The sequence below is a fragment of the Mastacembelus armatus genome, chromosome 1, assembly GCF_900324485.2.
Source record: "Mastacembelus armatus chromosome 1, fMasArm1.2, whole genome shotgun sequence".
Classification (NCBI taxonomy): domain Eukaryota; kingdom Metazoa; phylum Chordata; class Actinopteri; order Synbranchiformes; family Mastacembelidae; genus Mastacembelus; species Mastacembelus armatus.
In genome coordinates, this window is record NC_046633.1 from 25355408 (window position 1) to 25477303 (window position 121896).

Genomic DNA, 121896 nt, shown 5'->3' on the forward strand with positions numbered 1-121896 from the left:
CAGAAGCTTTCCGTGGGTTGACTCTGCATAGAGATTTCCTCACGTTAGCCGTGGTGAGACAGAGCTCCTCGTCCTCTGGAGAAGGGATGGTCTCCCTCGCTCCCTCCCTCGCTGTCACATTGTTACGTGCCTCAAACCGGGCGTAGAAGCTGTTCAGCACATCTGGAAGGGAGGCATCACTGTCACAGGCAGGTGGTGCTGGCCTGTAGTTGGTGATGGATTGGATGCCTTGCCACATGCGCCGAGTGTCGCCGCTGCACTGGAAGTGGCCGTGTGATTCTCTGGGAGTGTGCGCACTTTGCCTCTTTAATGGCTCGAGACAGTTTAGCCCTTGCTGTTCTTAGGGCATCCTTGTCTCCAGCTGTGAAGGCAGAGTCTCTGGATCTTAGCAGCGCGCACACCTTTGCGGTCATCCACGGCTTCTGGTTGGAGAGTATGGTGAAGGACTTGGAGACGGTCACGTCATCGATGCATTTCGCGATGTAGCCGGACACTGATGCCGTGTATTCCTCCAAGTCAATAGAGTCGCCGTTGGTTGCAGCCTCCCTAAACATGTCCCAGTCAGTGCATTCAAAACAGTCCTGAAGAGCAGAGATGGCTCCCGACAGGCAGCTGTTGTCTCTGCTATTGCTTTGTATTGAGCTGTTGCTATGGTGACCTAAGCCCAGAGTGGGAGGGGGAGTGACAGTGACACAGCACTTTACACACGCAGAATGCAGAAGCAGAAAATGTCACCTCACAAAATGGAGGGATACAGAAAAACTATAAGACCTATCAAAACAATTCTTTCACTAACAGTGCCAGGAGGCTTCAACGAAGATACTGATCCATTTTTTGTGAAGATACTCCCAAAAATGAAGGATTGCTGGTGAGTTAGAAACAGCCTTCATTTCTGTTTTTCACCAGAATTCCTAGAACTGTTTTATAATGGGTGTGAATGAGAGATTGAGCAGTCACTCTCTGTGGTTTTGGCCACCTGGTGGAAAAACCGGAGGTCCTATCAGAGTGAGAGCATTACCTGAAAGAAAACAAAAATCTCTACTACTTTAATATATAAATTGTTTATAAAGCTGAAAGTTAACACCAGAAGAGAAGAAAAAAAGTTGAAGAGCAAAAGCTAGAGTGGATAATGTCATCAGTGACATCACCCACTCTAAGCCTCTGCAATACACACCAATGGAGAAGTTGAAAAATGACCAAAAGCAGCTTAAAATCATGAAAAAAAACTGCCAGAAATCAAAAAGTATAGAAGATATCAAGAAGCTGACTTACAGAATAAAAGTTTAAAGGGTCTAGACCGGTTTAAAGTTTAAATGACGTTTCTAGCCCAAAGTATGACGATTTGGTAAGCTCAAATAAAGAGGAAAGTTTCATGGAAGATGAAAGTTTTCTCCATTGTAAAAAAAAGTTGAATACAAGAAAAAGTATAAAAGATCAAAAGAAAAAAGTAATAGCAGAAACGTCCTCTGAAAGATACACGTTTTAAAGTTTGAAGAAGATAGCAACCAAAGAAAAGGGCAAAATAATAATAAAAATAATAAAGAGCGAAGATAACATAAGTGATAAGAACCAGTTAAACTAAACGTTGAAACTCTGTCATTAATGTGATCATTATGCAGTAATTTATCACAATAATTAGTGGGAGAGCTAATTATCACTAATTATTGTGATAATTACATTACTGCATAATCATCACATTAATGACAGAGTTGCAACTCTTCAACGTTTAGTTTATCTGCTTCTCAATATTTCTTAAGTTTTGTAATATAAACAATAAAACATGGAAATAAAAATGTATGGTGCATTTGAACGTAGCTGTCTGGTTTCATGCTGCTCATACTAAAATCTGTCACGATTCGGGGGTTAATAGTTATTATATGCCCACACTGGTACTCAGAGATAAAAGAAAACTTTATTCAAAAATCAAGGAGGAATCAAAAAAACAGGGCAAGAACGAAGGCTATGGTTTAACTACACCTAAAACTAGGGGACAATGGCACATGAACAAGAAGGGTCGAGACATGAGGGTCTGATTCACATGCACAGTAGGGGACGCAACAGACTACAAGAAACAAGGACATGAATAAAAGGAACAAAACATGAAAGCTTGGGTCACACACGCACTCGGGGACACACCAGACTATAGGGAAACAAGGACAAGAGCAAAAGGAACTAACATAAAAGTCTGGGTCACACACATACTCGGGAACTCACCAGACCACAAGGTAACATGGACATGAGGACAAGGCATGAAGGTCTGGGTCACACACTCACTCGGGGACTCACCAGACCACAAGGTAACATGAACAAGAACTCTACAAGGACAAGACACATCCACTCAGACACAGGGAAACATGAACACAAGACAAGGGGAAGGGGTTCAGGAAAAACACACTCAAGGGAAAAAGACTTCTTAACTTAACATAATAGAAACGAGGAAGTCCATGAACAAAAAAATCCAAGAGGGAAATCCAGGCGTGGGAGAACAAAAGCAAAAACAAACTTGAAGCCTCTTGGCATCAAAATGGCAGTTCTTGGCAGTTCTAGTCAGTTGTGGACAGCTCAAGACAGTGTTGGGCAGACGACCTAGCAACTAGACTGTGAATGAACAAAGGTATATAAAGGGGAAAAAACAAAAACGAGGCATAAGTGAAAACAATTAACTAATTGGGTCAAAGTAAAAAGACACAGAACAGACTAAAAACAGATCCTGCATGATCCTTCAAAATAAATGTCCAGAACAGGAAACTCAAAAATACGGATCATGACAAAAATCTGCAACTGAACAGCAGTGAAGAGCATTTTACTCCCAGTAATTTCAAGCATGAGTGATCCTCTGTTGTTTTGTCTGACAGCTCATCTGAGAGCAGGATATGTTCATCGGAGTTGAAAAAGTTGGTTTAGTATCATATCATATCCTGGTTATCTTTCAAACAAGCCAAACGTTTTTACTGTTGGTTAACACAATATGAGCAATCGAGATATTTTCACCAGTGATCAAATTGGCATTTGATTTTTTTTTTTTTTTTATTTGATAGAACGCACATCTGTCTCTAGATTTATTGATTGGTTTATTGACAAAATAAACTGATTAGTTATTTAGAAAGACTGGCAAAAGAGAAGAACATTAAACTAACTAGCCAGAGATGATAACGACACTGCAGAAACTGAGAAGATAAAAGTGTGAAGGAACAGAAAAAAATTCACCAACACAGAAATAAAAGCAAAGTGTGACAGAAAAGATTTGACTGGAAGCTTTGCCAGGAGTTAAGGACTATACACATATACTGGAGTCCAGTGTCAGTACAAATAAAGGAAAAGGTTGTGAAGTAAACTAAGATGTTGATCTTCACTAACTTTATTACCCCTCAAACAGGTGCTCACATCTGCCCAACGCCACCCAATGGGAGACTGCCGAGGTTGCCATGGTGACTGAGTCTGCCTTTGGTAAGAGTGAAGTGGAGAGTCGACTGAACGTCAGCAAGGAGCACACACACTACCACACCCTGGAGTGTGTGGCGAGTATGGAGGGAGAGGAGGCGTACACACTGTTCTCCATCAGTGGTATGGTACTGTCCAACACACACACACACACACGTTTTTTTGGTTCCTCATGGAGAATTTTACTCAGATTCAGTTCCTCGCCCTAACCTTAACCATAAGTACTACCTGCCTAACCCTGACCATAACCATAAATTTCAGTGATTTACATGTGTGTAAATCACACACACACACACACACACACACACACACACACACACACACACACACACACACACACACACACGGAGCCTGTCCACACCACAAAACATTGTATTCCTAGAAACAGAGATACACAAACCAACTGAGCTTGTCACTACAAAGACCAGGTGTGGAGTAACTCGGTCCAGATTGAATAAGATTAGTTTATGCTGACTGTGCAGGCAGGGATTATATGTGGTCGACTTGCTAATGCTTGTCACACAAACACACAACTGCTGCAGTTGTCTATTACAGTGCTGGAAGAAGACAATGTGTGTGCAACAACCACTAAAATATCGTTTATACTTCAGTGTGAGATGTGACTGTGGGTTTGTTGGTGTATGTTTCCTCTCAGAGCGTGTAGTGCCCCATAAACTCTTCACTCCTCTTCTAACTGGCATGGTGGCTACTGGCATCTTACTCAGCCTTGTTCTAGTGGTGCTGCTTTATAAGTACATGCAGGTAAGAAAGGAAAAAAATCATAAACACCACATCTTTTTAATAATTTTAATATTAGTGACAGTTGGCTCATAAGTCGCACGCATCTACAGTGTGGCCATCAATCCCATTGAAATTCATGAAATAACTTCAGAATTTATAGGCATCAATGCTAAATGAAGTTCATCGAGCACCAATGATGTGTAGTTTCAAAATAAAGAGCTGGCAAAGGGCCCACGTTCATTTACTAATGACTCATGCCTCTTTCTTGTTTGGAGTATGTTAAAGTTAGAAGCATGATGTTGATATCAAGACTAGTTTCCATGCTGCATTTGGTAACGATATAGCAGTGAAAGTATGCCCTTTTAATCAATATGAATGTGTCCTAATGAATCTGAATTGAATCAATCAGCCATTCACAGGTAGTTAAAGGCTTTTTTCACACTCCAATCACGCTTTGAGCCATTAATTTACCCCCACAGCATGCTAATCGTATTGCACTCAGATGAGTCAGACTCCTTGAGAACTAGTTTATGAATCCACAGTGAGATCATCAAGGAATATTCTAGACAGAGACTGACAACTAAAGTGCACTGAGTAATCGAAACATGAATAGCAGAGTGATGAGAAAAAAAAAACAAAAGATATGAGCTGCAGTATACAATCTTCTAGACACACAAAGTATCACAGAATTGCAAGAAACCGATCTAGATTTACTTTTTCTTCAACAGAAACCCAAGTTCCAAATCCAGTGGAAAGTCATTGAGAGTATCCATGACAACAGCTACATCTATATTGACCCCACCCAGCTGCCGTATGACTCCAAATGGGAATTTTCTCGACAGAAGCTACGCTTCGGTATGTGAGTTCTCATGTTTGCATAGCTATGTATGTTTAAAGCAGATCTACAGGCATAGTAGTGTGTTTTTGCGTTGCATTATTGCGTTCTGTATTTGAACAGTGATAAAGGAGTGATGTGTGTGTCTCACAGGTAAAACTCTGGGCTCTGGGGCTTTTGGAAAGGTAGTAAGGGCCACAGCATATGGACTCTGCTCTGCAGATACTGTTACAACCGTCGCTGTTAAGATGCTCAAATGTAAGTTTGTTTATCTGCCTTTTTTATCTGTCTGTCTCTGTGTAGAGTAACACAGCATGTTCTCTGCAGTCTTAGAGGCCTGGTTCTAAATGGTATAGTGTTTTGTGGATTTTCCTGTGTAGAGCACTTTGTACCTCGACTTATTCTTAAAACTATAACACTGCTGGATGACAAACTTGTTCCATTCAAATGAATGAGAGTTACTGCTGGTTGGAACAAAGCATATACCACTAGACTGAACCACTTAACTATGCATATAACAAAAGAAAACCAAACAGTAAAATGCTACATAGATGCATCAGTATTAATAGTAATACATCAACCACAGGTACTTTACTACTGATACATTAAGTCCAGCTTGTTGAAAACATGTTTTATATTTAAGTAGCGCTGATAAGGTGTATAAAAAACTGCAAGTCAGTCAGTCAGTGTGGGTCCAACAGCCACAAGGCAGATTGTATTTACAATGTTAGACTAAAAGTATCTGCAGGGGTGAGGCTTCAGCCTACAGCTGGGGTGGAGGAGGCAAAATATTAGTGAAAAAGAAACTCAGGATTAAAGCAGAAAAACAGCCATCTGCACAACAGAAAACACCTAATACAAAGACAACACAGCCAATAATCACAGACAACGTCACCTCCACCACACCAGGTATTTCTATACAAGGCCTACACCAGCTGCAGAATATTTATACAGAAACATATAAAAACAAGTTCAAATCTATATGAAACTAACAGCAACCTGCCTGTCAGGAAACAGTGTTGTTAGTAAATATACTTAAATATTTACAACTGTTTGCATTTAAAATTAAAATGCCACCACAACTTGATAATCTGGACTGATAGGACCATTTGGAACAAAACAAAACATTAGGCTCAATACGACTGACTTTTAAAAGGTTAAAATTGTTTGACTCACTAGAAACAACCATGTGCATAGGCCTGCTCACAGGAAGAGGAAGAAAGTCTGTGCACCTCTGACCTTTAAAGACTGGGTCACATGACATGATCACATGACCATTTCTATCCCTGCCACATTTTGTAAATGAACCTCGACCAAAGCAAAGGGTGTAAGTGTGTAAAGTTATGATGATGTCATCCCAGCCAATGCCCATTCCTCGGAGAAGGAGGCGCTGATGTCGGAGCTGAAGGTGCTCAGTTACCTTGGAAACCACGTCAACATCGTCAACCTGCTCGGAGCCTGCACCGTCGGAGGTGAGAGGAGCAGCTTGGACACCAAGTCCAGGTGGCTCAGTAGATGTAAGAGATTTATCGTGGAATTTGGATTTGGTTGTAAAAATAATGAGTTTGCATTATAGCATTATTATTCCAATTGTTTTACTTATTTTTTATAATGGTTTGTGTTGTTCTAATGGAAATGAGCAGTGTTTGATTCTGTTGTGTGGAAATGGTTTAGACACTAAAAGTGAGGACTCATGGATTCATGAATAGTTTTTATTTATGAATTCACTTCATACAATTTGTAGTCAGTAGAAAAACACTAAATCAAATCAGTATTTGGTGTGACCACACTTCACTTTTAAACCGGTGCTAGTTTTTCTTATTACAATTATCCATAGCCTTTCAGGTTACTCAGGTTGTTCCAAATATTTTGGAACATTTTACTATAGTTTGTGCCACAGTTTCTTCAGTCTCTTGACTCCATGATGTTGAAATCAGGGTTTTGTGGGGGTCACACCACCTGTTGCAGAACACCTTGTTATTATTCTTGTCTCTGAATATAGTTCTTTATGGATGGATAAGAACCTCAACATCTAAAATGCTTAAAACATTTGCACAGTGTTGTTTATCTTCATGTGATGACGTATTGCTTTGCCCGGACAATATTGGCTTTTTATTAAAAACCAGATATTGATCAGTGAAGAATTGATCAGCTCTAACATGAAGACGTGATTCAGTTTGACTGGGACAAATTTACTGTGTAGTTGATCAATATTATCTATCTGTTTACCCCTTAACATTGATTAAATGCAGCATTGTGCAAGTACAGTATGCATGAATATGTTCTTATGCATGAAAAATCCTAATTTGAAATTTGGTTCAATATTATTTCTTTGAACAGTATACTGATATCGGCCTATAACATGCGTTACTTCAATATATCACTGTCCTGCCTTGTTTCTCTATTAGAGCTGTTGGCATTTTTCATTGTTTTATTCATTTGGTCTACAAACCAGTGAGTGAGGTTTCTTTTTATATTTGCATCCTGCCAGGCCCAATTTTGGTGATCACAGAGTACTGTTGCTATGGCGACCTCCTCAACTTCCTGCGAAGGAAAAGAGAGTCCTTCTTAAACTCCCAAGTCGGTGATGGTTACTATCGCAACGTCTTGAACCAAACTGAGCCTACAAGGTGTGTGTGTGTGTGTGTGTGCATTAAAATAACATGCAATATGATAAAAACTACAATTAAAAAATGGCTTCCTATACAGAATATAGGACATTTATACTGTGTAATTGTACATTAGAGAGGTGACTGGGACAGGATATATGCCCATGCGCCCCCCTGAGAAAGAAAGGCCTCCCCATTCAGGTAGAAAACTTCTTACTCTACATTTACCATCATGCATTTCATCAGTATAGTAATGTGTCTTTAAAGTATTGTTGCATTTACTAAAGCTAGCAGTGTAATCCTTATCCCGATGACATAGATGAGCTATCGCTGGATGCTGAAGATCTCCTCAGCTTCTCCTACCAGGTGGCCAAAGGAATGGAGTACATTACTTCCAAGAATGTAAGAATGTTTACAGACACAGTTAATTTTTATTGATCAGTTATAGCACGGTTATATAAAAAAAAAATCTTGTTTTTTTTGTGTTTTTAACTGACTTCCTCTAACTACATTTGCTCCTTTTATTAAATTATACACTATTTATTCTTTTAGATAGACTGTAATTATGGATAAGCTTTTATTCCTTGGCCCAGCATTCTTCAATGTAGTTTTCTTTTGTTCAGTGACAGGCAAAGAGTGGCCTTTGTCTTTACTTCAATATTTAACATCAAAGCTTCAAATATCAATATATAATATAAACGACAATGCAAATCACATGTAACTACCAATATTCCCTAATTAAATCTAATACTGATGTTGGCGTGAAGAGAAACATGCTGTTGTGCCCTGTTCTCTGCCATTTGAACAGCACAAGCTGGATTAAAGCCTAATAAATTTACAAGATGACTAATACAAATAATAATATAATCCAATTACATTTGTGTGGAACAAAAATCACAGATTTATTTCACTGACCTTTTTAAAACAACAGCATTATATAAATAACAGCTATTATGTTCAGCTATAAAGAAAGCAGGTCAGTGCATGCATCAATTATACCTCTAGTCTCAAAGTGTAAATATGTATAAATCCATTTCATTCTTAAATGAATTCAATAAATTACAAACAAAACAAACTCAACACATTCAGGCCTGCTCCTGTAAAATATTAGTTCTGATTTATTTAAGTTCATGTTCTTGGTCTTAAATGTTGTTTATGTATTTTCTCTTTTGTACTGCATAGTTTTTTGTTTCTAACAAGTTTAATGCTACACATCTTCATTTTTACATATGTGATTCATCTCTGTGCTCATTCACTGCAGAAACCAGTAACAATGTCAATATTAATTTCCTTATTTATGTTTGCCTGTGTGTGGTTGTATGTGTGTGAAGTGTATCCACAGGGATCTCGCAGCCAGAAATGTTCTGCTGACTCACGGCAGGGTGGCGAAGATCTGTGACTTTGGGTTGGCACGAGACATCACCAGAGACGCCAGCTATGTGCTCCGAGGCAACGTGAGTCTGCCTGTCGCTCTTTTCTCTTCATCCTTCCTTCCATCCCGTTTTCTTTTCCTGCCCTGTGATTATGACTCTGCCTCCTGCAGGCCCGTCTGCCCGTCAAGTGGATGTCTCCAGAGAGTATTTTTGATTGCGTCTACACCTTTGAGAGTGACGTGTGGTCCTACGGCATCCTGCTCTGGGAAATCTTCTCTCTGGGTAACATTTCCAGTTAGAGTTGCACTTTTCATCTGTTTCATAACATCTGAGTCATTATTATCATCCATTTGCACTGAATGGGGCCAAGTAACGACATCACTTAGTGGAGTGTATGGTGCAAAATCATATTGATTGTGTTTCATAATGCAGCTCTAGAAACCAGCATTATCATATGAACCCATGATCATTTTCCTCCAAAACTGAGAAAAAGCTTATTATTATTGTGTGAATATTTTATATCTGTGTTACAGGTCACAGCCCATACCCTGGGATCCAGGTGGGATCAGCATTTTATAGGATGATTCAAGACGGCCACAGGATGAGCAGGCCCGAGTTTGCACCGATTGAGATGTAAGTGTGTGTGTGTGTGTGAGAGAGACTGGGGGGTGTATTGAAATATTACAAATAGGGCTGCAAGTTATAATGATTTTCATTATCTTTTAAGCTTTGTGTTGTATTTAGTAGAAGCCATCACATTCTCAAATGCTGAAAATAATCCCAGTTTCGTCCTTGCAGGTATGATATGATGCTGTCTTGCTGGAACCATGACCCTTTGAAAAGGCCTTCATTTAGAAAACTGGTGGAAAGGACTGAACTACTGCTGTCAGAAAATACCAAGAATGTAGGTAGATGAAACAATGAAAGGGCTCACTTGTAACAACATGTACTGAATAGCATCTGCAGATAGTTGTATAGTGTGGTTTGTGTGGTTCTATAGGAGCTTCATTGAGTTTAAAAAAAGACTTGAAGCTTTTGAAAAGAAAGCCTGTGTTACAAACCAGGAGCACAGAGGTGGCTTAAATTACAGTAAGAGAAATACTATCTCCATATGTGAACCATTATTTAATCAAATTAAGAAAACTGTGATAATCATTGAGTCAGGAGACGTATGCCAGGAAAGCTGCAAGATTGCTAAAACATGAAAAATCTCAAAAACAGACAAGTAAATATAGATGAAAAATGATTATGAAAAGATGTAAGATCATGTTGAAAAACCGACAAAATGGCTAAAAAAAAAGACACAACCACAGGAAAACACAGATGAAAAGTCACATGGTTGCTCCTACAAATGTAGGCGATATAAGGGCCTTTGATATGTCTGTGCCCAATTTCTCATGATCCCCTCATGAGGTTAAAGCCACAAGCTCACATTTCTAGGCAGAATGTCTTTTTTAATTTATGCATAACTGCACATATGACATTGGGATTTTATTTGTCACAGTTCACCATTAGAGTCAGAACTATGACTTTTATTTTTTAATCTAAAAGCAGCTTTTTCGAAACTTTTGTGTGTTACTCCTCAGGTGTACCTGACACTAAGCAATGCTGCAGGTCCTCCAGAACAACAGAGGGCGCCATCACGAAGGCTAAGCTCTGTCTGCAGCACAACAGCCCCCACCCAGCCTTTACTGCAGAGTACACCGGATGTCTTCCTGGACTATGTCTGACACACATACACACTAACGCAAACACACACATGCACATACACAATGCACCAGAATATACAACCCCTATCTCCCTGATCGTTCTCTGCACAAACTAGAGCCATATATATTCTGTAAACTACTAACAACACATTGTTTTAAACTAACACTCAAATGCTGGCCTTCCTGCATCACACACGGAGACACACACACACACACAAACACACACTGTATATATATATATATTTATATATATACAAGCCTGCATTGAGCTCTCGTTATTGGCCTCTATCTAATCTTTCCATTGGCATATTGATTGATCTCAAGAGTAGGTATTTCAGGTGCACGTCTATATAAAGCAGACTCCAACACTAGCTGCCCATCAGACACATCAGCAGCAGGACTCCTGGCTCACATTCAGTCTTAGATTACATCTTAAAATGCTTTGGGAAAACACACTACATCTATGAGCGAGTGCCCGACCTTGGGAGATGATATAGGACTAAGTAAACAGAGTTGGTGCTGTGACGAGAAGACCACAACATGTCCTTGTGTCAGATTTGTCTACATTTTTAAAGAAACAATGCAACATTTAGGGAAAAACACTTTTGGGCTTTGTTGCTGGGAATTATGAGAGACCAGTCTAATGTCTTTGTTAAATATGGACCTAGAGCCAGATTAGTAACACCAATTAATTAATTAATTAATTAATTAATTAATTAAGTGCACCTATCAATACCTCTAAGTAACATGTTAGATGTATTTTTAATTTTACATTACTGCTTCAACATGTTAATTAGTGAGCTTGTGTGGACAGGTGGACTTTGTTACCTGTGGAGAGAGCCAGGCTGTAACAGTTAACTGTTTGCTGGCCACAGCTTCATATTTAAGGGACAGATGCACGCGTAAAATCTTTTTGATTTTATCTCTCAGCAAAATACAAATAAAAGTGTATCCCAAACTATTCCTTTAAAAATCTATCACTGACTGCGAGAGTCACTAGATTAGCAGATAAGATGTTGTCAGCAAGCCTGCCTTAAAACTAACAAAAGATACCTTCTGATAAGACGCCTGAAGTCTCTTTAACAAATATAACAAATGAGCCATAGCAAGGTGGCATGCAAGCGGTAACACCTAAAGAAAAAACAAAGCCATAAGTTACAGAAAAACTCATTCCCACCTGTGTCTTGGAGTTTTCAATACTGTGACTTATAAAAGACTAACTGGTGTATTGTAGTTATGTGTTTTAGGGAATAGCTTTAGTCTCTAGCAAAGCCACTGTGGCTGAATGTGTCCTCTTTTCACTTCGTTTACTGTATGTCCACCATGTATGCAATGTAAATACAATAGAGATGTGCCTTTAGTTTTTTTTTTTTTTTTTTTTGATACTGTTTGGTTGTGACGCCGTTGCTGTATGAGGAGAGGGAGGCCAGGGGAGAGCTTCTGTATGCTAGTTTTGAGGTTCTTGCAGTTTTGATACAGTTTGGTTGACTTGTAATAAAGTACCTGTGATGGTAGAAACAACTGTTGTGTCCTTTTCAATTGACCCTATTCTTGTATTTGTAATACAATACCAAGCTCCTTGAGGCTAAATGTGAACATCAGACTACAAACACAATCACAATGACAATGGTAACGTACTGAAGGTGAGCAGGTATAACATTTGCCATGACTTTCATCATGGTTTTAACAAGTTAGCATGGAAATCTTTGCACTAAACACATAGTGCAGCTAAATCCTGATGGGAATGTTATTAGTTTTTCAGGTTCCTGAGCAAAGTGGCATTTTCATATGAACCAAAACTAATACCTTACATTTTATGCAAAGCTGTGCATAAACTAGCTGAGCTATTACACCAGATAAACTGAAGCTCTGACCTACAACATGAAAAGTAATAGGATCATTGAAGATTAACCCTTTGAGGGCCTGAGATATCTATAGACCGGTCACCTGTAATCCACACAACAGCTATTGAATTATTTCAGTTTATGCTTGATGGTCATTTCCTGTGTTCGTGGTCAATCGATATTGACCCATTTTGCAGAACGTATGCTCTGTTGTGACTCTGTTGCTTTGCCTATTAAATTTGCCATCCTTTAACCTGAGATTTGCCTCCAAGTGTTTTTTGCCATGACAGATTTGGTGTCAGGAGTGGGATGGACACACGGTCTGGACTCTGAAGGACGGAAAGTAACAGTGCACACTAAATAGTGATTCCTCCCTGCGGGTCGAGAAGCTTTCATCCTAAGGAGCCCGGCCACCGATCCACCCCAAGAAACAAAAGTACAGACCAATGGCGGAGTAGCAGAGACACAGACAGAACGTTACGGTAAGGAAAAGCGCTGACTCACTACGTGGTTGAGTAGTTAACGAGACGTCGTCTTGGTTGAGACCGTTGTGTTATTAATTACAGTTTTATGCAGCACAGTAAAGGGACTGGGTCCCACGAGGAAAGATAACAAGAGAGAACAGCTACTAGAGAATAGTACTGGGTACTAAAAGGGAAACAAATGCCTGGCCAGGGTCCGGTCTACCAACTTATTTGTTACTGTTATCCATCCATCTATCCATCCATCCATCTTCTTCCACTTATCCGGGGCCGGGTTGCGGGGGCAGTAGCCGAATCAGGGATACCCAGACTTCCTTCTCCCTGGACACTTCCTCCAGCTCTTCCGGGGGGACACCGAGGCGTTCCCAGGCCAACCGGGAGACATAGTCCCTCCAGCGTGTCCTGGGTCTTCCCCAGGGCCTCCTCCCGGGTGGACATGCCCGGAACAGGCCCAGAAGGCATCCGAAACAGATGCCCGAGCTGTCTCAGCTGACCCCTCTCGATGTGGAGGAGTTGCTCTTCCCGGGTGACCGAGCTCCTCACCCTATCTCTAAGGGAGCGCCCGGCCACCCTGCGGAAGAAGCTCATTTCAGCCGCTTGTATCCGCGATCTTGTTCTTTCGGTCATGACCCAAAGCTCATGACCATAGGTGAGAGTAGGAACGTAGATTGACCGGTAAATCGAGAGCTTCGCCTTCTGGCTCAGCTCCTTCTTCACCAAAATGGACCGGTACACCAACCGCATTACTGCTGCCAATGCCCCGATCCGTCTGTCAATCTCACGTTCCGTCCTTCCCTCACTCATGAACAAGACCCCGAGATACTTAAATTCCTCCACCTGAGGCAGGATCTCTCCCCTGGCCTGGAGATGGCAAGCCACCTTTTTCTGGTTGAGTACCATGGCCTCGGACTTGGAGGTGCTGATTCTCATTCCAGCCGCTTCACACTCGGTTGCAAAATGCCCCAGCGCACGCTGGAGATCCTGGCTTGACGGAGCCATCAGGACCACATCATCTGCAAAAAGCAGAGATGAGATGGTCCCTGTGGTCCCCAAACTGGACTCCCTTGGACACTCGGGTGAAGCGAGGGGCAAAGCTGTCAACTGATCACCACCTGGTGGTGAGTTGGATCCGCTGGCAGAGGAGGAAGTGGGACAGACTTGGCAGGCCCAAACGTACTGTGAGGGTCTATTGTGAATGTAGGTAGTCTTCCTCCATGGCCTCACCGAACTCCTCCCATACCCGAGTACTGCCTGGGCTGCAGCACGCTTACCTGTCAGCTGCTTCGGGGGTCCTACAAGCCAACCAAGCTCGGTAGGACTCCTTCTTCAGCTTGACGGCATTCCTTACCTCCGGTGTCCACCACCAGGTACGGGGATTGCCGCCACGACAGGCACCGGAAACCTTAAGGCCACAGTTCCTAGCCGCTGCGTCGACAATGGAGGTAGAAAACATGGTCCATTCGGACTCAATGTCCCTAGCCTCCTCCGGAATCTGGTAGAAGCTCACTCGGAGGTGTGAGTTAAAGACCCCTCTGACAGCGGGTTCGGCCAAACATTCCCAAAAGACCCTCACAGTACGTTTGGGTCTGCCAAGTCTGTCCCGCTTCCTCCTCCGCCAGCGGATCCAACTCACCACCAGGTGGTGATCAGTTGACAGCTCTGCCCCTCGCTTCACCCTAGTGTCCAAGACATAGGGCCGAAGGTCAGATGACACGACTACAAAGTCGATCATTGACCTCTGGCCTAGGGTGTCCTGGTGCCATGTGCACTGATGGACACCCTTATGCTTGAACATGGTGTTCGTTATGGACAAACTGTGACTAGCACAGAATTCCAGCAACAGAACACCACTCGGGTTCGTATCGGGGAGGCCGTTCCTCCCAGTCACACTCCTCCAGGTTTCACTGTCGCTGCCCACATGAGCGTTGAAGTCCCCCAACAGAATTATGTAGTCCCCGGTAGGAGAGAGACTCCAAAAAGGCCCATAGGTCAAAACAACAATGAGAGACCTATCCCCGAAGGCGCAGGGAAACGACTCTTTCACACTGGGGGGAAAACTCCAACACGTGGCGGCTGAACTGGGGAGCTATGAGCAAGCCCACACCAGCTCGCCACCTCTCACCGCGAGCAACTGCAGAGTAGAAGAGAGTCCAGCCCCTCTCAAGGAGCTGGGTTCCAGAGCCCAGGCTGTGCGTGGAGGTTAGTCCGACTATCTCTAGTCGGTACCGCTCGACCTCCCGCAAAAGCTCAGGCTCCTTCCCCCCCAGTGAGGTGACATTCAATGTCCCTAGAGCCAGTTTCAGCATCCAGGGATCGGGTTGCCGAGGTCCCTGTCCTCAACCACTGCCCGATCCACTAGGCACCGGCCCCTTATGGATCCTCCTGTGGGTGGTGGGTCCACAGAAGGGCGGCCGCCACTTCGCTCTTTCGGGCTTTGCCAGGCTGGGCCCCATGGGGGGAGACCCAGCCACCAGGCGCTCGCAAACAGGCCCCAACCCCAGGCCTGGCTCCAGGGTGGGGCCCCGGCTTCGCCATGCTGGGTGATGTCACGGTCCTCGGTTTTCGCTCCATAAGAGGTCACTGAACCGCTCTTAGTCTGGTTCGTCACCTAGGACCTGTTTGCCTTAGGAGACCCTGCCAGGGGCATATAGCCCCGGACTACATAGCTCCTAGGATCATACGGGCACTCAAACCCCTCCACCATGATAAGGTGGCGGTTCAAGGAGGGGTTGTTACTGTTAAATGAAGAAATTAGAAAGAAGTACAACGCAAGTTGTAAGCAACTGGAGGGACCTGGGGTTTCCTGTGGAGGTCAGTCTGAGTAGTCGACAGTTTGCTTTGTTAAAAGATAAACTTAAAAGAAGGAAAAAGAGAGAGTGCAGAGCAACACAGGTCTTTGTCCAAAACAAATGAAAGAAACACAAGGTGTTCCTAGCTGACTGGAAAGTCATATGAAGGACAGAGTAAGTTGAAATGTGAAGGACAGCAGTATGTTGAATATGAAAGACTGTGGAAGGTAGAAAATAAGGAAGTGGAAGTGATAGATTTGACACATCTATTGGACAAAGACTACTGCTGTTGCCATTGTTCTACCCTACCCTCCCCTACCCATTAAGAACTTTTTACAGGAAACACTCCTCACATCCCACTGCCAAAACCTGTTGACTGGAGTTGGAAAGACTTGCGCCGCTGGTTGCAGAGCTTGCTGGTCCTCAAGGAGTTTCAACCAACAGCATCAGATCCTAGAACAGAGTATAGTAAGAAGGGTGATGTACATCGTACATTATTTACATCAGTTGTACAAGTTTGTAGAACAGTTGATTTCATTAATAGCCAGAGCACCGCTAATGCTGCAGCCTTTACATCACAGAAACTAGTTTACTACCAGAGCTCTAGCAAATTCCAAAATCTCTCTGGGCAGCCCATAAATATGATGTAGGCCTTGTAAAAAATGCAAAGCCTCTGATAGTACATCCAAAATCAGAGTTCAGGCCAAGGCGATACCCTTTAAAACAGGAAGCCATCGATGGTATAAAGCCTGTGTTCAATTCTTTGTTAAAAGCTGGCATAATAATTCCATGTGAGAATTCAGTGCACCCTCCCATTTTTCCAGTTAAAAAGATAAGAGACCAAGGTCAACCAACTGAATGGCACTTTGTGCAAGATTTACAGGCAGTGAATGCAGCCATCCACCCCTGAGCGCCAGAAGTAAGTAATCCTCAAACCATCTTGTCTTTGGTACCACCAAATTCGACTAATTTTTCAGTAGTAGATTTGGCTAATTCAATTCAATTCAATTCAATTCAATTCAATTCAATTCAATTCAATTCAATTCAATGTAATTCAATTTTATTTGTATAGCGGCAAATCACAATACAAATCATCTCAAGGCACTTTACAAAAACTAAAACTAAAAACCCAACAATTCCCTTATGAGCAACCACTTGGCGACAGTGGAGAGGAAAAACTCCCTTTAACGGAAGAAAAAACCTCCAGCAGAACTGGGCTCAGTTTGGGCGGCCATCTGCCTCGACCAGTTGGGGTGAGTGGATAGAGCAGAGAGAAAAGAACAGAAACAATAAATAACATATAGACACTGCAGGTTGGTGGGACCAGTAACTGCACATCAGCGATATACAGCTCCAGGACCAGGGACACCTGCAGAAGGTACAGAGAGAACAGAGAGAGAGGGAGAGAGCACAAACTAGGGGAGAGAGAGAGCACAAGGTTAGTGACATTCAATGGTGGAATATACATGAGGTGGGAGGAGAGGAAGAGAGGGGAGGAGAAGGGAAGGGGGGGGGTTAGGGTAGGGGAGCTTGGTGCACCGATGGTCCTCGGGCATTCTGGGGCTATAGCAGCATAACTAAGGGATGGTTCGGTTTTGCCTGAATCCAGCCCTAACTGTATGCTTTGTCAAAGAGGAAGGTTTTAAGTCTAGCCTTAAAAGTACAGAGAGTGTCTGCCTCCTGAACCCAGGCTGGGAGCTGGTTCCACAGGAGAGGAGCTTGATAGCTAAAGGCTCTGCCTTCCATTCTGCTTTTGGAAACTCTGGGAACCACAAGTAGACCTGCACTCTGAGAAAAGTGGTCTATTGGGATAATATGGTACTATGAGGTCTTTAAGGTATGAAGGAGCTTGATTATGAAGGGATTTTGTATGTGAGAAGAAGGATTTTAAATTCTATTCTGTATTTTACAGGGAGCCAAGGAAGAAAAGCTAATATAGGAGAAATATGATCTCTCTTGCTAGTTCCTGTCAGGACTCTGGCTGCGGCATTCTGGATTAACTGGAGGCTTTTTATGGAGATATTGGGACATCCAGATAGTAATGAGTTACAGTAATCTAGCCTTGAGGTAACAAATGCATGGGCTAGTTTTTCTGCATCATTTTGAGACAGGATGTTCCTAATTTTGGAAATGTTGCACAGGTGAAAGAATGCAGTTCTAGAGATTTGTTTTATGTGTGAGTTAAAGGACATGTCCTGGTCAAAAATAACTAAGGTTTTTTACAGTAGTGCTGGAGGCCAGGGCTATGCCTGGTAATGCTTTCTTTTCTGTCCCTGTACACAGGGACAGCAAGTACTGGTTTGCCTTTTCATTTGAAAGAAAGATTTACACCTGGACCAGGTGTCCTCAAGGTTACTCTGAAAGTCCAAGTTACTTTCATCAGACTCTCAGTAGAAGCCTTCAAGGCCTTTATTTACCTGCCAGCTCAGCATTACTACAGTATGTAGATGATTTGCTGATTTGTAATCCATCTGAAGAAGCATGTACCTCTCTGTACCTTCTGCAGGTGTCCCTGGTCCTGGAGTGCCCTGCAGTGTCTATTTGTTGTTTATTGTTGCTGTTCTTTTCTCTCTCCTCTATCCACTCACCCCAACCGGTCGAGGCAGATGGCCGCCCAAACTGAGCCCGGTTCTGCTGGAGGTTTTTTTTCTTCCGTTAAAGGGAGTTTTCCTCTCCACTGTCCCCAAGTGCTTGCTCATAAGGGATTTGTTGGGTTTTTGTTTGGTTCTTGTAAAGTGCCTTGAGATGATTGCATTATTATTTGACATGATACAAATATTACTCAATGACAATGCCTCCCCTGTATCTCTTTACATCTCTGATTGGGAAGTTCCTTTTCATGAACAAGACTGAGCATTATTCCTGGAAAAATAATGACAAAATGTTCCTGAGAAAACATCCTGAATTTTGCTTTGCCTTAAGAAATCCTGACCATTTTTTTTACTTTTGTTTAGCTTCGGTTATCATAGGATTATAAAAGGAGGGATGTGTGAGGGAAATTTACACCTTGACAGACAATATGTCAGCTACTGTGTCCTGTGTTAATTCAACAAAGACTTTTGACACAGCTTGTATTCACAGGGAAGCAGACGGGAAGTCATAAAGACTATTTATATTATGTATGCCATCCTGATGGCATGATTAAATCTATAATTACATGTGAGTGACTCGTGTAAATTAATGCTGTTCAACTGATATAAAAGCTGATCATTTCCTGTGTTCGTGGTCAATCGGTATTGACCCGGTTTGCAGACCATATTCTCTGTTGTGACTCTGTTGCTTTGCCTATTAAATTTGCCATCCTTTAACCTAAGATTTGCCTCCAAGTGCTTTTTGCCATGACAATGCTGACGTTGCCATCCTGGGGGCCACACTACAAGAGAAGCTAATAAACAGACCGAAGCACAATCAAATCACAGCAGACACGACATAAAATTTGCAACTGTTTTTATTTTCAAATTGACCAAGAGGGGAGAGGTGGGTTATAATAATAGCAGACAGTTTGCTTCAAAATATTGATTATTATTGACTTTGGGGTAGATAAAGGAGCACAGTTCAAGAGCAGAATAAGGGATATACATACATACAGTACAGGTAAGCATAGCACCGTTTTACACTGAATACTGGTGTCTTTAGCTTTGTGTATGTGTACAGTATTGTACTAGCACTAGGACTCTTTAGAACCTAAATGTGTAGTGGAATGGTGGTCTATGTATCTATGTGGAGGGTGGGCCTCACTGTCTTCACAATGCCATCTCCTTTCAAATATCCTATTACCTCAACTTTCAACTGCTTCCTTTTTCAACCAGATAGTCAGAAAAAGATTGTTGCAAAAACAGAAACACAGTCTATAATGGTGAGACATTCAGAGACTCTTTCAATTTAAAGGATGTAAACAGTATTTCAGATTTTATATATATATATATATATATATGGATATGTATGGATCCTTGCAGTGACAAACATGATTTTCTTCCACTCACCTCTTTTTCCTTCATCACAAAACCTCTATAATCCAAAAATCAACAAACAGCATCCATAAATGTTTTATAAACACCTTTACATTCTTTGGGCTGGGTATCAGGGACAGACTAAACATTTCAACACTGAACTCACTGGGTATGTGACACGTGGAAGACCTGGTTCAGTTCAAAACACTGTAAAATCTCTTTTTGTAGACAAGCTGGAGATTACATTTTGCCGTTGCTAATTTCCACACATTATTTAAACAAAATAAAAAAACATATCTTTCAAGGGTTACTACTTGAACATGGTCTGATTTATTATAATGTTTGCTGAGTCTCTTATTGAAAACATTAATAGTGCCTATTTTTATACCCTGACAGGCGACTGCATTCCCTACCATCCATCCTTTCTGCTCACACGTTTCCATAAGAAAATAGAATGGGTTACAGTGGCAGTTAACATGCATACAAACTCTCTCTCACACAAACATCAATTCAAGTTGAGCTGTCCCACACAAGAGCTTGCAGAAAACGGAGCCCAACCAGAGAGGAAGTATGTTGAATATTACACTTTATACTGCAACGCAAGAACTGATTGGCTATCGCCAGGGGAAACCAATACCGACCCCAAGTGAAACGAGAAGTAGGATCAAGAAGAGGAGATGCTATATTCACACACGCACCCCAACAGGGTCTTTACTACACTCTGAGACAAAACAACACATTCTGAATGCTCCCTTGCCAAATATTCTACTTTCTCAAGTCCAAGGCTTTTGTTTGATATGGCTTACAACTGTAGTACAGAATCTGAGTCCAAATCCTTATGAATTTCAAAAGGACCTGGGCCCAGCTGTGGCTTTAACTGCTGCTTGATAACTGAGACAAGTGAATTGAACTGCATGAAGGTTTCTGAGGTCTAGGAAGAGACAGAAAGATGAAAGATGAAACACTGATGATACAGACCAGCAGACCGCTTCAGCGTAATGAAGTCAGTCAATGTCATGGGTGAAAGCTGAACAGGGATTCCTCTATATTTCTGTACTACTTTAGCCAACAACATCCCCTAAAAAAACTCAATTTATTGTTCCTCACTTTGGAGACTTCCCCCTCTATTTATATTTTGATAAGAAAAGAAGAAAGGCAGTAAAAAAACTGGGTCAAATTTGATTCAGTCACTGCACCCTTTGACATTCCTTCCTCTGGTCTTTGCAGCATCACTGTCTGATCCTTCCTGGTCTACTTCCAGACTGAGGCAGAAGCTAAACTTTCCACATTCCTGAGAATACAAGTACCATCCAGCAACTTCAAACCTTTACTAAGTCAATTATTCTAAGACACAAGGGGCAACAAACACACGCGCGCACACACAATCGACCACAGACACCATCATGCCCACTCATACACGCAAAGATTGTACTCCCAAAAACACACACTAGCGAGTCACATGACAGATTACAAACAGGTCTCAACAGTGATTTACTGTACACAATCACATTAAGTGAGGGTATACTGTTTGTCACGTATAGGGCTTTCTGTTAAAAAATAATCCCTACTATATACACACACGCAGACTTTATTTAGGGGTAACATCTTGTTGGAAAATATATATGCCATTGAATAGTCTGCATGAAATAAAAAAACAAAACAAAAAAACAAAAACATAATTTACTATGTTATTGGCACTTGGAATCACTTAAACCCGTTATTCATACAGTGATCATTCTGCAAATAATTCAGTTAAACTGCAATCTAGATTCTGGCCGAACATAACTCGAAATTACAAAAGTTAAAAAGAGCCGTTTTTGTCTTAGAGAGTGTTTAAAACACATCTTCCACAAAAACCCCAGCCAAACCCTTTTTTTTTTTTTTTTTTTTTTTTTAAAAACAAACTGACAGTACTTTAAAGCCTCAATCTGGACTTTTTTTTTTGAAAACAGGGAGGAAAGAAGCGTCTGAGGGAGCATGTCTTCATTCCAGGAAACACTGAACAAAGTAAAAATTGGTTTTTCAAAAGTGACTAATAAAAGCTTACACAGGTATTCTTTATATGCAGTCATATAAAATACTACAGTTCCGTTTCTTATTAGGCTTTGTTGGATATTTACACCTGTTTTTTTTTTGTGTTTTTAAGTCATACAGCAAATCTGTACAAGGTCAGTCCACTTTGACACACCTTCAAAAATAGTGTGTTCACTACCATGGTGATGAGATGTTATCTGGATTTTTTGGGGGGGGGGGTTCCATAGAAACTGGAAGTTCCCAGCGACAACGACTCTGGCGAGAGTAGACGAGGTTTTCATCCATCCCGTTGCCATGGTGACAATCCTCGGCGAGTTCCTCATGGACTCTCGGGCTTTCCTCTTTCCTATGATTAATTCCTTTCAGATGGTGGAAGGCAGGGCAGCTTTGGGGAACAGAAGTTTGTCACAGCCACATGACCGAGTCAAACGCATTCAGCAATCCCTTAGGGGGTGCACTGCCCCCGGTTTTCCTACTTAATACGTTTCCTCCAGACTTTACTGTGGTTGGCTGCTGACGCTGTCAGTCCTGTGCGATGATGGAGCTTTCTGCTGTTTCTGGGGCTGTGGTTTCAGCTGCTGCTGGTGCCTCTGGTGGTGAGATTGCTGCTGCTGCTGCTGCTGCTGCTGCTGCTGCTGCTGCTGCTGCTGCTGCTGCTGCTGCTGCTGCTGCTGCTGCTGCTGCTGCTGCTGCTGCTGCTGCTGCTGCTGCGTTTGCTGTTGGTGGGTTGCCTGGGTGAATGTGCCCTGTTGCTGGAGTGGGAAAGCCCCCTGCAGAATGAGCTGGGTGGACTGGTTACTGTGGAGAAGACGAGTGCCCTGACAGAAAAACAGTGCAAGAATATAAAAAAATGTAGTTATCACTCTTTATTCTCATAGTTTAAATTCAGCCCTCTTTCTCTTTTCACTCACACACTAAGCTCTCAGAAAGTGAGTTGCATGAAAAACATCTGCTGTGTTGTTGCAGACACTTAAAATCATCATAATTAATCACTGTAGGCCTTTTCAGCAAAATTAAAAAGACATGCATAACATCTAGTCTAAATGACATTTGCTGCCCTCTGCTGATACCTGTAAGAACTGTTGCTGTTGCTGCTGCCCCTGCTGCCTGCTTTGAGCCAATACAACTGTCTGATTTTGACCGTCCGGCTGACCTTGGGGCGGCTGGGCTGGTTGAAGAGTCAGAGTCTGGGTCTGCCCTCCCTGCTGAAGTAACATGGGGTTAAAAGACGGATAGAGTCAGAAAACTTAAGTAAAAATAAAACAAAGATTTGATTTTGTAGGTCAGTTAGTGTTTTAAAGACACATTCCCACACATTACGTTTAATTAGCATCACTGGCAAAACATATTATCTATAACAAACCACATAGAGATTGTGTCTGCCCCTCGAACATATACAGTGGGGCAAAAAAGTATTTAGTCAGCCACCAATTGTGCAAGTTCTCCCACTTAAAAAGATGAGAGAGGCCTGTAATTTTCATCATAGGTATACCTCAACTATGAGAGACAACATGAGAAAAAAAAAATCCAGAAAATCACATTGTCTGATTTTTAAAGAATTTATTTGCAAATTATGGTGGAAAATAAGTATTTGGTCAATAACAAAAGTTCATCTCAATACTTTGTTATATACCCTTTGTTGGCAATGACAGAGATCAAACGTTTTCTGTAAGGTTTTCACACACTGTTGCTGGTATTTTGGCCCATTCCTCCATGCAGATCTCCTCTAGAGCAGTGATGTTTTGGGGCTGTCGCTGGGCAACACGGACTTTTAACTCCCTCCAAAAATTTTCTATGGGGTTGAGATCTGGAGACTGGCTAGGCCACTCCGGGACCTACGAAGCCACTCCTTCGTTACCCGGGCGGTGTGTTTGGGATCATTGTCATGCTGAAAGACCCAGCCACATTTCATCTTCAATGCCCTTGCTGATGGAAGGAGGTTTTCACTCAAAATCTGACGATACATGGCCCCATTCATTCTTTCCTTTATAAGGATCAGTCGTCCTGGTCCCTTTGCAGAAAAACAGCCCCAAAGCATGATGTTTCCACCCCCATGCTTCACAGTAGGTATGGTGTTCTTTGGATGCAACTCAGCATTCTCCATCCATCCATCCATCTTCTACCGCTTATCCAGGGCTGGGTCGCGGGGGCAGTAGCCGAATCAATGATACCCAGACTTCCTTCTCCCTGGACACTTCCTCCAGCTCTTCCGGGGGGGGCACCGAGGCGTTCCCAGGCCAGCCGGGAGACATAGTCCCTCCAGCGTGTCCTGGGTCTTCCCCGGGGCCTCCTCCCGGTGGGACATGCCTGGAACACCTCCCCAGGAAGGCGCCCAGGAGGCATCCGAAACAGATGCCCGAGCCACCTCAACTGACTCCTCTCGATGTGGAGGAGCAGCGGCTCTACTCCAAGCTGCTCCCGGGTGACCGAGCTCCTCACCCTATCTCTAAGGGAGCGCCCAGCCACCCTGCGGAGGAAGCTCATTTCAGCCGCGATCTCGTTCTTTCAGTCATGACCCAAAGCTCATGACCATAGGTGAGAGTAGGAACTCAGCATTCTTTCTCCTTCAAACACGACGAGTAGAGTTTTTACCAAAAAGTTCTATTTTGGTTTCATCTGACCATATGACATTCTCCCAGTCCTCTTCTGGATCATCCAAATGCTCTCTAGCAAACTTCAGACGGGCCTGGACATGTACTGGCTTAAACAGGGGGACACGTCTGGCACTGCAGGATTTGAGTCCCTGACGGCGTAGTGTGTTACTGATGGTAGCCTTTGTTACTTTGGTCCCAGCTCTCTGCAGGTCATTCACTAGGTCCCCCCGTGTGGTTCTGGAATTTTTGCTCACCGTTCTTGTGATCATTTTGACGCCACTTGGTGAGATCTTACTTGGAGCCCCAGATCGAGGGAGATTATCAGTGGTCTTGTATGTCTTCCATTTTCTAATAATTGCTCCCACAGTTGATTTCTTCACACCAAGCTGCTTACCTATTGCAGATTCAGTCTTCCCAGCCTGGTGCAGGTCTACAATTTTGTTTCTGGTGTCCTTTGACAGCTCTCTGGTTTTGGCCATAGTGGAGTTTGGAGTGTGACTGTTTGAGGTTGTGGACAGGTGTCTTTTATACTGATAACGAGTTCAAATAGGTGCCATTAATACAGTTAACGAGTGGATGACAGAGGAGCCTCTTACAGAAGAAGTTACAGGTCTGTGAGAGCCAGAAATCTTGCTTGTTTGTAGGTGACCAAATACATATTTTCCACCATAATGCATAATTGCAAATAAATTCTTTAAAAATCAGACTGATTTTCTGGATTTTTTTTCTCATTTGGTCTCTCATAGTTGAGGTATACCTATGATGAAAATTACGGGCCTCTCTCATCTTTTTAAGTGGGAGAACTTGCACAATTAGTGGCAAACGGCGAAACACTTCACATCTCCACGGTAACCACAGCAGCAGTTGAAAACACAGCTTCACATTTCCAGATGTACCGAGACACAAAAACACACAGATACACATATTAAGACATTAACAAACATATTCAGCCACACAAACCGTTGCACACACCCGTGGACACACATTTATCATTGTAAATGTTAATTTGACTGGACGCAGAATTCAGACCACATACCGCCACACATAAATGCAGGAGCAACAGCAGCAGACATTTATTCAGCCATTGCACCTTTAAGTTTAAAACTCCCTTTGGAAAACAATGGTGGATGTCAGTCATTGCCACAGAAAGAGCGTGGAAAATAGACCCTTACTGCCACCTGATGGCAGAACCGAGGATGTGCTCCCAAACAATACTGAAGTCAAGTGAAGTCAGGTCTCTTGATCAGCAGAGTAAAACCCAGCTCAAGCTTTCTTCCTTCATTATTATAGATGATTTTCAAGGCTGTTGTCTTGGCGATGACCAAATCTCACCATTCATTTCCAATGGGACTTTTACAAAATGTCCAGTTTTTGCACACCTCGGCTTTTGACCGAATGAGCTGATTCTTGGTCAGCATCATCTAGACATGTGGTGCAGCTAAAGTTATCCAAATTTTTTTGATAACTTTTATGGTTTTCCCTGCCGGACCCCGGATGTTGACCTATGTATTTGCCAACTTCAACTTGTGATAACTCTCAAACGCATGCTCAGATTTCAATCGGTCCAATTGATGAATTGTAGAGCCCACTGGCCTGAACCCATGTGACTTACTTTGTCAGAACTGTACCAAATTTGGCACAAGCAACCTTCAGGGCATCCTCATCAAAAAGCCAATTGGACCACACCCTATAGATGCAATAGCGCCCCCTATGTACTTACACTTACTTTGTCAGAACTGTACCAAATTTGGCACAAGCATCCTTCAGGGCATTCTCATCAAAAAGCCAATTGGACCACACCCTACACATGCAATAGCACCCCCTATGTACTTGCACTTACTTTGTCAGAACTGTACCAAATTTGGCACAAGCATTCTTCAGGGCATGTGACTTAAGAAAATCACTATAGATGCAATAGCGCCCCCTATGTGTTTCCACTTACTTTGTCAGAACTGTCCCAAATTTGGCACAAGCATCCTTCAGGGCATCCTCATCAAAAAGCCAATTGAACCACACCCTATAGATGCAATAGCACCCCCAATGTATTTACACTTACTTTGTCAGAACTGTATATACTGTCCTATTTATCGGACAGATTCCAGTTCGTTCATGTCCATGATGAACCTTCCACATGCACAAAAGTTAGTCAAAAGTTAGTTATGGAGTTCCACAAGGCTCTGTGCTAGGACCGATTCTGCTCACCCTGTAGAATTCAATTCAATTTTATTTGTATAGCGCCAAATGACAATACAAATCATCTCAAGGCACTTTACAAAAACTAAAACTAAAAACCCAACAAATTCCTTATGAGCAAGCACTTGGGGACAGTGGAGAGGAAAAAAAACTCCCATTAACGGAAGAGACAGCTCCAGGACAAGGGACACCTGCAGAAGATACAGAGAGAGGGAGAGAGCAAAAACTAGGGGAGAGAGAGAGCACAAGGTTAGTGACATTCAGTGGTGGAATATACATGTGAGGTGGGAGGAGAGGAAGAGAGGGGAGGAGAAGGGAAGGGGGGGGTTAGGGTAGGGGAGCTCAGTGCACCGATGGTCCTCGAGCAGTGTAGGCCTATAGCAGCATAACTAAGGGATGGTTCAGGGTTGCCTGAAGCCAGACCTAACTATATGCTTTGTCAAAGAGGAAGATTTTAAGTGTCTGCCTCCGGAACCCAGGCTGGGAGCTGTTTCCACAGGAATGGAAACTATTATGGAATGGACTATTTGAAGATTTTCAATCAGGATTTAGGACACATCATAGTACAGAAACAGCACTGTTAAAAGTTACTTCTCTTAGATCTTCTCTTAGCCTCAGATAATGGACTTGTTTCTATACTTGTCCTCCTAGACCTTGGTGCTGCATTCAACACTACTGACCACAACATCTTATTACAGAGACTGGAGCATGTGACTGGTATCAGAGGAACAGCGTTAAAATGGTTCCAATCTTATTTATCGAACAGATTCCAGTTTGTTCATGTCCATGATGAACCTTCCACACGAACAAAAGTTAGTTATGGAGTTCCACAAGGCTCTGTGCTAGGACCGATTCTGTTCACCCTGTACATGCTTCCTTTAGGCTGTCATTAGGAAGCACTCTATTAATTACCACAGCTATGCAGATGACACTCAGCTGTATCTATCTATGAAAGCTGTTAACACAAACCAGTTAACCAGACTTCAAGCATGTCTAACTGACATAAAGGCCTGGATGACCAGTAACTTTCTACTTTTAAATTCAGAGAAAACAGAAGTTATTGTATTTGGGCCTAAAAACCTCAGAAATAACTTTTCTAAAATTATAGCTACTCTAGATGGCATAGCCCTGGCCTCTAGCACTACTGTGAAAAACCTTGGAGTTATTTTTGACCAGGACATGTCCTTTAACTCACACATTAAACACATTTCTAGAACTGCCTTCTTTCACCTGCACAACATTGCTAAAATCATGAATATCCTGTCTCAAAATGATGCAGAAAAACTAGCCCAAGCATTTGTTACCTCAAGGCTAGATTACTGTAATTCATTACTATCTGGATGTCCCAGTATCTCCATAAAAGGCCTCCAGTTAATCCAGATTGCTGCAGCCAGAGTCCTGACAGGAACTAGCAAGAGAGATCATGTTTCTCCTATATTAGCTTTTCTTCCTTGGCTCCCTGTAAAATACAGAATAGAATTTAAAATCCTTCTTCTCACATACAAATCCCTTCATGATCAAGCTCCTTCATACCTTAAAGACCTCATAGTACCATATTATCCCAATAGAGTACTTCCCTCTCAGAGTGCAGGTCTACTTGTGGTTCCCAGAGTTTTCAAAAGCAGAATGGGAGGCAGAGCCTTTAGCTATCAAGTTCCTCTCCTGTGGAACCAGCTCCCAGTCTGGGTTCAGGAGGCAGACACTCTCTGTACTTTTAAGGCTAGACTTAAAACTTTCCTCTTTAACAAAGCATATAGTTAGGGCTGGCTTCAGGTAAATCTGAACCATCCCTTAGTTATGCTGCTATAGGCGTAGACTGCCCGAGGACCATCGGTGTACCGAGCTCCCCTACCCCTCCCCTCTCTTCCTCTCCTCCCCCCTCACATCTATATTCCACCACTGAATGTCACTAACCTTGTGCTCTCTATCCCCCAGTATGTGCTGTCTCCCTCTCTCTCGCTTCACCTTCTGCAGGTGTCCCTGGTCCTGGAGCTGTATATCGCTGATGTGCAGTTACTGGTCCCACCAACCTGCAGTGTTTATTTGTTGTTTATTGTTGTGGTTCTTTTCTCTCTCCTCTATCCACTCACCCCAACCAGTCGAGGCAGATGGCCGCCCAAACTGAGCCTGGTTCTGCTGGAGGTTTTTTCTTCTGTTAAAGGGAGCTTTCCTCTCCACTGTTGCCAAGTGCTTGCCCATAAGGGATTGGTTGGGCTTTTTTGTTTTTGTAAAGTGCCTTGAGATGATTTGTATTGTGATTTGGTGCTATACAAATAAAACTGAATTGAATTGAATTGAATAAACATCTCCAGATATATTAGAACTGGAAAAGGCATGGAGTCCAGTGTATAAACAAATCCAATGTAGACAATCTACTAGTCTTTTAAATAATCCTTTAAGTAATCTTTAGGTTTCAAAGACTTCACAAAGGTGAAGCAACTTCAAACAAAAGCTTTATCTTTATTATTTTAATTAATCTCAGACTCCTGATTCTTTTCAATAATACAGGAAGCTCATTTTTAGTGCCATCTAGGGGTGGGCGATATGGCCTAAAAAAAAAAAAAAAGATTTTTTCACAAAAAAAAAAAAAAAAAAACCTGATTAACGATTTAAACTGATTTTTTCTCCCCCAGCGGGTGAGCTTGTGCTTTCATAGGGCCCAACATCTCTCCCACTCGGCAGCATGTTTGAGGTGCTGCAGTAAATTGATTGTACTACCTTTATTACTAACAGACTTCAAACACACTTTGCAGCACGGTGTTTGCTCTGCGTCTGACGCTGCATAACAGATCCAATTCCAAATTACAGATGACACTGTGCCTTTCTTGGGAACGAGTTCTTCCCTGCTCGTTGACATGTTGTTTGTGTACCTCTAATATGGCAAACGTGCAGGGGGGAAGGGCTGAGCCCAGAGGGGAACGTTGGTGAATGTTAAAGAGAAAAGCAATTTTCATTCAAACAAGTCAATGTAAACTACACATTCAAGTTAATCGATAAAATCCGTTTATTGCCCAGCCCTAGTGCCAACTAAAAAAAAACAAAAACAAAAAACTGGTTGTAGCTAAGGTTCCAAAGTGTTTCCCTCGAAAATGTTGTGGCTACTAAAGGTATTATTCTCTTTATGACAAAAATACGTTAGGCAGCATAACTTATGTGTCTAACATATTAATTCTTCTTCTGAATACTGAACTTTGATATTCTGTTATATTCATTCAGACTTTTTGTTATTTGTGATGACTGTAATCACAAGGGTTGAAGAACAATAACTTTATTGTTTTGGGTACACTACTTTCAGGCTTAAGCACAAAAATGGGAATATCTTTTAAAGGGTAACACGCCCACCGATGGCCTGACACTTCAATCATAGGCACTGGTCTGATGGTAATGTGCCTCATGCATGATCAAAACTGAGCACAAAGTAGTGATCGTTGCGGATACTAAACAGATACACTTTCATTCATTCAAAGCTCATCTTCATATGACTGCCCTTACCTGTTGTCCACCAAAGGGGTTGTATGCAGTGACCACCTGTCCCATAAACATGGAAGTGGGCACCATAACTGCACCACAGGCCATTGGTGCTGTCACAAGCTTGGTCACCAGTTGTTGCCCTGCTGGAAACCTTTATAGAGTAAAATAGAGAAAAGGGGAATGTAAGAAAATGGAAAAAGTATTATAGTGTTCAAGAATCTTATTTTTCAACTTTTCCTGAGCAGTCTGCTTTCAGATGGAATTTCTGGTAGCTAATTCTGGCTTGTTTCTGTTTTGTTACCGGATCTGTCGATCCTGTGTGAAGGTGGCCATGGTTGTGCCTTGCGGTGTGTTGTTCTGTGGCAGGCTGGTGCTGATCTGCAGCACATTGGGCTGCCCTGGCTGGGAAATCATCATGGTGTTGTACAGTGGTGCAGATACAGAACTCTGGGTCTGGGGCTGAGCCTGGGGAGGTTGCTGGGGCTGACGCTGAGGCTGGAAAGTGGAAAAGAGCAGACTTGAATTTCTTAAAACCAGAGCAGACACAGAACAGAAAATAAGCAAAGCAAGGCTGGTTGCATGAACAAACTCATTTGAAAAATACATTTTAAAATGTATTTTTTTTATTGATATTGATTACGTGTCTATCGCGATATATATCGCTATCGTTTTATTGCCCAGCATATTTTTGATTCACATTCAAACATGAAGTGAGATGTGTAGCAAAAGCTCCATTGCTACTGTGATTGAACATTAATATTAACAAATATTGATTTTTTAAATAAAATTTCCTTTAAAATTCACGGACACGGCCAATTGATCTGAGAGTGTTATAAATGGTGTTTTCACAGAATCCATCTTTTACATTTTGAAATCACAGTCACACATGCAAAAGGCATCCAGGATGTTTTATTCTGATCTGAAATTTCACAAAAGATAGGAGCATCTCTATAAGTTTCACACGTGCGTGCACATATGTGTCTCACCTGTGCGAGGGCATTGGTCTGCTGTTGCAGGCTCTGCTGGGGGGGGGGGGCCTGCTGGATGGTGAGCTGCTGAGTTCCTGAATGGACAGGGTTAATCGCTGTTTGCTGGACCTGACTGGTCACCTGAGGGAGCTGTACGTTCATTGTTCCACCCTGCTGCTGCAGCAACATCTGCTGGGAAGGAAAACCCAGAAGTCAGACCACTGTGATCGAGAATTACACTATATGCAGTTGTTCCTGTACAGTCATTTGCCCAATCTAAATATGGGTTTCTTATACTAATTTAATGAGATAAAATGTCTTCAGATGTTGCACATGCATGTAGTGAAGCACCAATGTTTTATCTCCATTTCCTTTGAACAGAAGAAAAATAATTCATAATGCATGATTCTAATCTTGATCTAGGTCAGACAGAGCCAGGTACAATAGACAAAGCATAAGCAAGAGAGGGTGTATGCTAGTTTTGTTTAAATTACACATTTTCTAAACTTGGAACACATTGTGGGGAGAAACCTGAATGCTATTGCCAGACTGTTGCTTGTCTTCAAACAAAAATGAACATTAAAAGGTGCATGTGATTATGTTGTTTGTAAAATTAGCTCTAAAAGTAGTTCTATAGTTTCTTGTTTTTATATTTCTTTTGCTGCAAAAGTTTGTCGCAGTTATATAGAGCAGACTTCTTTACCAAATCTGGCCTTTAAATGTTGGATCAATTCACTGTTTCTTATGCCCATCTGTAAGTAAAACTACAGAAGACAGACATTTTCAAATGGTGCATGACATAATTCAATAAAAGTCACATTTGAGAAAATAAAACTATAGAACAAATTAAATACACAACAAACAAATCCAAGTTACATTAAATGTTAATGCCTTGCATACCCACCTCCACCTGGACTAGAGGACCAGAGACCCTCGGGCACACCTGATGACGTCACGTGGTGGCAAACTTTGATTGCACTACCTGTTGGTGTTGCTCTCCGGGTAAGCGAATCACTTTGTCTTGCAAGCGTATCGTGTTGTGTGTGTTGTATAGCTCGTCTACAGACTAGCAACAGACTACCTATAGTTTAACACACCTAAAAACTAACTAAACTCTAAACAATTCATTAACTGCTACATTCCGGTACTAGTCAAGTACCTTTCTATTTTGACCGGTATTTAGTGCCATTTCCTGACTTAGCGTTCGTTAGCCTACCGGTTAGCTTAGCTAGCTAGTTAGCTTAGCTAACATGGCCTCTCCCTCTCTCTCTCTTTCTTGCTCGGTGTGCCACATGTTTAGTTATTCCTCTGCCTCCTTTAGCGATAATGATACCTGTAATAAGTGTAAGGTTCTGTTAGCCTTGGAGGCGAGGATCACTGATTTGGAAGCGCGGCTCCGCACCTTCGAACAAAAGCCAGCTAGCCTAGCCCCGTTAGCTGGTGTGGAGCCACCGAGCTCAGGGTCTGTTAGCGGTCCAAGGGCAGCTCCGGAGCAACCCGGAGAATTAGCCTGGGCGACGGTCCGACGGAAACGTACTCCTAAGCAGAAGCCCACGGCTCATCACCTGCCTGTTCACGTTTCTAATAGATTTTCCCCGCTCAGCGACACACCCGCTGAGAAACCGACTCTGATAATTGGCGATTCCATAGTCAGGAACGTGAAGCTAGAGACACCAGCGACCATAGTCAAATGTATTCCTGGGGCCAGAGCGGGTGACATCGAGTCAAATCTGAAGCTGCTGGCTAAGGCTAATCGTAAATATGGGAAAATTGTTATTCACGTCGGCAGCAATGACACCCGATTACGCCAATCGGAGGTCACTAAAATTAATGTTGAGTCGGTGTGTAACTTTGCTAAATTAATGTCGGACTCCGTAGTTTTCTCTGGACCCCTCCCCAATCTGACCAGCGATGACATGTTTAGCCGCATGTCGTCGTTCCGTCGCTGGCTGTCTAGGTGGTGTCCAGCAAACGATGTGGGCTTCATAGACAATTGGGCCACTTTCTGGGGAAAACCCGGTCTGGTAGCGAGAGACGGCATCCATCCCACTTTGAATGGTGCAGCTCTCATCTCTAGAAATTTGGCCGAGTTTATTAGCCGACCTAAAGCCTGACAATCCAGGGTGGGGACCGGGATGCAGAGACTCAGTCTAAAACGCCTCTCTGCAGTTTCCTTAGAGCCGCCGCCCCCCTCAAACCACATAGAGACTGTGTCTGCCCCTCGAACATATAAATCAAATAAATCAGAAGTTAACAGAAGAGGAGTTATTCATAAAAACTTAATAAAAATTAAGACCACTCCTCTTATTGAGCAGAAAAACAGAACTGTCAAATGTGGACGATTAAATATTAGGTCCCTTTCATCTAAATCTTTGTTAGTAAATGATTTGATAACTGATCACCAAATTGACCTACTTTATCTTACTGAAACCTGGTTACAGCAGGATGAATATGTCAGTCTGAATGAATCAACCCCCCTCAGTCATAAAAATTATCATGTTCCTCGAAGCACAGGTCGAGGTGGAGGAGTAGCTGCAATCTTCCACTCAAACCTATTATTAAACTTTCATCCTCAGAACAGTTATAACTCATTTGAGAGCCTCACTCTCAGTCTCTCACATCCAAACTGGAAAACACAAAAACCAGTTCTACTTGTCATTGTGTACCGTCCACCTGTCCCTTACTCAGAGTTTTTAACTGAATTCCCTGACTTCCTGTCTGATCTAGTGCTTAGATCAGATAAAGTTATTATAGTGGGAGATTTTAACATTCATGTAGATGTTGAAAATAACGGCCTCAGCATTGCATTTAATTCTATATTAGATTCAATTGGTTTCATTCAAAATGTTAATAAACCCACCCACTGTTTCAATCACACCCTTGATCTTGTTCTGACCTATGGCATCGAAATTGAACATCTAATAGCTTTTCCCCCAAATCCTGTTTTGTCAGATCATTCTTTAATAACTTTTGAATTTAAAATGATGGATCATGCAGCGTTTGGAAGAAAATTCCACTACAGCAGATGTTTATCCGACAACGCTGTTAATAAATTTAAGAAAATGATTCCATCTTTATTTACATCTATGCCAAGTATAAACGTAGTGGAGGGCAGTTGCTTCAATCCCACTCCCTACCAAATTGATCATGTTGTTGACAGCGCTGTAACCTCACTGCGTGAAATGCTTGATTCTGTAGCCCCTCTGAAAAAGAAGTTAGTGAATCAGAGAAGACTAGCCCCATGGTATAATTTACATATTCGTACCTTAAAGCAGGCATCACGAAGGCTGGAAAGGAAGTGGCGTTCCACAAACTTAGAGGAAATTTTTCTAGCCTGGAAAAACAGTCTACTAACATATAAAAAAGCTCTCCGTAAAGCCAGAACTGCATACTATTCATCACTAATCGAGGAAAATAAGAACAATCCCAGGTTTCTTTTCAGCACTGTAGCCAGGCTGACAAAAAGTCACAGCTCTGTTGAGCCCAGTGTTCCCTTAGCTCTCAGCAGTGATGAATTTATGAGTTTCTTTACAAATAAAATCACAACTATTAGAGATAAAATTCAGCAGATGCTTCCTATACCTGCAATAAATGAATCTTCTACTACAGTAGCTCTTGAATCATCTGTAGGACCTCAGTTATGTTTAGACTGCGTCTCTCCCATAGATCTCTCTGAATTTACATCAGTAGTTGCTTCATCGAAATCATCAACGTGTCTCTTAGACCCCATCCCGACTAGACTGCTTAAAGACACCCTGCCATTAATGAACTCATCTTTATTGGACTTGGTAAATTTATCTCTAGTATCAGGCTACGTACCACAGGCCTTTAAGACTGCAGTAATCAAACCTTTACTCAAAAAGCCTAGTCTTGATCCAGGAGTCTTGGCTAATTATAGACCAATATCCAACCTGCCATTTATTTCTAAAATCCTAGAAAAAGCTGTTGCTAAGCAGCTATCAGACCACTTACACAGGAATGAACTATTTGAAGATTTTCAATCAGGATTTAGAGCACATCATAGTACAGAAACAGCACTGTTGAAAGTTACCAACGATCTTCTCTTAGCCTCAGATAATGGACTTGTTTCAATACTTGTCCTCCTAGACCTTAGTGCAGCATTCGACACCATTGACCACAACATCTTATTACAGAGACTGGAGCATGTGATTGGTATCAGAGGAACAGCGTTAAAGTGGTTCCAATCCTATTTATCGGACAGATTCCAGTTTGTTCATGTCCATGATGAACCTTCCACACGAACAAAAGTTAGTTATGGAGTTCCACAAGGCTCCGTGCTAGGACCGATTCTGGTCACCCTGTACATGCTTCCTTTAGGATATGTCATTAGGAAGCACTCTATTAATTACCACTGCTATGCAGATGACACTCAGTTATATCTATGTATTAAACCTGTTAACACAAACCAGTTAACCAGACTTCAAGCCTGTCTAACTGACATAAAGGCCTGGATGACCAGTAACTTTTTACTTTTAAACTCGGAGAAAACAGAAGTCATTATATTTGGGCCAAAAAATCTCAGAAATAACTTTTCTCAAATAATAGCTACTCTAGATGGCATAACCCTGGCCTCTAGCACTACTGTAAAAAACCTTGGAGTTATTTTTTACCAGGACATGTCCTTTAACTCACACATAAAACAAATCTCTAGAACTGCATTCTTTCACCTGCGCAACATTTCCAAAATTGGGAACATCCTGTCTCAAAATGATGCAGAAAAACTAGTCCATGCATTTGTTACCTCAAGGCTAGATTACTGTAACTCATTACTATCTGGATGTTCTAGTATCTCCATAAAAAGCCTCCAATTAATCCAGAATGCCGCAGCCAGAGTCCTGACAGGAACTAGCAGGAGAGATCATATTTCTCCTATATTGGCTTCTCTTCATTGGCTCCCTGTAAAATATAGAATAGAATTTAAAATCCTTCTTCTCACATACAAATCCCTTCATAATCAAGCTACTTCATACCTTAAAGACCTCATAGTACCATATTATCCCAATCGACCACTTCGCTCTCAGAGTGCAGGTCTACTTGTGGTTCCCAGAGTTTCCAAAAGCAGAATGGGAGGCAGAGCCTTTAGTTATCAAGCTCCTCTCCTATGGAACCAGCTCCCAGCCTGGGTTCAGGAGGCAGACACTCTCTATACTTTTAAGGCTAGACTTAAAACCTTCCTCTTTGACAAAGCGTATAGTTAGGGCTGGCTTCAGGCAACCCTGAACCATCCATTAGTTATGCTGCTATAGGCCTAGACTGCCCGAGGACCATCGGTGCACTGAGCTCCACTACCCTAACCCCCCCCTTTCCCTTCCCCTCCCCTCTCTTCTCTCCTCCCACCTCATGTATATTCCACCATTGAATCTTACTAAGCTTGTGCTCTCTCCCTCTCTCTCTATTCTCTCTGTACCTTCTGCAGGTGTCCCTGGTCCTGGAGCTGTATATCGCTGATGTGCAGTTACTGGTCCCACCAACCTGCAGTGTCTATTTGTTGTTTATTGTTGCTGTTCATTTCTCTCTGCTCTATCCACTCACCCCAACCGATCGAGGCAGATGGCCGCCCAAACTGAGCCCGGTTCTGCTGGAGGTTTTTTCTTCTGTTAAAGGGAGTTTTTTCCTCTCCACTGTCGCCAAGTGCTTGCTCATAAGGGAATTGTTGGGTTTTTAGTTTTAGTTTTTGTAAAGTGCCTTGAGATGATTTGTATTGTGATTTGCCGCTATACAAATAAAATTGAAATGAAAATGAAATGAAATACCTGTATGCCCTGTCCCTGGACTCTCTGCAGCTGCTCTTGGATGTGTCTCAGCTCCTCCTGCTGCCGCTGGATGTTGGCCTGGATCATTCTGGTTCTCTGCTCCAGCTGCTCCTTTAAGTGCTGCATGGCATTCACCTGCGCCGAAAACTCCATCATGGGCTGTGGATGGAAACAAAAAGAACAACTCACTTATTCAGCTGTAGTAACTTTGTGTGCATGCAGTTTGCATGATCTGACCTTCTGATGTTCATTACGAGACATTGGCAAATACACAGCAGGGCTGCAGACAGTGATGAGCTTTACTATTCATATAATATAATATAATATAATAAGTATATTAATTATATTATATTAAGTATATTAATTTCATTTATCATTTGGCCTATAAATATATGAAAATAGTGAAAATGCCTATAACAATCCCAGAGGGCAATGGGATATCTTTTTTTGTCCTACATCCAAGATGTAACATGGAAATGAATGTCTTCACTTTAACATGTGATCCCTTAGATTTTGCTTGGCCAGTGAATAAAGCAAACATAACCAGCAGCCCCACCATTCTCACCTGTACAGTGGTCTGCTGCTGCTGCTGCTGCTGCTGCTGCTGCTGCTGCTGCTGCTGCTGCTGCTGCTGCTGCTGCTGCTGCTGCTGCTGCTGCTGCTGCTGCTGCTGCTGCTGCTGCTGCTGCTGCTGCTGCTGCTGCTGCTGCTGCTGCTGCGTGATCATACCTGGAGTCACACTCTGGCCTGTGGTTTGAGAGCTCATAGACTGCAAATGTACAGAAAACCAAGAAAAACCAAAACCAAAGAAAATTGTGAGAATTGAAGTGTGTGAATTTCCTAATATAAAACTCCACTAAGTGGCATGATTACAATCTCTGTTTCTGTTACTTGAGGTGACAAAAAGCTGTTACTGTTTTTGGCAAATAAAATTTTCACCTGGCTGCTGATGGATGGGCGACGTTCTGATGTCATGACCATGGTGGAGGCCAGCGACTGTTGAGGAGGGGTAGCTGTGTCCATGTGTAGCTTGGAGGCTGTCGCTGGAGAGAGAATAAAAGATGCGTGAGTCGTACGACAATATCATCGTACTGCAGGGCTTCATCGTCCTGTTAAAGTGAATAACTTATGCGTCATTATACACACAACTGTGTGTGTGTCCTTACAAGTGCAAGTGTTGTCAGAGACATGTGATGAGGACTTTCGGGAACTCCGTGAGGAGGTGGAGGGTGTTCGGCTGTGGTCAAATCGCTCCAGAGCCTCCTTGAGGCTGGATGTATTCAGCTGTGACTCTGACCCAGAATCCTGGCTCTAGAAGCAGAGGAGCAGAGCAAAAATACACTTAATAGCCAGACTTTTAACAATTACAGATGCGCTGTATAATATACGTGAAAATGTCAGGGTTGGTGAGTAAGTAAGGAAAGATATGCACCTCATGTCATGTACAATTAACACACAGTAATAATCACTATTAGATGGATATCCCAAAAGGATCACTTATAAACAAATATAATAAAATACAATAAGTGTGTCAATGTTAGATTCACAACCACTCTTACTGTTGTATGTTAACTGATGTTTTAACCTGCACCTTTAAAGTGACCTAAGATACCTTTAAACTCGGCAGCTTGACCAAGTCTCATATCTACTTAAGCTGAGCAGCCCCAATTTCTTGATAGTGAATTTCATTTGAATGCCATGACCCACAAATATCTATGTGGACCTGTGATGGACTGCTGACCTGTTCAGGGTGTACCCCTGCCTTTCATCCAAAGAGAGCTGGGATAGGCTCCAGCAGATTCCTGTGACCCTGGTTAGGAATAAGGGGGTATAGATGATGGATGGATGGATGTCATGACCCACTAATTTTTAACAGTTACAGAAAAGTTCCTGAGCCCTGTTCTCATCCAAGTAAAGACTAGATACTACCTGGCCTTCTCTCTGCAATGTACAGTGGGTACGGAAAGTATTCAGACCCCTTTAAATTTTTCACTCTTTGTGTCATTGCAGCCATTTGCCAAAATCAAAAAAGTTCATTTTATTTCTCATTAATGTACACTCAGCACCCCATCTTGACAGAAAAAAAAACAGAAATGTAGAAATTTTTGCAAATTTATTAAAAAAGAAAAACTGAAATATCACATGGTCATAAGTATTCAGACCCTGTGCTCAGTATTGAGTAGAAGCACCCTTTTGAGCTAGTACAGCCATGAGTCTTCTTGGGAATGATGCAACAAGTTTTTCACACCTGGATTTGGGGATCCTCTACCATTCTTCCTTGCAGATCCTCTCCAGTTCTGTCAGGTTGGATGGTGAACATTGGTGGACAGCCATTTTCAGGTCTCTCCAGAGATGCTCAATTGGGTTTAGGTCAGGGCTCTGGCTGGGCCAGTCAAGAACGGTCACAGAGTTGTTCCGAAGCCACTCCTTCGTTATTTTAGCTGTGTGCTTAGGGTCATTGTCCTGTTGAAAGGTGAACCTTCAGGTGAACAACATGATGCTCCCACCACCATGTTTCACTGTAGGGATTATATTGGGCAGGTGATGAGCAGTGCCTGGTTTTCTCCACACATACCGCTCAGAATTAATGCCAAAAAGTTCAATCTTGGTCTCATCAGACCAGAGAATTTTATTTCTCATAGTCTGGGAGTCCTTCATGTGTTTTTTGGCAAACTCTATGCCGGCTTTCATGTGTCTTGCACTGAGGAGAGGCTTCCGTCGGGCCACTCTGCCATAAAGCCCCGACTGGTGGAGGGCTGCAGTGATAGTTGACTTTGTGGAACTTTCTCCCATCTCCCTACTGCATCTCTGGAGCTCAGCCACAGTGATCTTTGGGTTCTTCTTTACCTCTCTCACCAAGGCTCTTCTCCCAGGATTGCTCAGTTTGGCTGGACGGCCAGGTCTAGGAAGAGTTCTGGTCGTCCCAAACTTTTTCCATTTGAGGATTATGGAGGCCACTGAGCTCTTAGGAACCTTGAGTGCTGCAGAAATTCTTTTGTAACCTTGGCCAGATCTGTGCCTTGCCACAAGTCTGTCTCTGAGCTCCTTGGGCAGTTCCTTCGACCTCATGATTCTCATTTGCTCTGACATGCACTGTGAGCTGTAAGGTCTTATATAGACAGGTGTGTGCCTTTCCTAATCAAGTCCAATCAGTTTAATTAAACACAGCTGGACTCCAATGAAGGAAAAGAACCATCTCAAGGAGGATCAGAAGAAATGGACAGCATGTGAGTTAAATATGAGTGTCACTGCAAAGGGTCTGAATACTTATGACCATGTGATATTTCAGTTTTTCTTTTTTAATAAATTTGCAAAAATTTCTACATTTCTGTTTTTTTCTGTCAAGATGGGGTGCTGAGTGTACATTAATGAGAAATAAAATGAACTTTTTTGATTTTGGCAAATGGCTGCAATGACACAAAGAGTGAAAAATTTAAAGGGGTCTGAATACTTTCCGTACCCACTGTATGCATGTCTTTGACTGAGGCAAAAAGCTGAGTACCTAGAGAAAATCCATGCAGACGTGAGGAGAACATGCAAACTACACGCAGAAAGGCCCCGAGTCAAACAGGATTTAAACCTGGGACCTTCTTGCTGTGAGGTCACAGTGCTAACCACCTCCCCACTGTTGCATTCCTTGTCAAACCATTACACTAACTCCATTAATCTCAATAAAGCCACTTAAAAAAAAGCCTCGAAATGAATTATGGTCCTTGACCTGTTTTACCAACTAAAGCAACAGGGTGTCAAAATGAATTTGTGTGTAGAGTCATTAACTGGTGTTTTGGGTTTGACTTGAGCTCATGATACAGAGGGATCAACCATTTGTTCCAGTACACCACCTTCTTTAACTGCATCCACACATTAAACACAACCTTCCATAACAGCGAGCTCTATGTCAAGGTGCAAGGCATGTGTTACCATCAGCAGCATGTTACTCAGGCCACCAAGCAACAGAAAAATACTCTCTGCCACCTCATCTTCACCAGTGAAGTACCCTATTTAGCATGCTAAGCTAGCTAGCATGAGTCATAATACAGGACAGATTAATTGTTCTCATCTTGAGACACTGACCTAATAAAAAGTCACGTTCACTGAGGCAATATTAGAGAACAACAGTCAATTCGTCAGAGAGCTGTAGATAGTGTGACAAGTGGGAAATATTAATAGGCAAAGGTTAATAGGTAACAAATTTGGAAGAAAGCCTTTGACTTCCTGATGGGTGACACACTTCACATAATATGTGTTTGTGTCTTTACATTAATACATTAGTTACATGACAGGTTCTTATGTGGCCGAATATATTGTAATGCTTGCGGTATAGAATGTCAATCAATAAACCAAATCCAATTTGACTGCTGATAATTTAGTTTTATCTCTTAGTCAGGCTTAGACAGCAAACCTACATATTCACCAAACAACAGCATATTTTTAAACGATTACTCTTGCATACAAAACATAGTGTATGCAAGAGTATATGTAGTGTATGTTTTTACTTTAAAATAAGGATTATGTATTTATAGCCAGTGATGAGTATAGATTAGAGAGTATAGAGACTGATTTCTCACCTTATCCACAGCAACCTCTGGTTTTGATTCCTCAATACCAAGCTCTCTGCGCTGTTCTGCCCTCACTTCTGCATAGCTGCAGTTTAGACAAAAAAATAGGTGGGGGTGTACACATGAGAAATGTGAAGGAAATTTAGAAATGCCGTTTTAAAAGTTAAAGATATCGGAGGTACTTATGTGGAGCCCTTTATTATTACAGACCCTTAATGTTCTGGAAACAACAAAAATTTTCAGTCAGTAAAAGATGCAGACAAAAGTGAAGATGAGACAGCATTCAGCCACAGTACCTGACTACTGTGTGTGTGCAAACAATAAACTCAGGTCGTGAGTTCCACTGGTGATAGGTGATGTAGTAGTGGGTCTGAAGCCAGATCCACTGTTGACCCTTAGTCAGGAAACGGTAGTAACAAGACTTCCCTTTACCGTACTGCATCACTGAACAGGTACACAAAAACAGAGCTGAGAGAAAACAACATGGCTTTTACAAAGAAATCCACAATAAGGTGAGAAAATGTGAGTCCTCACAGTGCTCGTGACATTTGGCTAGCGTCTCCAGGTCGTCCACATGGTAATAGTCATACCCTGATGTTCCCAAAACCTCAAAAGGCAGGTAGCCGATAATTGGTGGAGCTCTGAATAGCAGAAACGGTAACATTATAAATCACACTTGCAAAGAAAAAAAAACAAAAGGTAGGCTTCACAAAGTCCTGGAGCTTTATAATGGTAGAATCTATTCTATCTGCCGAACACGATGCACAATTAAATGTGTGTATGTTGTGTATACCTATGGTCTAAGAAAAGGAACTTCCACTCTAAACTGTGCCTGGAGGTGAATTCTTCATTAGGCTCCTCCACTGTACACATCTCCTAAGAATGTAAAAACAAAATCAACAGATAAACGAATTAACAACTATTGTGACACTGTTTGCATGTCTGACTGTGTGTGTTTTTGCTATGCACCTTGATAAACTGAGGTTTGGCCAGCCGCACTGTGGCTACAAAGCACACTTGGTCATCAAACGCAGGTTGTAGCGATCTCTGTAACACTCCTGCCAGACCGTTCCTCGTTACGTTGGGAACTACACAACAGAAAACAGAGTGAAGGGCTTGGCAGACAGAGCATGGAACGACCACACTCAAGGTGAGCAACACAATTCTCACATAAATAAAAATTTATGTACACTGTAGAATTGATCATTTTTGTAGAAATTATTTTGTTAACATCCACTTAAAATGGGGTCAACACAGACATTTTTGTCATTTTGTACTTTCCCATGAATATGAATACTTCAGGCAAAATATAAAAGACCTAACTATTTTAGTGTTCAAGGGTTTGTCATTTGCAATGCCTTTTTAGTATAAGCATTGCTATTTAAATGACTTACCATTGCTGAGTGACTTAAAGTTGCCGATGAACTTAACATATTCATAGACCGGGGCCTCTTTGGGGTCAATGGCCCCTCGTAGTATATGGCAGCAAAATTCCATATGGGTCTTACCTGAAGGCAAAACTAATATAAGTTACTCAATATACAAATGTTGCTGCATCCACAAAAAAAAAAAAAAAAACAACAAAATAATACTGTTCTGTTGTTTTCACAGATAAAAGAAAATCAAGACTAACTGCGAAATATTTACTTTTTGTGTGTCATTGTGTTGACTCTTTAGATGTTCCAGTCTGAGAAGATGGCTCAGGGATATGATATACCAAACTGGTAACGGATTTTTAATCCAATTTTAAAGTAATATATGTTAATGACAGTACTGTATTATTGAATACTGCTAAAACAAGCAGGAGGTATGCTGTAAAGTGACTGGGTGTTACTTACTCTTCAGATAATCAGATGTGAGACTCTCTGGGTCGGTGGGGTGCGTGGACAGAGCTTTGTACACATCAGAATGTTCCCCAACTGGTAGGAAGTTCAACAGGTTCTGGTCCACCAAGTCCGCCTGGTGGAATACAGACATACATGCACGCATGACAACACACACATCAGGAAAAATACCAAATTCTTTTAGCAGGCACAGGCCATCCTGTCAAGTTTCATCTGAATTACATACAAAACACTGTTAACGCTTGTTCAAATACTGTTGAAGAATAACACACACTAAGCTAAAAAAAGAACCAGTTTTACTCACCGGTAGGTGTTCTAGTAGTGATGTGACACTCTCAGAGACATAAAGGATGTTCCCATCTGTCATTATTGCTATAAAGAATCCATCTAGAGCCTGATAATGAAGCACAAGTGAAAGGGAAGATGGCGACTAGTTATTAGAACAGTAATAAGTAAAAACCTGAAGAGTTATGAGTCTGACTTTATTAAATGAGAAGAGATGTAAAAATATCATTCAAAAGAAATATAAACAAAGAAATATTACAACAGCTTTTTGAATTCTAAAAACTGATTTAAAATCTATGTATATTTGTTGTGATGAATTAGACATGAAAACCCTAACACAGCAGTAACATAAGTGGCTATTATACCTGTCACCTATTGTAACATGCAGGATTACAATATAAACTGTGAGATTTCTGACCTCCAGCATGAGCTGGGTAAACTCTTCATTGCTAAGAAATGGGGGCTTCCAGTCCTGCCTGATCTCACTCGACTCTGACTGCGCTGCAATCTCTGATGGAGGAGAGGGACAGAAATTGAAATTGATAAAATGGCAAAACTTTCAGTGGAAAAAGGCAAGGTAAATATGTTGAGGGAAAAGAGAGAAGGCAATAAAGCAGAGCAACATAGTACGAAAATGGGACGGTTGTGGCTCAGCAGGTAGAGGTTGAACATAAACCAGAGGGTTGGTGGTTCGGTCCTCGGCTTCCCTGGTCCACAGGCCGAAGCGTCCTTGGGCAAGACATTGAACTCCAAGTTGCCCCTGGTGGTTGTTCCACTGGTGTATGAATGTGTATGAGTGTTTGTGTGAGCGAATGGGTGAATGGACAAATAGTGTAAAAGTGCTTTGAGTACACTTGAGTGTAGAAAAGCACTATACAAGTATAAGGCCATTTACCATTTACCAAAAATGTAATGACAGTTCAAAGCTCAGGGTCAGTTAACTATGCACAACAATGATAAGAGCTAGGATTAAAAGGAATAACACGTGCACAGAGCCACAAAGTTAAATTAACTGAAGACTAATTTAGACTATGTCTCATAAAGAGTGCAATAAAAACATGGCGCCTTTAACAAACTCTAGTAGTGAGAGTAAACAACAGTGTACATATGAGCAAATAAGTTTGAGACAAGCCAGGCCTCTGCAGACCTGATCAAGGGCAAGCTGGTAGCCCTAACCTTTGTGTTTACATAGGAAGTCAATGCTTTTCTGCAGAATGGTGGACTTGTCCATCTTCCTGGTGTTGCCTGGCAACATTGTGCCGAGTTCCTTGATGAGGACATTGAACTGGTCTCGTCGTTTTTTCTCAGACTTGTTACGGGACACTCTACAATCAAAATATCAGTCATAAATTAGATTCAAAACATGGTGCAATCAAAAGATGTCTTTATGTCTGTTTTTACATAAAGAAAAAAAAATGCAGCACCCCTGAGCTCTTTAGTGTGTCATCTAACTATGGAAATGTATGGGTGCTGTGTGTCACATACAGTAAAGTCAGTTTTGACAGTATACTCTCTACGGAGCCTAAAACTTTATTCATATTCATCCACAACTGTTATATCTGATCAAGACACAATCATTTAAAAACCATGTGATGTTTTACCGTTTGGCTTTATCCTTTTCATCTTCTTCCATCAACCCATCAAAGATGCTACAATCATCCCTGCAGCAGGAGAAAAAGGTTTACAGACTTTTTAGAGCTTTTCCCAACTCACTGTGTTTTCGTGTGTGTGCATGTTTGTTGGAAGTTTGAAAACAGACATGCATTTTAATAATACCTAATGACGGATGTTGGCTAATAAGGATTCCTACATGCCAGGAGATGAATTATATTTCGATCACACACAAGAGAGAGAATATAAGGTTGCAAGTGAGATATGCATATTAACAAGGTGAGTTCTTGTCTACATTTCAATTAAATTACTGACAAATTTTATTTAGAACTGTTATGCAATATATTTAAATGGTTTAGTTTCAGTGTTCCTAATTATCTGTCTGCTTCATGTTAAGGAGGGAAGAAAAATAGTAACCACTCATTACAACACATTCAAGAAATTATACATTTGCAATTATACAAAAACTGAACAATACAAACTTTGCAAAAATGTAAAATTTTCTGTAGTACAGGTAAACTAGTGAAGTGTACCTAATAAAGTGGGCAGAAAGTGTTTTTTTTTTTTGTTTAGGTTTGTTTTGCAGTATACCCTATGCTTGATGTCATGGTGGCTGCTGATCAGGGCTGTGGCTGCAATGAATTTCTCTTTAGGCGTGAGGTAGGCATTTGGAAGACAACCTGCAGAGACAGAAGAATAAGTATTGCATTAAATTACCTTAGTTTAATTGTTATCAAAATTCACTAAATTAAAGACAGGTAAGGTTTTGCACACAGTACAATAAAGTAAGACCCTGAACAATGCCCTTGTTTTACCTACTGACTCAAATCAAATACTTTTATATTGACAAATTTTTAACTTCATCCATTCACACACAAAAAACATACTCAGCTTGACAAACAGGTTAAATGACCAGCCCTAAAATTAGAGCAGGCCAAGCCTTTGGAATTATGTGCACATGGATCAAATTCCTAATTACCATATGCTATAATAAAGAGACATTCATGTATTTATTCATGGACTTTTTGATAATTAGACACATTAAAATTTTAAGTACATTATAAGTACATCGCTGACACTAATCACAACAGTCAACAAAATTTGCAGATAACTGGTTTACTTTATTGACGACTTTTATACTTCAATGCACAACTGAATAATACTTTTAACGCAAATGCCTGAAGAGCATATCTCTTGTGAGAAAAACACTAAATATTCTGCAAACATGTTAAGGAACATGCAGTACTCTGGAAGAGTTTTAGCTCCTTTAAATGCTTTAAATTGTTATCACACAACACCATCAGGTGTCTGATTGATCCCAGGTTCACTGTTCAACCCATTATGCAGGACAAGCCCATAAAGAACCCACTAGAGTTCATGAAGAACTATTTTCAGAGGCAAGAAGAACCAGGAGCCCTGCAGCAGATGGTCTGACCCCCACAGAGCCCTGCACAGTACATTTCAATGCCATACAATTATATTTACTCAACTAAAACTGTGATCTGTACCAATAAACTTTAAACCCTTTCATGAGTGTATTCCAAGTTTACAAGAATACAGCTTTGTGTATATCAGTGTGATGTAATGTACGTGTAGTCACTTCTCACCCCACTGCAACTTTCGCACGCTGTCAGTCAACTTCTTTTCTCAAGGGTTGTAGAAAGGATTTGGGGTCAAAGCTGACTCTGCAGTCCAAACTTGCATTGAGGTCATTGGGGCAAAATGACATCAGACCAGAGGAAAGACATCGCAGTCCACCAAACCTGTGGATGAAATCAGAGCAGAAAAGTGGGTTCATGTGAAGTCAGTGGGTCATTCTGGGAACAGGTTTCAGAAATTTTCCATTTTTAGAGCGAACGGGATAGTGAAGAAAATTGACTTCGCTGAAACATGTTAATTAAGAAATTCTAAGCAGCATTTTAATAAACAAATGAAAAATCAATGGCTAATGAAACATTTTTATGAAATATGACTGCTGAAAGGGTCTGATTGCCTAACTTTATGTTCCATAAATAATTTAAAAAGTGAATACCATCGATTAGTGCACCACAGAAAACCTGTACATAAACAGTTATAATGCCTATATTAGTACTTCTAAAGACCTGTGGAGCCTGGTGAGCCAATTATGAAAAAACAGGGAACACATATTTTCAACTTACTTTCTGGAATGTCTTTTTGCAGGCCAAAGTAGATGTTTTACATCCTATCCTGACAGATCTTCATGTATAAATCAGGCCTTACCTGCAACACAACAAAACAAACCAGCCTGTGTTCACTGTTTCACCATGCATGCAAATTTTAAAGCTGGACAATGTAATATGCCAGCTGCTGCAAGTACGAAAACAACAACAAACAAGCCATTTAAGAATTGTTTGGTTGTTGAGAAAATGACCATCAGTTTCTCAGAGTGAAAAGTGACCTTATTCACATTGTTTGCTTTGTCTGACCAAAAGAAAAAGATATTCACAGAACTGCAAGACCACTTGTAATTTCCCAGAATCCAGAATTACATCCTCAGACAGCTTTGCTTTGTTGACAAACAATCTAAAAAAAAAACATATTAGGTTTTCTATTGTGTATGACAAAGCAGTGCAGTAGGAATCTGAAATGTCACATCTTTGCTTAAAACAGCTTTTCTATTCACAAAGTAGCTGCAGATTAATTTGCTGTGAGTTAATCAACTAACATTTGCAGCATTTTATCACTGTGGGAAATTTGTGACGTCTTAGTAGGCCTCTAAATGTAGTTAGTCCAAAAGCACTGTTCCCAAACTTGTCAAGCAGCCCCAGACACCAGCTGGACAACAGACCACAACGTGAATCACGCTGCATTTAACCCCATTTAAGAGGATTCTGCTGTAAAATATGACTGCGCGGGTGGAGGACATTATCGACATCCTGACAGATTCTCGACTTGCACTAACTCTTGGTGTAAGACAACGCAGAGATTTAAGCATTTAGTTGAAGGACCATAGAGACCCCGTGGTGGTCCAGGACCACAACTCTTGACAGCCCTGAACAGTAGTTAGTTACCTGACCCGCAGCCAATACTGTAAGTTAGCTACAGCCTTACCAATGAATAAACATTAATGTTAACTACACAGCTCAGTGCAGAGTGCCTACCTAAGGCAGCCAACCAAAAGAACCATAACCTACGATTTATGCAGAATAACATTTTAATATACCTTTCAGTGCCACAGGTGTTCGCTGTTCAAGCGAAGGAGAGCAGCCCATATAGCTAGCTAGCTAGCTAGCTAACTATACTCGCTAACAAAAACTGCCCACTGAACTCAAGACATGCAACTAACTGCCCCGTTTCACCCACATACACGCACAAACACTAAATAACACGGTTTCAGTGGGGAAAATGCTTTTGTCATTTGTAGGAAAACACAGCAAAGAGCAGGAATACCAGTCTCTCCTGGCGAGCAGCCGCCGAGCCTCAAGCTGTCACGCAACAACTGACATTGAAGACAAAATAACGTTAATCTGCAAAATATCACCGATGCTCCGCAAACACCGCGAGAACACGAACCACGAGAGCGGGAAACGAGCCTCGTAAATTCCGACAAAAACAAATTTCGGCAAGAAAAAGCTGCGAAGGTGGAAGTGTTTTCGCGGCAGATGTATGTACGCATACATACACACACACACAGACTGACTGACTGACATTGAGACACACACACACACACACACTGACAGAGCTGCGCGCACGCACGCGCGCGCACACACACACACACACACACACACACACACACACACACACACACACACACACACTCGCGGCTCTGAATGTGGGTCACTGGGCCTTGCTCAATCCCTCGAGCGGAAACGGTCCCGAAGCAGCCGCTGCAGTCCGAGCATGAAAAACAGCGATTACCGAGCGCAGGGACCGCGTTATGTGACGATCCGCCGGGTGCCGATATGCATTAAAAAAGCCTCACCTTCACGGAGACTCGATGGCCGTCTCCGTGTTTGGCTCCCGTGGACGTTGCATCGGGTGGGGGGGCACTCGGCGCTGGGGAGAAAAACAGGAGGCCGCTTCTCGCTGCGACTCATGCGCAATAGAGCCCGTAGGTCGCACTGTTGGCCACGACTGTGCAGCTTCTCCAGCCAGACACAGTTACTGCTCAGATACAGCGATTCTGTACAAATGAACTCATCTAAATCAGACACTGACATTAGTAGTTTGTTCGCATTACTTACACTTACACGTCATTGACACCACTGCTTTATTTCCATGAAAACACTGTTTAGGTGGCAGGAAATGGGCCGTGAATGTGACATCGAATGATCGCCAGCAGAGTGCACAGGAGGTTGGGGATGACCTGCCTGGTGACCGGGGGTTTCCCCTTTTATCAGTATCAAATCACAAGTTCCACAGGCCCTGATGATGTTGCTATGTCGAGGTTCCCCTGAATTAGAAAACAGAAACTTTTCACTAGGAATAAATAATGTCAAATTAGATGCTGATTTAATTTCACATTTGGTCAAAACGACCATGTCACAAATGATGATTAAAATAAGGAGAGACTATAAGTTGCTTAAAACAAAGTTAGCATTTTTTCAAGATAAACTTAACAGCTATAAACAAGGTCCCCTTAGACAATACAGATGACAGTAGTGTACAAGTCATAAATAATATAATGGTTGCAGTGAAAAAGAAAACAAAAATTAGTGTGCTAATCATATGTTTACATTTGTAAAGAGGTTCTGTTCTAGTTGTGTCAACTCTTCACATTTCAGTGCAGCAGCTGAAATGCTATAAGACTAACAGCAGCTCTGTGACAGGAGAAGGCTGTGGTACAGCAGTTTACTTATGTGTGTGTAAGTGAAGACCCATTTGTTTATGTGTCTTTATATGGGTGTGAACATATATTGTGTGCACCGTGTAACCTCAACTTTTGTTCATTAAAAGCTGCGTGATGTGATGCATAAAAATGACAAAGCAAGTTTTATGTGTAAATTAGTGAGATATATTGTTCTGGGCTTTCCACATGAGTGAAATAACTGCATGAAAAAACAGTCTGATAATTCTGTGTCAAGTCCAAATGGCAGTGCTAAATTAAGCTTGACTTTTTGTTTGCATTATTTATGAGTCATGACTAAAGTAGCTGCACACTGGGTCACAGGTCACTTCTCCTCCCTGATAATCTCCCTGAGCATCTCCCTGAGCTGACTGTATTCACAGTGATTGTTGTCATCTCTGTCCTCTGTCATGATAATGATATCACAATGTATGAAATTCAGCATTATGTGATAATCTAAGCCATCACAATATAAGCGTACCTTATGACAAAGACATACACCTATACCACGCCAAAAAGTGCAGTTTTTCAAATGTAAAATAGCCATAAATGAACAGAAATCAGCCTACAGAAAACAGATAAAATCTATTGTATGCATAAGCCAAAATACCAAATTATTATTATTATTAAATTATCACAAAATGCAGCATGGTGGCTGAGCGGTTAGCACTGTTGCCTCACAGCAAGAAGGTCGTGGGTTCGTAACCCGGCCTTTCTGTGTGGAGTTTGCATGTTCTCCCCGTGCTTGTGTGGGTTTTCTCCAGGTACTCTGGTTTCCTCCCACAGACCAGGTTGATTGGTGAATCTAAATTGCCCGTAGGAGTGAGTGTGAGTGTGTGAGGTTGTCTGTCTTTGTGTGTCTCTATGTGGCCCTGCGACGGACTGGTGACTTGTCCAGGGTGTACCCCTGCCTTCCACCCGAGAGAGAGCTGGGATAGGCTCCAGCAGATCCCTGTGACCCTGGCTTTCAGGAAAAAGTGGGTATAGAAAATGGATGGATGGAATTATCACAAAATATAAATGTGTTGTTGTAATATTCATAATCTATATGTTTAATGGAAACAGCAAGATGTTCCAGTTTTCACATGAGTACACTTGTAATTCCAGCCTCAGGCTTGTGCATTAAGCAAATGTTTTCATTGGCTCTCTCTTAGTTTATTCAGTGTATAACAGTGCCAGCCTCATTAATTCTTGGACTCATTATACTGCTCACTTCACCTTCTCAGAATTTCTCTTTGAATTATTTTCCTTTCTTCAGTCTCCTTCATTGCTCCCTAGCTTTTCTCCATTATCATTTTCACTTCTCTTTCAGGGTTGTTTGGATTAATAATTATATCTGCTTCTTAAGGATTTTCCCCTTTTGCTGTCTGTTATTTTCTCTGCTCGCTCATCGCACCTTCCTGCATAATCAATAACATGTAGTCCTTAACTCCTCTTCTCCTTGTCTAATCTTTTTTCACCTTTTCTGCTTTTTTCTTTAGGTCGTCTGTGGTTCTTCATGTCTTCACGTTTCTCTTCCAATGACATATTTCCAATTCTTCTGTGTCCTTCACATTTCCTTTCTTCCCCTGTTGTTCTCAATAATATTCTATTTCATATTCCTTCCCTCCCAGCTTCTTTTATTTCATCTAGTCTTCCAGCAATACACGTCTCCTCCTCATACTGACTTTACTCTTAAATTACATTAACCTTGTCTTTGTCCTCTTTAATCATGCATCCCTTTTTTCCATGCTCCTCCCATGTTGTCTTCTTACAGTATTACAATTGCTATGGCTTTATTTTCTGTTGATTTAATAAATCTTTGTTGTTAATAATACAGATATGAACACATCAATGCACCATTTCTATTTAATATGAATAAAAAGTATTTACGGCTCTTGTTCTTGTGTATTCTATCATACATTATAATAATACTCCTGCAGAAAATCTGGGATTTCTCCAATTACTCTGAAAATAACATAATTTAAATGTACATGATAAACCTACTGGGGTTAAAGTTTATGATAAGTAAGTACAATAAACCTCATGTGTTATTCATGAGATTCAACACTTGTATATATCCTTTCCTCCCTACTTCCTGCCCATCTGCTCATTTTTCCATCTCAGATGCAAAAAGCCTTTCAAGCGAACACCCACAAAACCATCAACAACAACAAAAAAAGCACTTAGCTGTGGACCGACCCATCTTTGTTTTCGCAAATGTGACAAATCCAATGGAGCCACACTCTTTTCCTGCTAACAAATCAAATCAGTGCTTTGCTCTGGTTCATTCTTGGGAGGTTCTACTTATGGAAAAAACTTCCCAAGCTGTTTTGTTCTGCTCTCCCACCAACTGGAACTTAAAAAACAAAAGTGTAATCTTATGTTTGCCCTGTTTGTCAGTACATCAAGCAAATTGTCTTGTGGAGCCAAGATCACAAGAAGTGTAGCATCCTTTATGGGCTTGTAAAATCCATCCATTTAAGTGCTTCACCCTATTCGTACCTGTTCTCAGAGATTGAATTAGTACAGGGTAATGGAAACCCTGCAGAGTGCTATGGGACATCCTTTTCCCACACAACAACCGTTTAATCACAGAAAAACAGTGGGCACCGTGCCATATACCCACATCTATATGTGAGTGAGTGGAGGAGAGACAGGAAGACCACAGAAAGTCAGAAAGAGACTGTTGTGAGCAAACATATAACCACATGCAGCTACAGTAAAGTGTGTATCTATGCCTCGTGTCAGACACAAATCAGTCTAATAATCACAAACACAAGAGTGAAATCCATATTTGCAGGAAACCAGAGCATCATAATGGGTCTTAATTGAAGTGATAAAAGGGTAAAATGATTGGTCTTTTATTGCTCCCCTTTTACTGAATACCTCCTGGGAAAGTTGGTATGAAGGCACTACTTTAATGAAAGATTAATATAGTTGAACATCAGTCCTGACCACTGGAGTGTGTATGCGTCTGTGTGTCTGCGTGTGTGTGTGTTACTCACATTGTGGCAACATCTGTGTATGCAGTCACACTGTGGGGGCTGATCTTCCTTTTGTGGACTAAAAGCAATTCCACATGTTGTAAATCACAGAAATGTATGGTGAAGACTTGGTTAAAGGTGGTAGTTATGGTTTGGGCAAGTCTCCATGAAATCATGTCAGCCAAGTCAATGTATTGTCCTCTGAAGTGATGGAAACATAACTGTGTGTTTGCATGTGTGTGGCTGCTTGTGGAGGAGTAAGAGCTCATTACACGTACAACCACATATTTTCACGGGGTCTGACCAGAGGAAACATCAGCACCTCCCTCCCAACCACTGCCAGGTTTCACTGTTCTTCATTGTCCTTTTCTCATCTCTGTCTCTCTTTTACTGGCTGGTATTTTTTTCATCTCTTCTCACTCACCCGTGGTCTTCTCATCTTATTGTTTTGAAGCTTTTCCCACCATTCAGTGTAGATTTGTTTCTTCCTCTCTTCAGTGATGTCGTCTCTTCTGAGGGAGGAGATGCAGAGAGTTTTATTTCGACCTGCAAAACAGAGACTCGTGGAGTTTATTGAGATTGAAGAGCCATCGCATGGAAGACATTTTCTCTGCGTTTCAGGTAAACAGCTTTCTTCAAAGTAAAAGCATTTTTAAGAGTCAAATATATTTTATCTTCCTAATACTTTTCTTCTTTTATAGATAGTACAACATATTATTTTGGTTCTAGAGAAACGGTAAAAATGTGACCTTGTCATTGTATTTTACTAAAACATAAGCAGGCTGTGTAAAGTCTGTCCTTTACCGTTCTAGTGCAGATTTTTTAAAAACTCTGTTATTGTCTAATTTTTTTGTAGTTGCCAAAAACAAAGTAGTGCAGGTATGTATAGTGCGATGTCAGATATCTCAGACATCCATAAAGTCCGGAACCAAAAAGTCCCACACCAAGCGCTCCAGCATACAAGAGTGCTACAGGAGAACGGAGGTCTGGTCTCTGCAAGATCTGACTCTTGTTGACGGACGGGACCCTGATGTGGTAATTAACCATATTTTATTGTATCTATTAATCCTGTGTTACGTCCCATTGTTTCCTATAAAAAGAATGAATGGCACACTAACATTATTAAAATAAGACATTTTCTAATTACCACAATTTGTGCATAATCACACTTTTACTATTTCTAATTATAGAAGCTTTATAATAATCTAATTTATCTGAAATTATAATTTCACATTTCAAATGATGTAGTTACTTTTCAAAGATGTTACTGTTATGGTCTTTCGTGTGGGACCAAAGAAGGAATAGGTGTCCTTCACTGGAAACCAAAATAAAAACAAATATAATAAAAAAACAAAGAGAGAGAAAAAAGTGTTACAATACATATGCTGTATTTGTTGTGCACAACCACATCAAATATCTGTTTTATTAATGTAGCAATCTGGGCACATTATCTGAAGCTTTATACCAGTGAACAAAACAACAGTCAGATGAATCACTGAACATGTCATTCTTTAAATATGAAAAATTTGTGGTATATACCTATAACAACATTTAGTGCACTGGAGACATTCTTAAGCCATGCAAGCATTCACCTTGGAGCAGCTGACCTACTTTTTATATATCTTGCCCAAGTCTACTTTTAATTAATTTGAGGTCTATTGTGTCTTTCACATTATTGTTAAACAGTGGTAGAGGAAGTGCCCAACAGTAAAAGTGGTAATACCATGGTGTAAAAAGTCATGTTACAAGTAAAAGTAAAAAAAAGCTTTAGCAGCTAAACATATTTGCAGTACTAAAAGTAAAAGTACTCCGTGACACATTTCACATGAATGTACATTATTGGATCATAATTATTGATGCATTATTGTGTTCATCATTTTAATATTACAGGTGGTAACGGTACAGCTAATTTTATTTTATATGCTGGCATAGTTTAGTAATTTACATCCTGCCGTGTAGCTTGTGAATTTCCCACAGGAGATCAAAAATATTTCAAATTATACTGTATTTTGTATTAAATATTTGGTTCTAAATGCAAATAAAGTACAAAAACCTGTATAACTGTATTGAAGTACAGTGTTGAGTGACCGTACTTACAACTGTTGTTAAATTACAGTGTCTGATTTGATAGTGGTAACACAAAATGTGTTTAAAAATACTGCTATCTTAAACTGTGTTCATGTGTCTTGTGGCTCCAGGATGACCCCTGTTTCCTGCTGCACTTTGACAAAGTGCGAACAGTGACAGCCATTAGCTGCTCAGCCAAATACGCTATCGTGCGTGCCCTGGTGGCACTTAGTGACCGACACTGTCAGAGGTCACTGAAGCTGCGGAACTTTGACTGGACCTACATTAAGCCCACCTCTTTCTACTCCAACAGAGGAGATTGTGTTGTCCTGACACAGATATGCTTCTATGCATTCAATTTGGTGTGTCTGTCCATGTGTCCTGTGCCCTTGGACGCATAAAGGAGTAAAACAATGTGTGTCCATATACTGTCTTTGTAAGGACCATTTTGAGCATAATTCTATTTGAGTGAGGACATTTTGGCTGGTTCTCACTTTTTCAGACTCTTTCTTGAGCATTAAAACTTGGTTTTAGGCTACAGGTTAGAATTAGGTTAGGGTTAGGGTTTGGGCTAGGTTATGTCGTGGTAAGGTACACCTTCAAAATATGAAACTAAGTCAATGTTACATCCTCTGATGTGATGGAAACTGAAAAATGTTGTCTTTGTGTATGTGTTGGTTAGAATACTGTCACATGTTTACTGTAACAAGTTTAGTGGAAAGTATGTAAGCTTGTGCCTTCTCTTACATAACTAGAGCTTTAAGGTTGATGAAGAGTTATTCATCATGAAATGTGTTTAGCAATGATAGTCCGCTTAATACGTCTTTGTGGCAAGTGCAAGTTTCGAGCAGCTTGGTATTTGTTAACTGCATAATCTACTTTTTGGGTCTTTCAATTCCTTAGCCCTGAAAATAATCCAAGTGCTACTATGAAAATGTGAATTTCAAATGGAGAACAAATAAAGCCGTTCCACACCCATCACTTTCCTCCATCTTTGGCCATCTTAAAACTAATATTATTCAATTTCCAATGATTTTACTTATCTTTTAGATTCCATCCACAGAAGCATATCTGTAGTACCCTGTGCCTATATCCAGCAGTAGCTCCTATGTTAAATCTGTGCTGTTACCACTGACGACTGGTGTTCTGTTCTGAAAATTTGGAATTTAGCAGTTAGGAAGAAAGATTGCACTAAAAACAACAATAACAACATGGGTGTGTATTGTTGGGAAAAATATTATTAGCAGTTACATTCCATTTAGCTTGTTAAATATTGTTTATGCACACATTGTTGCAAAGAGTTATGCAGACCTGACACACTAAAGAAAGAAGGTTAAGCACTGTCTCCACAGTGTGAAGAGACACACAAGGTACCGAAAAGAGTAGGTTTCTGCAGAAGGAACACACCGCTTACACTCACACTAATATTGCATACTAACCTATGTATACCTATCAGTTTTAATTTTGACAGCAGATTTTAATTTAGTTTTAGTCATAGCCTTTTGACTAAAATGCAATTTTAGTTTTAGTCATATTTTAGTCATCTGCTTTGTTTTAGTTTTAGTCTATTTTAAGATTTTAGAATATTCTAAAATCTTAAACTAGAATATTTAGAATATAGAATATTTAGATTCAAGAATAAGATTTTAGTCGACTAAATCTACAGTAGATTTAGTCGACTAAAATCTATTGGGTTTAATTTAAGTGTAATTTAGTAAAACTATTGTAATATACAAAATATCCTAAATTAAAATTAAATGAAAAACAAGTTTCATTAAATATATATGGAATATGGCCTTTCCATAAAAGACCAAAAAGTCTAAGAAGATTGATTCTGATTGGATCTTTTCTAAAGACGTCACTCACATTTTCGTCTCGGTTTTATTAGTCAACGAAAATGTCAATATATTTTTATTTAGTTTTCGTCGTCATCACTTAATTTTTATTTTAACGTCTCATTTTCGTCAGTGAAAACTTGTTGACGAAAATTATAACGAAAATACTTCGTCAACGAAATTAACACTGATACCTATGTAGATGTAGATATGAATAGCAGGTTAAGAATGTGTTGTGACTGAGTAATTATGCGCTGAAACCTGGAGGCAGAGAAGTGACTGTACCTCGACACTGCTGCGTGATGAATAACTCCAAATAAGGGAATGACAGATAAGACTGAAGCTTCTAACTTCCTAGTTCTCGCAACAGGGCGCTGGCCCCCAGGGATTGGAGGAGACAAGTGCCAAGAGACCAGGACTGAGCCTGAGCACCAATGAAGGGGAGTCAAGTCTAAACCGCGACTTCCCCCACCTGTAGTTAACCAATAAGATGTGATTTTTGGCTAAAATATAATGTCATGTTTTCCTTTGTTTTGCATCTCTTTCTTGCGAGACTGGTGGCAGCTAACTGCTTGCAGACTGATTTTCTGACCAGGAAGGGGTCCTTGTACAAGAGTTTGGAATTTCAATTAAAACTCGTGTGTTAATCCAAAGAATTTCTCTTCTGCTAATTTCCAATAAACGGACACGCTGACAGTATTTAGACTCTATACAGACTCTTCTATTAAAATACGGTAGTAAATAAAGGATATGGTATTTCAGATTTTCATTTCATTTTAAGTCTAAACATTTACGGAAAACTGCTAATTGAACAGATACAATATAAAGTTTAGTGTGTCTTTGAATTTCAGTCAGTAACAGGCTGGGGCCCATTCTAGTAGGCGGCTTCATACTTTGTGACTGTATTATTTTTTGTTCCACCTGTGGTTACGCTTTCGACGTACAGGCGGCACCAAAAACCGCTGCTCAAATCAGGGATATTTAGTAGCCTCAACATTTGCCTGACGAAAATAACCAAACCTATCTATACATATATGTATAGATGGATGTTTTTTCGCCTTTCATCTTTAAATTTCAGATCAGACATTTCAATGATTGTTTTTTTAATGCACATATTTCGTGTTAAAATACCGTATTTATTTTATTTTCCTCCGGCAGAGAGGGGGCGGACCAGCCGGTGAAACCAGTGAATGCCGCCAAAATTTAAGTTAAAAGAGAGACCGAGTTTTTGTCGATTGCTCTCGGTTGTTGCTTTGGGCTGTCAGTTAGTGTGTGTTTTCATTTATTGATCTTGGACGTCTACTCTCGGAATTTGAGGAGAAAGGACTAAAGATGTACATCAAGTCTGTAATTATTGAAGGTTTCAAGTCGTACGCACAGAGGACGGAGATTAACGGGTTCGACCCGCTGTTCAACGCCATCACGGGACTGAACGGTAGCGGCAAGTCGAACATATTGGACTCTATTTGTTTTCTGCTGGGCATTAATAATCTCACCCATGTAAGAGTCCTGATTCAGACTTGCACTGTAGCTAACCTAAAGTAGATTTTTTAGTCTGTAGTCTGTGCTGATCCAAGTGAGGATGACCGACATATCTGTGTTTTTCCTTGTAAGGTGCGAGCCGCCAACCTTCAGGACTTGGTTTACAAGAACGGACAGGCCGGCATCACCAAGGCGACGGTGTCCATCACCTTTGACAACTCCAGCAAAAGCCAGAGCCCTCTGGGGTTTGAAACTCAAGATGAAATCACAGTCACCAGACAGGTTGACGCATTTGACGGCCCTGTAACTACTTTCTAGGGCTGCACGATTTTGGAAAATAATCTAATTGCGATTTTTTTTAACCAATATTGCGATTGCGATTTACAATGCGATTATTTTTTCAAAGCTTTTTCTGTTCTGTATTTTTCGACAATGACAAGCAATAAATCATTGAAGTATGAACAAAACATTTATATAGATTAAACGTTAAAATGTTCTTTTCTGTAGACCAGGCAATGAAATTACAATGAAATCCTGTGATGCAAGAATTGATATAAATTAAATTTTAAACAGCCTTCTAAGCAGGTAAGTTTAACACACTGGTGGTCGGCATTTTTTCCATGCAACTATCATACAGTACTTTGTGGTGTTTTTTTTAAATGCTCAGTCAGGTTAGTAGTATTGCCCCGTGAGGTAGCAACCTTAGCAAGGCAGGTTTTGCACAGCACTTGACGCTGTGCAGCATCTTCTTTTTTTTAAAGCCAAAATTGTTTCATACAACGGACGTACTGCTCCTCTTTGACACTAAATCAGCTTCCGCAGTATCAGGTTCTGTCGATGCTGAAGCCATTGTTTAATAGATTTAGTTGTAGTGTAGCGTGCCAACTTTATTCTTCCTCTGCAGCCTGCTAAACTCTCGCATGTCACGTGACGGAGTGTAATCGCAGTCTGCTGTTTAAAAATCGCGTTTTTTCAAATCGCGATTTAATTTCAAATGCAAATAATCGTTCAGCCCTACTACTTTCCAACGCTTAGATTGTATAAACACATCCCTTTTCTTGATCAGGTGGTAATTGGTGGCAGGAACAAGTACCTCATCAATGGTGTCAATGCCAACAACACCAGGGTGCAGGACTTGTTTTGCTCTGTTGGTCTCAATGTCAACAACCCACATTTTCTCATCATGCAGGTTAGTCTTCTGTCTGCAGCAGAGAGCATGTTGTGGGTTTAAGCTTCCACACTTTCAGGCTTTTGTGTTTTCTGATAATCATATTTTTAAGACTAATGTGTATATTTCATATCATGTTTCATATTTGTTAGGGGAGGATAACCAAAGTTCTAAATATGAAGCCACCAGAGGTAAAACATACTTTCTCACTGTCGCATCTCCTTCGTGCACATACCTTCTTCAGGTGTTCATTCCAGTAAACAAATTTCCTCTTTCAGATCCTCGCCATGATCGAAGAAGCAGCAGGCACCAGAATGTATGAATGTAAAAAGATCAGTGCTCAGAAAACCATTGAGAAGAAGGAGGCCAAGCTGAAGGAGATTAAGACTGTAAGTCAGACAGCCAAACTTGTTTTTGACTATGTCTTTCCCCAGTCTGCAGCTAAAGATCAATAATAAAACATTTCTAACTTTTCTTTGTTTTTTGTTTTTTTAAGGTTGTGGATGAGGAAATTACACCAACTATGCAGAAACTGCAAGAGGTATCGCAAAACTACATTTCCCTCTCATGGCAAAAATATTACATTTTCCGCTACCCATTTGATTTGTGTACTTTCCTTCCATTGCAGGAGCGGTCAGCATACCTAGAGTACCAGAAGCTGATGCGTGAGATTCAGCACTTGTCACGCCTCTATGTGGCCTGGCTGTTTGTGTGTGCAGAGGAAACCAAGCTGAAGTCAGCAGAGAATCTGAAGGTGATGCAGGACAATATCGCCAAGATGCAAGCGAGCATGGCTGAGAATGAGAGCAAAGTTCAGGAGCTCTCAGCCCAGATTCAGGAGCTGCAGAAGAAAAAAGATCAGGTAATATAACATTTTTAAGATAGAAAACCTGCTGCTATATGAGTCATTAGATCAGACTTATTTCTACCTTATTTTTTTCCTCATTCTTGGATCTTGAAGAAGTTAAATGCTTTGTTTGCTAGAAATAAGGAATCATGGGTCATACTATTGTCACTGATTTATATCTACACATCTGTAGAAGGTGAATGGAGTATTAAAATCCCTGGAGGGGAATCTAGCTGAAGTGCAGCGTGTTGATGCCAAACTCCAGAGTGCACTTGACCTCAAAAAGCAGAACCTCAAAGATGAAACCAAGAAGAGAAAGGAACTTGTCAAGAGTATGGAGGAGGTAACTAGACCATGCTACCTACATTAAGCTAATATAATGATCTGCAGGACTTTTGATTTCTCTTGTCAAAGCAAAAAGTTGTTGGCAGTTTGTTGGTATTCTTCATCAAAACTTCAATTATACCCCTATTTCCTCTACCCTCAGGACAAGAAAATGCTTGTGGTGAAAGAAAACGAGGTTTCTAAACTGAGGAAGCAGCTTCAAGGTCTGCAAGACGAGGGGCAGAAGGATAGTTCTGCTCTTGAGGCAGCTGAGCAGCATTTCAGGGCCGTGTCTGCAGGTCTCTCCACCAATGAAGATGGAGAGGAGGCCACATTAGCTGGGCAAATGATGGCCTGCAAGAATGACATGAGCAAAGCAGACACTGAAGCCAAGCAGGTGAGAAAAAGTTGAAAGTATCTGTCAGGAATGTGATTATTTTTAGGTTTGGCATTACAGCTTGCCAGTTTAGTCATTACAGTACAGGCATTTGTACTCAAATTCACATTCACGAATACACCCTTTCTTGCTGTGCAGGCCCAGATGACCCTGAAACATGCCCAGGCTGAGCTGAAGACCAAACAGGCAGAGGTGAAAAAGATGGACAGTGGTTACAAGAAGGACCAGGACACCCTGCAAGCTATCAGAAGCAGCAGGGAGAAACTAAAAGCTGAGCTTGCTAAACTCAACTATGAAGGTACTATGTGTGTGTGACAGAGCAGAGTTTCTTGCACTGATAGGAGTTGCCTGTTCTGTAATAACAATAGTGATAAATCTTTCTGTATGCAGATGGGAAGGAGGAAAGTCTGCTAGAAAAAAGAAGGGAGCTGTCCAGAGAGGTTGCTAAACTTAAAGAGACCTATGAGCGTCTCATGTCCCGCTTTCCAAACCTGCGCTTTGAGTACAAGTAAGGACTTGCTGAGTGAATAAAATAAAATAAAATTTCAAGTCATTGTCTCCTCTTATTGCATTTGTTTCTTTTAGAGACCCAGAGCGAGGATGGGACCGCAGGAAAGTAAAGGGGCTCCTAGCAAACCTAATCACAGTTAGTGACGTCTCTTATGCAAAAGCACTAGAGGTGGTGGCGGGAGGGCGGCTCTATAATATTGTAGTTGACACAGAGGTAGGTGTGTGAGTGGGCAGTTTTGTTTGTTTAAATCCTAGTACAGCAGTGTAACCTGAGTTGGTGTTTTTTGTCTTTCAGGTGACCGGTAAAAATCTGCTGGAGAAGGGAGAGCTGCAGCGCAGATACACAATCATTCCTCTGAACAAGATCTCTGCCAAGTCACTCAACGACAAAGTGATCAACGCTGCAAAGAGTCTGGTGAGAGATCTAAACACTGCCTAGTTTGGAGATTAAATTGTCCTGTTTTATCTTGAAACAGAATAGCCTTTTTGCTGACTTCGTCTCTTCCTGTCACCTGGTCTCGTCTCATCTGTCAGGTCGGAGAGGACAACGTCCACTCAGCGCTGTCTCTGGTGGGTTACGACTCTAACCTCCGTAAGGCCATGGAGTACGTATTTGGCTCCACGCTGGTGTGTGACACACTGGACAATGCCAAAAAGGTGGCTTTTGACAAGCAGGTGTTGACCAAGACCGTCACTCTTGGAGGGGATATCTTTGACCCACATGGAACTCTGACTGGAGGTGGGAATGACAAAGATCCATGTACTTCAGTGAATCATTGAGTCATTAAAGATAAGCTCACTAGGAGGCACTGTCAGGTTTAACAACTGCATGTGGTGAAGTAAAATCACTTCTCACACACAAGCACTCTAACCAAGTGTATGTTTCTTCATTACTTTCTTATTTTGCTTTGCATGCTTTTCCTCTTCCAGGTGCTCATTCTCACTCAGTATCAGTTCTGTCCGGTGTCCAAGAGCTGAAGGGGGTTCAGGAAAACTTGAATGAAAAGGAGGCCCAGCTTCACGATATTGAGCGACAGCTAGCCAGCCTGAAAGGAACTGCTGAGAAGTATGACGACACAATTGCACAAATACCTGTATAAAATGAAATCATTCACATGTATTTGGTATCTCCTTGAACACTTTATTTCTGACATTCATGTTTTTGCCTCTACTCCTCACATAACATTTACTCTCTGCAGGTACAGACATTTGAAACAGCAGTATGAGCTGAAGGTTGAGGAAGAACAGATTGTACAGGCCAAAGTGCAGCAGAGCTCCTTCCACCAGCAGCAAGAAGAGCTGGAGAGGCTGTGCAAGGCCATTGGTCAGAACACTAACGCCTGTTTCAATACTAATGAATTCAATTAGCTATTTCATGCAGATGATACAACAGCAGACAGTGTGTCATTCCACATGTGAGACCTGATGGAGAACTGTGGTTTTATTTACCGTATTTCCCCCCCCCCCCAATATGTATGGAGCAGTCACTAGCGTTAGATGGGATGCTTGACTCAACTGAAGATCATATTGTCCCGCAGAAAAAGTAAAAGTGCTTATGTTCATGCTAAACTCTTAACTCCTAGTGTAACACAAATGAAAATGCTGCCCAAAACAAAGAGCTATGCTGCAGACTTCACAGTAAAGGTAATAAAGTCTGAGTGTTGACATTCAGACATGAGAGAGAAGGAAACACTGCTTCATTTCTCCCACCCTGCCATTGGCACAGTTGTTTACTTGAATGGATGAATGAATTTTGTAATGCACTTTTGCTTGTTGTTATGCCTAGCCTACATTCTCCATAGGCTCATTTAGACTTTAATTAGTATAGTAAGAAATGACATAGATTTTCCTCTGTTCAACAAGGTTGTTTTTGATAAAAGGGACTAATAATCCAGTGCAACTTAGTCTGGAAAATGCAGTATGTATTGGAGTTGTAAACTAATTTGACTGTTTTGTTTTTTTAACTAGAGGAGAGTGAGGAGACTTTGCGTGTCACCAAGGAGGTGCAGAAGAGGGCTGAACAGAAGTACAAAGTCCTGGAGGACAAGATGAAGAATGCTGAGGCAGAGAGGGACAAGGAGTTGAAAGTCGCCCAGCAGAAGCTCAATACGGCCAAGGCCAAAGCTGATGCCTTCAATAAGAAGCTGAAGCAGAGGCAGCAGGTATACTGACCACACAAACACACACACACACACTCCATCTGTAACACTTGTTACTTGATCAAATGTATAAAAATACTGACCTTTTTTCTTTTCTTTCTTATGTGTCTTATGTGCACAGGAGTTTGATGCTGTGGCCCTGGAGCTGGAGGAGCTGCAAAGGGAGCAGGCTGGTTATGAACAGCAGATTCAGGCTGTAGAGGAAGCCATAAAGGCCATCCTGGAGCAGATAGACAGTATGGCCTACACTGTATCCCAGAACAAGGTATTCATGTCTTGTTGAAGGCATGTGCATACAGTCATGACCACACTTCTATTTATAAACAATCATAATGAACTGTCCAGTAAGTGTTGGCTCACTATTCCAAATTCACTGCTTGTGCAGGAGGCTGTACGTAAAGCCCAGGAGGAGCTGGCCGAACAGAAACAAGTGATAATGGCTCAGGACAGTGAACTCAAGGTGAATACAGTTTTGCCTTTTATGTTTTAATGATCTGAATGGCGCCTGTTAGGTGACAGCCAGTTACAGCAGCTCCTCTGTTTTTTTTTTTTGGGGGGGGGGGGGGGGGTTTGCAAATCTTTTACTGAATTATCATGTTAATCCAAGTCAAGTCAAGATCTATGCTTTCTCTCTGATAATGGATGAAAGTGAATGAGTTGGGATCTTCTAATTCCTGTGGAGAGACATATGGAGATTATGGAAACTTCATCACAAAATACACATTTCTGTGGCAACCACATCTATACAAGGGAGCAACTGTTCGCTCTCAAGGGAACAAGTCTGCTTCTTGGTATAAAAACTGAAATCCCCCAAGATTGAAGGAGGCATAGGAGGGGCTGCAGAGCCGGAGTGAAGCATCGAGAAAAACTTAGGAGATTTAAACCGTTTATCCCAAAAATTATTATGGGAAATATGAGGTCACTCTGCAACAAAATGGATGAACTTACTGCTTTAGCTAGCAGCCAGCGAGAGTACAGAGAGTGTAGCTTGCTTTGCTTCACCGAGACCTGGCTGAATAAAAATATACCGGACATCTTGCTTGAACGGCCTGGGTTCTCACTAGTGCGAGCAGACAGGGGAAACAGAGCGGCAAGAAAAGAGGAGGTGGTCTCTCTGTTTTTGTTAACTTCAAATGGTGCAACCCTGGACATGTAACAGTGAAGGACTGCATCTGTACTCCAGACATTGAGCTGTTGGTGGTTGGACTGAGGCCATACTACCTGCCCCATGAGTTTTCACAGGCCAATGTTGTGACTGTTTACATTCCTCCATCAGCTGCAGCACAGAGTGCATGTGACATCATCCACACAGTCGTCGCTGGTCTCCAGACAAAACTCCCCAGTGCCCTTATACTAATTAATGGGGATTTTAACCATGTCAATATTTCGGGAACTCTGACCAACTTCAAACAGTATGTGGACTGCAACACGAGAAAATAAGATTCTTGATCTCCTTTATGCCAATGTGAAGGAGGCATACAGCTCTTCAGCGCTCCCCCCAATTGGTGGATCAGACCACAACTTATATCTATTACCAGCATACCAGACCATATTAAGACAACAGTCTGCTACCAAGAGGTATGTGAAGGTTTGGTCAAAGGATGCTGAGGAGGTCCTGCAGCTTCAGGGTTACAAACTGGGACCTTTTCATGGACGCTCATGGTGAGGACATTGAAGGCATCTCTCATGCATCACAGACTACATCCACTTCTGTGAGGACAATGTTGTTCCACCCAAAAAAGTTCGTTGTTTCCCCCAATAATAAGCCATGGATAAATAAGGACATTAAAGGCCTCCTCAACAAGAAGAAGAGGGCATTCATGACACAAGACAGGGAGGAACTCCGGGCTGTTCAGAAAGAACTGAAGAGGAAGCTGACTCCCTCAGCTCTATAGAGACAGAGTAGAGCACAAGTTGAGACTGAATAATATCAAAGAGGTGTGGAATGGGATGAAAATAATGACTGGCTACAAGAAGTCACACACTGCTGTGGAAGGAGACTCAAAGTTTGCTAATGAACTTAACCTGTTCTTTAATAGATTTGATACCACCTCTGCTTCTCACTCTGACCCAGTGTCCTCACACACCATCTCTCCTCCCTCCACCACCTTAGCTGAAACCTTGGGGTCTCTTCACATCCCTCCACCCAACATCTCTGCCAATGCTGCATCCCCATTGCCCACTGATGCCATCTCCTGAAGTATACCTCACCTCCAATACCTCCTCCCCTGCCCTTACCATCTGACTCCTCATCAAAACAATACACAGAACAGGTGAGGAAGGAACTAGTTAAACTAAAGATCAACAAAGCAAAAGGACCAGATGAGATCAGTCCCAGAGTACTTAAGGTGTGTTGTGGACAGCTTGCAGAGGTTTTTCAGAAAGTCTTCAACTTCTCTCTGAGGCTCAAAAAAGTGCCTAAGTTATGGAAAGCTTCCTGTATTGTCCCATTACCAAAAAGAGGCCGTCCCAGTACCCTTAGTGACTTCAGACCAGTAGCAATAACATCACGTGTCATGAAAGTGTTTCAGAGACTGGTCCTGCAACAACTGAGGTCTCAAGTGTCTGAATTTCTGGACCCCCTGCAGTTTGCATATCAGGAACACATCGGAGTGGAAGATGCCATCATCTTCTTAATGCACAGAGCATACTCCCATCTGGAGAGGCAGGGCAACACTGTGAGAGAAATGTTCTTTGACTTTTCAAGTGCTTTCAACACTATTCGGCCCCACCTGCTAAGTGCAAAGATGCAGGAAATGGAAGTTCCCGCAGACATGGTGGAGTGGATCAAAGACTACCTCACTGGGCGGCCACAGTTTGTTCGCCTAGATGGCTGCATATCTGATGAGATGATGAGCAGCACTGGTGCACCCTAGGGAACTGTACTGGCACCATTCGTGTTTACACTCTACACCTCAGACTTCCGCTACAACTCAGGAACCTGTCACCTCCAGAAGTTCTCCGACTCTTCAATCATTGGATGCATCAGTAATGATAACAATGAGAAATACAGACACTTGATAAAAAGTTTTGTTGATTGGTGTAACAACTGTCTAAAGCTCAGTATCAAGAAAACCAGAGAACTGGTGGTGGACTTTAGGAGGAGCAGGAAGACCCCAGTCCCTGTCTCCATCCTTGGAGACGAAGTAGAGATTGGGACTCCTACAAATACCTTGGAGTCCACATTAACAACAAACTGGACTGGTTAAACAATACAGATGCACTCTTCAAGAAAGGACAGAGCAGACTGTTCTTCCTCAGGAGACTCTGTTCCTTTGGTGTGTGCAACAAGCTACTGAAGATGTTCTATCAGTCTGTAGTAGCAAGTGTACTGTTCTTTGCAGTTGCAGGAGGTTTGCAGTGTGGTGGGGAGGCTGGTGAGGCCAACAGACTAAACAAGTTGATCAGGAAGGCAAAATCTTTTGTTGGACTGGAACTGGACAGTCTGGAGGGTGGTGGACAAAATAAACTCCATACTGAACAATTCTGCCCACGCACTTCATGAGGAACTGTGGCGAATGGGAAGTTCATTCAGCCACAGACTAATTCCTCCTAAAGCCAAGATACATATTATACATACAAGTTAATTACTTAAAATTATGTAATTAATAGCAATAAAGTAAATAACATTCAATTTAATAACTTTAAATGAGAATAACTGCTGTAACAATTGAATTTCCCCTTGGGGATTAATAAAGTACTTCTTTAATTTATACCATCCACTTGAAGTGCAAACTAGAAATAATTCAATAAACCTGTAAAGTCCTTAATTTTTTATTATACAGCACTTGACAGTGTTACCTTGTGAGAATAAGTTCACCTTATTTCATGATTATCTAGTGCAGATTTATTTTATGTCTTGGAAAGGTAAAATGAGAGATTTAAAAAAAAAAAAATCTCTAAATGTTCCAGGCAAAGAGCACCAAGGCTAATAAAATAAGGGAAGAGAACAACGAAGTCCAGCTGAAGATCAAGGAGCTGGAGCACAATATCAGTAAGCACCACAAAGACAGCCAGGATGCTGCGGACAAGGTACAAATGTTAATTTACCACCATTATTTACTGGATAAGTATGTTTTGTTTTCCGAACACGTCTGCTCCACTTGCTTTGTTCTTCCAGGTGTCTCGGATGCTGGAAGAACACGATTGGATCCCTTCAGAACGCCAGTTCTTCAGTCAGCCAAACACTCCTTACGACTTCAAGACCAACAACCCTCGTGAAGCTGGCCAGCGGCTGAAGAAGCTGGAGGAGACAACTGCCAAGCTTGAGAGAAACGTCAACAAGAGGGCCATGAACATGATAAATGAGGCAGAGGAGAGGGTGAGGACACAGAACGGGTGTAGGAGATGAGCAGTGTCCACAAATGTTCACCACAGCTTTGTCTAACTCTCTTTCCATTACATTTGTCATCTGCAGTACAATGATCTGATGAAGAAAAAGAGGATTGTGGAGAACGATAAAGCAAAAATCTTACAGACAATTGAGGAGCTGGACCAGAAGAAGAAGGAGGCTCTCAACTTGGCGTGGCAGAAGGTTGGCTTTTTTTTTTTTAGTACTCTGTGTGTTAAGTGATGAGTAACTTCGATTTCTCTATCACTACTTTGAGTATTTTTAATGCAGTACTACCCATAGTGCTTCATGAGCATGGTTAAAAAGACTTTACTGTTAATCCAGTCCTGTTCCCCTCTCGGTAGGTTAACAAGGATTTTGGCTCCATTTTCTCAACTCTGTTGCCAGGAGCCACAGCTAAACTAGCTCCTCCCCAGGACTGTGGTGTCTTGGAGGGCCTAGAGTTCAAGGTGGCCTTGGGCAACACCTGGAAGGAGAACCTCACTGAGCTCAGTGGTGGGCAAAGGTCAGCAAAGACATTGATATGGTTGTTACAGTAACAAGTATGATAGAGGATTGTCTGTCTTCCATAGATGATGAAATAACTTCTTGTTTGTGTTTTCAGATCACTGGTGGCCTTGTCTCTCATCCTGGCCATGCTGCTGTTCAAGCCTGCTCCCATCTACATCTTAGACGAGGTGGACGCTGCCCTCGATCTCTCACACACACAGAACATTGGACAAATGCTGCGCACACATTTCAGACACTCTCAGGTATGGTATGATACACAACATATTTTGTTCATGTTGTCAATCTTAAATAACTGCAGAAGGCAATACGGTAGACTGATGGGGTCAGTGCTGCAACGCTGCTATAGATCTGTGTTTGTTGTGAGTTTGAGGCTCACTGGACGCCCAGGAAATGCAGTAGAGTAACTTTAATTTATTTTCCTCCAGTTTGTGGTGGTGTCCCTAAAGGATGGCATGTTCACCAACGCCAATGTCCTGTTCAAGACAAAGTTCGTCGATGGCATGTCCACAGTGACACGGACTGCGCTCAACCAGAGTGATGCCAACCTCTTTCAGAAAGGCCAAGACAAGGCTCGTTCAAAAGACAAGAGGAACAAGCAGCTGATCAGCTAATAATTGTAGAGTAACGACAGGACAGTCAAATTTCTGATATCGTCGTTTCTAGAATCCTTTTTTGTGCTTTATACAACATCAGTTTCATGCTTCTGTCTTCCATATGTAAGTAATCTCCTTGTGAACCTCTTTCTCTCATTTGTATACATCCTAAACTTTTTAACTGTAAATGTTTGTTCTTCTGCAAATTCAGTTTTTTATGTTGCTAACTTGACCCTATATTTTAGTAGATAAAGTAGTTGAAATATTAATGGCTCAAGTTGATTTATTCCCGTGGTCATGTCTTGTCATGCTTTGCAGACTGCATCAAATTTCTCTGTAGCGGTAATATGGGTGGGGGTAGGGTGATTTGAAAAACTGGGGGGACTGTAGGAGTTATCAGAAACTAGTGATTCAACTGATTCACACACTGAACTAAAATTTTGAGTCTGTTACACTGGTAAGTTTTACATTTATACCATTTTACTGTAAAAACTACTGTATTAACAGTTTGCAGTTTAAGTAGAGTAAAACTTTGTAAACAATACAAGTATACTAATAATTATTGCCAGGTCACTCTTGAGATAGGATTTTTTTAAAATATACAATATATATAATACTGAAACATAAAGTTTGTAAAATATGGGGATTTGTTTGAGTTTATTCTGGTAAGTCTCAGCTGATCCTTGTACTGTAGCTAGAAAGTCATGTAGGAATTAATATTTTCTTTAGGTTGTTGTATTTACCTTGTTCTAATAAATTCAATCAGCCAAGCTTTGCAGTAATTCCATATACATAGGTGCAGTTTCATATGGCTTTTTAGTGATACATTTCCAGATGTAGTGAAACATATTTTTCCATCACTTGTGGTTTCACTGACATGTGAAGTGTTGGCACCTGATTGGTTTGACATTACTCTGTTCCCTACATTTAAAACTGAAAGTATAACCATCATTCTGTATGAAGGCAAAAGAAACTTACAGGTCCAAATGACCAAGGTAGTTTTATTTCCATCAGGGAGAAATTCAAACAACTGTAGCATCACTTTGAATTTAACAGCAGGATTTTCACTATTTTCAAGACTTGACAAAATATGTTGTATCTTGCTCATTTGCCTTGCAAACAGGAGAAAGAACACCGTTTTCAGGACATGTTCAGAGTACAAACTATGGATGAGCTGAGCAGTCACACTTGTGTGTTAGTCCAGGTAAATGACTTGACTGTTGTTCAGATATTTAACGAGCAGGCAAGCCCACAACAGTAGTAAAAAGTCCCCATTTCGGGGCTATAGATATTCAGTGCCCACAAACCCAATACACTGGTTTATATACTATTCATTATAGTATCTTAATGTCCAATTACATGAACCAAATAAAATTTCTTTAGACAATGGATAATAGCCTTATCCCTTGCCAGAGCAAGTTGTGTTATTTTAGTCTCTAAGCTTCGTCAGCCACAAACGTGAACCAGCTTGACTGGAGTCGTCTATTGCACAAGCCAGCTTCCAAGCCCATGAATAATATGGATACGTAAGGCAATGATCTGAGAGGTGTAAATATTTAAGGGAAGACAGCTATACCAAAGAGGTCAGTCAGGGTGATACACTGTTTTGTTTTGCTCATACAGACATTAAAAGAAGCTGATAGTCTGTTTTGTTGTACTGTGTTTTTAACTGGATGTTTTGGGTTACTCATTGCATGCCTAAGGTTGACTCTGGATGTGTCTGCGCAACTCCTGAGCCTTGTCCCTCAGTTCAGGTCTGCTGTCGGACTGCAGCATTGACAGGGAGCGCTGCAGCTGCTCCCGGCTCTTCACAGACACACAGTCCCACTGCTCACTCTCTGTTAACGGCACAGAAGATGGAATCAATACCCATGAAAGTGTGTACCAAAACCCCAGACATCAACCTCACAGCGACATGAGAGGAAAAGAAACGTTATAAAATAACGTTTTAGTCTGTGTTAGAACGACTGTCCAACATTTCCATTCCTAAGCCATGCTGCTGTCATTGGTCTTAAAGTGTAGGAATGCTATTTCAGGGGACAAGATGAGCTACATGAAATCATTTGCGTTTTTACAGTTGAAACAAAATGAACTAAATACAAACTGAACTATGCCGGTGAAGACAACGTTCATCAAAACAAAACAAAACACTACCTCCAGTTCTCTTGACGATCAGATCCACAACTGACAAAGCCCCTGTCCTCACAGATGAGTAACTTTTGTTTTCTGGAGAGGAAAACATCACCAACATGGAGGTTAAACCCATGCACATTAGAGATTTATTCAGAATACACTGAGCTTATTAGGTCCTTACCTAAAGGGTATGTGAGAGCAGCACAAGTCTCTGTGAGGATCTGTGACAGTGAATTGAAGTCTTCACTGCCCTTCTCTAGCAGCAGCAACCTGTCAATCCCACACCCCAGACAAAACATAAAGCAGATATAATCATTTAGATGAGACATGTTAGGAAAAAACGGCAAATAAGTGTTGCTTCGCTGCTTCTCACCCCTGGAAGTATGCCTTCATGGACTGTAGGACAGAAAGCTGAACTTTCCAAGTGCTTAATTTCAGCTTCTCACACATAAGTCCACACACCTCCACCTGGAAACGAGCTACAGACACACATTCGGCCACCAATTACTACCATAGTACTAAACTACAGTAGTTCTGTCAGTGGTTGAAATATTTATATGGAAACTTAAAACCATATTATTTGATACACACAATTCTATTGAAAGAAAATGGACAAACATTTTCTTTAAAAAAAGACTGACTTATAATCCATTAACCTTTTCGAATGTAATAAATGAGACATTTAACAAAATGTCCTTTTGAAGAGGAATTCCATTTACACAAGCTTTGCAGTTTGCTTGAAAAGGACACATTTATTAATGGATTCATATGTCCCTAATGGGTTCAAAGGTCCAGCATCTTCCTCCAGTTAACAAAGGAAAAATATGATTTCATACTTAAAACTTAACTGAGGAAAAGATCTGTCAGATCCAGCAATTATATGTTTCAATATGTCATATGTATGCAGCTTACCCTGAGTCTCTGGGTTCCTGGGCCAAGTCTTTCCAAGTGTCTCAAAAGCACAGAGAAGAGCTTCAGTCTGCAGTTCTTTCTCCCTCACATCTCTATCATCATCGTCATCCCCCAACAATCTTGGGGACGTCCCGCCGCTCTCCGGGCAGCTCTGTCGGGGAAAATCAAGATAAACTAATCACAGTTAAGACACTTCGTAAAATGTGTTAATGTCTAATGACATTACCTTGAGAAAGAAAACTATTATAACAATATTATCAAATGTGTAGATGTGATTTAACCTTCTTGATCAGGGGGAAAAGGATCTCTGCCATGTTGCTGAAACGGTCCTCCTGACTGCTGTGAAGCACATCTCCAGCACAGTGCAGAGCGGCCATTTTATACACCAGAATCTCTTTACGGCATTCCTTCAACACGACGTCCAGCACCTCAGAGATGGTGGGCTGGCCGGCGCAGGGCTTCTGCAGCTCAGCGCTGAAGGTGACAGGAAGAAAACAGGTATAAATGACAGCTAATGAACCTTGTCCTTCACATAAAACAGGCATCTGCAAAGGTCTCACCTGCATTTGGTGACAACTGATCCAATGGCTTTCAACAACTCTTCCTGGTTCAAAAACACAAATAAAATCTATTTTAACACATCAAATGGTATTTTCTTCTTTGCGGTTGTTTTAGCAATTGTTACCTTGCCAGCCCACGTGCGCCCAGCCAGTCCCTGCATTAAAGCTGTTAGCACCAAACCAAGGTGTGGTGCCACCAATGAGCCCGTCTGTTCCTTGGCAACAGTCGCCATGGCGGCTGCGCCCTGGGCCTTCATCTTCCAGGACTGCGACTGCAGTGCTCTCTGCGTGATGGCTATCAGCTCCGTCATGTACAGCCTTATGCCTCCAAAGCTTCCTGAGAAGAAGAAAATAAGAGATGTGAAAAACTGCACATATAAATAATTGGCATGTGTTTCTAACGTATGTCTATGTCCAAACATGCTATTTTTCCACTACTGTAAATTATTTCAACAAATTATTTTGTAAGTCATTAATTCTATGAAAGTGTTTTATTTTGCTAACAAACTGAATCCTCGTTAAAAATGACAAGTAGTAATTCCAAGCAGTGTTTGTGTGTCTGTTTCAGATCTTCTATTTCTTTTTTATTAGGCGAGTACTTCTCACCTGGGACGTTCTCCTGCCACACCTCAGCCCACAGTGTGGCATCACGGCTCTCGCCTTTCTCCTCATCAGGACCTGGGGCCTGATGCATTCCCAGGAAGGCGAGTGGAAGAGCCACCCCTGCATGGCCTTTCAGCACGTCGGGACTGTAGTGGCTGATGGCATGCACAGTCAACACGCATGACGACTTATAAATGGGCTCTGGAAGAACGTACAGTCACAAAGTTACTGTATAGTACAAATGCACAGTTCAACCAGAAAATAGTACATTTCTGATTCCTCACCCTCTTTCTCCAGGTACCAGGTGTTGAGTTTCAGTAGTAGTTTCTCTACACTGCTGTCTTTTGCTGTCTGATGGGGAAAACAAATAACAAACTATGCTGAGTCACGAGAACAATCTCTCCCACACTTGTTGTCATAAGATTCCTCATCAGAATTGGTGCTCACCCTGACAAGGTGCCCCAGAGCAAAGGCAAACGCTTTCTGTATGACAGTGCTCCTGTCATGGATCCCATTCAGCAAGGCGCTCATTAGTTTACCTGGAAACAGTCCCAGTGTCGTTAATTCACTTTCAACAAACAGTAAATCCGTCACAAGACCAGAAGAAAAGTGTCTTGTACTGTGCTGTACCTGAGTATGGGGTGAGGTCCTGAGGACACTGCACTGTGAGCGAAACAATGACACTAGCACAGCCACCCTACGAAGAAGAGGCAAGGATTAGCAAGCTCACCTGGTACCTGATAGCTTAGCAAAATCTGAGGAAACAACCAAAGAGAGTGACAGGAAGATGCAAAGAAGCAGGCACGACTATATGAAGGAGTTTTACCTTGGTGCCCAAGCCCACTCCACTCTTGAGCAGCTCACAGAGCCTGGGAACCAGCTCTCCCAGTACAGAAACATCAAGATGCTGCAGACACTGAGCACAGGGACACACAAAGCACAAAACATTTATCTTTGTGACACTTTAAAGTAGAAACCTCAGCTTTGTATTTCTTTTTACCATGTTAATGGTCTCCATCATTGAGGAAGACTTTGCAGCACTTAGTCTAGCAGCATCCATGGCACTCTGGAGGGACAAGAAAACCTATGTGTAATCTAACCTGTGATAAAATGTACAGGCTTTATTTACAGGACTTGGGTAAAGATGTGACGTGAACTCTTGAGGTTACCTTCTCTTGCTCTGTAGCTCTGAGGCTGAGGTAATTGAGGACCTGAGGCTCCAGGGTGCTGAGGGCCTCCAGCAGGGCAGGGATGAGTCGAGAAGCATGAGGCTTTAGTCTGGCCCCAGCTGTCTTGCTTATCTTCACCAGAGTCTGGATACTGGTAGAAAATAAAACTGATGGGTTGAGAGAGAACCACACAGCACAAAAAGTATTGGGGCGACTAAACAAACATGTTGGAACATTTCTTGGTGCTTTGATTAGTGACTCAAAAACAAAAAAAACAAACTGTTAATGCATCTCCAACAGAGATCTGTGCAGGATTAAATGTTGATATACTGTAAGCTGATAAAAATTTAATTTAGCTACAACCTTTAACATGTGCTGTTTTCCATTCACTCTTATACTACTAAAGTTTCAGAGAACACAACCAAGACCACTTCAATGAAAGGTTATTACCTGAGTGAGCGGACTTCTGACACGTTACTAACAATCCCCTTTTCCAGCAGGGTAGGCAACAGTATGGCCACTGTTCTCTGGGCTGCAGAGCCCGTGGACTCACACATACGTATACACACCTGGACACGACAGAAAAGGGTGTGTGTCATGGGGCAGATTACTAGACAGTCACATGGGTACACAGAAAACACACAGTCACATGCACATAGTCGTGGTGCAAATATACTTACCTTACTGAGCGTTTTCAGAGTTAGATCTGCAGCCTTCCTCACAGATTCCTGAAATATTCATATTATTATATCGTTATTATTTTGTATATTTATTCTACTGTTATGAAGTATATCATACATAATCTAAATATTGTCCTCGTTATCAAATGTTTTCATCATCCAATAGTGTCAGGTTGGCTCACATTACTTGTGCTTGGCAGATACAAGCAACACTGATTCTGACTTGGTGCTCACCTTGATGTCATCTAGGACTCTGAACAGTGTTTCCCACATTTCTGCCAGATGATCAATGAGGTCATCAGTCTGACGGCCACGAATCAGGTCATTTAGGGCCAGACAGCTGTTAGAAGAATCAGTGTATCAAAGTCCACTCCTTTGAACCACTGCATGATAACACAGGCCTCCTGATGTTCAACTGGTACATTACCATAACTGCAACCGTGAGTGTAACTACAGTGTAACAGGCTGTTAAAGTGTGGCTGAGGAAATATGTAAAAGGAAACAAATCAGGCAAATAAAACCTAAAGGAAAGAAACAAACTAAATCTTCATGCGTTTACAGTAGCTCCACACAGTCAACAAACGCCAAATTAACAGATGAGAGGAGATACACTAATCAGTGACAATTTTAGTTTTGTATTGTTGATATTCAGAGTGTGTACTATTACTGTACCTGGACTCCCGGACCCTCCAGGTGTTACTGGTCAAGTTGGAAATGACATCCTGCAGGATGTCCTTAAGATATTTGTCCACCTGGGACACATCACAAGCAAATATACAAAAATAATGTTTCTGAAGATGGCAGTCATTTACTTTTGAGGTTACACACATTTCCTTTACCAGCGTGTCTTTTCTGTTTATGTTCTGTTCTAGCATCAACTCCTACCAGGGTCTTATCAGTGACCAGGGCATCCCAGATGCTGGTCATGGCCTGGCGAATGCTCAGGTTGGGGTCGAACTGGTAGCGATACAGTCGGGGCACAAGCTGGGGCAGGAACGGAGCCAGCTGTTCTCCGGCCTTGGCAGCAATCACGTGAAATCCGAAAGCTGCACCCTGAAAGGGTGGAGGAGGGAAGAGCTCAGGTGGGAGAACAGGGCACGACGTGGCTCGTGTAACGAATGAGAACAAGGATGAGTGTGATACCTTGCGGGAGTTCCACATGGCGTGGTGATTGGCCAGATTCATGAACTTGTAAACAAGATCTGGTTGGTTCAGGTCGCTAGCCAATGAGCAGAGCTCCTTGTATGTGGACAGGCCATGGCTGCCAGGAACCATCGAAAGCGAGAAAAAGCTTAACTTATGAAAACTGCATCACAAAATCTGTCATCTCATTTGTAACATTACTGTGGATAAGAATGGCGCAAGTAAGGCTAAGAGGTGACCTATGTCTTACCCATCAGGTGTTTTCCCCAAACCCTCTCCTTGGAACAACTCTGTTTCTCCTGATACAGTATGTTTCACTCTGTATGTTAGGAAAAATAACATTTTAGACTCTCTCTGTATTCACTGAAAGTTTTTCATCTTCCTACAGAAGTGACACTAATTCTCTCTCGTTGTTTTACCGTCTCCTTTATACAACCACCCCACTCACCTTTTCCCAGTCATGAGGGTTTCCACCAGTGTTGACACCAGTTCCTGCTGATCATTCTCTCCTCCCATTTCGTAGACCAGACCAAGGCCTTTAGATGCCACATCCTGACTCAGTTCTGGATAAAAAGAAACAAAGAGCGACAGATGAAGAGCTGAGAGAAACAGAAAGAGAGTGGGTTGTGGCTGTTTTGAAATGCACAGGTATATTTGGCAGTAATGAGCAGATCAATCTGATTAGACAAAACTCTTTTCTTACCATCAGGGTCTGAGAGAACACAGATGAACGCCACCTGAATCTCCCTTAAATGTGACTGAGGGGAGTAAAGGAAGAATACACTTTAAATGACAACAAAAATGATTTGACATAAAAGATTCAAAGATTCTACTCTTGTTTATCAGAGTTCCTGGTCTGTACTGATCCATATTTGTTTTAAGATTCAGAAATATGCTGTTGTGCAATACACCCACTGTGATTTCCTTGTGTTGGCTGAGTTTTTTGACAAGGGAGAGCAGCCATATGCAGGCTGCCTGTCGGACGTGGGGGTTCTGGCTGGGTATGTACTTGGACAGGATGGAGTTGAGGACCCACAGAACCACATCATTGTTTTTCACATCTGACAGGAAAAACATGAAATTGAAAGTTGAAATGTTGCTCAGGAACTAAAACAGCTACTTTAAGTGAGGATTTCACATTAAGATAAAAATTAAGATTTCACCAGCACACGTTGTACAGAGAGGCAGAATGATTTGGTCTGACAGATCTGATTATTTAGCAATTAGCTTTAATATAGAACTAAATCAGATCAATTTAAACAACTCATTCTATTGCTAACTGTGTGAAAAACTCTTTGAAGCACAGCTCATAATCCAAGTGCAAACTAAAGAACTTACTGTGTGGTGGACTGTACTGATCCTCCGTGCAGGTCCATGGGTCTCTGGCAGCTCTGGAGCTGGTACCTACTGCAGCACTGGTGATAGCCTCTCCCACGGTGAACTGTAGCTCCACCTGTTTGGCCTTGACATAAAAATAAACAAATGAGAGCTGTTGTCATAAATGAGCTACCAGACAACAACTCAAGCAGATATGAATGGATAAATGAAAACATATCCATGCTCAGTTTTTTTCATAAGCCAAGACTAACTTTCTTTTAAATAAGACAGAGCTCCCAATGCTCTGTTTTTTCATAAGCCAAGTCTAATTTTCTTAAATAAGAGAGCTCCCAATACAATCTGTTTTTACATAGTCTATATTATTTATATATATTTTTTTCCACCTCTACAGAATCCATGAGTCCCTGCAGCAGCTTCTTCTGGTGAGGGAAGTCTCCGTCTCCCACTGGTAGGTAACCCAAGGTCTGGATGGCTCGCTCCTTCATCTGGACAAACAAAACAAAAACAATGCAAGTTACCAATTAGATTTATCATTACTACACACAATATGAATATAGCACAGGCACAGTGTGCCCTGCTGATTGATTTGTCATCACTGAACATAATGTCATGAGAGCCACTTCTTCTTGTGGTGTCCCAGCTTACCTTCATGCTCTCCTTGCCAGAGGGAATGCGGGACAGCAGGTTTTCCACAGAGGAGAGTTGGGTGAAGCCCTCGCCCTCCGCAGGGATCAGCAGGGCACTGTTCCGCCCAATTTCTCCCAGAGCTGTACAGGCTGCGACTGCCAGCAGTGCACTAATGCTGTCCAGGAAGGAACCTGCATGGGTACAAACAGTGTGTGAACCCAGACAGAAATAACATGTCTAATTTTAATTTGTGTACACACAAGTTTTATGTGGGCAAATAAAACGAAACATGTTTTGATACAGCAAGGAGATTTTAAATGTATGTCTACTTATCACAATCTAGACACAATGCAATTATTATTTAAAAAAACAAAAAAAACAAAAAAAAACAAAAAAAAAAAAACATACCGACTGTCTTGGTGGCCATGGCAACAAGTCCGTCATCTTCTTGAGAGGAGATGCTTATTTGCTGTCCCAGGTTCTGGGTGGAGTCACTAGAGCTAACAGATTTCTTCTTGCTCATGTACCTTCCCACCATGTAGCCGAGAGCCAAAATGGCACCATGCTGAGTCTCAGGACTCTGTAAATCAAAATCCATATTTAGGCACAATAAAAAGTAAACAACTTTACCAACTCCAGATATTTGTAGAGACAAAGCGCCATACATGGTTGTCTTTGGTGATTTTGACCAGATTGTGAACAGCTGTCTGCAGATCGTTGCCAGTCATGGTGGAAACCACCACAGCGTACAACTGGGCTGCTAGCTCCCTCATGTCCTCCTTATTTGTGTTCATCAGACTCTGGAGGAGAAAACATCTGTTATTACAGATGAATGCATTAAGCCCAATTAGGCTCATGGTTTTACGAGATCACATGACATAGCTCAGCAATGCTAATAAATTAGCACACCATAAATAGAACTGCCTCCATCTTATGACTAAAACATACGAATAAATGAAATACCTTAAGCCAGTCAATTTTTTCAGCAAATCTGGAAGCCAGTTTTTCTGGGCAGACAGACACCACCTCCAGGAGACAGTACATAACAGAGATTCCTGTACAGAGAAAAATTATGAGGTGGAATTAATACAAATTCACTTAAAGCAAGATGGAGAAATAAAAAGTTAATACAAGTATAAAGTGATAAATGTCAGTACACTAATAAATGTCACTTGTAACACAGCCAAGTCATGAGAGCTATACATTGACTTTATCACAGTGACTCTCAGAAGATTGCACATTTTAAGAAACTTACAGTCCCACATGGCTTTATCTTATAAGCTGAATTCATTGTCATTATTAACCAGGCATGACCTGACAATCCAGTTCACACTCCTCAAAGCAGTTTTCACACCTTACTGCAATAAAATTTATTTCTGTGTGAAGCCACAATAAGCCAGACCCCCCAGAAGAGTAGGTTAATTTCAGTCACCTCCTACAGCAGACAGCAGCTGCTGCAGCAGGTCCATGTAGACATGAACAGGATTAGTCTCAGAAGACTTTGATACCGAAGGCTGGGTCTCAGAGGACAACAACGTGTGGACGTAGTGACCGATGGCTGGTGCATCATCCTGCATGTCCGCCAAGCGTGTGGACATGGGTACAGCACCAGCACTGTGGGCTAAACACATCCTCAGGTACAGCACAATCTGGCAAAACAGGAAATTTAGATAGACACCAAGTCAGGTGTCTGCAGCAGGAAAAAAAAAAAAAAAAAAATCTATGTACTTCTCCAGAGATACACACTTAATTTGTGATGTCAGAGGCTGACCACCAATTAGTATTTACCTCCCCAAATGCAGATGGGTTAAAAGGAATAGTGGATGTTCCAACAATGTACTTAGCTGGAGTCTTGATCCTCTGAGCTGCCTGATAAGGACAGGAAGAAAAATATATTAGATAATACTGTATCTTTAGGCAAAAAGTCCAGCTTGTAACCTCGGTGATAACAAAATATATACAGAGGGCCCCACCTTCTCCTGGACATAGGCCACCATGTCAGGGAAGGACGGCATTGGCTGTGGTTCCTCCTTCTCTGAGCTCTTGGTAGGAAAAGCCCTTAGCACCCTCTGGGCTTCCATAGACACCTCCTCCCTCCTAAAACACAGAAGGCAGCTCATTTTATCCAGAGGCAAGTAAATATTAGGGATGCACCGAATATTCGGCCACCGAAAATTTTCGGCCGAAAGACTTTTATCACCGAAACATTACGACCGAAATGTTGTGATGACGCAAACAGAAACCGCGACCTGCACGTGCTTGTCTGAAGCAACATGTCTGCGGTGTGGACGTATTTCAGTGTATCTGAGAAAGACCCACGGACATTCTTTGAAACTTTAATATTAATTTATGCAATTGCAATGCCTTGATTTTAGTAAAGTCAGTACACAGCCATAGCCATAAATTCAATGGTACTAATAATTGGCATAATTTCTTTCGGTGTTTTGGTTTTCGGCCTTGGTTTCCTCTTTTTCGGTTTTGGCCAAGAATTTTCATTTCGGTGCATCCCTAGTAAATATTATTGTATCATCTCATTTTAGTTGTTTCCCATTGTGTACAATAAGTGCAAATTGCTATTTGATCATTCTTGGGTACTGGGACTTACGGGTCTCCAGCAGCCAATAGCAGCAGGTATCTTGACGGCACATGATCAGGAGCAAAAACTGTGCTGGCAAACTTCATGGCCACCTGACGAACCTGCACCTCCGGCTGTCCAAGAAGGATTATTATTATTATTTTTAATAGGGTTTGATTTGCTTGATGCCTATTTACTAAAATAGTTAACTTTTTTTTTTTAAATAAAACAACCTGCGTGCACTCACCTTTCCAATGTATGCAGCCACCAGAGCCTCCATCAGGTTCAACAGTGCCCCCTGGAGGTTGGCATAAGCTCCAACCATCATAGACAAAGCTTCTTGAATGGCAAGACGAACGTCAGGCTCCTCCTAAAGATGATAGCAATGTGTTTTTTTTAAATAAAAACTTCAGCACTGGACTAGATTGGGTAACACTGTGGATTTCCACACTGTGGGACAAATAAAAGGTTATCTTGTTTTAGACACACCACTGTGCAAGAGTAACATACTGTCAGTACATTTGTCAAATTTGGCTTGCCTACCTTACACATGGATTCAAAAAACTGCTGCACGAGTGCAATATCTTTTGTGAACAGCTGTGGCATGCGGCTAGAAGACATAAAAATACAGAGGATATAAAAAGCCAAATCTAAAATCCTGCACCAAGCTGGCAATGTTTTTGGGAAAAAGAGAATATTTATTTATACCTTGACAGCTTTCCAACTGCAGAGTAGGCAACACAGAGTAACTTAGGATCCTGCAATGACAGATTTTGTTTAGTGGGTAACTAAAAAAAGTGTAAACTAGGAGATTAAACGTATGTTATTAGTATTTGTTTTACCTCCTTGTATTCATTAATGAGTTTGGTAAGGCCATTAAGTAGCATCAGACCCAACGGCTTATTCGTATTCGGGCACCTAAAAAACAGGTTAGAAGAGGACGATTTCTTTATGAAAATGCAAACATGTTTGCTTTGTCATGGACAAAAATCTTTCCTGGAGGCTTTTACAGAAAAGAAAAAGTTTTTCTTACACCATGCAGATGTGATGGACAAATTGCAAAGTGAGAGAGAGCAACTTGTTGTTGGTGTTGGCTCCAAACAGACCATCATACACAACCTACAGAGGAAAGGGAACCAATGAGATTGAATGTGCTGGAACATTTCCTTGAAGATGAATTAAGCACAGACAAATGTTATACCTGGATGTTAGCTGGGAAGCACTCTGCAGCTAAGCGTGACCGTAAAAGATGCGGCAGGATCTTCAGTTTGACTCTAGTGCTAACTGGCTCGTGTTTCAGCTCTTGTTTCACATTGCCGCCCTAGTGCACATACAAAACACAATTATATACTTCAGTTTTAAAACCAAACCTCACAGGTTAAGCTTCAAAATGAAAGGTTGAGTTTATAAACCTTTGTTTTAAGAGGAACATCACCCAGATACACCTTGTACATCTTGTTGATAACTAGAGGATTGTTCCAATCAATGATGCTGAAAGATAAAAGAAATGCATGACTGAACACACAAAGAAAAGTTTGTGATTACAGTATATCTTTACAAATTACTCAAAACCAACTTATCAGCTTGATAAACAACGAACGCACGAGGAAAAGATATTTGGACATTGAATCAAACATTTGGAGCATTATTGATCAGACCAGGGACCAGGCCACATAAGGGTATCTACATCATCTTCATTAATTTAGTCTGTGCATGTCAAAAAATGTGAGCAACACATTTTGCACCTCAGCTCCATCAGGCTAGCTCGAAGTGTTATGATTTTTAATTTGGGAATTTACTGTATAAGTCACTAGGCTAAAGGAAAGATTGGTGACTGGATGACTTGATCACTGTTGATCCAGACATAAAGCAAATTATGTAACCTCGTCATCAAACCTCTGTTTGCTCTTCAGTTCCAGATCAGCAGCAGTGGCCACACTGTGCCGGGTGTCGCTGGACGCCACAACCAGATGAACCACTGTCTCCACTTCTGGAACTTGCTTTGCCTCTATAAATTTCACTATCCCTAGCTTACACTGTTGAAAATAAAAACACAAAGATGGGAGTCATTAGGTAACAAACACAATATGCATCCCTCACCACATGAATAATCATGCAGCCCTCATTGTACCTGCTCTAGTTGTTCAGCGCTCCACTGGGCTTCTCCAATCACCCTCTTGGCAGCATAGACACTCATCCCTGGGGGAGGCTGGGGTAGACTCTGACCACCCACTGCCACTGTCCCATCTGCAGAACTTCCCTGGGAGGCTGAGGGAGCAGGACGAGTCGGCGACTCATTAAGCACAAACCTGAAGGAAACATTATGACAGCACATCAATGTTCTTGTTCAGAAGGTAAAATGCTAATAAACTCAGTCATATTATTACACAAACTCACCCGTAAGGCATCAGCAAAACATCTAACATGAACTCCAGCAGCAGGGTCACTGTCTTTGGCCGCTCTGTTAAGTTGAATGGAGAAGCATTCTTGGACGTGTCTGCAGGATACTTCATATGGTAAAGAGTAGGGATCAGCAGGTGCATCAGGCTGAGAGAAGAAAGAGACAAAAGGAGTAATCCAGCAGAGAGAAAAGGTTTGGGGCTGCATGTGTGCATAACTTTATACAGGTGTCAATCAAGCAAAAACTCAAGTGCATCTGAAAAACACACTCATTTTAACCAATTTAATAGTAAATACCCCTGTGTATTCTGAAGCACGTGAGTGTGTGTGCCCTTACCTGTCCTGCTGTGGCTGTGGTTTGCCTTCCATGGCAGTGAGGAGAGTGGGGGCTAACTCACACTGTTTCCCCACCTCCAGACGTGGGTAACCCATTTTAATGTAGATGATGGTAAAATTCTGAAAAAAAAGTGTGAATCTTAGTCACTACTAATCTTTCCTAGTGAAGCTAAGTCAAATCCATCTATCATCATTGACATGATCATATAAACTCTACTCACTCTAAATATTAAGAAATCAATAAAAAAGTATTTTTCTGATGTGGTACTATATTCACAAAATTACAAAAACCCAGATGCAACCTTGAAAGGTACAGTGAAATTGAGTTTTGTCCAAAACTGTCAATAGTCATCTTGTATTTCTACTAACCTAGCTCAGGGATGTTATGACATTCTAGACAGGCAAAAACAAAGAATTGACGTCATTATCGATGAATATTACACATCCCCCTAGATAAGACAAGACTCTTACAGTAACAAAGGAGGCAGCTGCAGGGTCTTGGTACTGCACCAGCAAAGTTTCCACTGGCAGTTGAATCTTAGGTCGGCTTTTTATTCTCTTGTTCAGGTGGACCAGCAGCTCCATTACCTGGGAAAAGGAGAGTGATTTGGTGGTTCAATCGCATGAAACATCATAAATAAACGCTTACTAGTAAAAGAGAATTATCCACATTCATTGACAGTAAAAAAAGAATCTGTTTCATTACAACACAACAGACGTTTTAAGGGTTTTTGTCATATTTTAATACATTTCTACTGCAGAGGAGCTAATATTCAGGTGTGGCCTCTACAGAGCCCACACTGAAGCAAGAGTAGCCGTAATCTCTTCAGGCATAGCGGTAGGCAACACCATTCTTACTTTCTTCCTCACACCCTCCTGAACGCTGGAGAGCTTGAGGAGCACAGGGGGCAGGAACTTGGAGATAATGTCCTGCAGCTGTTCATCTGTTTCTGCGTGGCCCAAGCGAAGGAACACACGTTCCAGTTGATCTGCCCAACACGAGAATAACAGCAAACATATTTAACACCCTGATCAACTCACCCTTACAAATATAGTTTCTCGCTGTATTAATTTGGCAATGGCTCATCATTCAAATGTGAAAGTACAACTCACTGGGTGTGTGCAACCACCAGCTCATATACATACACATACACATACACACTTTGATACAGCTACAAACTACAAACAGATGGTCGCTCCAGTGTCTGCTCACCCTGCCAGCTGCTGTTGATGCCACCAGCACCCACCACCCCCCGCACAGAGCCCAACGCCCATCACCCAGCTAAGTTAGCTAACGCTGTACTATCCACGCATTTCACCGTTTCCATGTCGTGTCCCTGGATTATCAATGACACCGCACGCAGTGAGTCCCATTTGGCCTAAACACTGAAGCTGCCGGCCCCACCATGACAGGCCGAGCCGAGACAGATTGTCCCGACTGGTTTCCTTCCCACCATGACTGGGCAAACGGCCTTCCGCCGATAGCTTCCTGCTAACTAGCAGCACACCTGGGTAGCTAACTGTCATTCGCCCCGTTTTAACTACAGATTGATCGTTTCTTCAGAAAGATCCTGCTCTTCAAATAGATCCGTCCGGTTCTTAAAATGTGTCTTTTCACACCCGAAAACACGACGGTTCAGTAGCGATTAACCTCCAACAACACAGAAACAAACTTACTGAGTTCATCCTGGGCAGCCATGTTTGCAGCGACTCATTAGCGACCCCGCAGTTTAGCTACTGGGTGTCACTGAGCCCAGCAGCTGGTTCACCCATGGCACAAAGAAATCTCACTCATTCACAGTAAATCTAAAACGGGAAGTCGTTTAAAGAAAAAAAATTAAATTTCTAATGTTTAAATTACCAAACAAACAAATAAAAAATAAATAAATAGAGGAAGATGCCTTTTAGCTAACCCGTATGCTGCGCGTACTTCTGCGTCCTTTCCTTTTTCCATTTCGACTTCCCACCTGATTACAAAAATACAAATAAATAAAAAAAACTGTATTTTTAACAATTTATAATGAATGTCAAAATTCAAATTTGAAGGTTACCTGCACTAAATTGTACAATAAATAAAAATAAATGGAGATAACTCTTTAATTAAAACTCTTTAAATATAGCATTTAATTATTATCAGTGAATACCAGTGTCGCGTTAAACAACAGCCGGCCATTCACAGAGAACTTTAAAATGTTTAAGTTTAGTTAAGTAAATGTTTAACTACAAAAAAGCATCATTAAAAATATATTATATTATGTTATATTATATTATATTACATTACATGTCTCGCAGCGCGTGGATGAGGGACCCGCTCGGTCCACGGGCTGTGCGTGCTCGCGTGGTGACACACGGGCGGTCGCACGCACACACCCCCTCACCCCCTTCACGGAGCAGCTGTCATGTGAATCAGCTGGACGAACAAGGAAGAGGCTGGAGGAAAAGCAAGTCCTTCTTTCTAAATTAAGGTACAATATTTATGTGCTCGTGGAAACTGCATGTGATATACCGTTACCGGTTCACCGGAGCTCGCGTTCCGCCACATCGACAGCGAACCGTGCGCGTTTCATGTGGAGAGTTAGCCGAGCTGTCCGCGGATAGCTTCCCGTTAGCGTTCCGAGCCGGGTAAGTTGGCACACACTCCTGCTACAGGGCATAGCTTAGCTCGTGTAACCTGCACGGTACCGAAAAATATCGTGGTCGTCACATGGGCCGTGTTTATGACACCGAGCGAGCTAACTAGCCGCGGCCTGTCTGTAGCTCGCGAGGGACATTTAAACCCAGGCATCAACTTAGCTGAGCGGCGGCTAGCGGGGCTAGCTGTACAGTTCGCCGTGTTTCCTAAGTGCTGTCCCCGCATGGTGCAGGGTCAGGTCCCATGGAGACGCACACATTTAGTCCACAGTAGGATGCGACTGTAAGTTAGCTGCGTTAGCAGTTCAGCCATTACTTGGCATCATAACAAAACGTAGGCTAGTTGGCTAACGACGTTAGCAGCTTGGCAGACAACAAAGATCCCACAACTACAGATGGTCGTGCATTATTAAAAGCGAAGGTATAATGCAGCTGAGATTTAATAATTCACGGACAACAATTTTATTAATAATAGGCCTAATTTGGGTAAAGTAGGTTTGGAATCAGAGTTTGGAAAGCTGAACAAAGAGTAAGACTGTAAACACACTTTGTCTATTGACAGTAGCTGATTTTTTTTGTTTAACTTTGAAAAGCCTGTAATTGCTTGTTACATAATCAGGTCGCACGCAATTATAATGTGGATTGTAGGGAAGTAGCCGTGTGAGCAAGTTGTGAGGTGAGAAGCACAATAGCTGCACTCGGTGCAATGTGGTCCTTTGTCTAGGTGCACCCTAAAGTCAGAGTCGGGATGGGACAGAAATCTGAAGGTTGTTAGCATCAGCAAGGATCACAGGATCAGATCGACATTTGTTGAATCACTACTTCCATCTAGTGGTGAACTTGTCCCCAACACACAAACCAGCTGTCCCATAGTCAGTTTAAACTACACACCTATAGATTCCCCTAGGGCAGTGGTTCTCAAACTTTTCCTGCCATTCCCCACTTAAGGCCTAGCATAAAGTTTCAAGCCCCACTTCACCCAAAAAATGACAATGAGACTTATTTCAAACTTAAAATGTTTTAAAATTAAAATGTATTCAAAATAACTTCTAAATAAATAATACAGAGTTCAAAATAAATAAAATGAAAGTGCAATTGTGTAATTACTTCGAAGTCAAGTGGTTTATTGACGAGATTGGGGTGCGTTGTTTCTAAGTGTCTTTTTAATTTGTTCGGTCTCATGCTGTCTGCTGCCAACGGTTTAATACACACAACACACATGGGTCTCTCCTCTGCCCCCACCAGCCCCACTGTGAATCCAAGACCCAGGTCGGCTTCATCGTATTTTCGTTTTGGCTGGTTTTTTTTTGCTTGATTTACCTTACTGTCTGTCGTGTTTTTGTCTGCTGACGTGGAGTCGCCTGCTCTTTTAGGGGTCCGTATAACAAATGTATCCATTGTTATGCCCACTAATCATTGCGTCGCTGCGTGACGGTTTGCTTATTGTTCTGCTACAATTAAGTGCCGACGTTAAACATTTATTTCCCACACCATGGTTCCTCTTGTTTCCCTCTATTTGTGTTTTTTAATGACATGTTTCTTTGTATGTGGTTGTTTTATTTTGCCTGTATGGTTTTTGTCAGTAAAGAAAATTATGAATTGGGATATACACAAAATTAGACTACTTTACTCCCGCTCGCTGTGCCCCACCTTTCACGGCGTTACGCCCCACAGTTTGAGAATCACTGCCCTAGGGGTATGGATTTTCTAATGGTCCGTGTATTTGCAGCAATAAACTAAGAAATGCTCTGCATAGACTCATATTAGGATGAAATTGTAGTCACATGATTCAGTGCATTGATCAGTGAGTCGCTACACTGACAAAATTTAAAGTACCGGGAGGCATGTTGTTTTTAACTTATTTTATCAACAATCAACAGTTGAACAATATCAGGTAGGCTATATTAAATTGAACATTCTAGATGTAATAAACACCAAATTTACAGTCTTAAAAGGAATTATTTTTCAATAACTAAATATGTTTTCAGGGCAGCATAGTGCCGTAGTGGTTAGCACTGTTGCCTCACAGCAAGAAGGTTCCTGGTTTGAAACCCATCAGGGGCTTTTCTGTGTGGAGTTTGCATGTTCTCCCTGTGCTTGCATGGGTTTTCTCCAGGTACTTCGGTTTCCTCCCACAGTCCAAAAACATGTATGTCTGGTTGATTGGTGACTCTAAATTGCCCATAGGAGTGAGTGTGAGTGTGTGAGGTTGTTTGTCTCTGTGTGGCTGGTGAACTATCCAGGGTATAGATAATGGATAGATAGATATGTTTTCATATATACAATTACATTATCTATATCTACAGGGGTATTTCCAGGGGTATTTCTCTCAGCTCTCTAAAAGGGTAATATTTGCCTTTAAAAAGCAACAGGTACAGGAGATTCTCTAGTTTGCCCAGTTTCTGGTTACTTTTTAGATTTTACTGTTTCAACTGTAAAAACATTAGACTGTGCCCATAGTAAATATTTTCAGAATTCATATCTGTGTTTTTCTTTTTTCCAGGTTGTATCTGGTCAGGCGGCAGGATGGCGGGAGCAGAGGTGTACACCCCTGCGAACCCCACCTGCAAGATTATGACCTTTAGGCCCACCATGGAAGAGTTCAGGGACTTCAACCAGTACCTGGTTTATATGGAGTCTCAGGGTGCACATCGTGCAGGCCTGGCTAAGGTAGGTAGTATTTTGATTCTGGGCTTGGATTATCTTTTAAGCACAGTACAAATGCCTAACTAGGCATATGAAATTTAAAAACAATGTGATGAAACAGACTGATGGACTTCATTATCTCCACTAGTTTGATGTATCAAACTGTGCTTTTTGGGCCTGCAGGACTATTGTAAAGGATGGTTGTATATCATTTTGGACTTAGGTAGTTTACCACGCAGTGAGTCCCATTTGACAGAATCAAAAGGCAACATGAGTTTCATCTCTGGTTTATTTGAATGTATGAATGTTACTATTGCAACAACACATCATCAGTAGGGTAAAACTAACCTGTTTCACGACGGTCTAAACCCAGCACACGTTCCCTATTAGTAAGACATAAAGATGAAGAAATCAACTGTCATTCCTTTTGAAAACAGCAGGTTACTTACAGTGAATTCCTAGTGATGAACTGCTGATAGGGTGGTCTATTTGTAAGAGAAAACCCTGTTCCTCTGTCAGCAAACTTTTGGTCCTGTGTTTGTCTCTCAGGTGATTCCCCCCAAAGGCTGGAAGCCACGTCGTACCTATGATGACATAGATGATCTGATGATTGATGCTCCCATCCAGCAGATGGTGGCGGGACAGTCAGGGCTCTTCACTCAATATAATATCCAGAAGAAGCCTCTTAGTGTGCAGGAGTTCAGGCGATTAGCTAACAGTGACATGTGAGCAATAAAAAGGACCTTTCTTAATGGGTGTGATTGATTATACTGGTGGGAGGGAAAATGGTCACATATTTGGTTTCAGTTGTATTAGTAGTATACCTAATGTATGTCTCTTTGCTTATTTATCATTCTGAATAGTATGTTTCCACCATAGTCAATGCTTTCATTGAGGGAAATAAATCACATCATATGCAGGGCATTATATTGCACATCTTACTGATATTTTATCCATGGTAGCTTAATATAAAAATAAAAGTTATACTTATTCAGTAGCTTAAAAGTTCAAGAGTGGTATTTGTGACGGGTATGAAATATAGCAGGTGTGTATTATTTAGTAGGAAGGTTTTATTTTGCAAGATTATGCATGTCCTACAGCCACAGTACCAAATGTAATGTCTTTCTCCTCCACAGGCACTGTACACCTCGTTATCTGAATTATGAAGATCTTGAGAGGAAATATTGGAAGAACCTCACTTTTGTCTCACCCATATATGGCGCAGATGTTAGTGGCACCCTCTATGATGAGGTAAATGGCACTTCTTTCTCTCTCTTTTTTTTTTTAATCTGTTTACTTTTGTTTGGGGTATATACAGTGGGTACAGAAAGTATTCAGACCCCTTTAAATTTTTCACTCTTTGTGTCATTGCAGCCATTTGCCAAAATCAAAAAAGTTCATTTTATTTCTCAGTAATGTACACTCAGCACCCCATCTTGACAGAGAAAAAAACAGAAATGTAGAAATTTTTGCAAATTTATTAAAAAAGAAAAACTGAAATATCACATGGTCATAAGTATTCAGACCCTGTGCTCAGTATTGAGTAGAAGCACCCTTTCGAGCTAGTACAGCCATGAGTCTTCTTGGGAATGATGCAACAAGTTTTTCACACCTGGATTTGGGGATCCTCTGCCATTCTTCCTTGCAGATCCTCTCCAGTTCTGTCAGGGTGGATGGTGAACGTTGGTGGACAGCCATTTTCAGGTCTCTCCAGAGATGCTCAATTGGGTTTAGGTCAGGGCTCTGGCTGGGCCAGTCAAGAACGGTCACAGAGTTGTTCCGAAGCCACTCCTTTGTTATTTTAGCTGTGTGCTTAGGGTCATTGTCCTGTTGAAAGGTGAACCTTCGGCCCAGTCTGAGGTCCTGAGCACTCTGGAAGAGGTTTTCTTCCAGGATATCTCTGTATGTGGCCGCATTCATCGTTCCTTCAATTGCAACCAGTCGTCCTGTCCCTGCAGCTGAAAAACACCCCCACAACATGATGCTCCCACCACCATGTTTCACTGTAGGGATTGTATTGGGCAGGTGATGAGCAGTGCCTGGTTTTCTCCACACATACCGCTCAGAATTAATGCCAAAAAGTTCAATCTTGGTCTCATCAGACCAGGGAATTTTATTTCTCATAGTCTGGGAGTCCTTCATGTGTTTTTTGGCAAACTCTATGCAGGCTTTCATGTGTCTTGCACTGAGGAGAGGCTTCCGTCGGGCCACTCTGCCATAAAGCCCCGACAGGTGGAGGGCTGCAGTGATAGTTGACTTTGTGGAACTTTCTCCCATCTCCCTACTGCATCTCTGGAGCTCAGCCACAGTGATCTTTGGGTTCTTCTTTACCTCTCTCACCAAGGCTCTTCTCCCAGGATTGCTCAGTTTGGCTGGACGGCCAGGTCTAGGAAGAGTTCTGGTCGTCCCAAACTTTTTCCATTTGAGGATTATGGAGGCCACTGTGCTCTTAGGAACCTTGAGTGCTGCAGAAATTCTTTTGTAACCTTGGCCAGATCTGTGCCTTGCCACAAGTCTGTCTCTGAGCTCCTTGGGCAGTTCCTTCGACCTCATGATTCTCATTTGCTCTGACATGCACTGTGAGCTGTAAGGTCTTATATAGACAGGTGTGTGCCTTTCCTAGTCAAGTCCAATCAGTTTAATTAAACACAGCTGGACTCCAATGAAGGAAAAGAACCATCTCAAGGAGGATCAGAAGAAATGGACAGCATGTGAGTTAAATATGAGTGTCACTGCAAAGGGTCTGAATACTTATGACCATGTGATATTTCAGTTTTTCTTTTTTAATAAATTTGCAAAAAATTCTACATTTCTGTTTTTTTCCTGTCAAGATGGGGTACTGAGTGTATATTAATGAGAAATAAAATGAACTCTTTTGATTTTGGCAAATGGCTGCAATGACACAGAGTGAAAAATTTAAAGGGGTCTGAATACTTTCCGTACCCACTGTGTGTGTGTATGTATATATATATATATATATAATGGTATATCAGCTTGATGGACTGTCTAAACTTATTTAACATGCATCACACAATTTGGATTTTTGCAACGTATTAATCTTATTTTTTTGACCCCAACCCTCCTTACGAGTATGGATTTGTGAATCATTTAAGCCATCAATTCAATTCAATTCAATTCAATTTTATTTGTATAGCGCCAAATCACAATACAAATCATCTCAAGGCACTTTACAAAAACTAAAACTAAAAAACCCAACAATTCCCTTATGAGCAAGCACTTGGCGACAGTGGAGAGGAAAAAACTCCCTTTAACGGAAGAAAAAAACCTCCAGCAGAACCGGGCTCAGTTTGGGCGGCCATCTGCCTCGACCGGTTGGGGTGAGTGGATAGAGCAGAGAGAAAAGAACAGCAACAATAAACAACAAATAGACACTGCAAGTTGGTGGGGCCAGTAACTGCACATCAGCGATAAACAGGGACACCTGCAGAAGGTACAGAGAGAGAGAGAGAGAGAGAGAGAGGGAGGGAGAGAGCACAAACTAGGGGAGAGAGAGAGCACAAGGTTAGTAACATTCAATGGTGGAATATACATGAGGTGGGAGAGAAGGGGGGGGGGGGGGGGGGGGGGTTAGGGTAGGGGAGCTCAGTGCACCAATGGTCCTCGGGCAGTCTAGGCCTATAGCAGCATAACTAACTAAGGGATGGTTCAGGGTTGCCTGAAGCCAGCCCTAACTATATGCTTTGTCAAAGAGGAAGGTTTTAAGTCTAGCCTTAAAAGTACAGAGAGTGTCTGCCTCCTGAACCCAGGCTGAGAGCTGGTTCCACAGGAGAGGAGCTTGATAGCTAAAGGCTCTGCCTCCCATTCTGCTTTTGAGAACTCTGGGAACCACAAGTAGGCCTGCACTCTGAGAGCGAAGTGGTCTATTGGGATAATATGGTACTATGAGGTCTTTAAGGTATGAAGGAGCTTGATTATGAAGGGATTTGTATGTGAGAAGAAGGATTTTAAATTCTATTCTATATTTTACAGGGAGCCAATGAAGAGAAGCCAATATAGGAGAAATATGATCTCTCTTGCTAGTTCCTGTCAGGACTCTGGCTGCGGCATTCTGGATTAATTGGAGGCTTTTTATTAAGATATTAGGACATCCAGATAGTAATGAGTTACAGTAATCTAGCCTTGAGGAAACAAATGCATGGACTAGTTTTTCTGCATCATTTTGAGACAGGATGTTCCTAATTTTGGAAATGTTGCACAGGTGAAAGAATGCAGTTCTAGAAATTTGTTTTATGTGTGAGTTAAAGGACATGTCCTGGTCAAAAATAACTCCAAGGTTTTTTACAGTAGTGCTGGAGGCCAGGGCTATGCCATCTAGAGTAGCTTTAATTTTAGAAAAGTTATTTCTGAGATTTTTAGGCCCAAATATAATGACTTCTGTTTTCTCTGAGTTTAAAAGTAAAAAGTTACTGGTCATCCAGGCCTTTATGACAGTTTATGTCAGTTAGACAGGCTTGAAGTCTGGTTTGTGTTAACAGGTTTAATAGATAGATATAACTGAGTGTCATCTGCATAGCAGTGGTAATTAATAGAGTGCTTCCTAATGACATATCCTAAAGGAAGCATGTACAGGGTGACCAGAATCGGTCCTAGCACAGAACCTTGTGGAACTCCATAACTAACTTTTGTTCGTGTGGAAGGTTCATCATGGACATGAACAAACTGGAATCTGTCCGATAAATAGGATTGGAACCACTTTAACGCTGTTCCTCTGATACCAATCACATGCTCCAGTCTCTGTAATAAGATGTTGTGGTCAATGGTGTCGAATGCTGCACTAAGGTCTAGGAGGACAAGTATCGAAACAAGTCCATTATCTGAGGCTAAGAGAAGATCGTTGGTAACTTTCAACAGTGCTGTTTCTGTACTATGATGTGCTCTAAATCCTGATTGGAAATCTTCAAATAGTTCATTCCTGTGTAAGTGGTCTGATAGCTGCTTAGCAACAGCTTTTTCTAGGATTTCAGAAATAAATGGCAGGTTGGATATTGGTCTATAATTAGCCAAGACTCCTGGATCAAGACTAGGCTTTTTGAGTGAAAGGTTTGATTACTGCAGTCTTAAAGGCCTGTGGTACGTAGCCTGATACTAGAGATAAATTTACCAAGTCCAATAAAGATGAGTTCATTAATGGCAGGGTGCCTTTAAGCAGTCTAGTCGGGATGGGGTCTAAGAGACACGTTGATGATTTCGATGAAGCAACTACTGATGTAAATTCAGAGAGATCTATGGGAGAGACGCAGTCTAAACATAACTGAGGTCCTACAGATGATTCAAGAGCTACTGTAGTAGAAGATTCATTTATTGCAGGTATAGGAAGCATCTGCTGAATTTTATCCCTAATAGTTGTGATTTTATTTGTAAAGAAACTCATAAATTCATCACTGCTGAGAGCTAAGGGAACACTGGGCTCAACAGAGCTGTGACTTTTTGTCAGCCTGGCTACAGTGCTGAAAAGAAACCTGGGATTGTTCTTATTTTCCTCGATTAGTGATGAATAGTATGCAGTTCTGGCTTTACGGAGAGCTTTTTTATATGTTAGTAGACTGTTTTTCCAGGCTAGAAAAATTTCCTCTAAGTTTGTGGAACGCCACTTCCTTTCCAGCCTTCGTGATGCCTGCTTTAAGGTACGAATATGTAAATTATACCATGGGGCTAGTCTTCTCTGAATCACTAACTTCTTTTTCAGAGGGGCTACAGAATCAAGCGTTTCACGCAGTGAGGTTACAGCGCTGTCAACAACATGATCAATTTGGTAGGGAGTGGGATTGAAGCAGCTGCCCTCCACTATGTTTATACTTGGCATAGATGCAAATAAAGATGGAATCATTTTCTTAAATTTATTAACAGCGTTGTCGGATAAACATCAAATCCAATGACTGAAAGCAACACATAGACTCCACCATTGCTGAAATGATTTTTAAGTCTTTACCCTTATTGCATTCCCCACCCCAAAGTGAACACTGTGGCGCCTGGGGGGGTTTGGTGCCTTGCTCTCACCTCAGTCGTGGTATTGAAGGTGGAGAGCGCACTGGCTATTCACTCTGACCCACCAACAATTCCAGCTGGCCCTGAGACTCAAACCTGCAACCTTCGGGTTACAAGCATCTATGCATTTGGCCGTGACTGTTTTCAATGTCTGTAAGCTGTAAATATACCTGGATCATTTAAATAATCATAAAGATATTACACATAGGGAGTACTGTGTCTCAAATGCATGTTTTTTTGTAGTGAGAGAAATGTCAGTGCTATTATTGTGATTGGAAACTTCGATAAAATTTCTTTATCCTTAGTTTGAGCAAAATGGGCTACTGTACTTAAAATCAACAAGCAACATTTCAGAGGCATGGTACAAGTTACATTTATCTCTTAAAATGACCATATTGTCATACTGTACTCGCCGATTCCCACTGTCACTGACCTAATGTTATTAATTAACACTACTAATTTTTTTTCTGCTTCACATTTCAACTGTTTATATCGCTGCTTGTTAGGTAATGCTCCTTACACTCCAATGGAGAGCACAATGAGTTAATTACCCTTTTTATGTAACACACTGATTGGATTAAATGACATAGTCAACTGCAGAACAATCAAACCACCATTACCTGGCTCTGACTTTTCTTTCTAATCTTTTAGGATGTAGAGGAGTGGAACATTGGCCACCTGAACTCTATCTTGGATGTTATTGAGGAGGACTGTGGTGTATCCATTCAGGGGGTTAACACTCCATATCTGTACTTTGGCATGTGGAAGACCACCTTCTCCTGGCACACAGAAGATATGGACCTGTACAGCATCAACTACCTCCACTTTGGAGAGCCCAAGTCCTGGTTAGTGTGGGGCAGGGATTCAGTTGCAGATGGTAAACATGTAAAGAATCAGCAGTTATGTAACATAATGGAATCCAGAACAACAGTATTACAGCCTAAACAAACTTAAACTGGACATTGTGGAGGTCATGTTCTGTTACATTTTTTTCTTTTTTATAATAGAATCATAATCATGTTTTAAGTAAACATTGGCTTGTATTATGCTGACTATTCAGCCTTTTTAGTTTTTGCTTTGACAAAGTAAAATTGAAGCAATTAAAATCATTGTTTGTGTAAAAAGATGTGTAGTTAACTGGAATGATCCTGGGACATTTAGAAAGCATTAGCTAAATTTGTTGCATATGCCCCTTCGGATGTTCACTTAGCACTTTTTTGCACACTGAGGAGGTTAGGGGTGAAAGCATCATATGGTTTGATTCTTTGGAAACGTTGGGGTTGTTCTTGCCTGTGCAGTAGAGAAAAGAAAAGTTGAATTTTTATCAGTCAGCCATATAGTATGCTCTACATTGTTTCTGTAAATTTGTCCCACAGTAGTAGTAGTGTAATATTAATAAGAACATTTTTTCCTAATACTACTGTCATTTCATGGTCTGTCTCTTTCCATGTCTTCATACGTATGTCACACTGGTGACAGCTGATTTCTCTGTCTACATGGTGTAGTTATTTTCAGTAGGCATATAGGTGGATGAGGTTCTTGTAAAGTTGTCTTGTAGGTTGGGTGATTTTTTTTATTTTTTATTTTTTTTTCTTCTTACCTATTTACCTATCTAAGTTTTCAAACAGTGTTTTAGAATCTCATAGAATATAGTGTACTGACCCTACCAACATGTTAAGATGAATCACAAAATATGCATCACATTGCTCTAATTGTTAAAGCACCAACATTGTTTAACACAAGATGAGCTGGATTATTAGAAGATGATAAAGTGAAAGAAGAGTTGAAGAATAGGTAGATTAAAACTGAGTTTATTTTTTATTTTTTTTTCTCAGTTTTCTGTGCTCCATTTATTTCTCTGTCTTGCCCTGGAGGGAGTTCTGCTCATTAGAGCAGTGAGCCCTGCAACCCCACATGGATCAGTGTCACAGCTAGACAGTGTCATACATTTACACAGAAACACACATACACACTTACAAAGAGTTGTCTAATGTGTCAAGTACCCACACACATGCATACCCTTATCATGTAGCGTGCACAGACATACACTTTCATGTTGTTGCTATTTTGACATCTCATCCCTGGAGAGGAGCAGCTTAAAGATGCACGTCTCTCTCCTCTTCAGAACTCCCCACCCCCTCCAACTCCCTGTGTCACCTCCACCTGAGGTTGACTGTCCCTCTCATCCTTTCTCTCACTTCTTTGGTAAGCTGACAGGTGATATGCTGATAGAAATGCAACAGACCTGAGGGTGGATGGTGCGAGTCAAATGGAATATCTAGTCAAACGTTGAGGGAATTCTGTCACCCTCGCTGTGTTTTTCACTGGGAACTTTGGGCACAGTTTAATTTCACATTCCGTCACAACAAAATGGAATATAAAGTCAAAACAGTCTGTTAAGTTTGACCTCAACAGCAAACTGTGAAGGTTATTTTGTTTTTGGTGAGATGGATTTGGTCTTGCATTTGCAAAACCTAACACCAAGGGTATTATGTGGCAACGTCTACAGGAAATTTGTACATAGGTATGAGATTATGGATAACATCTTCATGTATACTGTAATGTAACATGCTGGAAAAGGTTTACCAGATTTCTTGCAGTAATTCATTTATTCACCACTTGATGGCAGTCTTGAAATTGTGAGGGTCTCCTAATAGTGTGTGTTTGACTGTTGACACAATGAACCACTGTTGACATAATGCACAGTCAAAAATAATTCTGCCTGTTGTCTCTGAACAGGTATGCCATCCCCCCTGAGCATGGGAAGAGACTGGAGCGTCTAGCTACAGGTAAAAGAAAAATTCATACCGACATTGTATTCTTATATGAGTTGAGATTGAGGATGGAGTAAATTATTAAACAACAAAGTACACCACATAAATTAACTCAGCAATGAGAGGGAAGCATAGTAAAGGCAGAGCTACAGCATGCTAATGAGCATTGACTTCACACAGGCTGAAGCTGCTGCTAGTAGAGGTGTAGTAATCTGTATAAATATGTTTAATGCACTGACAAACCACTGTAGGAAATCCATAATATATGGCATTGGTTCACTTAAACTGTAATTTGTACAATTACATTTACGACTAAATAATTGTCTAGGAAGTGTTTCAGGTAAGACAAGTTCATAACAGTGTTATTGTTAGGATTACTATTGCAACAACACATCATCAGTAGGGTAAAACTAACCTGTCTCACGACGGTCTAAACCCAGCTCACATTCCCTATTAGCGGCCGAACAATCCAACGCTTGGTGAATTCTGCTTCTAGTTTTTATTCATCTATCTTTTTTTTGTTGTTTGACTGTCTTACATACACTGTTAATGTGTATGTGTGTGTGTCTGTTTGTGTCTTTCTTTCAGGTTTCTTCCCCAATAGCTTCAAGGGTTGTGAGGCTTTTCTTCGTCACAAGATGACTCTAATCTCGCCTTCTGTACTGAAGAAGTACGGCATTCCTTTTGATAAGGTAGACTCTCAACATTTGAAAAATTACTGAATATTCTTGATATTTAAGCTCCCTTCATATACCAACTTTGTGAAAACTGCCCTGAAATTAACAGTGCTTGTTTTGAAATCAGTCATTTTATTATTTTTTTAAATTTTATTTTCTTTGGTAATTTTTGGAAACCAAAAGTTTAGTGTTTTCTTATCCATCTCTTATTATAGACCAATAACTTTCTAATTCTCTCTTTATCTTTGTCCCTCCCTGTCAAAAACTGTCAGATTACTCAGGAAGCTGGAGAGTTCATGATCACTTTCCCTTACGGCTACCATGCTGGCTTCAATCATGGCTTCAACTGTGCGGAGTCCACCAACTTTGCCACTCTACGCTGGATAGACTATGGCAAAGTGGCCACACAGGTATTGCCAGCTTGTACTAGTTTGATAAGAGAAAGTCCCCCTATATGTTTTTAATCATGTGGTTCAAATTTAAGTACTCTTATTTTAATTTTCAGTTTCATTGTCAACATCATACAGTATTGGACAGAATAAAATATATTGAAATTATGGCTCAGGGGTGCACACAGATCTGTGCAATCATAAAGTTAAGCCTGTGTTTTTCTGAAGCAGATATCATATTTTTCCCCCTAGTGCACATGTAGCAAGGACATGGTAAAGATATCCATGGAGCCCTTTGTGAAGCGATTTCAGCCTGATCGGTATGCTAACTGGATGCTGGGCAAAGATTCAACCACTATTGACCATACGCTTGCCACACCCAGTACTACACCAGAGCTCCAGAGCTGGTTGCAGAGGCGCCGCAAAAACAAACCTGTTAATAAAGGGTACTGGATCCACACTGTGGCAATGTTTCTTCTGTTTTTTATGGTATCTGTCCTGTTTTAGAGAGTAGTCTGCTGTAGCTAGTTGCTATTCCCACTGTGTACTCATAATGAAATATGTAAACAGTTTTCATCAACCTTAATAAAAATATGCAAATTTCTCTTCAGCATTTGGAGACTTGTAAGATTGTGATGATCAACTTAATTAGTTGACTGGTTACCTTTGTGCATTGCCTTGACCTTAAGTATGTGGCCTGAAATATTTGGTGGCTGCAAAAGCCAAATGCTAAGTCCTGAGTCAAAAATAATCCACTCTTGTTTTCGTTGTTTTTGTGTTAATTATATTTTTGAGTTTCATTCTTTTAATTCTCTCTCTTCTCACAGCAATAGCTACTCTCGTACGCGCTCCAAGCGCCTCAGAACCACAGAGCATCCTGTTGACCTGAGTGGAAGCTCAGCTCTAAGTAGCAGCAGCAGCAGCAGCAAGAGGAAGGGTCTGGCTGGTCCACCTGGACCCAAGGTGCGAAAGTCTGTAGCCGGTACAACCGGCAGGGAAGAAGAAAAAGAGAAGAAAAAAGAAGCGGAGTCGAAGCACAGCCAGAGTCAGAGCTCTGTTCATGTTTCTGGTAGGAGACTGTCTAATAGTAGTTATACTGCCCAACATTTCAGAAGATTTCTGTTAACTGAGCTCTATAAAATGTTTTTACAGTTAATATTTACTAGATGGTCAGCTTCATTGTATCCATCTTTTTATTCTAATCAGGTCCTTGCAAACAGATGTGTGTGGTCAAGGTTAATCGTGTAGAGAGTGATAGTTTGGGATTTTCAAATAAGGAGCTGTCCCAAAACTCTCACTGCAGCTCTCTTCCTTCCCGTGCTTCACCAGTAAACAGTGACCTAAAGGCAGAGACAGCCACTGATATTGACCATCCCCACCTCTCAGGATCAGGGGTCTTGAGCAGGACTCCTGAAGGACTCAGACAATGGTGTGAGGCTAGTCAAATGCATCTGGAAATTAATGAGTCAAGGTGTTGCTCTCCTGAACCACAAGACCTTTTAACTTCTCAGGACTGCTCTATCAGTCCCCCTCACCTGGAGGCCAACAAACTCGGCTCATGGTCCCACACACTGAGGATTTCTGCTGAAACTGAGATGAGCTTGTGTCCACCTGATTCTGAAGCTCACACATCTACTTTTTCGTGTAGAGAAGACTCTTTATGTGTAAATCCAAACACTGATGCCAGCATGGCCACAGGTCCCAAGACTTACACTAATATGGCTAAAATAGAGAGAATGGAGACTGTTGTTTATCCAAAACATAGCAGTCTACACTCTACTACAGAAGCACTTTATGATCTCAAAACTGAGCCAGTAGAGGGGGATATTTGCACTTCAATTGATTCTGTCTCCGCTTCAGGAAACAGTTGCAGTTTAAAAAGACACAACACAGAGGAAAATCCTCCTCTGCTACAGAGGAACACAGTGGATATGCCACAACTCACTCCTGAGCCAACAGATAAGATTGGAATCTGCTCTTTGCCACCTGTACTTACGCAAGAGATGCCGTCCCTTACCCCGGCTGATGATGGGGCTGATGATGCTCAAAAATCCAGATCATGCAATCACCAGATTGCACCTGTGCTACAGCGGGAGACACCAACTATCTGTTTGTCCCATGGAACCAAACAGGAAGAGAAAGAAACTGAATTACTGATATCAAAAGAGTCCCTTCCAGTAGAGCAAGCCAGCAACTGGCATTTAGATCCTTCATGTAATTGTGAAGGGGCAACAGTGTCAGTCTTAAAAGGAAGCACAGCTCAATTATCTGCCGAAGCTATGTGCAAAATAACATCTGGTGTTCTCCATGAAATGGTAATAATGCCAGACATTGCTGCAGAAAAGGATCATAAAGAGCAGGAAAATCTTACTTCTGGGCAGAGTGGCCCAAGCCAGCTAGTTCAGAGTACTACATCGGAAACACAACATCTGCTTATCCCGACAGACTTGGCATATAGAGATAACTCCAAACATCCAACTCAAAGAGACGATGTCTTCACTCTAAGCAGCACTGGCTGTCCTTTAGCAGGTACCTCAAACAGTAATAACCCAGACCCTACCGCACCATTGTGCACTGACAGCCACTCAGCATTACAGCTCCAACACACTACCTACTCACTTTCACATTGTACCTCACAGAACCCATACACGAAGCCCAAACCATTTTCCAACAACATCTGGAAAAACTTAAATTCCCATGGTCCTGCAGTACTCATCCAGAGTCTACAACCAGAGCTCTCTGCTGACTTCACCCATGACCCTTTACCTTACACTATGTGGGCTGAACCTCAGTGCAAAGTGGTCACTGATCTGGATGACCCAGAACAAGACCTCCGTGAGTCAGAGAACCAGGAAGAAGAAGGTGGGCCTCTTACCTGGGCTCAGCTTGAGCCCACCTCTTTAGTTTCGGTTGGTGCTGTTGAGCCCCTGGGGTTTCGTGGAGATTATGAGCTCCACAGAGGGGAAGTGGTTGGGGTTGAAGCCCTCTCTCTGTGCAGGGAGATGGGAAGACAGAGGGAGGCAGGGGAAAATCTACAGTCAGATGCTGCAGTTTTACCTCTCAGGATGGGAAGAGGAGAACAGGATGAGTTGTGTGACATGGAGGAAGGGGGATCTGATGTCGATGACGATGTCGAGCAGGAAAGTAGCACCAAGGGAGGGAGCAGTAGTGACTCATCTGATGAGGAGGAAAACGATACCACAAACATCAACTGTGATGAATCTGGCCTGGAACCTGGGGAGGTGTGTGCTGTGAGTATTATTTGCACAAAGTCATACAAATTCAGTCTTTTGCTCAAGTTTAATACAAATACCAATTATTTGCACTCTGATGCTTTGCGATGATACCTGTTCATAACAGTACCCTGCCCTGTCAGTGAAGAGGACGACTAAGAGCTGGCGACACCCACTCAGGAAACCTACTGCAAGGGCTGTACCCACTGCTGTCAAACAACAAGCTGCCAGTGATGATGGTGGGTTCATTTAAACACTCACAGTTCACTGAAGTGTTGCCTTAAAAGACAGGTCATATATGCACATAAGCCATTAGTTGTGCTAATTTCAATAAAAAACCAGGGACATTTCCTGTGGTTGGTGCTGAAGAGGCCAAAAACCACGATCCTTTGACTTTTGTTGCTTGCATTGCAGTGAGTACAGTTGCCATAATGTTTTTTTTAAGAACAGTTGGGTTTGTAGACCTTAACCCCATATTGTACATTCTTACAAAGCAGGACATTTTCTTTGTTAAAAGATAGCAAGAAATTATTCTAAAAATACTAAGGGTCAGAACTTGCTTGGTAGTGAGTTAACAATTTTTCAAATGTCAAGTAATGTCAGCTAAAATTTGTGTTTTCCTACAGTGTGAGTTTTTATAAAAAGTGAACCGTTCTGCACTGTGGTCCCCACTTTTCCTCGTCATGTTTCTCATTTAATGCCCCCCTCCTCCAAATGGTTCTTCTGACGTCAGTGTGCTCATAAACCCAACATATTTAAGGCTTGGGCCTACCACAGTAAAATAACCTAATGATAGATCCTCTGTTTGTTTTCATGGTTTTAACAGGGTGGGTGGGAGAGCGGGCCCTCAATTGACAGCTACTAACATACATACACAAAGCCCTGTTCATCGTCTTCATGGTTGTGAAAATGGATGGATGATTTAGTGTACATTTTAGGTGCTTATCCTTGAGTAGGAAATAACTATAACTGAGACTCATGTCTGAGCTTTTTATCATTTTGGGCAAATTTATAAACAGGCCTAGCACCCTTTTCACTCAAAATGTTTTACAGGTCACTGGAGGAAACTGTTAGCACTGCCGGTGGATTAGATCTGACTTAGTCTATTAATACAGAATTCGATTGTGCGAATGATGCATGTTGAGTTTTTTGTATTCATCTCACACAATTGTTTCAGATTTACCATAGGCTTTATTAACTACCAGATGAGATTTGCACTTGGTATAGCATGAGTCATCACCTGGGCCAAAGTAAAATAGGTGAATGAATACCTAGTGATAGTGATCGTAAGGCTTTTTTGTATGCACGTAGAGCCCCCTGAAGCGAGCCTGGCGGAGGAGGAGCATGAAATAGAAGGGTGGGCGAGGCCCCTCATCTACCTGTGGCAGAACAAGAAATGCTGCTTTACAGCAGAGAGGGAGTACAATGCTCATGCAGCCACCATGCCGCCATACTGTGCTGTGTGCACCCTCTTCATGCCCTATTATCAGGTAAAGGGGAGTTCAACACAAATACAAGGCTAGTGTCATTTGGAGAATGCTTGTTTCTAAAATGCATTACACGTCCATTAGTGCATACACATTTTACAAGAGAGTCCCCCATGAGGATAGACACAGAATAAACACACCTTAAAATATGAGTACCTCCTAGCCCCCGTGCTGAAGATGGAGAAATTGATCAGAGGAACAAATAACTGACAGACCATAGGAAGCACCATTCACCTGGCATTTTAATCTCCAGATGGGATTGATTCTAACCCCATAACCTAGTACCACAGTACTTATAGCCCCAGTTATCTATTATAATTAGCTGATTTATGTCCACTATAGAGAGTCTGCTTTGTAGTTTTTATACATAAAGCTGCACATACTGTTATTGAGCTTCATTGCCTCATTGCACAGTGTGGAAGCTTTTGCAGAAAATGATTTTTTCTAAGTGCTAGATTGATCAACACTGACAATAAAGGAAATGGAAAAGATAAACTTCACAAAACCAAGACACCTCAAGCTCATCAAATGAGCAGTTGTAATATCTGCCAAAAGAATTTGTGTGGTGAGCTGCATCAGTTTAGCATTGTTACAGGTGCTAGCCTCTGTCTTATTGTTAAAGCCTCATTGACACACAGAGACATTTAAATAGCGCTACTGTCTGTGTTAGCATTATTAAGTGGTTTATTTATTTATTATTATTTATTAATTATTTATATCTATGACTACTGGTACAGGTCCTACTGTTTTCTCCCATTGTCTTTCACAGAGCCAGCTCCTCTAATTTGCCTGACTGAATGAAATGCATAAAAATTACTTCCTGCCTTCCCCTCTAGGAGTTATTGTGCCAAAACTGGGCTTGAGAACAACATGAAAATCACCTTACATTTTTCCCCATAGGCTGAGGACAAACCAGAGGATAATAGACCTGTCACAGCTAAGGACACCTCCAAATCTTCCTCTTCAAAGGAAGACTCCACAAATCAATGTGGAGGTCTAAGGAAGACCAAACCCCTTATTCCAGAGATCTGCTTTTCTTTTCGGGAACAGAACTGCCCCCCAACTCCCACAAACCCTCTGCTGCAGGAAGACGGCACCTCCCCTCTGCTCTACTGCCAGGGCTGCTGCCTACAAGTTCATGCAAGTATGTATGCACAAGGGATGGGTAGTTTTTTATATTTAAATGTGAGTGTGTGAGACTAGTTTGTCCTAAGGATAATACTAATGTGGTACGTTTTTAGTTTTTAAACATCATTGCATCTGTTTACCACCAAGCCACATTGTTTCTACATGTTGTGTTTGTCTCTGTGTTGTCATTGTAAGAGGGTCAGTGGGTTTAAGTTCTGACTCACTCTGTGCCAATGTTCCACCTCCGTGTTTCCCTCTCTCCCTCTCTTTCTGTGGTTTGGAGTATTTCATTTCTCTCATCAGCCGAATGAAGGTGAATTCTCCGTCTTCACCACACATATTTCTTGTCCAAAAGCCCTAAGTTCGTGCACGAGGCCCTCACACACAGTGTTAAAACCCTCTGGAGCCTCTCTGTTCCTCTAGACATACAAAGACACAATACATCGTACATTATTGCAATGCCCCATTCACTCACGATCTGTGCACATTTTACCAGTACCCTAAACTGTCAACTGGTTATTGAAAGTCTTGCACACTTTCCTGAATCGACAGCTTTGAAATGTCATTGCTTCTCCTTAAATCAGTTTCAATCCCTCATACTTTCTTGCCACTAGTGGTGATCCCACCTCATTTTTTAAGCTCAGAGCTTGTGGTCTGGGTGTTATGTGTACTCTGTGAGTGATTAAGTGTAGGTAGTACACGCATACTTGTGTGAGGAAGTACAGCAGGGTAGGTGTAGGAGACGAAGTGTATGTCATCTGGCACTGATGAAAAAGCCACAAGTTTGGGTCTGAGACGAAGTAATAAGCAGAAGCTGATGTTGTTTTCCCTCCACACTGTTCTTTGAACTCAGGAGAGGAAAAAGGTGATTTTAGCTTTTATGGTTGGGTTTTGTGATGAATAGTGAGAGAAAATAACAGAGACATACACACACATAAAGTTTAAGTGTTTCTTAAAAAATAAACACTTCCACCAGCTTATGTGACTAAGGTCTCTAGCCTATGAACTGCCAGCTATGAGAAGAATCACATTTGTCTTAGTTTCAGATTGAACATGTTTTTCTGGTAGGGGCCACCACCCTTCATTTTTTCTAAAACATTTGTGCTGCTCAGCCACACCAAGGATGCAGACCAAAACTAAACAAATCAACAGTGTTTATGCAGAGTGGCTGTTATTTTTTATAATGTCTGATGTTTCACAGCATCTGTGAGCCATGTCATATTGGTAACAAAGGGGCCACTGCACAAGTGAAACTAAAGCATACTGTCACGCTAGTGCAAGTCAGGCATGACTATGGTTGATCATAAAGTGTCTGTGAAACGAATGTACAAACAGATGCATTTATATGCAAAGATGTATAGATGACACTAGCTTTTCATCTTGTGTTTCTGCATTTCTTGCTTAGCCACACCAACATTTAGAGAGCCACACAGTGTAAAGATCTATTTCTGCTTGGACAATATGCGGTTTCTGTCCAGACTCTTTGGGGACAATTTGAATGTAGCATTTCATTCTGTTTGTTATTAATGATATATTTACCTTTTTAATAAAGCAGTATTAGCAGTTTTTAAATATGAACATTTTACAAAAGTTTTCATTATTTCCCTTCTTTTTTTTTTAGGTTGCTATGGTGTTGCCGCAGATGATGTCAGTGAACAGTGGTCATGTGATCGCTGTACAGAAGGAAGCGTTACAGCAGTAAGACATCATTTCCACATCTCTCATTCTGTGTGAAGACAGGACTTAAGATGTGGAGTATCTTGCCATCTCTTCCGTTACATTCTGCTCACTAAAGGAAATGTTTTAAGTTGCATTACATGTGACATCAGATTTATTACTTGAATAATTTCAGGTCCAAGATTTCCTCACGTAATGAAATATATCAATAGCAGAGACTATTGTTAATCTTTATTTCATTGCAGAGATGTTTCTAGTTGTAATATTTCTATAATTAAGGACCATGTTTCTCAAGATACTCATTGTTTCATCTCACAAAGTTGATGTTGCTATTTATTTGGTACCTGTGGAAGAAAAGAATACAGCTGAAGAAGCTTTTAAATGTGATCTCACAACTCTTTTATGCTTAAAATCAATCCCCCTGTTTATATGAAATAAAGTGTTTTCCCATAAGTCCATATTTTTATTTCTATTTAGAGTTTTTGTGTGTGTTCATTCCCTGGCTTTACTAAGAACAATTACTAGAACGATTTTGAGTTGAAAGTGAAGCTTTTGTATGTTTTGTGCTTAAAATATACAAATGCATGAAACAAATTGTGGAGATTTCCTAAGAATGTCAGCTTGTGTCACACAAGGTGCAGTTGCAGTAATCGGGGGCATTTTATACAAGCCAGTGCAAAGGTAGTGGTGAGTGGATGTAAAATATCTTCTCATCTGTGTCTTTTCTTAGGAATGCTGTTTGTGTAACCTCAGAGGTGGAGCTCTGAAGAAAACCCAAAATGACAAGTGAGACAAGCGTTTGCTCTGTGATTAGCTCTACATACTGACCTCTGACCTCCAGAGCTCAGTTGAATGAATTTTCTGTGTCAATCATCATGTTTTAATTTGTTTATGTGTATTTAGATGGGCCCATGTGATGTGTGCAGTAGCACTGCCAGAGGTGAGATTCAGCAATGAAGCCAAGAGGAGTCCCATTGACACCACTAGGATCCCCATGCAGCGATACAAACTAGTGAGGAGAAATGCACACACACATACATTTCTTTGAGGACAGTCATTGACATAATGCATTCCCCAGATCCTTACTTAACCTAAATCTTATTTTAACCTTAACCCCCAAAAGAACATTTCAACTTGTGAGGGCAGGCCGAAATGTCCACAGAACCCCATAATGTTCACACAAGAATGGTATCACACTAAAATGTGTCCACAGAACTATAGTAAGACATGTACATAGACACACGCACAACTGACCCACCCACACACAAATGTAGTACTGGAATTCCCACAGTTCCTTGCTCTGTCTAATTAATGAAGTGTTCGCAGTTCTAATTAACAATGTGAGATGAATATGCCTACAATCAAAGCTAGATAATTAACCGCTGGTGGTTAGGAAAGGCCGGATGTGTGTGTGCGCGCAAGTCTATTTGTCTATGTGTAGGTGTGCGTCTGTCTGCTTGTGTGCGTGCATGCGTGCGTGAAGTGTGTCTGACACATAGCCACTATAGTTAGCCCTGTGCTGCAGGCACCATGATAGCTCAGCAGAAACCAGTGTGTTTGAGCTACAGAAGATAGTTAACACAGATAAGGATTGCCTTCTGTTCCCAGTTTACATTACTGTTTTAGCAATGACTGTTACATTTGAAGTGAACTTCAAGTCGTTTAAAAAAGATATATCACTGATAATGACATGGGTCAGGATTTTTAAAAACACCCTGAAACATGATTTAATTTGAAAATATTTGCAGCTGTTTCAGAGTGGTGTTGATTTAACTGTGTGGTCATTTTGGAAGATGTAGTTTGTGGCACTGTCAAACTGTAATGTGTCTTTCTGAGAGTTAGTCACCCCTCACAATTCAGGCGCTGACCATGAACCACAGTTCTGTTGGTTTGCCTCTGACTGAGAAACTTTGCTGCATGCCCTCTCAGTTATTTGTTCAGTTCAATTGTTTTGCTTATAAAAATATCAGGAAATAGTGAAAAGTGCCAGACATAATTTCCAAGTCAAATGTCTTGCCAAGTGTCTTGTTTTTTCCAACCAACACAAAGTTTACTTTGATGATAACACTGAAAAAGCTTCACATCTTATCATTCAAATAGTTGCTGATTATATTTTTGTTGATTAAATAACAGTTGGTTCAATAAATCGGTTTACAGTATGATTGCAGCTCCAGTCGTAACATCAATGTCATATTGTACAATATAAAAAAAAAAACAACCAAAAAAAAAACAACCTACATAATTGCTTACCCAAACATGGTTCAGGCACGGTCACTGAATGGGACACTGGCTTTGTGGGTCTGTTGACATTTCCCACAGGGTGTGTTTACAGGGATATGGTTTATATCTCCTCACACCACACTGAAATTAAGCTCATTTGGATATAAAAGCATAAACCACAAAGTTAGTTCTCATATTCACAGGCCAAAATTTAGACAAAATGAGAATTGTAGTTCAGACTGGAAAGGGTGGGACGCTCATAAAAACCCTTCTGTCATGAACCCGATAATGGCCAAAATGTTTCTTAATGATCTATAGTCTTTTTTGAGAAAACAGTATTTCCTTCCTTTAGCTTTAATTCAGTTCAATTCAATTTTATTTGTATAGCGCCAAATCACAATACAAATCATCTCAAGGCACTTTACAAAAACTAAAACTAAAAACCCAACAATTCCCTTATGAGCAAGCACTTGGCGACAGTGGAGAGGAAAAACTCCCTTTAACGGAAGAAAAAACCTCCAGCAGAACCGGGCTCAGTTTGGGTGGCCATCTGCCTCGACCGATTGGGGTGAGTGGATAGAGCAGAGAGAAAAGAGCAGCAACAATAAACAACAAATAGACACTGCAGGTTGGTGGGACCAGTAACTGCACATCAGCGATATACAGCCCCAGGACCAGGGACACCTGCAGAAGGTACAGAGAGAACAGAGAGAGAGGGAGAGAGCACAAACTAGGGGAGAGAGAGAGCACAAGGTTAGTGACATTCAATGGTGGAATATACATGAGGTGGGAGGAGAGGAAGAGGGGGAGGGGGGGGGGGGGGGGTCAGGGTAGGGGAGCTCAGTGCACCGATGGTCCTCGGGCAGTCTAGGCCTATAGCAGCATAACTAATGGATGGTTCAGGGTTGCCTGAAGCCAGCCCTAACTATATGCTTTGTCAAAGAGGAAGGTTTTAAGTCTAGCCTTAAAAGTACAGAGAGTGTCTGCCTCCTGAACCCAGACTGGGAGCTGGTTCCACAGGAGAGGAGCTTGATAACTAAAGGCTCTGCCTTCCAGTCTGCTTCTGGAAACTCTGGGAACCACAAGTAGACCTGCACTCTGAGAGCGAAGTGGTCTATTGGGATAATATGGTACTATGAGGTCTTTAAGGTATGAAGGTGCTTGATTATGGATAAGGGATTTGCATGTGAGAAGAAGGATTTTAAATTCTATTCTATATTTTACAGGGAGCCAATGAAGAGAAGCCAGTATAGGAGAAATATGATCTCTCTTGCTAGTTCCTGTCAGGACTCTGGCTGCGGCATTCTGGATTAATTGGAGGCTTTTTATGGAGATATTGGGACATCCAGATAGTAATGAGTTACAGTAATCCAGCCTTGAGGTAACAAATGCATGGACTAGTTTTTCTGCATCATATTGAGACAGGATATCCTAATTTTGGCAATGTTGCGCAGGTGAAAGAATGCAGTTCTAGAGATTTGTTTTATGTGTGAGTTAAAGGACATGTCCTGGTCAAAAATAACTCCAAGGTTTTTTACAGTAGTGCTGGAGGCCAGGGCTATGCCATCTAGAGTAGCTATAATTTTAGAAAAGTTATTTCTGAGATTTTTTGGCCCAAATATAATGACTTCTGTTTTCTCCGAGTTTAAAAGTAAAAAGTTACTGGTCATCCAGGCCTTTATGTCAGTTAGACTTACTTGAAGTCTGGTTAACTGGTTTGTGTTAACAGGTTTAATAGATAGATATAACTGAGTGTCATCTGCATAGCAGTGGTAATTAATAGAGTGCTTCCTAATGACATATCCTAAAGGAAGCATGTACAGGGTGAACAGAATCGGTCCTAGCAGCCTTGTGGAACTCCATAACTAACTTTTGTTTGTGTGGAAGGTTCATCATGGACATGAACAAACTGGAATCTGTCCGATAAATAGGATTGGAACCATTTTAATGCTGTTCCTCTGATACCAGTCACATGCTCCAGTCTCTGTAATAAGATGTTGTGGTCAGTGGTGTCGAATGCAGCACTAAGGTCTAGGGGAGGACAAGTATAGAAACAAGTCCATTATCTGAGGCTAAGAGAAGATCGTTGGTAACTTTTAACAGTGCTGTTTCTGTACTATGATGTGCTCTAAATCCTGATTGAAAATCGTCAAATAGTTCATTCCTGTGTAAGTGGTCTGATAGCTGCTTAGTAACAGCTTTTTCTAGGATTTTAGAAATAAATGGCAGGTTGAATATTGGTCTATAATTAGCCAAGACTCCTGGATCAAGACTAGGCTTTTTGAGTAAAGGTTTGATTACTGCAGTCTTAAAGGCCTGTGGTACATAGCCTGATACTAGAGATAAATTTACCAAGTCCAATAAAGATGAGTTCATTAATGGCAGGGTGCCTTTAAGCAGTCTAGTCGGGATGGGGTCTAAGAGACACGTTGATGATTTCGATGAAGCAACTACTGATGTAAATTCAGAGAGATCTATGGGAGAGACGCAGTCTAAACATAACTGAGGTCCTACAGATGATTCAAGAGCTACTGTAGTAGAAGATTCATTTATTGCAGGTATAGGAAGCATCTGCTGAATTTTATCTCTAATAGTTGTATAGCTTTAACTGCTGCTTTATTTGATATGGTGCCAATTTGAAGGTGATGTGAAGATGTGGTGCTATTGACAGCAGTCTGTTTACTTCCACTATGTGATGACACAAAGTCTTTACTTTCCGCTGTTAATTTTTCTCTAATGAACATGCTGACACACATTTTTTGGATGGACTTGAGATAACAGATGTGGTTCTTTAAAACAACCTCTGTGTTCTAAATGAAGGTAAAACATGAAAATTAGCCACTTCAAGAAAAAAGCTCTTTTAATTGGGATCATGGACTGTGTACTTTTGTGATTGCTGCATAGAAATGTTGTAAAGCATTGAGTCCATCGCATTGCACCCATTGCCCCTGCAGCCCCCCAGTATATTCATAATTTACTTTCACACAACACACACACAGGCACGCACACATACACATTCATAATTTACTGTGGGAATGTTCTTAACGCATGGCTCCACACAGGCACCCAAATACCCGGAGAAGGTGCAGGCTTGGGGAAAGTGGGTTAGGCTCACACTCGCACAAACACACACACTTAAACATAAAACTGTGTTGATGTATTTGCATTTTTTTATGTTCTTACAAACATGTTTTGTGTTTTTTTCCATCTATTAATGTGGCTGAATAGTCATTTTCACAAGCAGACACACATGTACCTCCCGTTTACACAAGGGTTATGCAGTATGCCAGTCAGAATCTCATCATGCTGGCCTCAATAGGTGGACGAAAGAGTCAGGACAGTTCATCAGCACAGTGCTGTCCATAATAGAAGAGGTATGGGAAAAGGCTTCATGAAATGTAGGCCAAGTTAGTCACTAAGAGATGCACTCAGTGAAAGTCTCTCAGTTCAGAAATAGCACAGCAAAGCAAAACTTCATTAATACAAAAAAGGGATAAAGTTAAGGATTTTTATGACCTGTTTTAAATTAGTGATTCACATTGCCTTTTTAGTTCACTTTTAAGATGAAACTCTGAGGCTCTCTCTGTGCACAATACCTCCTGATCCTTAATGGATATCTGGATTAAGCAGACTAAGCTGATAATTGTAAAGGCGAAGCCAGGCCTGCTGTAAGGGTTAAATTTAATTATTGCTGTCTAGGTTAAATAATTAGATCAGCTATTGATTTTTCAAAGGAATGAACAAAGGGCATTTATTTCAGAGGCTTAGCTGATATGCACTTGAAAAAAGGTGCGTGTTCGCACAGCATTACCTTCTTATCCATGATAAAATAGTGATTGACAGTTTACATGTCACCAGGCCCTTTGACATGCCATAATTCATACAAATCAGCTAATTCCTGCTTGAGGTAAATGCTCTGGAGAGTTTGTCTATCTATAGGCATGTCAGCATGTATGGATATTTCATTATGAATTACCAAGAATTAGATTAATAAATAAATTACCTTCAGAGAGATTTGAAACCACAATGCAATAGAGGAAGACAGAGGGAAGCAAAGCGAGAAAGAGACCATAGATAAGTGTTTTATTAGGAGACTGAAGGAAATGGAGTGTGATGGGAGGTGTGTGAAATGGGTGAAAAAGGAATGGGGAGTGAATGGGGTTATAATGGGAGGATGTCGTCATTCTTTCCCTGTAGCTAGAGAGCAGAGGATTTGTAGGAGAGGAGAGGGGGGATGGCACAGTAGAGGAAATGGACTTGATGGGTTGTTTGGTGCAGAATAACTGAGGGATAGTCTTGAAAAACCTTGCTGCCTTAAGTGTGTTTGTGCATAAATGCATGGTGGCTTTTGCACATAGGTTGTTGTAATGCACCCTCCGCTTTGAAGCTGTGTAGAGCTCACAGACCTTAAACAGGGAAAAAACACAATATACTGTAGATAGAGCAGCCCTGGTTTCTTTTGGAAACCTCATTTGATTGGTCTTATTTGAGGGTTTCCTTGTACTGAAAGAACATTTTTCTGTTGTGTCCAGATCTCATGTCATTTTATTGTTGTTTACACCACTATATCCAACAACAGTTTATTGAGCTGATTTCAGATAGAGCACATAATGGTTTTAAATAAGAGGTTTATGCCATTAATGAGCACTGATTCACTTTAGCGGTCTGTTGTCTTTGATTTGCTGCTCTTTTTCTCAAGTCCATATTCAAGGTCTCTCAAGTGGAAATACTGAATTTAACATTTTTGCCATTTGAAAGTCTACACCAATAATAAGGTCAGGTTTCCATCCATCCATCCATCCATCCATCTTCTTCCGCTTATCCGGGGCCGGGTCGCAGGGGCAGTAGCCGAATCAGTGATACCCAGACTTCCTTCTCCCTGGACACTTCCTCCAGCTCTTCCAGGGGGACACCGAGGCGTTCGCAGGCCAGCCGGGAGACATAGTCCCTCCAGCAGGTCCTGGGTCTTCCCCGGGGCCTCCTCCCGGTGGGTCATGCCCGGAACACCTCCCCAGGAAGGCGCCCAGGAGGCATCTGAAACAGATGCCCGAGCCACCTCAACTGACTCCTCTCGATGTGGAGGAGCAGCAGCTCGACTCCAAGCTCCTCCCGGGTGACCGAGCTCCTCACCCTATCTCTAAGGGAGCGCCCAGCCACCCTGCGGAGGAAGCTCATTTCAGCCGCTTGTATCCGCGATCTCGTTCTTTCGGTCATGACCCAGAGCTCATGACCATAGGGGACAGTACCCCTGGATTGGCAGGAGATCAGGTTTCCTTCACTGCAAAAAAAGATACTAAATGGCAGTTTGCAAAGGAAGGCAACAGAAAAGATGGGAAAGAAGTTACAGAAGGTCTTGTTACTTTGTGTTCTCAAACTCTCGTTAATATGTGAAAATAGACATAATAGCTGTGTCCAAATTATTAATATATTGTTACATAATGTTTTCTGTATGTGCTGTACTTTATTTTGGGAGTGGCAAAGTCCCATGTTGCACTTAAAACTAATAGTGTTAAACGATAATGGTGATATCATTTTACCAAAAAATCCCTTGAAAAGACTAAAGCAATGAAATTTAACCAGCAATTGAACCTGTTAACATGTTTAACAAGGCATTATTCCTCTTTATTCTGACTTATTCCTGTGTCCCACAGGGCTCTGTTGTTATCCACAGCTGTTTAAAACAGAAATAAATATAAAAAATTAAGAGTTCTTTTAAACCTTTAAAAAGATATAGAATGAAACCAAATTTGTGCCGTAGGAATTTGGACCCAGTTGGCCCATATCACTGTTTGACCGCTTACTCTTGTCTATATGTGTTTACAGAAATGCATCTATTGTCGTAAACGCTGCATGGGGAAGCGGCAGGCAGGTGCTTGTATCCAATGTTCATGTGGCCGGTGCCCCACCTCCTTTCACGTGACCTGCGCCCATGCTGCTGGAGTAGTCATGGAGCCTGATGATTGGCCATATGTTGTGTCAATCACCTGCCATAGACATCAGTCACGGAGCTCGTCAGCTGTAAGTTATAGGACTGGTGCTTTGTATAGCTGTTATGAGCCAGGCTGTAACCAGTAGGAATGCACATGGTGGTGCACTTTAGCCAAACAAAGTTGACACCCCTTCACATGCCAAAGCATGCAGGTTATATTCTCAAATAGGGGTGAGGGGAGTTTACATTTGCATATAGCTGGTGCCAGAGGTGGCTTTGCACTAGTAAAGGAAAGGTGCAGTTTTGATTTAGTATTGGAATAACAATATCTGTATTTATGGAATTTAATCAGGACAAATTTGCTTTGTACCATTGCTACTTTCATTATTTGTTTTAACTGTACGAAAAATCTGAAATATCTTTCCTGTCCACAATGAGCTCTTTATGTACTGTGGTGACAGCAGATATTAGAGACAGATCAAAACCTAATTACAGCCTAAACTTGTTGTATGACTTAAGTACCAGCTGTCTAATTTTGGTATCAGACCCTTTAAAAGGCAAGTGAAGTAACACTACTGCAGACATGACTCACCATATGATGGAATTTAGTTTTACACTAATATATTAATTGTCATACTTTAGTCTAATCGCAGCTCTGTTTATATCAGAAGCAGCGAGCGTGCCAACCGTCCATCTCCCTGGGCCAGACGGTGATCTCCAAACACAAGAACCTGCGCTACTACAGTTCCAAGGTCACACAGATCACATGCCAGACGTTCTACGAGGTCATGTTTGATGACGGCTCCTTCTCCAATGATACCTACCCCGAGGATATAGTGGTAAAGATATGTTTAATTAGACACACACTTGAGGTCATCTCCCGGTTGTGCAAGGTTATGTTAGATATTAAAATCCTGTCACTGCAAAGTAACTTCTTTTTTTCTGGAAAGATTACCGACTCTCAAATGATCATTGCATGAGGGACTGTCCATACACTTGTAATATCTTATTTTAAGTTGTACGTCTGCAAAGCCAGTGTGATCAAGAGTATTGTAACTTTAAATCAGTTCTTATTATAATCCTTTTTGCCACCACAATACAAGAATTTTTGAGAAGGCTGTTCCAATTAACAGGATATCATAGGACCAGTGCGGTGTCATGGCAACGGCAAATTATCACACAAACCATTGAAATTCATGAATTTGTTCAAGTGATTATAGTAATAACTGAGTCTTGGTGACAAACACCTCCCCACACTGTGCGTTACTATAGCAGTGAGGACATTCTACATATTTACATCCAATCTTGAACCTCAGCCTTTGATGAACCTATTTGTTCAGTCAACTGGACAATTTGTTTACTTTAAAACCTTTTAAATAAAATATATTATGATGTTGGTATACAATTAACACTTTCTTCATCAGTGAGATAACTAGCAGAAGTTTGGGCAACATCTTTTGACATTCAAGTTGTAGGTTTTTTAACCATTCAGATTTGAATTTGTAATTTTTCGTACCTTTTAATCAGGAAACATTTAAAAATAGGTTGAATATTAGTTCTAAAAAAGTGAGGAATATGCTTATTTAGGTTTAAGGTGTCTATATTAATTAACAATACACACATCAACATTATGGTAAGTTTGAAGCTTTCACAGTATAATTACCAAAAGTTTGGTTTAAGCTTAGGCCGATCAGTTTATCAAAGTGCCACAAGAAGCCAAGTCTGAGTGAGTCTAACAATGACAGCCTAATTCTTACAGTAATTCTAACACTGAAAAGAGCTCTTTTCGGCACCAAATGACCCACTGTGAATAACTTCTAATTTTTCTGCCTTTTTGAGGACATTTTGACACATGCTCCGGCACTTACATGACAAACCATTATTCTCTTGCATTTTTAGAGCAGAGATTGTGTGAACTTGGGTCCCCCAGAAGTGGGGGAAGCTGTTCAAGTGAAATGGCCTGATGGACTGTTCTATTGTGCCAAATACCTGGGATCCAACATCTCCTACATGTACCAGGTACACGCATGCTCTAATGACATATGCATGACAATGGCCAGGGTACGAGGAAGAGACAGACGTTATCCAGTAGTGCACATATATTCATTTTCCTGTAAGTGTTGCATGAACTTGCAAGCTCAGGTTTAGGTTAGAGCAAGACAGCAGTAAACTTGTTGAACTTATCGGAATTACCATGACTCTACTGACGTCGTCAATGTCCCCAGGTCTATGTAAGGAGGGAGAGAGGTAACGAGAAAAGGCACTGATGGAGACCGAGGGAGGTGCTGAAATCGTTTTCAATGGAGATGACGTAATAAAAGATGATGGGATGATAAAAAAGACATATAGGAAGCACAACTATTCAAAAGCAGAGTGAAGGCAGATGGATAGGGAAGAAAGCATGAGAAGGAGGTGACAATCTGCATTATTCAAACTCACTGAAATATTCACTAAGCCAGAGAGTCATGGAGTTTCCAATGAAAGCTTTATTTAGTTGAGCTAGGCGTCCACCATTAGTTACACACAAATGCATCTGTGCACCCACTCAGATTAAGATAGGTCAGACTTTAGAAAAAGCTGAACAAGAACTTTCCATTGTCAAGGTCAGTAAAGGTGGCAGGCTGCATTTTATTTCCAGCATTTATTCTTCATATGTGCCTGTGCAGATTAGCTAATTAGTTTACACCAGATTTTTGTTAATTCTTTCTATCAAATTTAAAGTTCATCTGGTCCTGTCATCAAAGAAACAAGTTTTGGAGAACAAAGCTGTGACAGTTCAGGCTTCTTGAACATTAGGAGGACTGTGACCAAGACATCCAGGAAGTTCTTGAAGATGTTTGACCTCTCAAATCTAGAAGCTTCTTCAGTTCTGACTGACTGTGGGAAGTCCCAGGTACATAACTTCAGTGACTTCTTCAACACCTGAAGGCAGTGGTTCCCAACCCTGGTCTTCAAGGACCCCTGCCCTGCTTGTTTTCCAACTATCCGTGCACTTCCCGCTTCTGATTGGCTGAACACACCTGACCCAGGTGATCGGCTGTGGGTACAGCGGGGATAGTTGGAAAACAAACAGGGCAGGGGGCTTGAGGACCAGGGTTGGGAACCACTGCCTTAAGGGATGTTTAAGTGTCACATGAGCCATTAGGGTGGTAAGTCAAGCTGTGAATGGGTGTCATATTGCCTTGGAAGGGATGCAAGGACTGCACTGGCTGATATGCAGTGCCCACGTGACGGTTGTTCCAATTTGACATCGATATTTTCTTTCATTCCTTTTTCATACCATTGGTCTTGGCCAAGACGTGCACATTGTGTCTTCAGACGAGTGTCCATTAGTCTTCAGAAAACATGTACACATCTGGAACAACCATCACTAAATAGAGGGAGTGGCCCACAACACCACTTACTGGCCATTTCCAATACAAGTCCTGACATCCCTCCCAAGGCAATCTGTCATCCATTCACGTCTTGACCCCTGTGACGCTATTGGTCCACACTGGATGACTCCACAGAGGTTAAATACCTGGGACTCTCCACAGCCACAACTGAAGAAACTTCTCAGAGGAAAGGTGACATCTTCAAGAGCCTCAAGCAAGTCCTATTGGATTTACTATGACCTGGATGACTGAGAATCTCTACAGACCTCATGAGATTTAAGGGTAAACATACATGCAGATAAAGCTTTATTAGAATTAAAACAAAATGTTTAGTTTACAGAATGATTACGATCACTTGATGTGATTAACAGATATGCATCAGAAATGAGATAACACGGTAAGTTTGTACAGGACAAGAGTGAGATACAGTAAGCACAAACACGAACTCAACTGAACATTTGAGTACTAAAAGACAAATGAAGCCTGTGCATACGGTGTTTAGTTTGGCATTACAATGGGAATTTGTCACATGAATGCTAATTAACTGTAGAACTTGTGAAGATTAAAGATGCTTTTTAAAAGAGTTTAGAAAGATTTCATTTTCATAGCAGCCTTAGGGTTGTCACTACGACATATTAGGGAGAACATCACTGTTCATGCAAGCAGCATCGCTCAAAGTCTAATCACATTACTAATTCACTAATAATATCTGATTTAACATTCATACGACTGTGGAAACATGGTGGAGCACAGACAAAATGAGACATATGTCCCTGAACCCATTGCCCCAGTGCATGCTGCAGGGGTTCCCACTACACCTGCCTTTACATATCTGATGGGAATATTAACTCTTGTCTCATTAAATGGACATTAAAACAGTAATGATTAGTGAGACCTAAGGGGCAATTTCTGAAGCACTTTTGATAAATCTGCTATACAAGTGCAGTCTATGTGTTTAAACTGATAAGTTCAACACTTATCAGTTTAAACACATATTTACATTTGTCCTAGGTGGAGTTTGAAGATGGCTCTCAGGTGCTGGCGAAGAGAGAAGATGTGTATACGTTAGATGAAGACCTTCCTAAAAAGGTGAAGCGTAGACTTGTAAGTATTAGACTTAATGGCCAACACATAAACTTAAAAAGCCAAGCTTGATTCATTACTAAAGGTGTTAAAATTTATTTTTTTTGCAACCGTGGACATATTCTTACTTACTGGTGCTCTATCTCTGTCTCATAGTCCACGGCCTCGAGTATGCGTTTCCAGGACACCTTCTTCACCACGCAGGGAGAAAGGAAACGGCAGAGAACACCCAATTCACGTTTCCAGAAAGACTATGTAGCCCTACCAGGCCTCCGTACAACTGCCAAAAGCACATGGGAGCAACGCAGCCACAAAGGGAAATGAAGTCATGGAGAAGACTCGATGACAAACGAATGCACTGAATTAACAGTGGATATAGAGGGGAGGTTGTTTGTGTGTATGTGTGAATGCATGTATGCGTATACTTGCGTGTAAGTTTCTTGGCTCCATTTTAACCTTGACAAGTATTCCTCGTAGAATTCCCTGTGAACAGATCGAAGGAGACTGCGTAAGGGAACGAGCAATTTGGGTTAGGCTGATAAGTTATGTGTGCTTGTACTTTATACAATCAGTGACCGGCAGTTGGCTGCTGTGACAGAATCGAGAGGATTTCTCATCGACAGCTGGACTCTTACAGAACGGGCTAATAGAAGGCACTTTTGCCCCAGTTGCCTATGGCTTTCACATTTGTCAGGGAAAATAACTGTGACGTACAGTTGTCACATCATGCTTTTTGAAATTAATCAAAAACTTTTTTCTTTGTACGTGAAAAATTCAAAAGTGAAATTTTTCTAAACAGCTTGCCTAAAGTAGCTTTTTGGACATCTGGTATTGACTCTTTTGGTTTTGAATATTTCTGCACTTTGCTTGTAGTATTTTCCTCCTGTCTTTGTGCTCGTTTGCGCATGTTAAACATCGTCTCCTAACTGCTTCTGCTGGGCCAAGTCTAGTTTACACTACATGGGCTTCCTGTCTGCAAGTTTTCGATCCATGCAGACATGCATATATGAATTGTGTAATTTGCCATTTGGAAAAAACAAAGAATTGGCCACATTAATCAGTTTTTAGGACAGACAGGAAGCCATCCCAGAGTATTGGACTTTGTCCTCTTTTAACGTGAAATGCTACTGTTGCTCTGTTGAATGAAACGCACTGTTGAAACTATTTAAATTTTGTATTTATTTTTTGGCTTGCTATAGTTAAACTATTGGTAACTGCTGTAAGGAAAAAAATAAAAGTACATATGTTTTTTTTTTTTTTAATCAAATTGTCAGTTATTTTAAATAAAATTCAAAAACTAAGAATTAAATCAGTAATTACAAGTGCAGTGAAAGTTTCTTGGACTTTTCTTGGATACCTGATTTAGGGTGATGTATTTTTGAAGCTGAGTACAAATATTAGAAAAATAATTGGATATTTCAGTTATTTTATTAAAATATACACTACAAGTAATGATCATCATCATTTACCAAAAGCATTGATCTGTTTTCTTTAGTAAATATACAACTGCCTTATTTTTACTAGTAAACCTAGTGGAGTTTTTTTGGATAGTGCTTTATATATGTTTTTTAAGATTATAAAATCTCTTAATGATTTGACAGTATATAAGATTAAAAAACTTACTTTTTGGTGGGTCGAGGTTTATAAATGTTCGAGGTAAAATGCATTTCCAAAGTTAGTGAGTAGGTTTAATCAGTGTTACTATGAACTGTGTGAACAGCACTTCTGGGTACCTACTGTGTAAGATGCCTCATGCAGAAGAACACTCAGTTTTTTGTCAGGAGACCCAGCTCTGTTCTTCATGCAAATTCTGTGGAACTTAGAATGAAGTGAAGTGCAGGAGGCATCAAAAAGTGTTGTTCTCCCGTGGAGACGTCATCACAGCCTGGCTCTTTGTGTTGCCAAAAACAAAACAAAGGCACAGGACATCCAAAAAGCCAGAAAATAAAGACAGAGCTTTCTGTCTCTTCAGTGTAACGGTGTCCCCATTGTGTGTCCACAGTGTGCAACCATGCTACTGTCTCTGGTCCTTAAGTAGCTAATATTTGAAACTTTGGAGGAAAACCCATTTATCTTTAATGTTGCTATATATTCAAGTTTGGAGGCCTGATTTACTCACGTCTGGTTATTGTTGCTGAATCAAACCTAAGTAGTTTTTAAAATATTATTCATATTACTTAGGTTGATAAAGCTATCTGGAATCTAATGTTTTGGTCCACTATATTAGACCTCCTGTCGCATCAATTGGGCAAAACATTGGCAATTCTTATTTTGAATATATGATTTAAATGATTAGAGTGAAGGTCCAATTCCATTTTTAATGTATGCCCAGGCTGAGTTGTGTTCCTCCAAACAACTTTTATTACCTCTATAGATCTTTTTCACTGCAAACATTTTCACTTAGGAAGAGAAGCCCAGATGTAGTAAATTATAACATTAACAGTGGTTCGGTTGTGATAGGTGTCCCAGCAGAGTGTTCTAGTGAGCCACAAACTCCTCAATTCAACTCAATTCAATTCAATTCAATTTTATTTATATAGCGCCAAATCACAATACAAATCATCTCAAGGCACTTTACAAAAACAAAAAACCCCACAAATCCCTTATGAGCAAGGACCTGGCGACAGTGGAGAGGAAAAACTCTCTTTAACGGAAGAAAAAATCTCCAACAGAACCGGAGATTCTACACTGCTCCAACACTGGAACTGTTGGAGCAGTGTAGAAAAGGGGATTTAGTTAGCTATAGCTACTAGTTTTGGAATTCCCTTCCCAAATCAAATTGTTAAACATGACCTTAAAAGATTGATTGTAGAAACTCTGACCGAACGGGGATTGTTGCTCCCTGCTTCCGTTCCCACTGTTACAAAACCAATAGACCCGACTGCCAGCATGGATGTGCCAGGTAAAAAGGCGGGGGAGGAACCCCTAGCCGCTACAGCCAGTGTGGAGGACGAGGAGGCCTTGGGTAAAACGCCCTTTACCTTACCACGCTTCGGGGTCTCGAGTAGAGGCACGACTAAAAGTCCGCCTTGCTCGCATGCAGC

The 121896-nt window shown here is 41.3% G+C and overlaps 6 protein-coding genes across 19 annotated transcripts in view; 4 read left to right on the forward strand and 2 right to left on the reverse strand.

The window, feature by feature from the left end:
• kitb (KIT proto-oncogene, receptor tyrosine kinase b) overlaps positions 1-12023 on the forward strand; it is a 23767-nt gene extending 11744 nt beyond the window's left edge. For 2 of the 3 annotated variants that reach the window (XM_026304357.1, XM_026304359.1), the window contains 13 exons: positions 3377-3564; positions 4097-4203; positions 4911-5037; positions 5171-5275; positions 6379-6534; positions 7509-7647; positions 7763-7827; positions 7946-8028; positions 8958-9080; positions 9170-9281; positions 9533-9632; positions 9798-9903; positions 10586-12023. In XM_026304357.1, coding sequence (XP_026160142.1) covers positions 3377-3564; positions 4097-4203; positions 4911-5037; positions 5171-5275; positions 6379-6534; positions 7509-7647; positions 7763-7827; positions 7946-8028; positions 8958-9080; positions 9170-9281; positions 9533-9632; positions 9798-9903; positions 10586-10729 — 1555 coding nt within the window. In that variant the 3' untranslated portion in view covers positions 10730-12023. The remainder of the gene's footprint in view (positions 1-3376; positions 3565-4096; positions 4204-4910; positions 5038-5170; positions 5276-6378; positions 6535-7508; positions 7648-7762; positions 7828-7945; positions 8029-8957; positions 9081-9169; positions 9282-9532; positions 9633-9797; positions 9904-10585) is intronic. The other variant, XM_026304358.1, reaches the window with a different exon arrangement.
• A 7230-nt stretch (positions 12024-19253) lies between these two features.
• clockb (clock circadian regulator b) lies at positions 19254-49245 on the reverse strand. 6 transcript variants are annotated; one of them, XM_026303106.2, is made up of 24 exons: positions 49050-49245; positions 47266-47347; positions 46714-46869; positions 45698-45786; positions 45097-45156; positions 44672-44820; positions 43914-44005; positions 43515-43604; positions 43205-43325; positions 42761-42874; positions 42336-42454; positions 42160-42242; positions 41901-42007; positions 41663-41810; positions 41376-41451; positions 37974-38118; positions 37747-37850; positions 37373-37576; positions 36808-36966; positions 31052-31225; positions 30367-30560; positions 30087-30216; positions 22878-23012; positions 19254-22625 (listed from the first exon to the last, which is right to left on the reverse strand). In XM_026303106.2, exons 4-24 carry the CDS (start codon positions 45712-45714, stop codon positions 22305-22307), a joined length of 2742 nt encoding a protein of 913 aa, XP_026158891.1. In that variant the 5' UTR covers positions 45715-45786; positions 46714-46869; positions 47266-47347; positions 49050-49245; the 3' UTR covers positions 19254-22304. The 6 variants fall into 6 exon arrangements, with proteins under 6 accessions (XP_026158891.1, XP_026158896.1, XP_026158895.1 ...); XM_026303111.2 differs by lacking the exon at positions 49050-49245 and adding an exon at positions 48518-48750 and having other exon boundaries at positions 22878-23009; XM_026303110.2 differs by lacking the exon at positions 49050-49245 and adding an exon at positions 48518-48748 and having other exon boundaries at positions 31052-31222.
• Positions 49246-53193: 3948 nt separating this feature from the next.
• On the forward strand, positions 53194-55911 carry exoc1l (exocyst complex component 1 like). 2 transcript variants are annotated; one of them, XM_026303940.1, is made up of 4 exons: positions 53194-53222; positions 53378-53500; positions 53736-53914; positions 55078-55911. In XM_026303940.1, exons 2-4 carry the CDS (start codon positions 53380-53382, stop codon positions 55345-55347), a joined length of 570 nt encoding a protein of 189 aa, XP_026159725.1. In that variant the 5' UTR covers positions 53194-53222; positions 53378-53379; the 3' UTR covers positions 55348-55911. The 2 variants fall into 2 exon arrangements, with proteins under 2 accessions (XP_026159725.1, XP_026159724.1); XM_026303939.1 differs by lacking the exon at positions 53194-53222 and adding an exon at positions 53270-53276 and having other exon boundaries at positions 53356-53500.
• Positions 55912-58113: 2202 nt separating this feature from the next.
• smc2 (structural maintenance of chromosomes 2) lies at positions 58114-69391 on the forward strand. The gene is made up of 25 exons (XM_026304164.1): positions 58114-58281; positions 58396-58545; positions 59330-59452; positions 59584-59622; positions 59710-59820; positions 59928-59972; positions 60060-60293; positions 60472-60621; positions 60766-60999; positions 61138-61297; positions 61390-61507; positions 61585-61723; positions 61805-61924; positions 62044-62248; positions 62440-62575; positions 62709-62833; positions 63478-63671; positions 63790-63933; positions 64054-64128; positions 67581-67700; positions 67789-67989; positions 68086-68202; positions 68364-68524; positions 68624-68771; positions 68955-69391. Exons 1-25 carry the CDS (start codon positions 58114-58116, stop codon positions 69138-69140), a joined length of 3603 nt encoding a protein of 1200 aa, XP_026159949.1. The 3' UTR covers positions 69141-69391.
• A 712-nt stretch (positions 69392-70103) lies between these two features.
• On the reverse strand, positions 70104-85549 carry ecpas (Ecm29 proteasome adaptor and scaffold). The gene is made up of 50 exons (XM_026303855.1): positions 85512-85549; positions 85276-85404; positions 84457-84587; positions 84070-84186; positions 83600-83718; positions 83260-83409; positions 82994-83171; positions 82759-82898; positions 82275-82353; positions 82064-82183; positions 81896-81981; positions 81705-81780; positions 81571-81620; positions 81406-81472; positions 81110-81232; positions 80893-80996; positions 80261-80384; positions 80076-80156; positions 79720-79936; positions 79251-79342; positions 78953-79087; positions 78696-78867; positions 78306-78478; positions 78044-78145; positions 77661-77784; positions 77238-77383; positions 77026-77080; positions 76771-76885; positions 76573-76641; positions 76323-76440; positions 76065-76232; positions 75852-75931; positions 75414-75519; positions 75180-75227; positions 74950-75068; positions 74500-74650; positions 74331-74396; positions 74157-74246; positions 73961-74027; positions 73778-73869; positions 73615-73681; positions 73334-73531; positions 72853-73064; positions 72728-72771; positions 72449-72641; positions 72168-72318; positions 71629-71734; positions 71437-71525; positions 71277-71348; positions 70104-70960 (listed from the first exon to the last, which is right to left on the reverse strand). Exons 2-50 carry the CDS (start codon positions 85295-85297, stop codon positions 70821-70823), a joined length of 5544 nt encoding a protein of 1847 aa, XP_026159640.1. The 5' UTR covers positions 85298-85404; positions 85512-85549; the 3' UTR covers positions 70104-70820.
• Positions 85550-85912: 363 nt separating this feature from the next.
• On the forward strand, positions 85913-120110 carry kdm4c (lysine (K)-specific demethylase 4C). 6 transcript variants are annotated; one of them, XM_026303856.1, is made up of 22 exons: positions 85913-86063; positions 88733-88899; positions 89425-89600; positions 90012-90126; positions 95533-95726; positions 97621-97670; positions 98244-98347; positions 98605-98742; positions 98974-99167; positions 99549-99790; positions 99928-101972; positions 102082-102193; positions 103266-103444; positions 104342-104585; positions 106191-106267; positions 106977-107032; positions 107150-107258; positions 114290-114484; positions 115064-115234; positions 116295-116414; positions 118781-118873; positions 119009-120110. In XM_026303856.1, exons 2-22 carry the CDS (start codon positions 88756-88758, stop codon positions 119174-119176), a joined length of 4926 nt encoding a protein of 1641 aa, XP_026159641.1. In that variant the 5' UTR covers positions 85913-86063; positions 88733-88755; the 3' UTR covers positions 119177-120110. The 6 variants fall into 6 exon arrangements, with proteins under 6 accessions (XP_026159641.1, XP_026159646.1, XP_026159643.1 ...); XM_026303861.1 differs by having other exon boundaries at positions 118781-118858; XM_026303858.1 differs by having other exon boundaries at positions 115067-115234.
• Positions 120111-121896: the final 1786 nt, after the last annotated feature.

Excerpts from the sequence above, each read along its gene's own strand:
- clockb (XM_026303106.2), bottom strand. Across the intron at positions 44,006-44,671 it reads CTTCCTATGTAAACACAAAG|AGATTGCAGCGCAGTCAGAG; the intron begins GTTAGGGCTACC and ends CTCCTCCATCAG. Across the intron at positions 37,577-37,746 it reads GCCCATCCATCAGCAGCCAG|TCTATGAGCTCTCAAACCAC; the intron begins GTGAAAATTTTA and ends GTACATTTGCAG.
- exoc1l (XM_026303940.1), top strand. The coding sequence starts at position 53,380 with ATGTCGTCTCTTCTGAGGGAGGAGATGCAGAGAGTTTTATTTCGACCT. Across the intron at positions 53,501-53,735 it reads ACATTTTCTCTGCGTTTCAG|TTGCCAAAAACAAAGTAGTG; the intron begins GTAAACAGCTTT and ends ATTTTTTTGTAG. Across the intron at positions 53,915-55,077 it reads ACGGACGGGACCCTGATGTG|GATGACCCCTGTTTCCTGCT; the intron begins GTAATTAACCAT and ends TTGTGGCTCCAG.
- smc2 (XM_026304164.1), top strand. The coding sequence starts at position 58,114 with ATGTACATCAAGTCTGTAATTATTGAAGGTTTCAAGTCGTACGCACAG. Across the intron at positions 60,622-60,765 it reads TTGTCAAGAGTATGGAGGAG|GACAAGAAAATGCTTGTGGT; the intron begins GTAACTAGACCA and ends CTCTACCCTCAG. Across the intron at positions 64,129-67,580 it reads CTCAGGACAGTGAACTCAAG|GCAAAGAGCACCAAGGCTAA; the intron begins GTGAATACAGTT and ends TAAATGTTCCAG.
- ecpas (XM_026303855.1), bottom strand. The coding sequence starts at position 85,297 with ATGGCTGCCCAGGATGAACTCA. Across the intron at positions 80,385-80,892 it reads CTATTGGCTGCTGGAGACCC|GAGGGAGGAGGTGTCTATGG; the intron begins GTAAGTCCCAGT and ends TCTGTGTTTTAG. Across the intron at positions 75,520-75,851 it reads TGGAGGGTCCGGGAGTCCAG|CTGTCTGGCCCTAAATGACC; the intron begins GTACAGTAATAG and ends TTCTTCTAACAG.
- kdm4c (XM_026303856.1), top strand. The coding sequence starts at position 88,756 with ATGGCGGGAGCAGAGGTGTACACCCCTGCGAACCCCACCTGCAAGATT. Across the intron at positions 106,268-106,976 it reads CAGAAGGAAGCGTTACAGCA|GAATGCTGTTTGTGTAACCT; the intron begins GTAAGACATCAT and ends GTCTTTTCTTAG. Across the intron at positions 116,415-118,780 it reads ACATCTCCTACATGTACCAG|GTGGAGTTTGAAGATGGCTC; the intron begins GTACACGCATGC and ends CATTTGTCCTAG.